Source organism: Haliotis rufescens, unplaced genomic scaffold (assembly GCF_023055435.1).
Source record: "Haliotis rufescens isolate VD_foot unplaced genomic scaffold, xgHalRufe1.0.p SCAF_18, whole genome shotgun sequence".
Classification (NCBI taxonomy): Eukaryota; Metazoa; Mollusca; class Gastropoda; order Lepetellida; family Haliotidae; genus Haliotis; species Haliotis rufescens.
Window position 1 is genome coordinate 27,030,691 of NW_025963868.1, and position 144,179 is coordinate 27,174,869.

The window sequence follows — 144,179 nt, forward strand, 5'->3', positions numbered from 1 at the left end:
TTACATGAGTATAAAAGCGTGTTATATGAGTATGAAAGCTTGTTATATCAGTATGAAAGCGTGTTTTATGAGTATGAAAGCTTGTTATGTGCGTATGAAAGCTTGTTGTGTGAGTATGAAAGCTTCACGTATGAGAGTGAAAGCTTGTTATATGAGTATGAAAGCGTGTTGAGAAGGAAAGTTTGTTATATAAGCATGAAAGCGTTTTATCTGAGTATGAAATCTTGTTATATTAGTATGAAAGCTTGTTTCGTGAGTATGAAAGCTTGTTTCGTGAGTATGAAAGCTTGTTATATGAGAATGAAAGCTTGTTTCGTGAGTATTAAAGCTTGTTGTCTGAGTATGAAAGCTTGTTATTTTAGAGTGAAACCTTGTTGTAGGAGCATGAAAGATTATTATATGAGTATGAAAGCTTGTTATGTGAGTATAAGAGCGTGTTATATGAGTATACAGGCGTGTAATGTGATTCTTGAAGCTTGTTGTGTGAATATGAAAGCTTTTTGTAGGAGCATGAAAGCTTGTTGTAGGAGTATGAAATATTGTTATATGAGTATGAAAAATGGTTATGTGAGTATGAAAGCTTGTTACAGGAGTATGAAAGCTTCTTATTTCAGTATGAAAGCGTGTTATATTGGTATGAAAGCTTCTTACATGAGTATGAAAGCTTGTTATATGAGTATGAAAGCTTGTTATATGAGTATGAAAGCGTAGTATGTGAATATGAAAGCTTGTTACATGAGTATGAAAGCTTGTTACATGAGTATGAAAGCTTGTTATATCAGTATTAAAGCGTGTTATATGAGTATGAAAGCGTGTTAAGTGAGTATGAAAGCGTCTTATATGAATATGAAAGCTTGCTGTATGAGCATGGAAGCTTGTTATAAGAGTATGAAAGATGTTTATATATGAACATGAAAGCTTGTTATGTGAGTATGAAAGCTTCTGACATGAGTATGAAAGCTTCTTATATCAGTATGAAAGCCCGTTTTATGAGTATGAAAGCGTGTAATGTGAGTATTAAAGCTTGTTGTGTGAATATGAAAGCTTGGTGTAGGAGCATGAAAGCTTGTTGTAGGAGGATGAAATATTGTTATATGAGTATGAAAGATTGTTATGTGAGTATGAAAGCGTGTTTTATGAGTATGAAAGCTTGTTATATGAGTATGAAAGTTTGTTATGTGAGTATGAAAGCGTGTTATATGAGTATGAAAGCTTGTTATATGAATATGAAAGTTTGTTATGTGAGTATGAAAGCGTGTTATATGAGTATGAAAGCGTGTTATATGAGTATGAAAGCTTGTTATGTGCATATGAAAGCTTGTTGTGTGAGTATGAAAGCTTCTCACATGAGCGTGAAAGCTTGTTATATGAGTATGAAAGCGTGTTGAGTATGAAAGTTTGTTATATAAGCATGAAAGCGTTTTATATGAGTATGAAAGCTTGTTATATTTGTATTAAAGCTTGTTTCGTGAGTATGAAAGCTTGTTATATGAGAATGAATGTGTGTTATGTGAGTATTAAAGCTTGTTGTGTGAGTATGAAAGCTTGTTATTTTTGAGTGAAAGCTTGTAGTAGGAGCATGAAAGATTATTATATGAGCATGAAAGCTTGTTTTGTGAGTATGAAAGCTTGTTATATGAGTATACATGCGTGTAATGTGAGTATTCAAGCTTGTTGTGTGAATATGAAAGCTTGTAGGAGCATGAAAGCTTGTTTTAGGAGTTTGAAATATTGTTATATGAGTATGAAAGATTGTTACGTGAGTATGAAAGCGTGTTATATGAGTATGAAAGCTTGTTATATGAGTATGAAAGCTTGTTATGTGTGTATGAAAGCGTGTGATATGAGTATGAAGCTTGCTGTATCAGCATGGAAGCTTGTTATAGGAGTATGAAATATTGTTTTATGAGTATGAAAGATTGTTTTATGAGCATGGTAGCTTGTTATATGAGTATGAAAACTTGTTATATGAGTATGAAAGCTTGTTATATGAATATGAAAGCTTCTTATATGAGTATGAAAGCGTAGTATATGAATATGAAAGCTTGTTACATGAGTATGAAAGCTTGTTCTATCAGTATGAAAGCGTGTTTTATGAGTATGAAAGCGTGTTATGTAAGTATGAAAGCTTCTTACATGAGTATGAAAGCTTGTTATATGAGTATGAAAGCGTCTTATATGAGTATGAAAGCGTAGTATGTGAATATGAAAGCTTGTTACATGAGTATGAAAGCTTGATATATCAGTATGAAAGCGTGTTTTATGAGTATGAAAGCGGGTTATGTGAGTATGAAAGATTGTTTTATGAGTATGAAAGCTTGTTATGTGAGTATGAAAGCGTCTTATATGAGTATGAAAGCCTGCTGTATGAGCATGAAACTTGTTATATGAGTATGAAAGATGTTTATAGATGAATATGAAAGCTTGTTATGTGAGTATGAAAGCGTGTTATATGAGTATGAATGCTTCTTATATGAGTATGAAAGCTTCTAATTTGAGCATGAATGCTTGTTGTGAAAGTATAAAAGCTTGTTGTAGGAGCATGAAAGCTTTTTGTAGGAGCATGAAAAGTTGCTGTTTTAGCATGGAAGCTTGTTATATGAGCATGAAACCTTGTTATATGAGAATGAAAGATTGTTATATGAGTATGAAAGCTTCTTATATCAGTTTTATGAGTATGAAAAGCGTGTTATGTAAGTATGAAAGCTTGTTACATGAGTATGAAAGCGTGTTATATGAGTATGAAAGCTTGTATTATGAGTATGAAAGCTTCTTATATCAGTATGAAAGCGCGTTTTATGAGCATGAAAAGCGTGTTATGTAACTATGAAAGCTTGTTACATGAGTATGAAAGCTTGTTTCGTGAGTATGAAAGCTTGTTATAGGAGCATGAAAGATTATTATATGAGTATTAAAGCTTGTTGTGTGAATATGAAAGCGTGTTATATGAGTATGAAAGGTTCCTGTATCAGCATGGAAGCTTGTTATATGGGTATGAAAGCTTGTTATATGAGTATGAAAGCGTGTTATGTGAGTATGAAAGCTTCTTATATCAGTATGAAAGCGCGTTTTATGAGTATGAAAAGCGTGTTATGTAAGTATGAAAGCTTGTTACATGAGTATGAAAGCTTTTTATGTGAGTATGAAAGCGTGTTATATGAGTATGAAAGCTTGTTACATGAGTATGAAAGCTTCTTATATCAGTATGAAAGCATGTTTTATGAGTATGAAAAGCGTGTTATGTAAGTATGAAAGCTTGTTACATGAGTATGAAAGCTTTTTATGTTAGTATGAAAGCGTGTTATATGAGTATGAAAGCTTGTATTATGAGTATGAAAGCTTGTTTCTTCAGTATGAAAGGTTGTTATATGAGTATGAAAGCTTGTTATATGAGTATGAAAGCGTGTGATATGAGTTTGAAAGCTTGCTAAATGAGTATGAAAGCGTGTTATGTGAGTATGAAAGCGTCTTATGTGCGTATGAAAGCTTGTTGGGTGAGTATGAAAGCTTCTTAAATGAGTATGAAAGCGTTTTATATGAGTATGAACAGTATTTTTTTAGTATGAAAGTTTGTTATATAAGTACGAAAGCGTTTTATTTGAGTGTGAAAGCTTGTTATATGAGTATGAAAGCTTGTTTCGTGAGTATGAAAGCTTGTTATATGAGTATGAATGCTTGTTATGTGAGTATTAAAGCTTGTTGTGTGAGTATTAAATCTTGTTGTAGGATTATGAAAGGTTGTTGTAGGAGCATGGAAGCTTGTTGTAGGAGTATGAAAGCTTGTTATGTGATTATGAAAGTTTGTTATATGGGTATGAAAGTGTGTTATGAGTATGAAAGCTTGCAACAAGCTTGGTAGGCAAAGTTTCAACAATTCAATTTCATGAATCAAATACATTACTTATGGCAGATGTTTCGACAGATTGGGGAGTTGGTACAGTCACAGTAGCAACTTAAATATGAGTGAGGTATATAACAAACAAAATATCCATGCACATGGTGTGATATTACGCCATTTTAGGAATATTCCACGCATCGTACAGCAGAGGGACACCAAGAGATGGCTTCATCAAACCCAAGCCTGTAGTATGACGAGCCACTGCTTCACCCACAAGGCTATCACACTGCCCTGTGCATGACAAAAATAAACGAAGCCCAGAAAAAAGTCCTTGGCTAAATTATGTATTTATTTCATGATAACAAATGTATTAGAATGAATTACTAATCACTGTCAAGTATTTTAGCATCAAACGGGCAAAATGGTACGATAATCATTGAAAAAATAGAAATCTAACTCCATCTCTCAATCTTTACCCGCAATCACTGGATAGACCTTTACACGTGGACTTGGGGCTCCACTCATTCTGTGTATCTCGAAGCTAGTGGCAATTTCCGAGAAATCATCTTCACTGTCACTCTCATCGGTTTGATCAAGTGATTGTGTGTACCTGGTTCCAACTACCTTTCTTCTTTCCTGATTTACTGCTATCAATTTATTGATTCTGTGATCCTACACTGCATAAAGGCCCTATATGTCTAATATTTTCATATTCCCTGCGTTTCACATCATCGAATTTTGGGTTATGTCCTAAAAATCCACATTTGTAATTCAGATTTACTATCCCTGAAATCTTGTGAATGCTTTCTTTTTCTTAAGAAATTCAGCTGGTGAAAAGCAACTGTAGCTTTTCCATGTTTCTGTTATTCATGTGCATACCTTGTCGCCGATTCCATGGCACAGATATCTTGATGGCATTATATGAGACATTTTCTTCAGCTAATAATCTCTTCTGAACACCCTCATTTCTTAACCCACAAACTAATCTTTCTCTGAGTGCTTCATTGAGGAAATTCCTAAACTGACAATGTTGCTTTCATTTCCTGGATCCAGTAATAAATGTTTAGATTGCCTCTCCTTCTAGCTGATCTCGCTTATAGAATCTCAAACGTTTAGCAATTACTATTAGAGGTGTTGGTGACAAATGATCCGTCAAAATTTTTACTACCTCTTGATAACTTGGTGTAGCAGGTGCTGGAAGTGTACGCAAACCCGTATGTTTTCGGTCCAATTACCTCAGAATTGCCGAAACAAAATTCTCGTTCGCCACCTCATGGAAAGTAAATAACAGGTCGAGCCTTTCAACATCAACTGTTTCAACAGTTTCATCAAAAGGGTGCATATGAGGCACTCTCGCAGCCATCTTCACCACCCGTGAAGATTCCGGGGTAGAATAGGTCCTCAGCAACCCATGCTTGCTGTAAAAGGTGACTTTGCTTCTCGTAAAAGGCGACTAACGGGATCGGGTGGTCAGACTCGCTGACTGACTTTTAGTGCAGGTGGATATTCCAGTGGAACGTTATTCGTATGTGACAATTATTGAACGATATCAGATCACTGATACACTTGAAACTTACCCTAAACTTTTTGGCAAAATTCGGCCCATGGGGACACCCCTCTCTTGTTTAAATGTCATCTCCCCAAATTCCTCATTGGTGTTATCTGTCAGGAAGTCCAGCATTCACATATTACTTTCTCAGTAAACTTCAGATGACATTTACTCTCACGTTTGACAAAGTGTCCTGCACTTTGAAGACCGAGATGTAACTATATCTATTGTCACAACGTGACTTAAAGAATAAAAATTGAAACATTCACAATAATCTTCAAAACTGCATCGTGACCTGCGACAGATAGTTTTCCCCTTTCTCTGATCATGCTTTAGTTATCCAATGAAATGATGAATGTCACTTCCTTAACGTGTAAACTCATGTTAAAAGTAAGGCTTCAATGAAAATGAGACATGTCACGCATCGGTTAATGACTGTTAGCACCATTGTGTTGGGAGTTATCCCATATAATATTCACATTTGATATTAAGATAACATCTAGATGGTAGTCGCATGTACAAGGTAATATAAACATGAAAGTTGAGTGTTTCTTAAAGTACACACTCAAGGCACAGTGCAGCCATGACCTGTCCGACTGCTGTGTTCTATTAATCATCGTTCATTTCAATGGCAACGAAAACACAGTCTTCAATGATAAAAATTGCTGATTCTTAACGAATCCAGTTGAATTACATGGTTAGTCATAGGTTGAACACTAGAACACTATCGCGGTCAAAATGGGAACTGGACATATCTATATATTTACGAGAACATGAGCGTTAAATCAATTTTCCAAACCGGACTTCCCGAAAAAAATTAACAAATATATATGAATGTTTGTGTGCCCAGATTTGTTTCATTTTCACACTGTGAATAGCCATGTGACCACTAACCAAAAGCTTCTTAAAGGGCAACTTTTTCAATGAGCTATAGTATTTGAAACACTCTATACACAATCGTGTGTTCTCCTCTGAACGATTGTATCGTGCATGAGAAATATAAAAGCATAATGCCCAATGTTTCCGGGTGTTAAAGTTAGTTATTGCTATTTGTCATTAGTGTTTAAATCGAAGTCTTTTCATGTATGTTTTCTGTTTCCGTAATTACGTTTCAGACAAGGGATATATTATTTAACTATTCAAGAGGGAGCTCTTCTAATGGCAAGTGAAAACGAAAGTTTGAACATTTTAAAGTTAAAACACAAATATAATTCAAGTACCTTGCTCCTTATTTATTTATTTTTTAACCAAATAGGTATTCGTCCGAGCCATATCAGTTCAGGCTTTTCGGTGACATAAAGCTCACACGTAACTGAAATACTCATTTATTTGCTTCCATGTCCATTCTCTCTATATTTTGTATTCCTGGTTATGAAGAGGAAGCTATTGTCATTGTAAAATAATGACGAAGTAGGATATCTAGGCACAGCATTTATTAAAAAATAGAGCTCTTTATCAAGTCAACAGGAAATAATATGTTTACATATATAACCAGCTTTTCACAGGCATATTTCACGCTTTGCTTCTCCGAGGTTCTGTAGGCTACAACGGATGACTTGGAAGAAGAATCAGCTGTACCAATTCAGTCGACTTGATCACACCCTGCTCCGGGGCGGTCGGGTAGCTTGTGGATAAAGCGTTTGCTCGTCAAGCCGACCCGGGTTCGATTCCCGACATGGGTACAATATGTGAAGATCATTTCTGGTGTCCCCCGCTGTGATATTGCTGGAATATTGCTAAAAGCGGCGTAAAACCATACTCACTCACTCACTGGTCACCTTGAAGACCCGGGTTCGATTCCCGACATGGGTACAATATGTGAAGCCCATTTCTGGTGTCCCTGCCGTGACATTGCTGGAATATTTCTAAAAACGGCGTAAAACCATACTCACTCACTCACTCACACCCTGCTCCGTTAGAGGAATAAGAAGAGAAACCTGCCAAGCATCATTACATTACATTTGTGCCCCCTTTTCTTTATATCCTGGAATATGATTGCGGGTAAAGTTTTAATTTATTTGGAAAATTGTTATTACACGTTGACATAAAGCAGTAGGGCTGATGGGCCATTACGAAATGTGCAAAACTGGACACCCCTGTAAATATAGATTTGTCAAAAACATAGTACTGACAAAGTAGAAACTTTACCTTGTGTTTGCCAAACATAGAGAAACACATATTATAAATATTCATCTTGCAGGGTTACATTGCTACATGTCGTTTACATAATCATGAATCATACATAAACAAAATCTTTGTGAACGAGCCTTCTCATATACAAGGAAAGTATCGGAGCACAAGGAGTATACATAATGAGGGCCTGTGAGTGGCTTATGTCCTTGTGTGTAGTTTCCATATGGTATAGGCTTGCAGCCATCCAACACATCGCCCAACACATAATACAGCAAACGCCACACACAAAAACATTTGTGAAAGCAACAGCTTGTTTCAATGCAATGAATTTAATGAACCGTCCAAAATATTAGTTTTTCGTCGCGATCTAACAACACGTTCAATTCTTTAGTTTCCTCAAGAAATTACAAACTGAAATGTTGTTTTCTTAAGATAAGGAGGAAATAAACTGGAGAATTTATGTATTGTCGCAATGTATGTATGTCAGTGACCATTGAAATGTATGGGGAAAGTATTGTTTGGTATTTGCCATGAACTTTATCTCCAGACCATCATGCAGGAAGTTAGAACTGTGTTTAAACTGAAATGTCCTGTGCCATACATTTCTGTGGATATCTATTGTTCATCCTACATAACAAGTCCTTATGACATGGACTTTCTTCAGTCGGTATAACATGGACATTTTTTTCTTTGGAGTCATTACAAATATCCGGCTCATGAATAAGACTGTTACGACTAAACAGGAGCACTGTCTCTACACATACATGCAACTTATACTTCTGTTTTATGACCCATTGTGTTCATTCAAGAACTTACGGTTGTGTAGTCATCACATATGTCTCGTAACATAACATACACCGTTTGCTTGTCTGGTTTGTGCACCTTAGCGACATCATCACTGAACAGCATAAAATATAGTCATTTTTTTCCCCCGGCGTGCGTAGTATTTTTCGTATTACCCATTCATAAAGTCTTACCTACCGTCAAAATATATGAAGATATGTAGTTACGATCAGTCCAATGAAAGACTCAACGTCAATAAAAGCCAATTTCAGCTAATGATGGCGAGCGTGTGGGGAGTCAAGACACAGGATCCGACGGAAGTATAAATATGCTGCGCGCGGCCCTCAGAGAGGTCAATCTCTCCTGGACAGCTGGTACACAACAGACTAGGGCGCTTAGCCAAACTGTGTTTCTTAACACAGGGAAAACACGAATAGCATATACTGAAGTTGTATCTATACTGAAGTTGTAAGTATCAATATAAAGCGCTGAACCTGAGCTATCCAGCGGATCATTAAGGGCATACCACGAGCTAGGTACAATAATTGAAGAGGCAAAATGATTACAAATAAATGAGAAATATGAGAATGTACATATATAGTCCCCTAACGTTTGAAAATCATAGTTACAAAGACATTTTCAATACAAGAATAAGATAGCGAACATGTTAATAGATAACATACATCAAGTCAATACATGGTATGAGCGTGCCATTAAATCACAAGAGAATGAAATAGTCTGGCAACTAATTCCCTAACACAGAATGTAATGACACTGGACACTGACGACCGCCGGACTTAACTGAGCGGTGTCGGAAATAAATCCAGGAAGCAGAGAGGTCACAAGACTGTTACACAAGCGAAATAACGACCCGTTTGCACTATGTCCGCACGGGCATTGTCACTTTAATCGTGCCCAGATTCTTAGCTATTGTCAATAGTGGCGTATCCTTCATTCCTGTCGTAAATCGGAGTGATATACGATACTTGAAGCCTGTGGACAAGAAAAGATCCTTTTTTATCAGCACACAATTTTCATTGATACATCATTGAATAACAATTGATATGAAGAATGAAATAGCCGGTTTAAGTTTGTTGATAATGCTTACCTTCTGTTCCCGATCCCTGAAATTGAAACACTGATTTTAGTTTAGATAAACAATGGTCAATCGACAATAAGTGATCAGCCAAGCTTCTAGTGGAACGTTTATTACAAATGTTGAATTATCGGAATATAGGTACGTTTGAAAAAACAACATAAAATAATAATATTTGATTTAAAATTATTATTTTTTAAATCATAGCCTCTACATTTCTCACAAAAGTAACTTTTCCCGCTTGACTTGTGATCTCAACTTAGGCATATACATGTGAGTGTGTTTTTCAGATGTAATATCAGTAAATCACGGTACATGCTGAGGGGTTTGGGACAGTCAGATTTTATGGCGTTGTTTGTTTGTTGATTTGCGCCTTACTGAGCAAAATTTCAGCCATATTACGACGGTCTACAAAATCGAGTATGCAGAAACTTCAGAGACTGCGTCATGGACATCGATCAGAAGGGACACGATGACAAGCAATCAATCAAATCACTGAGTCTGACCACGCAATCCACTAAGTAGCCTATTACAAGCTTTGGTTGCTATATTCTTACCCTCCCAACGGGTTTTGGGGCAAGTGACAGAGAATGATGTACGTTCCTATTGAAAGAATCACAAGAGGTTTTATTTCGGAGCTTATTGATATCCTGTTCAATTATAATTATTATAGCTTCGGTCCCTCACCTTTCTGTCGTTTGCGTCTCACAAGACAAATTATGGCTGTGACGATGATGCTGACAACTGAGCTCGAAGCCGAATACCCGACAATGGTGATGACAGAAGTTACTTTCCTTGTTTCATTCTTGCTGGGTTCAGGAGGGGATGAAGTGTGGACCGTCTGTGTGATGGTGGTTACATTTCCTGGCACAATCCCTGTCGGGATAATATTTTCGGTGACGTTCTGTGTATCTCCTTGTATTTCTAGAACAAATATGTGCACGTATAATTAATATATACAACACCGTACATTTAGTTTTGCATATGAAATAGATCATTGCAGTAACATTTGAGGATATTAAAATATCGTATTCAGGTTTCATCATTATTGCAAATGAGACCGAAGAGATTCAGAAACAGCAAATATAAGATATTGTATTTGGGATGATACAATGTATAACCTTCAGCTATGTCTTGTTGTTTTCGTTGCGTCAGCAAAATTACAGCAATTTCACAGCTGCCGGTATGTAGTCTTGGCCACACAAACCAGGCACTGACGGAAGGAGCAATGACCCGCGCCGTACGCTTACATGTAATCAATGAAGTCACAGGGGCTGACTACCAGATACTCCTTAGGTTTTCTGGGACAACCAAGTCAAACACAGATCCCCACAGAACACAGTACAGTAGTGATCGTTATTAAACAAATTAAGCATACCTGTATATTCATCGGATACAAATGTTGCTGTGGTAGATGTATCTAAGTTTGAGTGAATGGTAGAAGTCAACAGTTCATCTTTTGCTATTTCGACATTTGAAAGAGCTGCAACACAAACATAGTCTACAGAACACTTAATAAATATCTACTTATTTTGTAAAATTATATTTCGTTGTAAAACTGTAACTGGTTATGCTCATTCAATAAGGAGTCTTAGTTCCACACACGTCTTCTTCATAATTTGTACCATATTCTATTCTTGGCCAAATAAAAAAGGCAATTTTTATGAGTGAGTGAGTTGGGTTTTACGCCGTTTTCAACATTATTCCAGTTATATCACGGCGTGTCAGCTTAATGTGGGAGGAAAGCCCGAAGTGATGCAGGTCTCACACGTTTACCACTTCGGTGAAACTCACGAGCACTGGTATGGTGCTGACAAACCTAGAAACATGCCCCCGCAAAAATTAATGAAGATGCCACGGTGCCCCAGCTATCAATCATTTTCCTAATAATTGACAATTTGGAGTAACATAAAACTGCCACCAAGCTTGCAAGCTAACTATACTGATGGTAATACTAGAAACTGACAATATGAATAATAATATACACATATATACAACATCAACTTTGAACGTTTTAACAGTCACAGTATCATCGTTAACCAACCAACAAACAAAACAAACAAACAAACCAAACAGTGATGATACCAGGTGTTTTCGAAAAGAAATGCAATTCAAACAGAACAGGTTATTTAAGTCCCTACATCTACAACCAACATGAAATACTCATATCCCCACCAACAGTGCAAGACTCAAGCCCCTGACCACAAAAGTAGCATGGGACTTAAATAATGTTTCACCAAAATTCCTAAATAGCAAAAGGCAGTTCATGGTGTTACTGATATATGTGCAAGGTTTGATAAATTAATACTAAATGGATTTTGAGTTATGCTCCAAAAACAAAACTTGGCGGAAGGGCGGACAGCACATATTCCTATATTCCTCTTTCAACTTCCTGGCGTTGGATCATAATGACATGTTTTGTCTCACCACACACGTCATAGCAAAATGCTTATTATTGAATGACAGGAATTGGTTACATTACCTGTGGTAGATATTTTGACAGGTCGAGTATCTTGTCTGGTCGTAGTGTCATCTAAAATAATTAATGTATGTCAAAATTATGATCATGAGGGGTTATTTTGGCGGGGGTTAACTGTTACAAAATTATATATTAAGATGGATGAACGGACGACAACGCACCACGACTTAAGACGATTAGGTGAGATAACCATTACTCATAATTGGCAAGGGTGTAAAAATGAACATGAGAGCAAGACAAACTTCATGACACGCATTTAACTTCAATGGGAATTACGTTCACAAAAACATTATTAAATATCCTTCCTACCGGAAACGGTAAGGGAGTGTTCCCAGTCACAGCCTGCATGGCCCTCAAGGCTACAGTGGTACCTCCCAGCATCAGCTGATGTGATGTCAGAGAGTTGGAACTGTACAGCGACTTCATCCGATGATGGGATGACTTTCACGATCTTGATCCTGGTCCAGTAGGTTTCCCATATGTAGACTTCATCAGAGTCCATTTCAAACACATTTCTATCATAAGGGTCTTTAAGGTTTATTCTTGACTGATTTTGGGGTGTCCTCATGGAAAGCAACACAGTGTCTCCCTCGTGCACTTCCAGGTTCTGAGGAGACTCAGGCACATCTACAACATAGACAGTTTTCTACTAATAACAATATTGACAGTTGCAATGACACGAGTGGGTGAGGCGTGCTTTACACCGTATTTCTGTAATACTGTATTTCTACACAGACACAGTTATAGTGGGTCTGTCTTAATTTGAGGGTGAGAGGAGAGCTTGCCAGAAATTGAAGCGGATCTAAGTAGTTTGCAGACACAATGTCACTAAAGTTCATCTTACTCGAACGTAAATACACTGAACAGCCAAAGACCTTCGATCACTTTCTCAAAATAAATGGGTAAACAGAACTTTTATCAGTATTAAAGCTCCCAATAGCGTGTGTAGCTCTCACACACATTAGTCCCAAAGAGGGCGACATCTAAAACACTTAAAGCAACAACATCGATGTTATCAGTTACAGTTGGCTTCTTAGCTGTGCATCCATTTTGAAATTTATTTTTAAGCTGTGTAACAACTGGCTGTCTAACAAATGGGAGGTTACCCGTGAAACTTGTAATGAATACATACATGATACACCAAAGACATAGTCCACACTCTGGTCTGTGAGTATATTGTCCCCGACCACTGTCTGACAAGAGTATATGTCTACTCTGTCCTTCCTTGTCACGCCACCGATAGTCAGAGTGCTGTTCATGCATCGCCCGCCTCTACATCTCCTGCTACCAGACACCAACTGATGCCTGCCTCCATTCTCCACACCCATTCCGTTCCTCCTCCAGACAAAGGACATGGGCAGGTTCTCGCTGGGGTAGCTTATCATGAAGGAGTGGCATGTCAGATCTACAGAACCGCCGACCTCTACCTTGTCCGGGCTCTCTATGTACGGTTCTTGAACACCTGTGGCAAAAATGATCACATATGCAAATTGAGTGGCTTATCGGCTATACAAAGTGTGGAAGTGGGAGGGAGGATGAAATGTTACCATGACAGGGTTTAATGACAAAATGAATAGTGACATTAACACTATGCATATGTAAAAGACACTAACATAGCTACCATGGCCTGTGATATGTTGGCTTACTGTGTACAGTCAGTTAAAAGATATCCCGACTCGCGTAACTGAGGGTATCTGAAGTAAGAGGGGTGATATAAATGTTATCATGTCAGAGTTCAATGACAAAATCATTGTTCAGGTGATATCACGAACGTTAACGTGAAAATCCTTTTCTTGAAACATGGACACTATGCATATTTGTAAGAAGTTAATATAACTGTACTGGTCTGGAGCATGGTTGATTTAGTGTCTACAGTTAGTTGAAAGACTAACGCCTCGACTACAGTAATCTGTAAATGGACCACTTACGTATCACAACCAGGTTTTGCCCACAGTTGGGAATCTTTGTTCCTGGACGTTGTGGAGAACCAAGGTAGCAGCTGTACTGACCAAAGTCATGGTCGTCAGCGCTATTGATCACGAAGCTGAACAGACCAGTTCCTGAGGATGTTATGTTTCCAGTGAATTCTAGTCTTGATGTCTTACTAGCAACCTTGACTTTGTTATAGTTCGTAACGTGAATCACGTTTTCCCTCATAAAATCGTTTCTGACCAAAAACTCTTTGATTCCAGACCCATGCAAATTCCAAGACAGAGCTGCTGTTTCTCCAAATCGAATATATATAGTTGACGCAGCTGAAAGATTAAAATATAAAACATAACATTTGCAATGCATTTCCGTTACAAAACGGGGAAGTGAATCAATCAAAATGACTACAAGTTTTACCGATAAACTGATTTATTTGACGGCTATCATTGTATGTATTCATGTCCATCATTTGTTAGTCGACAAGGTAGTAACGAAGTTTTAATATAAATCGCCTTATACATACCCATCACGATAAGTGTCTGTCCACAACGAATAATTATAAACCCTCTTTTATCCGGCGACCCTGAATAACACGCATACAGTCCTTCGTCATGGAACTTGACATCGCTGATGACAAATCTGAATACTCCTGTTCCAGAAGGTGATATGTTCCCTGTAAATAGGATCCTAGATCCTGAGCTCACGTCAGTGACGTTATTGTAGTTGGTAATATAGAATACGGCTTTCCCTGAGAGTGTGTTCCACACGGTAAACTCGCTGTGCCTAGATGTGGATAGGGACCAAGACAGTGTAGCAGTTTCCCCAACGGTCACGTTAACTGGAAAACAATATGTACATTTATCAGCTTGAAAAAGTACATTCTTAATGTGTCACCGTCGTCTTGTTGCATTGAATTCCGTTATAAGCTTTAAGTTCCCACCAGCAATATATCAATGGAAGTTTGAATGCAATGGTTGATGTATCAGTGGCTTGTTGGTTTTTTGTTTTTTTGGGGTTTGGTTTTTTTCAGTGGCTTGTTTGCCACTAGATTTGTTGACGATTAGTGTTGTATCGTACAATGGCTTCACTTAAAGCCACAAGGTTCAACATAAGCATGTTCCATTCGTTTACCTGATACCTGATTATTCACAAAATAACAATTAATAGGAACACCATGTTGATTATGTAGAGGAGAATGGGTGAGTAACGTGAGTTACGAGGATATTCCCCTACTTAAAACCTGTCCCTACTTTTACACCTTGACAATAAAGTCTAAAGAGCCATGAAACATACATTGTGAAGATCAGCTGGTGACGGAGCACGTGCAACAGCGACAGAGAACACAATCTACTCTCCATTCCCTGAAAATAATGGAGCACTCACACAATAGAATGACGTCACAGATGTGTTTTAATACCGGTTAATCAACAGAATCTACTGCTATGGTTCTTACAACGACGGGCCCCGTGAAGATTGTCTTCAGCAACCCATGCTTGCTGTAAAAGGCGACTAACGGGATCGGGTGGTCAGGCTCGCTGACTAGGTTGATACATGTCATCGATCCAAATTGCGTGGATCGATGATCATGATATCAATCACTGGATTGTCTGGTCCAGACTCGATTATTTACAGACCGCCGTCATATAGCTGGAATATTGCTGAGTGCGGCGTTAAACAACAAACCAACCAATCTTACAACGACGGATAGTCAAAAGGCCGGAATGGTCACCTACAATCTTTATAACACAACTATGAGCTCATGCGGTGATGTACCGGTTGTTATTAATTTACCACAATGCTTCAAAATCCATTTGTTTCCATCAGCATGTTTTCAGGGCAAAATTCTTACCTTTGGCATATCCTGAATGTTGAAGTGAACACAATACACACAGATGCAAACACCACGGAAAACTCATGATGGCCATGAGATAACATTGAGCGCAGCTGATCTAATGTAATCCCGTTATAAAACAGCTTTACAATACTGATACATTTATATACTGTTTCCCTGTTACTCTGTGTGTATAAGTAGGTTTTGGACTGAGCAAAATTAATTATTTCCGTTTGAAATGTAATCAATAGTTTTGCACTTGATTTTCTTTTCTTAAAATGAAAATAATCGATGAAAGATACCGGCTGCTTCTGTGATTTCATTTACATTATACTACGGTTATAACGAACTCAAAGGGGCCACTAATTTTAGTCCGTAATAACCGTAGTTCGTTATAAGCATATATACAGCATATATGCAACAAACGGCCGGAACTAAAATAAGTTCGTTATATCGGTCAGTTCGTTATAAGCGTGTCCGTTATAAACGTTTCATATGTTCAGTCTTAATTATCTGCCGAAACAGAATAGACTGAGCGTAAAAGGCAAAATAGTGGTGAAAATGAAATAAATGGATTACTGAAAATCAGAGACGACACCACGTGTTCGCGAAAAGTGATATATATATATATATATATTAGACTACGGTTATAACGAACCTGAGGGTTATGTCTAATTATGGTTCGTAATAACCGTAGTTCGTTATAAGCATACATACAGCATATATACAAAAAATGGTCGGGACTAAAAAATACGTTGGTTATATCGGTCAGTTCGTTCTAAGCGTGTTCGTTGTCAACGTAGTTTACTGTATATATATATATATATATATATATACAAAAATGAGGTAAATGTTCACTCGGTGTACATGTAATATATAATAAAATAATAAAGTCCACGTTAGTCCATCATCTTCTTTATATCAGTTTCATACATAGTACTTTCGCTGTCTCATGACAGCTCTTCAGTGTAACTGACAATGACATATAATGACGTCATACTTATGATGACGTCATAAATTACAACTGTGACGTCACAATGTATTTACACACTCCAGCGACGACACCAAGTAATTTAACAATTGTAGGGAGACTTTTGAATTAAATATACAGTATTTGTAAAGTAACAGTGCAACATTTACGATTGAAATGACAAATCTATTAATACATTCTAGAGTTCAACTTTGGTTTCATCAATTGGATAAACATTTGTTCTTTTTCCAGTCTCAGCTGCTTGTTACTTGTATACAATTTATAAAACGGAAAAATAGTAAATTTCCCGTTTCCGCAATCATCAATGTGTTTGCTGACACCTAAGCATCGAACATTAGGGTCTCTAATCTGCTGTTTGTGTACAGTGACTCTATCTTTTAATTCCATGCCGGTTTCACCGATGTAGTTTTCGCCGCATCCCGAACATCTCATAACATACACTACATCTTTGCTGCGGCAGTTCATGTCGGCTTTCACATTGAAACCCTTGCCATTTGCAAAAAGGAAAGTAGTACCTTCACTTATGATGTTACACGTGCCGCATCTTGGTGTGTTACATCTACTTACACATGGTACACTCTCTGTACAAGAATATTTGGATGGACAAAGAATCTGCTTGAGATTTTTTGGTTGCCTGGTACTTTTTATAATTTTAAATTTATTCAGTCCTTGTTTCATTTTATCGCTTTGCTGTAAAATTGGGAGGTTGTCCCTTATGACTGGCATGATATCACAGTTATTAGGATTGAAGGTGGACACAAACGGTATAATTTGATCGCCCACAGATTTTTCATTAGGTTTCAGGAGAGTATGTCTTGGAATTTTTAAAGACTTTTCTATTGCGTCATTTATGACGCGAAGCGGATATCCTAGCTTCCTGAGATACCCCATTAATTCTTTCAATCTTAAATTGTTAAATCCTACAATTGTTAAATTACTTGGTGTCGTCGCTGGAGTGTGTAAATACATTGTGACGTCACAGTTGTAATTTATGACGTCATCATAAGTATGACGTCATTATATGTCATTGTCAGTTACACTGAAGAGCTGTCATGAGACAGCGAAAGTACTATGTATGAAACTGATATAAAGAAGATGATGGACTAACGTGGACTTTATTATTTTATCATATATATATATATATATATATACCACTACAATGGAATACTTAATAATATGTTTTGTACGCGCCGAGCCTTGCTATCTACATCCACGACATTCCTTCACCAACCATATCCTCAAGTCAAGAGGGGCGGTCGGGTAGCCTAGTGGTTAAAGCGTTCGCTTGTCACGCCGAAGACCCGGGTTCGATTCCCGACATGGGTACAATGTGTGAAGCCCATTTGTGGTGTCCCCCGCCGTGATATTGCTGGAATATTGCTAAAAGCGGCGTAAAACCATACTCACTCACTCACTCAAGTCAGGAGCATTGGTACTCCAGCATGTCGAACCCAAAATTCCGCTTGCGTGGAACTACGGAACCTACTTACTATTTCGTCCCTGTTGTATTAACACTGTGAGTTTGTTGTTTAACAATCGTGCTTGGACCAGATGAGTCAGTGAGCAACGATCCACGCTGTGCGATGATACTCAGCAGTCGTCCATCTAAAAAACATCGACCTCAAGTACGGACTCGACAATCCAGTGACTGATATTATGAGCAATTTCGGCGGCTTACGATGTCAAGCCACGACCAAGTCACTGACCCTGACTTAGTCACTACCCGATCCATTAAGTCGCATTTGACGACCAGCATTGTTGAGTGTCTATTTCAACCTGGAATCCCAAAGAATTAGTGAGTGAGTTTGATATCGCGACGCTTTTAACAGTATTCCAGCAATATCACGGCGGGGAACACCAGATATGGGTTTGAGACATTGTACCCATGTCAGGAATCGAACCCGGGTCTTCAGCGTGACGAGCGAACGCTTTAACCACTAGGCTACCCGACCGCTCCGGAATCCCAAAGAGGGCACTGTGTAATCTCAGAATTCATCTTTTTCATCATAACTTAGAAAACCTAAAAATCAACACACAATACATGCCACATGACTCCGAATAGGAAACAGAAACATTATGGATGTGAATAAACATAGTTTATAGGAGAGCAAATGTTGACTTGAAAGAAAAGATGTGTATGTGTCATACAGCAAACTTCGCCTGTTCATGACCATACAAAATATTGAACTCGGTCTCGTGAAATATATGACGGTTTTGATTTTATAAAACCATCATGCTCTGTGTTAAAACACATCTACCTGGTTCATAGAATAACACACTAGCGACGTACTTTCAGTCCAAAGTTAATTAATTTAATTATTTCAACATTCCGTTACAAGGGATCGACAGAAATTTCACTTGCAAGTCGGTTATTACCAATGGTTTAGTGGTGAATATTGTTGACCGTCGTAATCAATATTAATAATTCACGACGGCTTGCAAATAATCAAATATGTACACGGGGAGCGTCTGTTTGTTGTTAGCTCCAAGTTCAGCAATAGTCCACCAGTATGACGACGGCCTGGACATGTTCGATCCTGGACCATACAAACCAGTGAGTGATATTATGAGCAAAGATGCGCGGCTGAGGGAACGGCGACTTGACGAGTAATCCCATCTAGAAAATCGCCTCTTACGACCAGCATTTGTTGGTTTGTTTTGTTTGTTTGTTTGTTGTTTAACGCCGCACTCAGCAATATTCCAGCAATATGACGGCGGTCTGTAAATAATCACGTCTGTCATTTTTAAGGGTTTTGGTACATGTTATCATTATTACAACTAGCAGACTAAAAATGTTAGTTTCTACCACTGCGCATGCTCATGATATAGTCGGAATCGTACAATCGATTTCTTATGAGTATGGAAGGGGTTTTGTCGTTTTTATTTACACCAACACATCAATGACATTGAACCACAGTATGCCTTAATAGTTGTGACCAGGTACATGAACCACACTTTACATTATTCGTCAGGCTTACTACACTGAATTTCCTGATTATCATTTTTGGTTTTGATATAGCGTTTGATATGTTATCATTCAATGTTTGAGTTGACACAGTCACACTAGTACTAGTCTGTCTTACAGACCCTGATACAAATTAATATCAAATACAGCCCATGCAAGTCTATAATGTTTGGCAAGTCTAGATCACTGCAGTATCAGAGTCACTGGGCTCCTTTGTATTATATTTTTATTAAGATACCTGAACAACTGTTTTTTTTATGTAAGATGTGCTCATTTCAGAGACTAGATGTTAGTCTACAGTCACACCTAAATTATCAAATATATCTGTCTGAGTGGATGCATCAATGCCCCATAGATGATAATCAGCCTGTTAAAAAAACACTTGTTTACAAGATGACTTGCGGCATGATCTTCAAGTTGTCCACAATAGCCATGCATGACATCGGAAGTTTCCACACTTGATCCTGAGGACTTGATATGAATCTGCTGATGGTCGGACACAGAATGCTCGCTCCAACTGTCACTGTCCCTGGATTGCTCAGCTGATGGTGATTGGGTCTCCCTTTGTATGGTACTCTCATCTGAGTTGGAATCAAACTGAAAATTTGTAAGATAAAAAATAAATAGATGTAACTATGATTACAACAATTGCAATCAGATCCTTGATGTCCATTCTCAGGATGAACATTAGTAAAAGATGTAATTTCAAATTACTCATGCTCATTGCAACGATGTATTTTTTTATATAACAATATCGTAATGAGTATTATATGAAAATTATTTGGTCTTTAGGGGTATCCATGCATCATTAAATAACATGAATTTTAAGCCTCAATAATATATTGTTTATGTAGACTGATACGTGTTGAACGTTTTCCCCCGAAAATGGATGGTATTAAACACCGTCTGAAAAGACCATCCTTGAAGTGTTCCTAACATTGGCGCTGGGTGGTGTTTTATCTGTAATCCTTTTTGACCAACTTGAGAAGTCGAATCCACGCTTTCCTTAGTGACTGATTCGCTGGAAACCTATGCAATATCAGCACCCGTCCGTCTACCACTTTTCCATCTATAATTTGAGCTGACAGTGCAATAATGCCGCTGTTTCGTTTTCGTTTCGTTCGTTTTCCAAAACCTCTCCGGAAGTGAACGTCAAGCGCGTGATAGGACCGTTTTATCTCTGTTTTCGAAAGAGTTCACAAGGGGAGATAATAAACCAGGGGGAGATAAGAACTTATTGGCAAGTATTATTGAACTTTAGTGTTTTGTGAAAGCCATGGTAGAGTTCCGACATAATCAGGGAGAACCTGGGATTGTGGGTATCGTTTGGATTAATTTGTAACATTGATTTCTTACCACGCTTGCCGAGATGTTCTGTAACAGCCGAGAGTCGCATGACAACCTTCAAGCTCCTCACAGCGATAGTCCGTTCGTGGAGCTCTCTATACTATACCGAGAGTGTAACGAAGGTGTCACGCGCTGGGAAGGAGTATAGAGAGCTCCGCGAACGGGCTATTACTGTGAGGAGCTTGGACAACCGTGTACCAGGGGACACAACTCATGCAACCTTGGAGATGTGTTTAAATATTCTATTATCATATAAAGCGCAAATAAAATCCTATTTATAAGTATTTTCACATTCAAAGCTGAGGCCACAAAATCAATAGTGTTGTGCATGCATTAGAAATAGGTACAATGATAATGGCACCTCTGTAGTTATGTTATTGTTGGTTTGATAATTACGAAATTCATCTGATAATTGTGTTTGTTGTTTAACGCCGCGCTCAAATATTCCAGCAAAATGACGGCAGGCGGTAAATAATCGAGTCTGGACCAGACAGTCCAATTATTGACATCATGAGCATCAATCTACGCAATTGGGATACTATGACAAACGTCAAGCAAGTCAGCGAGCCTGACCACCCGATCCCGTAAGTCGCCTCTTACGACAAGCATAGTTGCCTTATACGGCAAGCATGGGTTGCTGAAAACCGGTTCTAACCCGGAAAGTGGCGGGAAACTGCCCTGATGCGAGATATATTGTGTTAGAGCCGCAAAAGTGCCGCATAAGAGGCGCAAAAGTGGCACAGAACAGTTTAGAAAAGCTACCATTTGTTGCTGCGTCCTTCTTTTCCTCTGCAATAAGCTTGTTTTCAATGTTCCTCTACATGAGGGAAGGTCGGCCTCGCAGGTTTGTTTGTTTGTTGTTTAACGTCGCACTCAGCAATAATCTTGCTATATATGACGGCGGTCTGTTAAAAAATCGAGTCTGGACCAGGCAATCCAGTGATTGGCATCATGCGCGTCGATCCACGCAATTGGGATACGATGACAGCATCAACCAAGTTGGCGAGCCTAAAAACCCTAAAAAAAGCCTCTTACGAAAAGCAGGGGTCTCAGGACTACACAAGTTGAAAGGGATTTTACACGTCAAGACAGAAGCGATATTTATTACAGATTTACCCAAACAAGTTCACAAGTTATGTCCATTTATTAACTGAAATAAATGTTTGTGACCATAAGATCTCTTTTGTGACTACTATCAGACTCGAAGTATGATAAGCCGCCTCCGTGGTCGTGTGGTAGAGCGTCCGCCCGGAGAGCGGAAGGTCCGGGGTTCGATCCCCGGCCGCGTCATACTAAAAGACGTTAAAAGATAGTAATTGTTGTTACCCTGTCTGGCGCTCGGCATTAAGGGGCTAAAACAAGGACTGGTCTGCTCGGAGTCAATATACTTGTCTGAGGTGGGTATTCATGTTAAACTGCGGCATGGTATCTCAGTGGGTTAGCACTATAAATCGGCATCAGTCCGGACTAGTACAAGCAGCAACACACACACACACACACACACACGTGCATGCACGGGTGGCCCAGTCGTCTAAGGCGCCGCGATTCGCTGTGCAGAGTTGCGTCCCTTGGGCACGCCAGAAACCTATGATTGTGAGTTCGAATCACGGTTCGCTCCGATTATGTTTCTAGGTTTGTCAGCACCATACCCGTACTTGTGGGTTTCACCGAAGTGGTAAACGTCTGAGACCTGCATCACTTCGGGCTTTCCTCCCACATTAAGCTGACACGCCGCGATATAACTGGAATACTGTTAAAACCGGTGTTAAACCCTACTCACTCACACTTTCAATACTGTTCTTAAACTCTGTCTACAAGCTCCACTACAAGTAACTCGCTGTCAACTCATCTTCCTGAGGCAAGGGCTATAACTGTCTATAAATGTCCAGTTTCCCCCCTTGCCGAACTAGGCTGAAATTTCCAGGCTCGATCGTATCGCCACAAGTGGCTATTATGAGTTATGTCCCTTCTGTGTTCCTCCTATGGACCAATCAGATAACATCTCTCATATCACTTTCATTTGCTTCAAACAAAATGGCGGCGCCCAGTCAAGACGATCTGCTCGATAAGCAAGATCTATATTGTATTAAACGGGTCCTACCCCGTGAAGTGCATCAAATCACGTGAGCGCCTTCATTAAAAACATGAAAGAATTTGCAAAATATCTGTCGACGCCCAGTTGGAGCTATACATGATTTGCAAATCCTGCAGTCGACCGAAATCAGCACGTTGAAATTCATGTTGTTAACTAACCGGATGTCTAGTTCATTGCGCGATTTTGCAAGTCCAGCCAAAATGTAATGTAATTGCAGCCTAGTCCGGCAAGGATGCCAAGGATGGAAACTGCACTTTTACAGTCAGTCAGCCACCTTGCCTTGCCTCGGGAAGATGTTGTTTACCATGCATGGTCCCTCTTTAGGGATCGTCCATTTAATAATATCGGAGAGGGGGGAGATGGGGCTGGGATTTTATCGAAAATAATAAATTGTCTCTCAACATTCCTGCAAAAAATGATCTGACTATTAAAAAAAAAAGATTTTTTCTGCCACAAATATCACCTTGTTTTTCCTGTTAAAAAATGTTGGCTCATAGTTTTAATTAATAAAGTAGCTGGTTTTGCAACTGAAGCTAAAAATTTATTTATTTTATATTTATATTTTATATCAACAATGTAACTGAGACAAATAGGTTACCAAATGTGCCATCCCACTCTGAGATCTCTAGCCTGAAAAAAATCACCATAAATATTCTTATGGACCGTCTTCTAAAAGACTTGCTGATCCTGTTTAAGAGCGACACCTTGACAATTTGATGACTTTCACGACCTGATTTGTGTCTTATCTACTTGCCAAATACCTGTCTGACCACACTGGATTCCTGCCAGGTCCCATCACTGTCCGTATTCACAATCAACAGGGACAAACTCTGAACATCCGTGTGTGCACTGACATAACGTATTGGGCCTGTTACTTATTGCTTTGTTTGTTTGTTTATTTGTTGTTTAACGCCGCACTCCGCAATATTCAAGCTATATGACAGCGGTCTTTAAGTAATCGAGTCTGGACCAGACAATCCAGTGATTGACAATATGAGCATCGGTCCACGCAGTTGGGATCGATGACATGCATCAACCAAGTCAGCGAGTCTGACCGCCCGATCCCGTTAGTCGCCTCGTTCGACAAGAATAGTCGCCTTTTAAGGCAAGAATGGGTTGCTAAAGACCTACTCTACCTCGGATCTTCACGGGCCTACTCATTACTGCTGCAACCTTCTTGACTCATTGTATTCGCCTGTTTTATTGAAAACATAACGCTGTGTGTTTTAATATGATTTGTTGATTATTCATTGATTTTGTATGGTCATTTTCTGATTTCACAATTTAGCTCTGTGTGTATCGATTTCTTGGTAAAGCTTTGCTTTTAAATTTGGAAATCACCTGATAACAATAGGTTGTCATAAGAAAACAATTAAATCAAAACACGGAAAGCTTTTTTGAGGAAATAAAGTGTCCATGGAACTCGTCCCTGAAAGGAACTCTAAACTATGTTGACATTGCATTGGGTGCATATCCTGTCCGATGTTGGTTGGTTTGTTTGTTGTTTAACGCCGCACTCAGCAATATTCCAGCAATATGACAGCGGTCTGTAAATAATCGAGTCTGGACCAGACAATCCAGTGATTGATATCATAAGCATCGATCCACGCAATTTGGATCGATGACATGCATCAACCGAGTCAGCGAACCTGACCACCCGACCCCGTTAGTCGCCTTTTACGACAAGCATGGGTTGCTGATCCTGTCCGATGGCTCTAGTCCCTGGAGGGAAATCTAAACTATGTTGACATTGCATTTGGTGCATATCCTGTTCGATGGCTCTAGTCCCTGAAGGGAACTCTAAACTATGTTGAAATTGCATTTGGTGCATATCCTGTCCGATGGCTCTAGTCCCTGAAGGGAACTCTAAACTATGTTGACATTGCATTTGGTGCATATCCTGTTCGATGGCTCTAGTCCCTGAAGGGAACTCTAAACTATGTTGACATTGCATTTGGTGCATATCCTGTCCGATGGCTCTATTCCCTGAAGGGAACTCTAAACTATGTTGACATTGCATTTGGTGCATATCCTGTTCGATGGCTCTAGTCCCTGAAGGGAACTCTAAACTATGTTGACATTGCATTTGGTGCATATCCTGTCCGATGGCTCTAGTCCCTGAAGGGAACTCTAAACTATGTTGACATTGCATTTGGTGCATATCCTGTCCGATGGCTCTAGTCCCTGAAGGGAACTCTAAACTATGTTGACATTGCATTTGGTGCATATCCTGTTCGATGGCTCTAGCAGGGTTAGAAACTAAGTTTTTGACCAAAATGGGAATTAAGTTATTGTTATTGTTATTGCTTTGCGCAATAAATCCCCTTGCCATGACATAAAGTCAAGGTCTGCAGCAACCCATGCTTTTCATAAGAGGGAACTGATGAGTACGGGTTATCAGACACACTGCCCTGAATTATGCATCATATCATAAGTCATCGTATCCCAAATGCATAGATCGATGCTCATGATGTCGATCACTGAATTGGCTGGTCCAGACTCGATTATTAACAGACCGCCGTCCAAGAGTACTTAGTTTGAGACCTGTGAAGATCCTGGTAGAGAACAGGTTTTCAGCAATCGATGCTTGCCATAAGAGTTGAGGATGCTTTTTATGAGAGGCGTCCAACTGAATCGGGTGCTTGATGCATGTCATCATATCCCAATTGCGTAGATTGCAGGGTTAGAAACGAACAGTTTTTGCCCACTAGTCCTTATAATGATAACATATAGCAAAACCCTTAAAATGGGCCAATTTCTACTAGTCCTTAGGATACCTTTACTACTGGGCAGTTTGGTAAGGACTATAGGACTGGTGCCAATTTCTAACGCTGCTCTAGTCCCTGAAGGAATCTATGTTGACATTGCATTGGGTGCATGTCCTTTAATTAAAATATCAACTTGAAAACACAAATAAATATGAATAAAAAAGTATAGTCATAAACTAAGTGAGATGTGTTGGATATATACTGATGACAATAAATAAGGCAACAGTAGAAACATTACTGATGAGTGGCGTTCTGAAGCCACAAACAATCACACTGATACAACACTGTATTACATACACTGTTAATGGATTTGGGGGCATGGGTGGCCCAGCCGTCTAAGGCACCAGGATTCGCTGTGCAGAGTTGCATCCCTTGGGCATGCCAGAAACCAATGATTGTGGGTCGAATCCCGGGTTCGCCCAGATTATGTTTCTAGGTTTGTCAGCACCATAGCCTGTCGTGGGTTTCACCGAAGTGGTAAACGTCTGAGACCTGCATCACTTCGGGCTTTCCTCCCACATTAAGCTGACACGCCGCGATATAACTGGAATAGTGTTAAAAGTGGCATAAAACCCATCTGACTCACTCTCTCACTGTTAATGGGTTCAGCCAATCAGAGTCAAATTATAAAATTAACTTGAACTCATTTCTATTTTCCTCACATCTCCATTTCTGACTGATTAGGGTGAGGGAGTTTTACACTTTTAGCAATATTCCAGCAACACCACGGCAGGGGACACCAGATATGGACTGCACACATTGTACCCATGTGGGGAATTGAACCCAGCCTTTGTCTTGACAGGCCAACACATTAACCACTCAGCTACCCTACCACCCTGATTGATTAGGAAAGTAAACAGATTCAACTACACAAATCCAACTGAAGACAACTGTCTCATCAAATAAACATTTATCTCATATATTGTGTGTTCCAGCAAACTGGGGCGGTCAGCTGGCCTTGTTGGTAAAGCATTTACTCCACACAGCAAAGAACCGGGTTCATTTCCCAACATGGTCAAAGCGTTCGCTCGTCACGCCGAAGACTGGGGTTCTTTTCCCTAACATGGGTACAATGTGCGAAGCCCATTTCTGGTGTCCCCTGCTGTGAAATTGCTGGAATATTGCTAAAAGCAGAGTAAAACCATACTCACTCACTCACTCACTCACTCTCTACAAACAACTCATAATGAGATCAATGTAACTTTTGTTTGAAACAGTAAATGCTTGAATACATTATTATTAAAACAAAAATAACTTATTGCACTATAAACAGTTCTTTGTTGCTGATACACTAAAATACAGAACCTTAATCAAAATTAAAAACAAAACCAATTTAATTTAATTTCAATTTCCTCCAAGCTATTTGTTGGCTAAAATATAAAAGGGGGGACAGGTGGCCCACTTGACTAAGGCACCGCATTTCGCTGTGCAGAGTTGCGTCGCTTGGGCACGCTAGAAACCTATGATTGTGGGTTTGAATCCTGATTATGTTTCTAGGTTTGTCAGAACCATGCCTGTGCTCGTGGGTTTCACTAAGTGGTAATGGTCTAAGACCTGCATCACTTCAGGCTTTCCTCCCACATTAAGCTGACACGCCGTGATATAACTGGAATACTGTTAAAAGCAGCATTAGGCACAACTCACTCACTCACACACTAAAATATGAAAAAATATAAACTAAAAAAAGTGTGTTCCAATTATGCTTTGAACAGTATTCCAGTTATATCATGGCATGCAAGTTTCATGTGGCAGGAAAGCCCAAAGTCATACATGTCAGTGAAACCCACGAGCATGACAACAAAAGAAATTTAGGTTCGATCTGGGATTCGAACCCACAATCATAAGCAACAATGACAGCAAGTTTCAGCAGCTTAGACTACTGGGCCACCTGTGCCGTTCATAGCTGGACTGGAAGACCTGAATGTCCACAGAATAAGTCTGGTAATGTGGCATTGTTTTGACGTTTTCTCAAACGTATCACAACATATCCAAATATTGATTAATGAAAATATGATTATCATGTATGTGTATAAATTACCAATGGAGACCTGCAATTAATCAATTTAAATATATATGATGACACCCATTAGAGCTCCAGACAACATTTTGAGCAATTGAGTTTTTACTCTGGGGTATCTATTGTAAATGGTTTATTATATTTTTCATTGGGTAACCAATATTTTTTCACTCATCTATTCATCACTCTATTGTTTTTTTCCCAAAATTAGTGATCAATGTAAGATTTTTAAAAAAATGAAATAATGTTTCAGATGTATACTGAACTGCAAAAGAAACGGTACAATGGATAGATATATGAGAAACCTTATTTGTCCAAACACTATAAGCATACTTTGAGACATATTAAAAAGATAAAACTTGGCAAACCTGATCATCAAGGTTGAAATTAAAGTGTCAAATGTTCTTAAAGTGAAACACAACACTAGTCTCTGAGAAAATGGCATCAAAAGTCAGTATCTCGTGTGTCCGCCATGTGCATTGATGACTGCCGTGCAATGTCGATACATGGAATGGATGAGGTGGTTGATGAAGGCCATAGCACTTGAGCACATACTCTGAGGAACGCCTGACGCAGTTCAGCTGCAGTTGTCGGCCTTGGTCGGACGTCATTCAGACATCATTGAATCTCGTCCCACAGGTGCTCAATGGGATTTAAATCGGGACTGAGGGCAGGCCATTGCATGGTTCTGATGCCATTCTTCTGGAGGAAGTCTCTTGTTGCTCACGCCGTGTGGGCACAGGTGTTATGGTGAAATTTGTGGTTGCGGCGACGTGCCAAATGAGGTATGGCGTGTGGTCTCAAGACTTGATAAATGTACAGAGCTGCTGTGACACCATTGCCTCTCCCTGGACCAATGTTCTGGAAGACCACAGGGCCGACCCTCTGTGCAAGATCAATTCCACCCCACACCATGATGTCTCTCTCAACAACACAAGCATCCGAATAACGTTCCCCATGATGCCGCCAGACTCTCTCTCTGCCATCTGCTGTTGAGATACAGTAACGGCTCTCGTCTGAGGAGAGGAGTCTTCACCACTACTGGTGGCGACAATGCTGGTGCTGTGTTGCCCACTGAAGACGGTCCCGGCGATGACGTGGTGTCTGAATGGATCCACAGTGTCTGCTCATCAATCATCGATGCACGGTGTCCACATTAATGTGTCGCTGGTGTGTCCCCATGTCCTCAGCAGTAACAAAGCAATCTTGAAGATGCTGTCGCACAGCCTGATGATCCTGACGTCGGGTGGTGACCCTTTGTCTTCCACTACGTGGTCAGTCATCTGTAGTGTTGGTGGTCTCGTACCGTTGCTTGAGCCTGTATGTGGTCCTTACTTGGACATGAAATGCACTGGCTACTTGCCGGGCGGCTTGTCCAGCTTGCAATCGTCCAAGGGCTTCGTGTCGCTGATTTCTTGTCAATCTTGGCATGTGGGAGCAATTCAATAACGAATGAATGTTATCCAAATCAAATTTCATTTTTCCAGACAAGGTAATGTTAAATTTTAGAAACTTAGACAAAAATTACCCAGATATTTAAATGACAACTTTTCATGCAATGTTTCTTGGGGTGATGTTTCTTTTGCGGTTCAGTATATATAACTGTCCTAAATATATATAGGCTTGACTCAGAAAGTAAATTAGCTCGTAATTGTGTTTCGGAAATTAGCTCCTTTATAGGCATGCTGAAAAAGCTTCATTGAGTATTTACGCGTTCTGTTTTTATACATTTGTGTTTTTCATTTAATGCATGCTTTTTTTTTATGCAAGTTAACTGAAAGTATTTGGGGTTTGGATATTTTGGGGGGTATATGCAGCTGATCTGTAGCTCTAGATCTGACCCATAGTAATGTCCTTGCTTGGATTAACAGATAATAGATAATAGATAAAAGATGAGACAAGGTTCACTTTGTCATTGTATATAAGATTCATCACATAATTGCTTGATCTATGTAAATCAGCTGTTTGTCGTTTGTATTGGTGACTTGACCTTTCTCCAAGACATGTCATTAAGGCAGTGAGTTCAAGGGACAATTTGGGGTGTCGGCCGGTACCTTTCAAACTCTCATCATACCATTCCCTATCTTAATCCTCCAGAAATGAGATTCTGCGTCGTTTGTATTGGTGACTTGACCTTTCTCCAAGACATGTCATTTAGGCAGTGAGTTCAAGGGACAATTTGGGGTGTCGGCCGGTACCTTTCAAACTCTCATCATACCATTCCCTATCTTAATCCTCGAGAAATGAGATCCTGCGCCTCAGCCAGCACACCTCATCTTGTGCGCTGCAGCTGGTCCAGAAGTCCAACATCTTCTCGTACCGTTGAGACATGGCAAAGTCACATGAGTAGTGGAGTTTTCTCAGACACACTGGGCACAGGAACACTGGGAGCGAGTCCAACTCCTGCAGGTGGTTAGCTCCGTTCATCAGGCACTTGAAGTGGACACAGTGAGACAGGCCAAACATGTGACCCATTTCATGACACAGGGTCTTGCAGGCTCGGACCAGCAGCATGCTGTCACTGTTGGGAAGAAACAGCAGGAGTGAGTGAGAGAGTGAGTGAGAATAAGTGAGGAGGTTGAGTGAGTGGTTGTGTTTGTGAGCGAGTGACTGAATGAGTGGGTGGTTAGGTGGATGTGAGTGAGTGTGAGAGTGAGTGGTTGTGTTTGTGAGTGAGTGAGTGAGTGAGTGAATAAGTGAGGAGGTTGAGTGAGTGAGTGAGTGAATAAGTGAGGAGGTTGAGTGAGTGGTTGTGTTTGAGTGAGTGACTAAGTGAGTGGTCGGGTGGCTAGTTAGGTGGATGTGAGTGGAGTGAGAGTGAGTGGTTGTGTTTGTGAGTGAGTGAGTGAATAAGTGAGGAGGTTGAGTGAGTGAGTGAGTGAGTGAATAAGTGAGGAGGTTGAGTGAGTGGTTGTGTTTGAGTGAGTCACTAAGTGAGTGGGTGAGTGGTTAGGTGGATGTGAGTGAGTGAGTGGTTGTGTTTGTGAGTGGTTTGGTGAGTGAGTGAGTGAGTGGTTGTTTGTAAGCGAGTGACTGAGTGAGTGGGTGGTTAGGTGGATGTGAGTGAGTGTGAGAGTGAGTGGTTGTGTTTATGAGTGAGTGAGTGAGTGAGTGAATAAGTGAGGAGGTTGAGTGAGTGAGTGAGTGAATAAGTGAGGAGGTTGAGTGAGTGGTTGTGTTTGAGTGAGTGACTAAGTGAGTTGTTGGGTGGTTAGGTGGATGTGAGTGAGTGAGTGAGTGGTTGTGTTTGTGAGTGAGTGAATAAGTGAGGAGGTTGAGTGAGTGGTTGTGTTTGTGAGTGAGTGAGTATGGTTTTACGCCGATTTTAGCAATATTCCAGCAATATCACGGCGGGGGACACCAGAAATGGGCTTCACACATTGTACCCATGTCGGGAATCGAACCCGGGTCTTCGGCATGACGAGCGAACGCTTTAACCACTAGGCTACCCGACCGCCCCGGTTGTGTTTGTGAGCGAGTGACTGAGTGAGTGGGTGGTTAGGTGGATGTGAGTAAGTGAGAGAGTGTGTGGTTGTGTTTGTGAGTGAGTGAGTGAGTGAATAAGTGAGGAGGTTGAGTGAGTGAGTGAGTGAATAAGTGAGGAGGTTGAGTGAGTGGTTGTGTTTGAGTGAGTGACTAAGTGAGTGGGTGGGTGGGTGGGTGGTTAGGTGAATGTGAGTGAGTGAGTGAGTGAGTGGTTGTGTTTGTGAGTGAGTGAGTTGTTCGGTGACTGAGTGAGTGAGTGAGTGGTTTGGTGACTGAGTGAGTGAGTGGTTCAGTGAGTGAGCATTAAGGGGCTAAAACAAGGACTTGTGAATGAGGTGAAATCAAGTGTTATGTTCACTGCATTTTTTTACCGGTATAGTTAGGCTTGGACCAGTACTTCAGGTGACTGCCAGTCCCTGTGGACCGGCAAATAAAGTACCTTATAAAATCTTTGTTACTAAACAAAACAAAACATTGGCAATTTTCATATAAGTATATTTTTTAAAGAAGTCAGCTTGTCTGTTACCATTAGGATTTCCCTTGTTGAATTTTAGTGCAAGGTCACAACTTTTTGCTGTGCTTCAATGTTAAAAAGAAATTTGTAGCGATTTCGTCTCGAAATATTAAAATGAGTGAGTGAGTGAGTTCGGTTTTACGCCGCTTTTAGCAATATCCCAGCAATATCACAGCAGGGGACACCAGAAATGGGCTTCACACATTGTACCCATGTCGGGATTCGAACCGGGGTCTTCGGCGTGATGTGCGAACGCTTTAACCACTAGGCTACCCGACCGCCCCTTATTAAAATGAAAGAGAAAATTGTGACTGAACTTTGTGTAAATGACATGTAGATCACATGTGCATTGAATATGATGTTGAAAGAATTATGACCAGGTAAGTTTCATAAGTTTCATTCAGACTTACAAAAATTAGTGGGGACTGGTAATTTGCCAGTCCAACAGGACTGGCAGTTTCAAAAACCTACAGGAACACTATACTTCATTTCAACAAACAAGTAAATGGTACAGAGAAAATGTGAGGGAAATGTTGGGGACTTTTCCGTTAGTTTGCAATCTAAAACAAATATGGGGGGCACGGGTGACCCAGTCCTCTAAGGGGCCGCGATGTGCTGTGCAGAGTTGCATCTCTTGAGCACGCAAGAAACCTATGATTGTGGGTTCGAATCCAGGTTCGCCCCGATTATGTTTCTAGGTTTGTCAGCACCATACCCGTGCTCGTGGGTTTCACCGAAGTGGTGAACGTCTGAGACCTGCATCACTTCGGGCTTTCCTCCCACATTAAGCTGACACGCCGTGATATAACTGGAATACTGTTAAAAGCGGCGTTAAAACCCAACTCACTCACTCACTCACTAAAGCCAATATGACAACAGAAACAGAGACGTATTCATGGTTTATCTTACCCTCTGTTGTCAAACACGCTAGTTTTCTGCATCCCAAAGTTGTCAAGGTAACGCGCCAGGGAGTGCACACCGCATCGCGCAGCGCAGCTGGCTACGCCGAACACAAAGTTCCAGTCTTCCTCGGGGTAGAGGTCACACAGAGTGATCCCGGCCACACAGAAAGCATCTTTCCTAACCAGTTTCACCAGTCTACTCAACACAACCAATGCATCTACCTGCAAGGTCCTGGAATAAGCGTTCACCCGTTCAGGAACGTCCCCCTTCAGCGAAATTGGAGTGAGGACCTCCACATCCATTCCAAAGAATATGTTGGTGTATGACTGTACAGCTGTGAGTATGCCTGGGGGCACCTGCTCTTCATCAATGCTGAAAGGCTGGATGTAGATTCGATGTCTCACACAGTCTGGGGTGTAATGGGTGGACGCGAGAAAGTCATAAAATGTCTGCTCTGATTCTTTGTGGTAGCTCAACCAATCAGAAGAGCTGGGCTGGTTCATTGCTTGAAATGACTTGACATCTGAAGGGAAAAGCTATATTTATCTGATAGCTTTAAAAAATATGCACAAAAAAATAATTTTTATTCCAAAGGCCTTTAATAAAATAATTTTCAGGTTTCAACCTGCCTTCCTCACTCTTCACCTGACTCACATCATTATATTTATATTTTTTATATAACTCGTATACAGTCAAGTCCTGTTAATCCGACATCGATGGTTGCATATGATTATATCGGATTAAAGAGCATGTCGGAGAAACTAAATTTAGTAGTATCAAATTTCGTGATCGAAAATCGGACAACTACACGATAGATAAGTTTCAAACACTATTCGGATATATGGTGTCGGATAAAGCCGATTGTCGGATTAACGAGTGTCGGATAAACGAGACTTGACTGTATGTGTTCCTTCTTATAAAAAAAACTACCAGTAATCTAAACCTAAAAGTAATTTCATGAAAGATAATTTCAAATGCTTTTGGGGCTATTTCTGGTGTCCCCCGCCGTGATATTGCTAGAATATTGCTAAAAGTGGTGTTAAACCATACTCACTCACTCACTCACTCACAAGAAGGAATTATAAGGGTTAAAATTCTAAGTTACTACCAGAATCGTAACGATATAGTCATAAAGTATTGTATCCCGATACGAGGCCAACATGAAATTACAATCTCTGTATCGCGATAAATACAATAAATTACATATTAGTCTAAAAACACGAATAATAACAGATTTCAAAGGCGAAACAAAACTGTTAAAAAAACAGCTGATGCAGGTTGTCTAGTATTTCCCAGTTGTCTATAAATAGCATAATATTCACAGCGCCCTCTAGTCGATACTTTTCTGCCCTACAATATCCCATTTTTGATCTCTGAAATTCAAAAACAAATTATTCAGGGTTGTTATTCAACTGTGAAAAGAAAGGATATCAACTTATGAAATAATTTATTTTTTTTTTTTTTTTTTTAAAAACAAACAAACTTATGAAATAAAACCTCTGTATCGGGATACAAATGGCATCACACCCATAGTATCGGGATACTGCCGTATCGTGGCCCCACCATATCATTTCAGCTCTAGTTACTACCTGGTATGAAGAACTTCAATAGGCTCTGTGTGTTCTGTGAACGCAGAACATAATGCTCTTCATATTTCAACTCGTAGCTTCCAAACCGTCCTCGTTTTGTTCCATCGTCCATCTGAATGGAAAATATAAACAAGGAGGTGAAAACAGCATATTTTTTCATTTTAAGAGGTTATCAGGGATATTAAACATGTTTCCTGTCTAAGGATAGGTAAAAATTATTCCACTTGGACACAAACTTGATTAAAATTGGAATGAAAAGTGCAGCCTGTTTAATACCAACAATGAAACAAAAAAGGGGTCCATAACAAAATCCTGTCTACATTTAGTTTTCAAAAAGGGGGGGGGGGAGGTTATAAGAGGCGACTAACAAGACAGGGTGGTCAGGCTCACTGACTTGGTTGATGCATGTCATCGTATCCCAATTGAGTGGATCGATGCCCATGATCTCAATCACTGGATTGTCTGGTCCTGACTCGAATATTTAAAGACCGCCATCATATAGCTGAAATATTGCTGAGTGCGGCGTTAAAAAACAAACAAACAAACAAACATTTATATTCTAGACCCAAACCACACAAAATACAGTAGGTAAGGATGCATCTTTTTAATTTTTTTATAAATGTTTTTTCATATGCCTGATTTATTCACTCAGTTCAGTCATATTTTTCTAGTTGATCAGACAGCATCCTGTTTATGAAGTACTACCCAAAAAGATGTACATATGATTTATCTGACATTTTAGTTGAAATGAAATACATTCTATGTTCGGACTTAAACAAAAAAAACCTAAGGCATTAATCCCATAGCTGACAAGTGTAACTTTACTCTCAGGGTACCCGGTGCAGGTCTCAAGAGTTGGGTACAAGATGTCCGATTGGGAACTGTTTAACCGGAGACCTGCCAAAAAGTATTTAGATGCATGCATCCTACTGTATGGAAGCCTTGAAGGGCCATTTGTTTTTTTTGTTTTTTATTGAAATTTGAAGATACTAAGTTGAAATTTGAAGATACTAAGTTGAAATTTCAAGTTATTATCTTGAAATTTCAAGTAAGCATCTTGAATTTCAAATTAGCATCTTGAAATTTCAACTTGGCATTTTTAAATTTCAAGAAGAAAACAAATGGCCCTTAAAGGCTTCCGTACTACTCAGTACCCGCCCGACAGTTTGTACTAATAATCAACTGTATTATAGTTGTTAATTACCGTATTCGCCATAATAAGCACTCTCAAAATTAGAAATAGGGGGCTCTTATTAGAATATAATTTTAGTGAAATACAACAGTGTTGAAAGATCGTAAATTTCGTGGTTTCGTGACAGCCTGAAATGTTTATATATGACAGATATATTTTCCCAAGAATTTAATTTCCCATGATTAAGGATGCATATAACACATGTATTATACGAGAATAAATAAGTCTTGTGCACATTAATCAATTGGAAGGGGTGCTAATTGGGATTGTTCACTAGCCAATATATTAGCAAATATCGCCGTGGTCGTGACTAGCCAATATATATGCAAATATCGCCGTGGTCGCGACTAGCCAATATATTAGCAAATATCGCCCTGGTCGCGACTAGCCAATATATTAGCAAATATCGCCGTGGGGGCTTATTACGTTGAATACTGTATGTGTTGGTACAATGGTTAACTTATACCAGTGTTCGAAATACCTGCCTGCCCGACCGTCCGAGACTCGGGCTGCTGATTTCAACTCGGGCTGCCAGATTTTCAAATCCCCCTGCCCGACGGTCGGGTGAAATTTCATATGTAAAAATATTCTAAATATTTCCCGATGATAAGCATTATTTACATGATGTATTCTAGGATATTAAATACAAATCTGACCTAAAAAGTGTTTGCTATTTCTTTTCTTGCATTACTTCATGTACAATGAATTCGATTTAAAGTTTTAAATAAATTATCCTGAGAAACATATGATTATAGTGGGCAGGCAGGTTTTGGTCAGGGCTGGCAAGTATTTCAGCTAGCCAGTCCTGTGGTCTGGCTAAAAAGATTTGGAGTTTCATACCCTGCCTATAGTTCCCGTAGACTAACATTTAGTCTCTGAATTGAACATATCGTACATAAAAAAACAGTTGATCAGTTATCTTAATAAAAATATAATAAAAAGGAGCCCAGTGACTCTCTTCATTTTCAGATACTGCAGTGATCTAGACTTGCCAAACATTATAGACTTGCATGGGCTGTTTTTGATATATATTTGTATCAGGGTCTGTAAGACAGACTAATAGTTCCCGTTGTAACAACTGTGTTCCCAGATATATCACCCATGAGTACCCAGAGCCAAGGTAAATTACTGATTTCAAGACTGTTGGGTTTTTCCCAGACCAGATCACATGAATATGTCGAGTCGCGAGTCCCGTGATAAGGTGCTGATACAAGTGTGACGAAGAAAAATGAGAACGAAATCACAGACGACCAACCTTCACCACGAGTCCTATGGCGTCTATCAACATGTCATCAGACATGCGAGTAAAATTCGCCATGTCTACGTGACGTATTTCACTGCTGCATACGTTGCATCTGTCAATATCGTTTACTTATTCCTCAAAACACACATAACTTCACTTGTTGACAGGCTGACATAACCAGCTTCCGCATTAACTTCCAAGCTCCTCACAGCGATCGCCCAGTCGCGGAGCTCTGTGCTCCCGTCAAAGCTCCCCACTGTGACAAGTGGCTACAACCATGCTTGGAGTTTAACTCGAAACCGGCTGACCTTCATGTTCATAATTGCTGGAATATTGCTAAAAGCGGCATAAAACCATACTCACTCACTCACTCAAGTTCATAAAAAAGTGATGATCTGTCCTGACGTCGAAAACCCCAACTAAATTATTTTCTTTGTTTGACAATTTTAATTTCTATTTTATCTCAACAGTAGGAATATAAGGGGAAGTTCGGTGATTTTCCGCTCGTCTACAATGTCTTCAATTTAAACTGATAAAACAAAAAACAAACGTAAATTCATCTGGGAAACCTGGTCAGACGTAAACCTTTTATGTAACAAAGAAACGTGACTACATTAAGGCATCGCTGTACAGAGTTGCGTCCCTTGGGCAAGCCAGGAACCTAGCTATGATTGTGGGTTCGAATCCCGGTTCGCCCCGATTATGTTTCAAGGTTTGTCAGCACCATACCCATGCTCGTGGGTTTCACCGAAGTGGTAAAAGTCTCAGACCTGCATCATTTCGGGATTTCCTCCCACATTAAGCTGACACGCCATGATATTACTGGAATAGTGCTAAAAGCGGCGTTAAACCCAACTCACTCACTCACTCCACACTCTGGTGCAATGGGGATTTACCACCACACCACAATCTAAAATTCGGCTATTTCCGTCAATCCTAAAATAAAGACTGCCACAGGCAATTTGCATATCACGTGACAGGACTTTTATCTTGTTTGTAAACAAAAGCGGTTATTCTGAAACCAGAACCGACTGGCCTGATGCAAACCTTTCGGTGAGCATTACATATTACATATTGTTTTGCATAATTATATAGATATGCTGTTACAACTGCGACAGAGAGATGCATGCCGATACCTTTATACATTTAAGTGGCCGTATCGCTAGCTCTCTGTAGGGCTTATCGGTGAAACTTAACCATTCTAATGATTCCATGATATATATCCACCTTTGAAGTGTATTTGGTTGTTCAAGGGGATATTACTTCAATTGACAACTCAAGTCTGCGGATCCACAATTATAAAGCAATAAAACGTTATATTGACAGAGCTTCACTGGGAGTTTAGTGTTCAACGCCCAGATTTCAACTGCCCAGATCGCTCTGGTCTACATCCATTTACCTAGCCGTCTATATAACCTTTGGAACATCGCATTCTATGAGACGTTTGCCTGAGGTGTTTGCCTTGTGGACAGGGACCCGTGAAGATCCGGGGTAGAATAGGTCTTCAGCAACCCATGCTTGCCGTAAAAGGTGACTATGCTTGTCGTAAAAGGCGACAATGCTTGTCGTAAAAGGCGACTAACGGGATCGGGTGGTCGGGCTCGCTGACTTGGTTAATGCATGTCATCAATCCCAATTGCGTTGGTAGATGCTCATTTTGTCAATCACTGGGTTGCCTGGTCAAGACTCGATTACTTAAAGACCGCCGTCATATAGCTGGAATATTGCTGAGTGCGGCATAAAACAAACCAACCAACCTGATGGAGAGGGGCAGGAAATATGTGCATCTGCGCCGCATTCGGCAAGCGCGCATTGCCCGCGGCACGCTGTATGCTGCATGTGGTATACTGCATATTGCACTTGATATACTACATGTATACTGCATGTGATACTTATGGTTATCTATAGATCCCGACTCGTCAAAAATAAAACAGATGAAAAATATATGCAATATTTTGAATGGACCAAAGACGTGTATATAGATATATCTATACACGTCTTTATTGAATGGACCGTGTAAGGTGTGTCGAATCGTCACATGGCGCTTGGCCTGTGGCAGAGGTAAGTTAAATGCTGACCGCAGGGAGCTCTGGGTAGGAGAGTAGAGAGTGTGGCGAAGGTGTCACGCACTGGGATCATTAGATCACTTTTCGGTGAGCAATAGGTGAGGTGAGGTGAGGTGAAATGGGGTTTAACGTCGCGTCCAAGATTATTGCACTTATATAGCGACGTGCATGCACGTGTATGTGTGTGTGTGTGGCTGCTTGTACTAGTCCGGACTGATGCCGATTTATACTGCTAGCTCACTGAGATACCACAAAAGACAGCTTCACTTCAGAACTTAATAAATACCCGTTTGCACGCTTTAAAATCAGCTTTCGACTTACATACTTAAATTCTGCCTTGATTATTTCTTTGGCAGATAAATACAAAATTATTCACGAGTTCTGTACAAAATGGTATTTTCTGCAAGACAGATACATTTCTGCATCGAGTGGGCATTTCTGCAAAGTATTCCGCGACTGCGAAATCGCAGAAAACAGCGAGGACTGATGCTAATCCATAGCATCGGAATAATTATTAACAACATTTCTGTCTAAACAATACGGGTGAGGTGAGGTGAAATTTGATTTAACGTCGCGTCCAAGATTATTGCACTTATATAGCGACGTGCATGCACGTGTATGTGTGTGTGTGGCTGCTTGTACTAGTCCGGACTGATGCCGATTTATAGTGCTAGCTCACTGAGATACCATGCCGCAGTTTAACATGAATACCCCACTCAGACACAGTATACTGACTCCGAGCCGACCAGTCCTTGTTTTAGCCCCTTAATGCCGAGCGCCAGACAGGGTAACAACAAGTACAATCTTTTAACGTCTTTTTGTATGACGCGGCCCGGGATCGAACCCTGGACCTTCCGCTCTCCGGGCGGACGCTCTACCACAAGACCACGGAGGCGGTCCTAAACAATACGGGACGGTCGGGTAGCCTGGGGGTTAAAGAGTTCGCCGGTCACGCCGAAGACCCGGGTTCGATTCCCGACATTGGTACAATGTGTGAAGCCCATTTCTGGTGTCCCCTGTCGTGATATTGCGGGAATATTGCTAAAAGGGGCGTAAAACCATACTCACTCACTATAAACAATACAAGATAAAATCTTGTAAGAACATGACCGTTTCGGCAAACATTCACAAGGATTTTCACGCTGTTGTTCATGTACTTCCTCGAACTCACAAGAGTAATGAAAAAAGACTTCACCTATATATGAATAGTCCTGCACCATGACCGTGGAATATATCTATTTTATGAAAAAAAATAAAACTAGAAACGCATACAAAAGCAAGTCTAGCCAGCTCAAGCTAGCTCTATTCCACAGCATAGGGATTTTGTTTTGTTTTTAGAGTCAAGAAGGATATTGTGTAACATAAGATTTCAGAGACTAAATGTTAATCTATGAAGGATTCCTTATGTTTTGAAATGCATTTTGATAGTTCTGATGTGATCTACCGAGTAGCTCCAACACGCTAGAACAGCGTTTATTCATTTTTTTAAACTGATATAGAGGATGAATATAATGTCGCAGAAATGTCATTTTTCGATTGGTAAAGTGTGTGTACCACATTACGAATGGAAGAAAGACTGCATTAAGATCGAGATATGAAAATATGTGTAATTATGTATACACAACGTTGTCACAACCTAGAGCGCATGTTTATTAATTGCTTCGACCTAAAAAACAGATAAAAAGAACGGCGGAAGCTCATACCCCCGATGGTTATATTTTAATCTTTTTTTAAAGTATTCGCGCAGTGAAAGTATTTTCGGATTTCGGATTGCGTGGATAAAACGATTACTTCTCTCTTGTTTATATATAGTTATAACGTTACAGCTTCATGTCCGTTATTCAGTTTATAGGTTTTTCAGCACCATACCCGTGCTCGTGGGTTTCACCGAAGTGGTAAACGTCTGAGACCTGCATCACTTCGGGCTTTCCTCCCACATTAAGCTGACACGCTGTGATATAACTGGAATACTGTTAAAAGCGGTGTTAAACCCAACTCACTCACTCACTCACTCACTCACTTACTCACTTATGTGGATATTGACGGATACAATCCTCAAACACAGTAATTGCCTGATATTATTCATAAAACTTTGGTCGGTTGTATTTACGATATTTGCTTTTTGTTTTCATTCATTTTCCGTAGCATGGAACAGAATCATTCTTTTTCCTTTACGTTTTCGTTTGGGACTTCTCCAATGAGAGACAGAAAATACTTAGATTTTTTCCACAAGCCTTGTTGTAGAATGGTAAAATGGGTAAAATGTCATTCACTTAGGCAAGCAGACAATTTATAAAATGTCTAAATACAAATTTACAAATCGACTGTTCATTTATTTAACAGACTGACTAAATACGAATTATTAAAAAGTTCAGAATGGTTTTACAACGTCATAATGAACTTGGATTAGAAGCCCAAAATCCATTCATTGACTATCGTTTTCAATCACTGGGTGGTGAAATTAAATATAAAAAATTCGTATTAAAATAAATGGACAGATTTTTCAGTCAATTTGTAAACTAGTTGAAATATTTAGGCGTTTTATAACTTGCTTATGTTGTCATTTTACAAACTTGCTGTAACATATACAAGAGATATGATAAGTAATGCTCAGGCGAAATCACGCGAAAACGAAAATCGCAGAATACCAAGTAAGTGACGTATCAAAACCTCGTCACCATTACCGATGCGACCCAAAAGGATGCCTACATTTCTTCATTAATTCCAAGACAAAATGGATAAAGGGAGACAATCCATGTATGCCTATTTAACAGAATGATGTACCCACGTTATATTTTACGAATGCTTCCCTAAGTATTGGCCCGTATCAATTAAATTAAGTCATAAATTTTATGAATATATGGACAATGAACTTGCAATGCACTTATAATAGACCAAATATTTTCAAAGTATGCGCAGAAATATCAAATACCGGACCAAAACAATTACTTGAGTTGTTTGACTAAAGTACAGAAGTTGGGGGGCGGTCGGGTAGCGTAGTGGTTAAAGCGTTCGCTCGTCACGCCGAAGACCCGGATTCGATTCCCGACATGGGTACAATGTGTGAAGCCCATTTCTGGTGTCCCCCGCCTCGAATTGCTGGAATATTGCTAAAAGTGGCGTAAAACCATACTCACTCACTCACTACAGAGGTTGGCCCGACCTGTGTCAGTTACACAATTTCGTCCGTGCAACACACGATCCTCGTGACAACGGCGAGCGATATTTTCATTTCAACACCTAACTCATAGTTTGGTATGAAAACTCAATATAGTAATATTTTATTGCACAACACCTAAGATAATTTTGTTTGTTGCTTACCGCCGCACCCAGCTCTATGAAGGCGGTTTGTAAATAACCGAGTCTGTCCAGACAATCCTGTGATTGGCGTCATTAGCATCGATCTAGGCAATTGTGATACATGCATTAATCAAGACTGTCTCAGGGAAATGACACTGTCTCAGGGATATGACCGACGGTCTCAGTGATATGACACACATTCTCATTGATATGACACTGTCTCATTGATATGACACACATTCTCATTGATATGACACTGTCTCAGGGATATGACCGACGGTCTCAGTGATATGACACACATTCTCATCGATATGACACACATTCTCATTGATATGACACAGGGATATGATCGACGGTCTCAGTGATATGACACACATTCTCATTGATATCACACACATTCTCATTGATATGACACTATCTCACTGATATGACAAAGATATGACACTGATATGACACACATTCTCATTGATATGACACTGTCTCAGGGATATGATCGACGGTCTCAGTGATATGACACACATTCTCATTGATATCACACACATTCTCATTGATATGACACTATCTCACTGATATGACAAAGTCTCAGGGATATGACACACATTCTCATTGATATGACACTGTCTCAGGGATATGACCGACGGTCTCAGTGATATGACACACATTCTCATTGATATGACACTGTCTCATTGATATGACACATTCTCAGGGATATGACCGACGGTCTCAGTGATATGACACACATTCTCATCGATATGACACACATTCCTATTGATATGACACTGTCTCAGGGATATGATCGACGGTCTCAGTGATATGACACACATTCTCATCGATATGACACACATTCTCATTGATATGACACAGGGATATGATCGACGGTCTCAGTGATATGACACACATTCTCATTGATATCACACACATTCTCATTGATATGACACTATCTCACTGATATGACAAAGATATGACACTGATATGACACACATTCTCATTGATATGACACTGTCTCAGGGATATGATCGACGGTCTCAGTGATATGACACACATTCTCATTGATATCACACACATTCTCATTGATATGACACTATCTCACTGATATGACAAAGTCTCAGGGATATGACACACATTCTCATTGATATGACACTGTCTCAGGGATATGACCGACGGTCTCAGTGATATGACACACATTCTCATTGATATGACACTGTCTCATTGATATGACACATTCTCAGGGATATGACACACATTCTCATTGATATGACACTGTCTCAGGGATATGACCGACGGTCTCAGTGATATGACACACATTCTCATCGATATGACACACATTCCTATTGATATGACACTGTCTCAGGGATATGATCGACGGTCTCAGTGATATGACACACATTCTCATTGATATGACACACATTCTCATTGATATGACACACATTCTCATTGATATGACACACATTCTCATTGATATGACAAAGTCTCAGGGATATGACACACATTCTCATTGATATGACACTGTCTCAGGGATATGACCGACAGTCTCAGTGATATGACACACATTCTCATTGATATGACACTGTCTCATTGATATGACAAAGTCTCAGGGATATTACACACATTCTTATTGATATGACACTGTCTCATTGATATTACCGACGGTCTCAGTGATGTGACACACATTCTCATTGATATCACGCACATTGTCATTGATATGACACTGTCTCATTGATATGACAAAGTCTCAGGGATATGACACACATTCTCATTGATATGACACTGTCTCAGGGATATGACCGACGGTCTCAGTGATATGACACACATTCTCATTGATATGACACACATTCTCATTGATATGACACTGTCTCATTGATATGACAAATTCTCAGGGATAAGACACACATTCTCATTGATATGACACTGTCTCAGGGATATGACCGACGGTCTCAGTGATATGACACACATTCTCATTGATATGACACACATTCTCATTGATATGACACTGTCTCATTGATATGACAAAGTCTCAGGGATATGACACACATTGTAATTGATATGACACTGTGTCATAGATATGACAGACTGTTTCAGGGATATGACACACATTCTCATTGATATGACATAGTGTCTCAGTGATATGTCCGACTGTCTCAGGGATATAACCCACTGTCTCAGGGATATGACAGGCTGTCTCAGGGATATGACCGACGGTCTCAGGGATATGACATACTGTCTCAGGGATATAACATACTGTCTCAGGGATATGACAGACTCTCTCAGTGATATGATACACTGTCTCAGAGATATGACATACTGTCTCAGGATTCGACATACTTTCACAGGATTTCACGTACTGTCTCAGGGTTTGACATACTATCTTAGGATTTGACATACTGTCTAAGGATTTGACAGACTGTCTAAGAGATTTGACATACCATATCAGGATTTGACATATACTACCTCAGGATTTGACACACTATCTCAGGATTTGACATACTATCTCAGGATTTGACATACTATCTCAGGATTTGACATACTATCTCAGGATTTGACATACTATCTCAGGATTTGACACACTATCTCAGGATTTGACACACTATCTCAGGATTTGACATACTATCTCAGGATTTGACGTACTGTCTAAGGATTTGACGTACTGTCTCAAGATTTGACATACTATCTCAGGATTTGACATACTATCTCAAGATTTGACATACTATCTCAGGATTTGACATACAATCTCAGGATTTGACACACTATCTCAGGATTTGACTTACTGTCTACAGATTTGACAGACTGTCTCAAGATTTGACATACTATCTAAGGAGTTGACATACTATCTCAGGATTTGACACACTTTCTCAGGATTTGACATACTATCTCAGGATTTGACATGCTGTCTAAGGATTTGACAGACTGTCTCAAGATTTGACATACTATCTCAGGATTTGATATACTGCCTCGGGATTTGACATAGTGTCCCTCGATCCTGACCCTCAACCTACACAGACAGCTCCTTCCCTCACTCTACATCCATCGAGTTCGTTTGAAACATATATGGGTCACCGTGGGACGGAGAGAACGGACACTTTGCCATTTCACCATGTGGTACTCGTGAAACCAAAATGTCGGAGTGTTGTGACAGCTGCTTTGGCCCGCGTTCCCCTCACGTGCCAAGCCGGATACCCCTTCTCCTAATTCTTACATCCACGCCCCGCGGCCACACATTCGTGGGGTGGGGTAATATTATCTCACATACAATAGCCATTCTTTAGACGTGTACTACCATTCACTCTAACGCTGGTATGGCGCAGCCATATTCGTTGTCATGGTGAACGTTTTTCTCGGCTTCCGGTAGGTTAACATCGTGATCCGCAAAGGCTTGTGGGAAATGGAGCACATTGTGCATGCTTTGATCTCAGAGGCTATCAGAGTTACAGTGCCTATCACATCGGGGTTATCGTTTAATACTTTTGTTGGCATGCGTGAAACGGAATTGTGAACAGCGTTACCCAAAGACAAGAAAAGGAAACGCCATACATTCATACTTAGGTGAGGTGGTGAAGTGAAAAGGAGTTTAACGTCGCGTTCAAGATAATTGCGCTTATATAGCGACGTGCATGTACGTATGTGTGTTTGTGTGGCTGCTTGAACTAGTCCGGACTGATGCCGATTTATAGTGCTAGGTCACTGAGATACCATGCCGCAGTTTAACATGAATACCCCATTAAGACACAGTATACTGACTCCGAGTCGACCAGCCCCTTAATGCCGAGCGCCAGACAGGGTAACAACAAGTACCATCTTTTATCGTCTTTTGGTATGACGCGGCCGGGGATCGAACCCCGGACCTTCCGCTCTCCGGGCGGACGCTCTACCACAAGACCACGGAGGCGGTCCATTCATACTTAGAGGAACAAAGTGATTTTAAGGCGTTGGTGTAAGGATTTAGGTTTTCGAAACATAAGAACATATTGTTAAACATTGCTAATACGACAGTCTTGGGGATTTTTAAGTTTTAATACAGAAATTTAAAACAAATAATGGATTAAAGGCGTACTTTGTATGTGCGAATAAATATACTTTATGCGGAATTTCTTTTCAGGTTGCTCTGTCATGCCGGTAGGGATTCCGGGTTCGATTTGGTTTGGTTGGTTTGTTGTTTTCCGCCGCACTCAGCAGTGTTCCAGCTATATGACGGGGGGCTATAAATAATCGAGTCTGGACCAGACAATCCAGTGATTGATATCTTTAGCATCGATCCACGCAATCTGGATCGATGACATGCTTCAATCAAGTAAGCGAGCCTGACCACCCGATCCCGTTAGTCGCCTCTTACGACAAGCATAGTCGTCTTTTACGGCAAGCATGGGTTGCTGAAGACCTAGTCTACCCTTGATCTTCACGGGTCTTCGGGTTCGAACTGGCCTTCAGCAACCTTGAGAGGCGACTAAAAGGATCGGTGATCAGACTCACTGACTTGACGAGCGTGGGGCGTTGCTCATGATATCAATCACTGGATTGTCTTGTCCAGTTTCGATTACGTAATGGCCGCGCTGAAACAATAAACAAAACGTCTTTGCGCCCTAAGTCTATAATCAGATTTTCAGGCATCCATGTTTCTAATATTTGAACACGAGCAAGTCCTTGAACCAAGATGGTCCTTTTGGGAGATGGCGGCAAAGAACCTGGCATCAAAGAATTTCTTTTGAAATTCGAAATGGGGACTTGGAGTACTGTTGGATTCTCCACATGATCATAATGCATGTAGCCCATTTTTGGTGTCACCCTCTGTGTGATGTTGCTGGAATATTGCTAGAAACGGCGAAAAACATACTAATTTAATTTCAAAACATAAATTTTCCAAATCAGTTTAGCCACGCTTTTGTATTTTATCTAGTTTGTAATAGAGACCCTGAAACAAATATATCAAATATTGCCCATGCAAGTCTATAACAGTTGGCAAGTCTAGATTACTGAAGTATCGGGAGAATGAAGAAAGCCCTTGGCTCTTTTTTATAACATTTTATAACTATAACTTAACTGTTTATTTATGTACAATGTGTTCAATTCAGAGACGAGATGATAGTTTATATTTTGTAATAAAATGTCTCCAAAACGTACAGCTGCAACAAAGAATCAAGTTGTCAATCACAAAACCATGTAGAATAATTGTCATCAAATATTAATTGTTCAACGTTCTCTAACATTAATAGAGCTCTCATCCCTTCCAGTCCGTCTGTAGTTCAAGGTCTGCAGTCAGTGACACACTGCTCGGAGGATCCATATATCAAGGAGTACAAGAACAAAGCCTAATTAATGCTCAACAATCTGGGGAATGAGTTTATGTGCTGTCGCCAAGTTCTTAATTGTGTCATACATTCTCCTGGATGTGTTATTATAATGGTTGCAAGAAGGCGTTGACGTACGCCCTCTACGGAAGAAATTACTAATACGACAAGCTTATGATAACACATGGGCGTTAGATGTTTAACTTGTGTTATGAATCCGCGGACTAAATGATCAGGCACATGGAGACAAAAAGCTTTTGGTTTATTAATAATGATAATTGTATTTCGTCAGCGCTAGGAAAAGCATTGTTTTAGGCTCAATTTGAATTTTACTTTTTGTCAATTATATTTTTTAATGAGATACATTTATTTCTTGAACAACAAAGAGCTTTTGGTTTATTAATAATGATAATTGTATTTCGTCAGCGCTAGAAAAAGCATTGTTCTGGGCTCATTTTGAATTTTACTTTTTTGTGTGAATTATATTTTAAATGAGATACATTTATTTCTTGAACTGCATACGTTAGTCTAGGTAAAAGATCTGATCCCATAATACAATACCCTCGTACTTCAGGGATGCTGGAAAGGGCGTCTTCATTGTTTAGATCTGAATATAGTAAACGCGTCACCTCTTTGCTCTTTGAATCACGTTTCTGCGGCTTTGATATTTTGGAAGGCACGTGGGAGACCCATCAAGTCTACCGGCGTTACTGCTGTGTGGGTTAGGTCAGAAACATGTTTATTGATAGAAGACGCCATTGAGAATAAACAGGGTATCAACTATCCTTGTTTTGGCACTTCTTTGAACCAAGGCAACCCGCAATCTACTTACGAGGAACATATTCCCATTCCTGTCGGTATGTGCCAATTACACTCACGATCTATTGGGGGAAGAGGTGTTGTGTACTCAGGGTTAGGGCCACGTTGTTCTCATAGAAGGCCCGTGCTGTGGATGGGTAGTAATGGGCCGTAGCCCTGGTCAATGAGGCGTAGTGTGGTTATTGTTGGAAGACGTGATGTATGGTTTATAGGAAGACATGTGGCTTGTACATTCATACCAGAGGCGTGTACTTGCTGTGGGAGATAATTTAACATACTCACAGATGGCGCCCTGTCGTTCGGGGCATAGCGGGTTTTTTTAGGGGAGATGCTAGTCTGTGTCCCAGACCCGATAGAATACATTACAAATGGAAACCAACTCAAATCTTGAATGATTTGGAAAGTCTCGATTGGCTCCTGAAATTAAGCCTTGTTCTGGGCTCCATTTAATTTAATTTTTATTTTATGGATGTATATTTTATTGACAATTTCTTTAGTCTAGTGAGATGCTAAACTTAATGCTAAATTGGCTATAGCGCTTATTTTCTTAAAATATATAATTTCGACAGAAACGAGCAGCTACATTTAAATTGAAAACGAGACCCAGCAAAATGTAGGCTTGCTTCATTTTGGGCAGCAACATTGCAGAAAGTGCTTAATGGGCGGAAGATGTTGCCCTGATTGTGATACCTGTCTTGTCATATATTAAAATGAGTGATTTGTCTAAGGACTGTATTGATCATATTTGTCCAATCCTCCCCATTTTAAGTATATTTTAACATCCTAGCACACCCCCCCCCCCCAACCCCCACCCCCACACGCCATAATAACCTTATACATATGACATTTTCTCATGACACCCCCTTCCTATTACACATGACCCCCCCCCCCCCCCCCCCCCACACACACACACACACACACACACACACACACATACACACACACACCGTCCTTTACTGTTGTATTAAACTTTGGCAACCCCCTCTTTCGCTGTGTTGTGCCATGCCACCACCTCCACCCACCCACCCCCCTTCCCCCCCTTAATCTCACCCCAACCCTCATTAGGGTATATACCCTAGATGTTCCTTTGTCCACTCGCATCCCCCATCACCTTCTCACTATATGTACCTTGTCATTCTGGCCCGTGAAGACGCCGGGGTAGAATAGGTCTTCAGCAACCCATGCTTGCCGTAAAAGGTGACTATGCTTGTCGTAAAAAGGCGACTAACGGGATCGGATGGTCAGGCTCGCTGACTTTGTTGATGCATGTAATCGATCCCAATTGCGTGGATCGATGCTCATGATATTAATCACTGGATTGTCTGGTCCAGACTCGATTATTTACAGACCGCCGTCATATAGCTGGAATATTGCTGAGAGCGGCGTAAAACAACAAACAAACCAAACCAAAACAAACCTTGTCATTCTGACAAAAGTGGCGTAAAATAAGAAATCGAATAACTGATATGGCCAACGATAATTTAATTAAAGCTTTCTATCAAGTCAAAAGTTTACATACCGCTCCCATCGTTCCCACCACAGCGCGTTGAGGGCATCACTCCAAAACTGACCACTTAGCGTGACTCAAAATATTGTTGTAACAAATGGACAACACCGCTTTATCCTAACGTATCCATTCACGCATTTGTGTTGTCTGTGACTTGACGGCCTGTTTGATCTCGTCCTTGTAGTCGCCACCTGCCTTATGTCGACAACGCTGAAGTTGGCTCCGCTAACATACTGGTCAGAACATACTGATTCTATCGCCCACGAGCAAAGGTACTGTAAGTCCCCATGGTCCCCAGTATGCTGGTCTACATTCAGTTGCTGGCGATATATAGCCCGTTTTTATCTTGTATCGCGTCATGTAGGGTGCTATTCTCTTTTATGGTTCCGTACTAGTTTTATATCTTTTTCTGTGATAAATCTAGTTACTTTACTGTCCTTCGTTTTTATATAAGTTTTAATATATGTACAGTCAACTACGGTTGTAACGAACTCGCTTATAACGAACTGACGGATACAACGAACTTACTTTTTGGTCCCGACTATTTGCTGTAGTTATGCTGTATATATGCTTATAACGAACTACGGTTATAACGAACTAAAATTAGAAGTCCCTTTGAGTTCGTTATAACCGTAGTTTACTGTATTATGTTTAACTATTGATGGTCACGATATAGCTGAAATATTGCCGATGTGACTTAAAATTTTAGTGAGTGAGTGAGTATGGTTTTACGCCGCTTTTAGCAATATTCCAGCAATATCACGGCGGGGGACACCAGAAATGGGCTTCACACATTGTACCCATGTCGGAATCGAACCCGGGTCTTCGGCGTGTCGAGCGAACGCTTTAACCACTAGGCTACCCGACCGCCCTCTTAAAATTTTAACTCACTCACTATTGCCCACGTTGTTGTCCAGCACCATGACTGTGGAACATTAGCATTTTATGAAACTAAACCAATCTAAAAAAATTAGCCAGGTTTATGACATCATCAGGAAGCAAGCAAACAAACAAACAAAAACACTTCCATTTAAGTAACTCATTTGTTAAACCACTCTCAATGCTGGCGCCGGTCTCGGTCAAATTTATTTTTAAATTTCAACATTCTGTTTCCATGGACACATACTAATTAAGGAAGGACAAATAAAAAGATTTTTATCGAAAACTCACCAATTTAAATCATGTGGTCCAGGGGCATCCCACAGCGATGGGAGTTTCTGAATAAATGGATTTCCAGAAATAAAATGTGACATTTTAAGTTTAATATGCCTTCGAAGCTCATTTTTGTATCAGCTAAATGACACTGAAGTCAGTCGTCCCCCCTTAAGTACAGCTCTGGGGAGCACCCTGCATTTCGTCATATCTGTTTTTGATTAAAACATTTAAACCCAGTTAACCCTAAGTGGTGGGAACAATCAAACACATTGAGTTAACCCTTGTTTCAGACAGTGCGCGGTATTTGATCAAAATACGTTTACTGATTGGGGAAAGATGAAATAACATATTAGTCTTAAACGATATATCCCGGTGATGGAGTCCGAGATATCCTTTCACTTTTTGTTTAAAAATTCGTCTTAAGACAAAACAGATAATGAATAGAAAATGTCAACGCCAGAGAATATTGAATCTCGATTATCTGTCCTGCCCTATAGAAGATGGTATCAAAAGTTATATAGTTACCCTTCTGTAAAAGTTTGTTTGTTTGTTGTGTAACGTCGCACTCAGCAATATTCCAGCTATAAGAGGGCGGTCTGTAAATAATCGAGTCTGGACCAGACAATCCTGTGATTAATACCATGAGCATCGATCCACGCAATTGGGAGTCGATGACATGCATCAACCAAGTCAGCAAGCCTGACCACCCGATCCCGTTAGTCGCCTTTTACAACAAGCATAGTGGCCTTTTACGGCAAGCATGGGTTGCTGAAGACCTATTCTACCTCGGATCCACTCGATTAGTAATTTTAATGATATCTTTATTTAATTTAATGATATCATAAATTCTTTCAAAGATATCAGGACTTATATTATTGTAATCCAGCTTTGCATGGTGGAGCTCAGGTGATTCTACATATAAGGAGTGACCCCACCCCGGAAACTAGCTCCAGCTGTGTGGGTCAGTTGGTACAACGCTCCCCGGGACGGGGGGAATTCTTTACCCAACCAGGGGAATATTGAACCAATTTGTGGTACTTCATTCGTTTGCGGCTTTTGATATTTTGCAGGTTTCGTATCATGTCTTTGCTCTCTATTTTTCGAATCGTTTTCTAATTTCATGTGGTGTATCCATTGCCTTGATGTTAAAGCGCGTCCAACATATTTTTTAACATAATTGAGCCATTCAAAATAATAAAACGTCGGTGGTTGGATCCCCTTGTCTCGTTTTAGCATAATACGTTAAAACATGGTGGCTGTTGTTACCGTGCCTGGCGCTTGGGAAAACAAAGGATGGTCGGCTCGGAGTTTGCATAACGTATCTGATTTGCCGCATAATATCTTAATGGGCTAGCACCATAAAACAGGCATAAGTCCCGACAAGGACCAATATACATAAAGGTCCGTGGTCCCGACTAGTATAAGCCGCCACAAGAAGCGTTCCTGAAAAGAAACATTTAAAATGGAAATAGTTGCTTTAATAGTCCGTTTTATTTTGTGTTGGATTTATTGAATTTGAGAGTTATTTAAGGGTGTGTTCTATTTATAATCATTGACAATATACATGAATATATTCATTAAAAATATATATTCATTAAAAATGTCTGACTATTATAGTACAAACATGTTGGTTATTTTCATTATGTCAAAAGAAATGTGTTGTGAAATTAAGGAGGTAATATTTAGCACATATATACTGCATTATACAAATATTGATGAAATTAATAAAATTATACAAATATTGATGAAATTAATAACATGTGATACCAATTTTTGTCTTTGATATCGTTAAATATTTTACATATGCTTTTAGCAGAGATTTCATATGAGTATGGAAAGGGTTTTGTCCCTTTTATGAACATTAAGAATTAAATTTCACGATATCAATATAGCATACAAAAAGCAGCTAAAACCGATACTGTCCTAAACGTGTTCCTCATTGTCTAAAGCACTCTCATTAACTAATCCAAGAACGTTTCAATTCGAATGTCACATGTGCCGTAGTCATTGCAATCAGTATTTGCACAAGGCAATCGTAGAAATAATCCATTCTGAAAGAAGCTTTGGAAGCATGTCCTCACAGGACGAACCCGAGACAGAGTGATATCAGACATGGAGCATTGTTTCCACAGCGTCCTCTCCGGGGCGGAGTGTTACGTTACATCGACCCCCCTCCCCCTCCCCCGGGACCAGATGCCCATCAGTAACATTCCACGGACATCGTGGTATTTTTAAGAGAGAGAGAGAGAGATTACTAGTTTATTTGGAATATGCAAATAATTCGATATACCAAAAGAGAGAGTGTGTGTGAGAGAGAGAGAGAGAGAGAGAGAGAGAGAGAGAAAGAAAGAAAGAGAGATCACTAGTTTATTCGAACTATGCAAATAATTCGATATACCAAGAGAGAGAGAGAGAGAAAGAGAGAGAGAGAGAAAGAGAGAGAAATTAATAATTTTAAAATGATATTTTTTTACTTTACCAGGAAACCTTGTACAAGTCCAGGCTTATGACCTATTTTTTGTTGTTGTAGATACCACGTTAAATGGGCACCCCACGCTGACACAGTCTACTGACGTCGAGCCGACTAACCCTTACAAAAATGTTGTATACTTTTAATGCCAATCCCTCGACAATCAGCCAGATCGCATATTTAGTCGTCATTACGTCATGCGGAGATACTAGATCACGAGGACTATACACGTCAATGTCAATGTATGGACAAAATTGTCCGTTGAAATAATGATTATAACAACATGGACGATAATGAAGATAATAATCACGATAACTATCACATCTTAAGGCTTTATGACAATAGTGCGTCAACATAATCGCACACATGATGTTTACACTAAAGCTTAAATTCGCTTACACCAATAACAGAGCCATGTTTTTTTATCAGCCAGCGTGTACTTCGATAAGCTGTCCAATGAGCTGCATCTTCACCTGGACCTTTCCACGCTGAAGAATCTCTACGCATACACCACAGACAAAACACAAACCCACCCATTCGCGGGGTTTCCTTTGCAAGCATTGAAGGTTTTCAAACGAAAACCAAGTTGCAGAAAGAATCTATCGGAAGGATTATTTCAAGAGAATATTGGATTAACTTTCGGGATGGATTTAACTCAGTGTGTGGCAGTTGTCATTTTGGCGTTCAGCGTTGTGATAGTTCCCGCCACAAGTGAGTTTTTGTTTCTTGTCCTTGGCCGTTACGCCATGCGTCCATCTGGCCATGAGGCTGAACATACCCCCTGGAAGTGATCGAGATTTCATGCCCCTTGTGTTACACATGTAATCTGTCACTGTTGGAAATTGGCTAATCTCACAGCTAAATTTAATGGTTAATATTTTTAAGTTAAATTTTCTCTTATAATGGATTGAATGTAAACCATCACCGTAATGGCCAATGATTGGTCTTTGAACGCAAAATGGTTTCTGTTTAATTGACCACAGCTTAATATACGTGATTCTACTTGTGCCGTACACATTCTATTTGTATGTTTTGTTTTTAAATGAACAGAATTTTCGAAGTAATGTCCAAGTACACGTGTTCCAATCTCCCTTAGTAATTTGCCCCGGAAATCAGGCACCTGCGTAATGTGTTGTACAGCGTGCATGTGTCGTCACGTGTTCTTACCTAAACACACTGAACTGCTGGGTCAGCGTCATATTTTTCATGTACTTATTTATATACATTATGTTCATAAGATGCATACGATGTACGTGTCGGTGCCTTACGATATACTGCAGTACTTGTTACGATATACGTGTTGATCGATCGAGCAGCCTGATGTCTTATGAATATACTGCAGTTCTTGTTACGATATACGTGTTGATCGATCGAGCAGCCTGATGTCTTATGAATATACTGCAGTACTTGTTACGATATACGTGTTGATCGATCGAGCAGCCTGATGACTTATGAATATTCTGCAGTACTTGTTACGATATACGTGTTGATCGATCGAGCAGCCTGATGTCTTATGAATAAACTGCAGTACTTGTTACGATATACGTGTTGATCGATCGAGCAGTCTGATGTCTTATGAATATACTGCAGTACTTGTTACGATATACGTGTTTATCGATCGAGCAGCCTGATGTCTTATGAATATACTGCAGTACTTGTTACGATATACGTGTTGATCGACCGAGCAGCCCGATGTCTTATGAATATACTGCAGTACTTGTTACGATATACGCGTCGAGCAGCCAGGTTCCTTATTAATTATATACTGCACCTGTGAAGATCCGGTTTAGAATTGGTTTTCAGCAAGCCATGCTTGTCGTAAGAGGCGACTAACGGGATCGTGTGGTCAGGCTCGCTGACTTGGTTGATGCATGTTATCGTATCCCAATTACGTGGATCGATGCGTATGTCATCAATCACTGGATTGTCTTGTCGAGACTCGATTATTTACAGAGCGCCGTCATATAGCTAGAATTTGCTGAGTGCGTCGTTAAACGACAAACAAAACAATAATAATGTGGGACGGAAGAAGGAACTTCGAAGGAAAACTTTAGACATTAAATTACCACTTTACGAGAACCATATGGTGCTGACTTAGAAACATAATCACGGCGGATCTGGGATTCGAACCGACGATCATAGGATTCTGATACACAAAAGGGACGCAACTCTGCAAGGCGAATAGTGGCACCTTAGACGACTGGGCCACGTGTGTCCTCAAGTGCATTACAAACCAGATGGCGTGCATGTAATGCATTGTTCTCACATACATACATGTTCTCACACAGACCGAAATAACGCGAGAATAAAGGTCTAGGATGAACATCCGGGTTCCACCAATTCATGACTGCTTACATATCTATACTTGTACCAAGCTTGACTTGAAACACTGGCGCGCCGCACAGCCTAGACTTGCACAAATCTCTAAGACAATTATTATTAGTTTAAATCATAATTTCTAGATTATGTAAATAATAAGAACAAGTTGTCCCTATAAGACTGAAGTACTGTCCACATATCTCTACCTGCCTATTTGGAGGATAGAATTTCTACACATCCATGGACTTTTCTTTCAGTGTAGCCTTGGAGCAAGGCTACGAACAGCCCTACACACTATCATATAACACTTGTGCATTTCACCCTGTGTTTTTCCACATGTTACGCAGATTTTGCATCTTATAATTACCTTTTCGTGTGTCGACAGAACTGCGTTTGTTATAAACCTGTCTGGCTGAAAGTGCGTATCACTATATATACAGTGACTAATAAAGCTGTGTACCGTTACATCTGCTCTTAGGAAACATTGTGGCATGTTGTTGGACAAGGTTCTGTACTCTTGTGCTCTGCTTTCTACCTTGATGAAAGACCGATTAATTTAATCACATGTACAAGTTTCATTGTTTATGCTCGAATGAAAAAAATAAATTATTGCAATTCCCGGAGCATCCCTATAACGATGGTAGCTTCGCGAACATCTGTCAAGACATGACCTTTTTCCTTCTCCGATGTGTGTCAGCAACGTCTTGGTGTTACTCACAGAGCCAGTCAACAGTCACACATGTACAAGCTAGCTACCTTATATGTGTGCCAAATTTACATTACAAGAAACAGGGAGTATATAAAAACAATCTTTGTATCGCCCCCTGCAAGGAGTAACTGCAGCTCTTGCGTTCCTTGGGGTTAGGCGAGGCTTATGTAGTTCCTTTTTTAGCTGTTTCTGTTTTTCAAATTTAGATATAAAGAGATGAGATGTAAAATAATGCTTTGTGTCGGATAACTGTGAAACACACACACGCGCGCGCACACACACACACACATACATACATACATACATACATACATACATACATACATACATACATACATACATACATACATACATACATACATACATACATACATACATACATACATACACACACACACACACACAGACACGCGCGCGCGCACACACACACATACATACACACACACAGACACGCGCGCGCGCGCACACACACATACACACACACATACATACATACATACATACATACATACATACATACATACATACATACATACATACATACATACATACATACATACATACGCGCGCGCGCACACACACACACACACACACACATACATACACACACACAGACACCCGCGCGCGCACGCACGCACGCACGCACGCACGCACGCAGATTGTATGATATCCTGATCAACACCATATGGGATTTACTGCCCAGGGATAACTGACATGTACATGTAGTGTGGGTTAATAACATAATTATCTTTATGAGAAAAATAGGCGGTAATACATTGTATTAGCAGCAGTAGTGATAGTCTCGTGGTAGTTGGTAGTTCTATGGTTATTATCATCACCAATATTACTTTTTTCTTCTGCCATCTGTCAGTAGACAGCCTCCGTGGTCAAGTAGTTGGTATTTATATGGTTTTTATCATCACCAATATTACAATTTTTTCTCCGTCCATCTGTCAGTAGACATCCTCCGTGGTCTAGTAGTTGGTAGTTATATGGTTATATTCATCACCAATATTACTTTTTTCTTCGTCCATCTGTCAGTAGACAGCCTCCGTGGTCTAGTGGTAGAGCGTCCGAGAGCGGAAGGTCTAGGGTTCGATTCCGCGTCATACCAACAGTCTTTGAAAGAAGGAATCCTTTTACCCTGCCTGACGAGTTTTAACCCTGCCTGATGAGTTTTAAGGGTTTAAAACAAGGACTGGAGGGAGTCAGTATACTGTCACTGTTAAACTGCGGCATGGTGTGTCAGTGGCATGCACTATAAATTCCGCATTAGTCCGGACTAGTGCAAGAAGTCACACACACACACACACACACACACACACACACACACACACACACACACACACACACACACACACACACACACACACACACACACACACACACACACACACACACACACACACACACACACACACACACACACACACACACACACACAGCACCCAGCACCCAGCCCCGGAACACATTTATATGCCTTGAAACACTTAATTGCTGTTATGTATAAGATGCTTATCCTCATGGTTAATCCCCATGTTTGTGTACATCGATCGTCTGCCATCATGAACGAGATGTGCAAGTATGTCACTGATGAATTACTGTTTATATTTATATTTATTACTTACTAAATGTCAGGTGACCTTATCTATATAAGCCTTGGTCCAGAGAGATGGAGAGGAAAAGAAAGGTCTTACCCTTAGCCTAGCTAGGGTTAGGCTGGGTGCTCCGGGGCACCTAGATAACAACCACAACCACTATGTGCTGACCTGGCACCGTGTCTTTTGTATGTATATATCTACAGGTATAAAGTAAAACTGTAGATACCGCAAGCCATTGTCTCCAAATTGTAACTTCCTACTGAGAACTATACGTCGGCCCCTTGCATATACGAGTATGCAAATTATACATTAATCAACGTCAGACCAACACGCGTTGTTACAACAAACAAACAAACAAACAAACAAACAAACAAACACACACGTCCGTGCACATCGCTACATAAGTGCAAAAATATTGGATGCGACGTGAAACCCCATTTCACCTCACCTCCTCATCTGTCAGCACTATTAGTAAATCGAGTATGCGGTCTTTCGACGCGACGAGCCAGCCCTTTAACTGGCATTGTAAAGAAAAGTGGTCTTGTGTGACACTGTTTCCCGGAGGTCTGGCTAATATATATTTACCAGACAGAGTTATGGGACGAGTTGAGCAGGACTGTCGAAGTTAAATGTAGCATATCCTAGTGTCTCAAACACAACTCTCTTAACTGACGTACATGATTGTTTTGGAGTCGAAATGATGTAAGTTCCCCCACGCTGACACTAATGTTCCGCCTCATAATGCTGTTTGCTACTTTGGGTTTGTTTGGCTTGAGGAAGCCTTGCTCCAAGGCTACACAGAATATGTCTAGTTATTGTCTCCTTCTATTAGGTAGTACAAGATAAGCTGACAGTTCGCCATGTGACAACTTGTTCTTAAGATTGATTGTTCAACAGACTGGGGTGTACTAAACCTAAGGCACCGAGAACAATGGGGAGTCGGACAACTTGGTAGATGGGATGCATTTCGAAAGCGAGGTCCGCATATTTGCCATGTTTCTACTGAATCTTGTCAATCACATTAATGTCAAAAGGGACAGAGAATTCATTCATATACATGACTTCATTGGATTTAGCAAAAAGGACAAGATCAGGTTTGTTGGTCTGGATAGATTTCAGGCTGTGTACGGGCCTATTCCAAAGAATTTTGTATTTATCATTTTCCGTCACGCCCTCTACATATTCTGGGTCGTACTATGGATGGACCTCTGTGTCAAAACCACATGCATGGCGAGCCACTCCATCATGTTGCTTAAGATACTGTGTTTGTGCCAAAGCTTGGGATCCACTGACATTGTGTTGGACAGTCTCATTAAATTCATTGCATAACCTTCATTTCATATTTACATTCAAGCGAAGGACTTTGCGGGGTTGCTCTGCTGCTTCCTCTTCTTGTTCTTCTTCCTCTTCTTGTTCTTCTTCCCCTTCTTGTTTTTCTTCCCCTTCTTGTTTTTCTTCTTCCTCTTCTTGTTCTCCTTCTTCTTCCCCTTCTTGTTCTTTTCCTTCCTCTTCTTGTTCTCCTTCTTCTTTCTCTTCTTGTTTTTCTTTTTCCTCTTCTTGTCTTGTTCTTCCTCTTCTTGTTCTCCTTCTTCTTTCTATTCTTGTTATTCTTTTTCCTCTTCTTGTCTTGTTCTCCCCCTTCTTGTTCTTCTGTCTTTCTTCCTCTTCTTGTTGTTCTTTTTCCTCTTCTTGTTGTTGTTCTTCCTATCCTTCTTCCTCTTATTGTTCTTGTTCTTCCTCTTCTTTTTCCTCATCTTGTTCTTCTTCTTCCTCTTCTTGTTCTTTTTCTTCCTCTTATTGTTCTCCATCTTCTTTCTATTCCTGTTATTCTTTTTCCCCTTCTAGTCTTGTTCTTTCTCTTCTTGTTCTTCTGTCCTTCTTCCTCTTCTTGTTCTTCTTCTTCCTCTTCTTGTTCTTCTTCTTCCTCTTCTTGCTCTCCTTCTTCTTTCTCTTCTTGTAATTCTTTTTCCTCTTCTTGTCTTGTTCTTCCTCTTCTTGTTCTTCTGTCCTTCTTCCTCTTCTTGTTGTTCTTTTTCCTCTTCTTGTTCTTCTTCTTCCTCTTATTGTTCTTGTTCTTCCTCTGATTTTTCCTCATCTTGTTCTTCTTCCTCTTCTTGTTCTTTTCCTTCCTCTTCTTGTTCTCCTTCTTCTTTCTCTTCTTGTTATTCTTTTTCCTCTTCTTGTCATGTTCGTCCTCTTCTTGTTCTCGTGATCTTCTTCCTCTTCTTGTTGTTCTTTTTCCTCTTCTTGGTCTTGTTCTTCCTCTTCTTCTTACTCTTATTGTTCTTCTTGTTCTTCCTCTGATTTTTCCTCATCTTGTTCTTCTTCCTCTTCTTGATCTTTTTCGTCCTCTTCTTGTTCTCCTTCTTCGTTCTCTTCTTGTTATTCCTTATCCCCTTCTTCTCTTGTTCTTCCTCTTCTTGTTCTCCTGTTCTTCTTCCTCTTCTTGTTCTCCTTCTTCCTCTTCTTGTTCTTCTTCTTACTCTTGTTCTCCTTCTTCTCTCTCTTCTTGTTATTCCTTTTCCTCTTCTTGTCTTGTTTTTCCTCTTCTTGTTCTTCTGTCCTTCTTCATCTTCTTGTTGTTCTTTTTCCTCTTCTTGTTCTTCTTCTTCCTCTTATTGTTCTTGTTCTTCCTCTGATTTTTCCTCATATTGTTCTACTTCTTCCTCTTCTTGTTTTTTCTTCCTCTACCTGTTCTTGTTCTTCCTCTCTTTTTTCCTCATCTTGTTCTTCTTCTTGTTCTTTTTCTTCCTCTTACTGTTCTTCTTATTCTTCCTCTTCTTCTTCCACTTCTTGTTCTTCTCCCTCTTCCTGTTCTTCTTCGTCTTCTTCTTCCTCTTCTTCTCCTTCTTCTTCCTCTTCTTCTTCCCCTTCTTGTTGTTCTTCTTCACCTTTCTGTTGTTCTTCTTCTTCTCATTGTTCTCCTTCTTCTTCTTCTTGTTACCCCAGGCGCCATAATGGGGGGACTAGGCTCTGGCACAAACGGCAGTCTCAGCATGTTTAATTCAAGTTGTTCACAAAACGAATTGCTTTTCCTTTATTACACATCTGAATGTACGTAAATCTGGCTTTAAACGAATTTACAAGCGTTGCAAGGATCATCTCATTGATGTAGACAGACAGGTACCTCCCTTAACTGCCTGAACTCATTCATCTGGATTTGGATCATAATGATGCCTTCAACAGTGTGTGTATGTGTGTGTGTGTGTGTGTGTGTGTATGTGTGGGGTGTGCTTATGTGTGGCGTGTTTGGTATGTGTGCGTGGTGTGTGTGTGACGTGTGTGTATGTGATGTGGTATGGGGTGTGTGATGTGGTTTGGGGTGGGTGTGTGGCAATTTGTAACATTGAATCACCAGGTGAAGGGGCAATATAACATTGAATCATCTGGTGAAGGGGCAATATGTAACATTGAATCATTTGGTGAAGGGGCAATATGAAACATTGAATCATCTGGTGAAGGAGCAATATGAAACATTGAATCATCTGGTGAAGGAGCAATATGAAACATTGAATCATCTGGCGAAGGAGCAATATGTAACATTGAATCATCTGGTGAAGGAGCAATATGTAATGTTGAATCATCTGGTGAAGGGGCGATATGTAATATTGAATCATCTGGTGAAGGAGCAATATGTAACATTGAATCATCTGGTGAAGGGGCGATATGTAACATTGAATCACCAGGTGAAGGGGCAGTATGTAACATTGAATCATACGGTGAAGGGGCAACATGTAACATTGAATCATCTGGTGAAGGGGCAATATGTAACATTGAATCACCTGGTGAAGGGGCAGTATGTAACATTGAATCACCCGGTGAAGGGGCAGTATGTAACATTGAATCATATGGTGAAGGGGCAATATGTAACATTGAATCATCTGGTGAAGGGGCGATATGTAACATTGAATCACCAGGTGAAGGGGCAGTATGTAACATTGAATCATACGGTGAAGGGGCAACATGTAACATTGAATCATCTGGTGAAGGGGCAATATGTAACATTGAATCACCTGGTGAAGGGGCAGTATGTAACATTGAATCACCCGGTGAAGGGGCAGTATGTAACATTGAATCATATGGTGAAGGGGCAACATGTAACATTGAATCATCTGGTGAAGAGGCAATATGTAACATTGAATCACCCGGTGAAGGGGCAGTATGTAACATTGAATCATACGGTGAAGGGGCAACATGTAACATTGAATCATCTGGTGAAGGGGCAATATGTAACATCGAATCGCCAGGAGAAGGGGTGATATGTAACATTGAATCACCTGGTGAAGGGACAATATTTTACAATGAATCACCTGGTGAAGGTGCTGGAAATATCCCCAAATCACTTTTATATTCCTAGTAGATAGTAGTATTGTAACATACAGCCTCACGTGTCCTCACGTAGGCATGCCATGCTTCACCTACCATTATGCTACCTACGTGTGTAACATTTTGGTATCTATTTCTAAATTAGTTTATCACCAGGAGGGTTTTCATCTCTGCCAATGCAGCCCTGTCTCAAATGGAGATACCTCTGCAATATCAACTACCATGGGCTTCACATTCTGTCACTTACCATGAAGACATTCAGGCTTCCTCTGCTTCATGTTAGCCTGACACCTGATGCTGATGCTGGTATAACTACAACCGCTGGCTGATGTAACACCTGCCCCTGCCCGTGCCATCAATATGGGCGTGGTTCAGTTTCATTGTCTTCTCTGCTTGCCGTCAGAATTCTCACAGCACACGTGTTCTCTATCACATTTTTTTTGCCATATTTTACTTTTCAGGTATTTCTGTCATTTTTATCCCTAGCCACAAAGCACAGTAAATATTCCTATTCTGTTCATCCAATATATGCTTACTTTGTCATAATAGATTTCAAAGCCTATTCGTGAATAGTAGTCTCCATTTAGGAATAATGCCGTAAAGCTCGAGAAAGCTGATCTCTGATTGGCTGATGTCGATTTCCTGTTTGAAAATTTCACTGGACCGTCAAAGTTCGCGAACAGTCGTTCTGACGTGACCTGTAGTGGGATGTCCTGAGATCTTTAAGAGAGGATTCAGATCTGATTTTAATGAGAGGGGAACTCATCTTTCCCCAGTCATACCCTATTTCATCTTGTGTTCGCCCCAATTTTCTCTTTTTAACATTCTTCCTTTCTAATTAAAAAGTTTTCAATACCATTTCTACACTTAAATATGATTATGTATTCAACTTGTATTTCGTACTCCATTACGTGTTCTCGTCGCAGTGAAGTTTAGTGCCGTTAAGTTTTCCACCCTCCCCTTAACTCACTCACTCACTACCTCAGTACTCTGAACGTCTGGATCTTCTAGGCAGGCTGACACCGACACAATCTATTCATCAAATACCTGGCACGCACGTCTCTACCACCCACACCCTGTACATCAACGACGGAGGTCCAGGCAGCGCCTCAGATAAGATATGTATCGATAAGGCACTACATGTGTGTTTGCAAAGTCATAGGAAGCGCCTATTAGCGCCCCCCCCCCCCCCCCCCCCCCCCCCCCACACACACACACACGGTATCGCTAAACGATCTCCCTAGCAATATCGATTATCACTGGTTATGTAGATCAATGTTGATAAATAAAGGCGACAAAATCCTTTTTATCAAAAAAGAAATAAGTTTATTTACAAAAATCGGAGTCAATTGTACGATTCCGACTATATCATAAACATGTGTTTATGAATCACAATCAAATAGTGATAATGCCAGGTGTTCGCGAATAGGTGAGCTTATCCTGCCGTCACAAACACATGCAAAGGCAAGTCATTCGTTCACATGAAAAAAACACACGTGAATATATGGTAAAGCTCAAAATAAGAAATTCAAGACAATAGTTGAGCATGACCAGTTTAATCATTCAAGGTTGTATACAATGCAAGGAGGCGATATATTCATTAACACGTGGGTTGTCCACAACACATTACGTAACACTAATGAATATAATTATGTTTTACTCCTAACTGGCGTCCCCCGGGCAGGCTAGGTTCCCACTGGAACATCTTTGTTGTACGAGCCGATGACCCGGAAAGATTCGGGTTTGAAAAGGTCTTCAGCAACCCATGCTTGCCGTAAGAGGCGACTATGCTTGTCGTAAGAGACGACAAACAGTATCGGGTGGTCAGGCTCATGTCGTCAGGCATCGTACCTCGATGATTTGGAACATGGTTCATGTCAATTGTATTTATCACCTAAACGCGTGTAATGTGGAGCAATAGAACAATCCGATGACTACGATACAATTTATCAAGACGAACGTTAAAGTCTATCCAAGCATATTGTCGTACGAAATAAACTAAACTATATGTCCTCTGTCTCATAGTGTCTGTATATATTGTATCTCACGTATGTAACAATCTCATTAAAATAAGATCTTAGTTCTCGCTACCTCTAAACAAAGATCTGAGGACATCTCATTATGGGTCACGTCAGACCGACCTTGCGCGAGCTTTGACCGACCAAATGAAATGACTGACAAGAAGTCAACATTAGCAAATCAGAAGGCCGCTTTCTCATGCTTTACGGCACTAATTTCAAATTGGCGACAATGCTTCGAAACATATTTTGACAAATTCTCGATAAAAAAAATAATTGAAACATGAACGAAAGAACATTCTGGAATCGCTAATAGATGGTCTAGATTGTATGGATTCAGTTGTTAAGCCCTTAACTATCGTTCGGAATACCCTCTGTTAAAGTTTTCGAGGATGCATGATTAGAAATCTCATTCCGACTGTCACTTTCATAATCTGGTAAGCGACGCCCTGATTGGTAGGATGAAAGGTCGTTCTGACGTGACCCCTAATGGGATGTCCTCAGATCTTTGTTTAGCGTTAGCAAGGACTAGGATCTGATGTTAATGAGATTGATCTTGATGTCATAAATGTGCAAATGACGTCGCCTAGCAAGAACTACTTTCAATCACCACATATCAATACAATGCCATCCTGCTGGACAAACTATTGAGGAACGTTCCCAATAGGCGACATCAATTGCTGCAAGTCATGTGTCACTATATTATGTATTGAGCGGTTCTCTCACTACACTAGATGCATCCTACGTCTATTTTACTGAATTATATTCCCCCTTAAACGTCCATTATTTTATGAATTATATTAAAGGATAAGAGGCTATTGCACTCACGTGTTTTAGTCATTTGGCGCTGTATGATAATTTAGGCAGTTCACTCAAAAATTGTTTACATACGCTACCTCATTGAATGTAATTACGTCTTTAAGATCCGCTGAAGAGGTTGTTTTCCTCCAGTATTACTCTCAGCAGAGGCCATAATACTTTTTTTTATCCCTAAAGTAGAATAATTACGATATTCACAAGGGTAATAATCTCTATTTATGAAATGTCTCTCTGACCCAGACTGCTGCGATATAGCTGGAATATTCATGTGTAATAGCATCCTCATTGACTCCCCTTATTACCTGATCAAAACATTTACATCCACATCGTGATGACCGAAGGCACGAAGTGGCGTAAGATGAGTTAAAGAGTTATTTCAATGACATTTGTCATTATGATTAGGCTAACTGCAAGCTACGTACTACACTGCCGGACAAAAGAAAGTATACACTTGAAAAACTGAATTTGACCAGAACATTACAAACGTTACTAGGCTGAAAGGCCCGTGAAGATCCGGGGGAGAATAGGTCTTCAGCCATGCTTGCCGTAAAAGGCGACTATGCTTGTCGTAAGAGGTGACTAACGGGATCGGGTGATCAGGCTCGCTGACTTGGTTGATGCATGTCATCGTATCCCATTTGCGTAGATCGATGCTCATGATGTCAATCACAGGATTGTCTGTTCCATACTCGATTATTTACAGACCGCTTTCATATAGCTGGAATATTGCTGAGAGCAGCGTTAAGCAACAAACAAACAAACAAACCAAACCAGGTTGAACACTGAAACACTGCAAACTTAAGGTCCAAGCCACAACTACGATACCCGTATCAAATATATCTCCATCGGGTAACTATTTCTTGTTTGTTTTATTTCCAGACAGACAGACAGACAGACAGACAGACAGACAGACAGACAGACAGACAGACTCGGTACTTCAGGCCACCGGCCCATAATACAATGGAAATATACTGTATATATCTATTTGCATACTGGGTAGATTTACTAATGATTTACCGTTTTCAGCTGACATAAGTCTTATAAAATTCTTTATATCGAGGGAGGGGTAACGAGACGCTTGGGAAAAGAGTTTCTTCTTGCTTTAGAATACTGGTCACAAATCATAAGAACATGGAATTCATCTTCAACATGGTTATGTCCCTTCGAAAAACAGAAAGTGCAGACACGTTCATTATATGGGGTGTTGTTGTGACGCCCCAGTTCAACAGCAAGTCTGAAATTATTACACCGGAACATGGCTATAAGTCTACGTTGGTAAGAAGACATATCACAAGTAATATATGATTCCATATTTAGTAATGACCTGTTTTATTTTCAGCCACCATCAACCATACTATACTTTCTTTTCCCCCGATGTTTATGTGCTTAGGAACTGTTATGTAATACACATGTGGTTTATTTTGTCCAAGGACATCACATGTTTCAAGGTAGCTTGCTTCTTAACCTTGAACGTAGTGTAAGGGGAAAACACATACCGTTTCTGACAAAAGACAGCTGGACACTGAATATGCCAAACTGCCAAATGTGCTTGAAGACAAGGGGTATTGTGTGGGAATGATTCACCGGTATATGAGATCACATCCAGATAGCTTCCGCCTGTTGCTGTACCAACCACTGTAATATTAGATCCCTGACTTATTAGATCCTTGATGCAATACAATGCAGTCTGGAACCGATATCTCATTGCAGTCGGAGAGACGTCACAAAGCATACGTTAGAAGGAATACCATGGGAGCATCATGTTAGAATAATCAATTTTGAATGTGGCGTTGCTTCAGCAGCTAATACCAGATGTGGGAGATATTCACATTGCTCTGCCAGATATTCATTTCCTCATCTCTCTATCTTTTTTTTACTAGCTTTAATGTTTGCTTTGAGTTGCCAGGAGACTTCAAGCCGTGCGCGTAATATGAAATGAAATGTTTACTGAAGAATATGAGCGCGCGTGTGTGTGTGTGTGCGTGCGTGCGTGCGTGCGTGCGTGCGTGCGTGCGTGCGTGCGTGGGTGCGTGCGTGCGTGCGTGCGTGCGTGCGTGGGTGTGTGTGTGCGTGCAATAGATTGTTTAAGGGAATATACATTGTTTGTGATGTGAACTTCGTTCTTTTTAAACTGGCTAGGCACGTGACGTGTTTGTTTACAGTTATAATATTTACTGGTGATAGTTTTATTACAATTAAGATCCTTCTAGATGGGAACATTTGCTGGGAATTGCACTATATAGTGTGACTGCCTCCGCCCCCTACAGCAAACCCAGCTTTGCAATCTCGTTACAATCAGATCAACTGCACTCAGTGATAACTTTCCTAAAATCCTTCCTACTTAGTTATCCCCCGCCGCGCGAAAGCGCGAAGCGGGGGATATAGTATTCACGACCGTCCGTCCGTCCGTCCGTCCGTACGTCCCACCTGTTTGTTGCCGCGATATCTCAAGAACTAAACACTGGATTGTCTTCATATTTGGAACTATGGTGTATATACAGACTCCGCAGACACCAGTCGGTTTTGGTGACCTTGATCCCATTTTCAAGGTCACAGCAGACAAATCTGCTTTTAGAGTTGGAAAACGGTGTTGCCGCGATATCTCAAGAACTAAACACTGGATTGTCTTCATATTTGGAACTATGGTGTATATACAGACTCCGCAGACACCAGTCGGTTTTGGTGACCTTGATCCCATTTTCAAGGTCACAGCAGACAAATCTGCTTTTAGAGTTGGAAAACGGTGTTGCCGCGATATCTCAAGAACTAAACACTGGATTGTCTTCATATTTGGAACTATGGTGTATATACAGACACCGCAGACACCAGTCGGTTTTGGTGACCTTGACCCCATTTTCAAGGTCACAGCAGGCAAATCTGCTTTTGGAGTTGGAAAACGGTGTTGCCGCGATATCTCAAGAACTAAACACTGGATTGTCTTCATATTTGGAACTATAGTGTATATACAGACTCCGCAGACACCAGTCGGTTTTGGTGACCTTGATCCCATTTTCAAGGTCACAGCAGGCAAATCTGCTTTTAGAGTTGGAAAACGGTGTTGCCGCGATATCTCAAGAACTAAACCTCTCGATTGTCTTCATATTTGGAACTATGGTGTATATACAGACACCGCAGACACCAGTCGGTTTTGGTGACCTTGACCCCATTTTCAAGGTCACAGCAGGCAAATCTGCTTTTGGAGTTAGAAAACGGTGTTGCCGCGATATCTCAAGAACTAATCGCTGGATTGTCTTCAGATTTGGAACTATAGTGTATATACAGACACCGCATACACCTGTCAGATTTGGTGACCTTGACCCCATTTTCAAGGTCACAGCAGGCAAATCTGTTTTTGGAGTTGGAAAACGGTGTTGCCACAATATCTCAAGAACTAATCGCTGGATTGTCTTCATATTTGGTACTATGGTGTATATGGCGGGGGATATTTCGTCACTCTGTGACAAATACTTGTTTCTAATTGCTGTTGATCTTTCATCACACAACTACTAGAATCTTCGCTTTTAGTTTTGCATACATAACTAGATAAACTGTACGTACCAGGACATATTAGATATGCACTCAACTATTTCATTAATTTAACAACTTAAAACAAATATTCAAAATGTTTGCTTCAGACGTCAACAATTAAGAAGCATTTTACAGTTTGTCTTCACAGGTATGCTGCAAACGAATCGAAATTGGTTTTAGGTTTGACCTCTCACATCAAACTGACAAGTTGGAAAAAATACTGAAATACCGTTCAAAGCCGCTTTCTACAGACTCACTCACTCACTCACTCACTCACTCACTCACTCACTCACTCACTCTACCATGAACATATGTCTTTGTCTCCATCACCACTCACTCACTCACTCACTCACTCTACCGTGAACATATGTCTTTGTCTCCATCACCACTCACTCACTCACTCACTATGCCTCGACCATTCGTCTTTCTCTCCATCACCCTCACCTGTTACAGCAACATGTATTTATGTCTCCTGGTTCTACCAGGAGGTACTTAACAACATTCATGATCGTCCCAGTTGTCGTGGTTTTCACCGACATATCAAAAGTATCCTGCTCTCCCGTTTTAAATGCGATACGTTCTGATGCGTTGACAGAAAAGATGACGATGCATGTATGTAAACATGGTGTCAGGATGTGCATGTATCTATGAACGTGTCGTTACCTTTCTGCATGATACTTGACACTTACTCTAGAATTTCTTTTTACATGTATGCATTGTCTTTGTGGATATATTTTTATTATATTATCTCTACTATTTACACTGGTAAAGTATTTTATGCTTTAAATATTGCTTATGTTTTGGTGTGTTTAATATATAACTTTCACCGCAAATATAACGACTCCGTTTTGTAGAAATCTGTGTTCCTTGTTTTGTCTCCAAGATCCTTGAGAAAATAATTGAGGCAATCTAGACTTGCCAAATCATTCTGGACACTTAATGAATACACCCTGTGTCCAGAATGATTTGGCAAGTCTAGATTCCCTCAGTTCTGAAACTAAGCGTTGTTCTGGCTCCATTTTATTTATTTTGTTTTTTGTAGATAGATTGTAGATAAATAAAATAACTTAATTTCTGGGACTAAATGTTAGTCTATTCATAATGCATCGCACAATGTAAACGGTCATTGTCTGACCACCAGTCTGTCATACAGACCCTGAAACAAATATGTCCAATACAGCCCATGCAAGTCTATAATGTTTGGCAAGTTAGATTACTTCAGTATCAGGGTCTGAAAATGATGATGATGATGATGATGATGATGATGATGATGATAATGATGATGATGATGATAATGATGATGATGATGATGATTATTATTATTATAATTATTATTATTATATTTTAAATTAAACTGTAATTTAACAACTGTTTTTTTCTTCTCTATAAATTATGTTCATTTCAGAGATTAGATGTCAGTCTATCTAACAAGCTACCCTACCTTTCAAAGCGAGTCAAAATAAACCAGCCTGCCATCGCTCACTACGCTTTATGGCCTTGTTCAACAAACATCTTTTTTATCAACAAAGGAATGTTTTCTTCCTGAAGCACTTCGAGGCAATGCTTGAAAAATGTTTACACCTCATAAGCATTGTTTTTTTACGCCTTTCTGAAGTGCACTCTTAATTTCCCAGTAATACGTATGCGCCATATCACATTAACAGAAGGGTTCTGTGTTCAATTGGAAGCTATGCGTTTTCAGCATAAATAAGATATGTAGGCCTAGACGTTTTAATTAGTGTCTCGTCTGATCTCAAACATGCCATCTTATGTTTCTAGGTTTGTCAGCACCATACCCGTGCTCGTGGGTTTCACCGAAGTAGTAAACGTCTGAGACCTGCATCACTTGGGGCTTTCCTCCCACATTAAGCTGACACGCCGTGATATAACTGGAATACTGTTAAAAGCGGCGTTAAACCCAACTCACTCACTCACTCACTCAAACATGCCATCTGGTGTAAGTAAGAAACATATATGCGTTTAATTATATTACACTAGATTCCACACACCAGTGTATGCCCAATGCGCTACACAATTATTACCACGACAGTACTCCCGAATCTCAGCTCCCTTGGGGGCAGGGGTAGCTCAGTCGTCTAAGGCGCCGCGATTCTCTGTGCAGAGTTGCGTCCCTTGGGCACGCCAGAAACCTATGACTCTGGGTTCGAATCCCGGTTCGCCCCGATTATGTTTCTAGGTTTGTCAGCACCATTCCCGTGCTCGTGGGTTTCACCGAAGTGGTAAACGTCTGAGATCTGCATCACTTCGGGCTTTCCTCCTACATTTAGCTGACACGCCCCGATATAACTGGAATACTGTTAAAAGCGGCCTTAAACCCAACTCACTCACTCAGTTCCCTTGGGAGTATACAACCCAAGTTTAACAGGCAAATATCGAATGCGGTCACTTGCCTAAGGACACAGTACGAGTAACGTGTGTTTCAGTGTGAGTCGGACCGAAGCTCTGCAAACTCTCAGGGGTCAAGCAGGCATATTTCGAACAAAGTCACTTGCCTTTATAAGGCTACACCACATGCAACACGACCGAAGCCCTATAGAATCCTGTCACCCATCCAACTACTCTCCGCGGCCAGCGTTGCTAAACTAGAATTTTAACACCCGTGCGCTGTACAGAAATCCATGTCGCACTGCAGTTAAGTAGTGTTGGAACTTATTGAATCGAATTGTCCGAACCCTGTTTGCTCAAACGCATATCATTCTTGCAAAAAGAGACAATATCTAAATTTCACAATCAGCGTTAAATACAATATCCGCACGAAGACTGGAACTGTCCTTCAGACAATGGATCGTGGTTCCTTTATAGGATATATGAAGAGGTATGATGACGTGACTGCGGCGCAGAACATCAGCCGAGACCCGTGAAGATCCGGATGAGATCTAGACCAGGCTTTTAGCAACCCATGCTTGCCGTAAAAGGCGACTATGCTTGTAAGAGGCGACTAACGGGATCGGGTTGTCAGAATCGCTGACTTGAAGCATGTCATCGTATCCCAATTGCGTTTATCGATGGTCATGATATCAGTCACTGGATTGTCTGGTCGAGACTCGATTATATACAGAGCGCCTTGATATAGCTTGAATATTGCTGAGTGCGGCGCTAAACGACACACAAACAATATATATATATATATATATATATATATATATATATATATATATGCAGAGACGTGATGTTCCTTTGTTTTTAGCCTTTGAGCGTTGCTTGGCCAAGCCTTCTGCTTTCCTCCGACATGACAGAATATGTTAGAATTAATAGTTTGTCTCTGAAATGAAAACATTTGAAGATATGTTCGTCGTTTTATATATATATATATATATATATATATATATATATATATATATATATATATATATATAGAGTGAGAGAGAGAGAGAGTAAATTATACAGCTCATCTTTGGACTTTTGTATTTCATCTCTCTCTCTCTCTCTCTCTCTCTCTCTCTCTATATATATATATATAGAGAGAGAGAGAGAGAGAGAGAGAGAGAGAGGGTCATCCTTGTATATATGAGGAACCCAGAAATTCTCTTCATTTAGCCTGAAGCTAAAGAAATCTAGACTTGCCAAAGGAACCTGCTTGGGAGCTCTGGGTGTGTATGTGGCAGCGTGTGCGTGAGAGATAGCCTTGCTTAAATGCTGTACTGAATGATAAGTCCATCGGTGTACATTACTTTTATCACTCTAGGCAAGTCTAGATGAGCGGACAGCGCATTTATATGATCCAGAAATTATTAATATTTAAACTTATAATCATTGCCTAAGAGACTTGTGCAAGTCTACTTGAGATGCTATGATAGGTTATACGTACATCCAGATGTGACTTTCCTTTGTGGAGCGCAATATCCCAGCTGGTCCAAATCAGTGTAACCTACTGCCAACCCCCATCTCCACCACCCCTAAGGCTTCCTCCCACCCCCACCCCCTCCCCCTCGCCTGAGGAAGGGGTCCAGAGGTGATCTTTACTGTGTATAAGCTACTCTTTTCACTGTCTCTGTTACACCATCCGCCAGCCAAACATGAATCCCCATCTGTTACCCTCCCTGTAGACTTGCAAAAGTCTCTAAGGCAATAATTATTAGTTTACATCATAATTTCTTGATTACACTGTAAAAATGTGTTAACACATGTACATACAATACATGTTTAGATCTAAACATGATTAGGAATGTGTTTAAATCATTAACGGCACACACATTTAATGTGTTCTATCTAAACGTATTAGATCTAAACATGATTAGGAATGTGTTTAAATCATTAACGGCACACACAATTAATGTGTTCCATCTAAACGTACTAGATCTAAACATGATTAGGAATGTGTTTAAATCCTTAACGGCACACACAATTAATGTGTTCTATCTAAACGTATTAGATCTAAACATGATTAGGAATGTGTTTAAATCCTTAACGGCACACACATTTAATGTGTTCTATCTAAACGTATTAGATCTAAACATGATTAGGAATGTGTTTAAATCCTTAACGGCACACACATTTAATGTGTTCTATCTAAACGTATTAGATCTAAACATGATTAGGAATGTGTTTAAATCCTAACGGCACACACATTTAATGTGTTCTATCTAAACGTATTTCTGTTCAAATGAGCTATCGCCTCACAACCTAAACACCACCTAAACATAACATCCCAATAATCTAAACATGTTCAGAATGTACACACGTTGAAACATGTAAAAATGTAAACACGCTCACACAGTTAAACATGTTTCGAATTTAAACATACATTAAGTTCGTTCAATAAAGTGTAAATGGTTAGGCAGTAAGTCAAAAATGGACAAGATGTATAATATATTTTGAGATTAGATGTGTATATCAGATTCACAGACACTTGTATAACACATCCACCCCCAGGACTTGGTACAATATTAAAATGAAATTGTAAACCTATAGAAAGTGTGTTCTGTTTTGTGATTGGCTAATTTGGGTCACATGACCAAATGTCAAAGCGTGAAAATATGATGTGCATTCCCTGAAGCAAGCGACCGAATCACTGTGTAGGGATACATAATTACTCAGCATTTTTTGCATTCTAATTAACATGGTATTAATATACTAATTAAACAATAGGTTTACAATATCGATAAATACTATATGTTTGTCTATTTCCCAGTCGCTTTCGGGTCTCGAGATGAATTTCCAAGATGCAAATACTCCATAAATTCCCGGAAATAGACACACGCATAGTATTTATCTTCTAAATGATCAACTTACCAATGCAAACTCGGTTAGTGGTGATTAGGAAAACTGACACTTATGACGACAACATTGTCCGTGGCTCAGGTGGTAGCGCGAGTGACGCGAGGTTACAGGTTGGCATAAGTTTAAAAATGTATATGTTCGTAAATGTGTTGTAGCTGTATTTTTTTCATACGGGAAGCTTGACAATGATTTGCAACTGTTTTAGTTACCGCCAACCAACTCAAAATTATTCCTTTTATACTGCTGAAATAGCTTTTAAATCACCCCCACCCCCTCCACACACACACACACACACACACACACACACACACACACACACACACGCACACGCACACGCACGCACACACGCACGCACACACACACACACACACACACACTCACTTATGATCCCGATTAAACGCTAATAAAAAGTTTTCCCATGTTCTAAATTACCTACAATGAATTACAAGGGGATATACACATAAATATTTGCATAAATATTTGGGCCCTAAACACGTTTAGCTGTTAAACATAAACATAATCCTGTCAATACCTAGACGTGTCAAAATTAGGGGACAACGAGCGTGTTTGGATTTGTGTATAGGATCCAAACGCATTTTTTTACAGTGTTTATGAATGATAAGTACAAGGTGTTCCTATAAGAGTCTGGCGTCCTTAAATGCACTTATCAAGACTTGCCTATCGGGTTGATAGAATTACTACACATCCATGGACTTATCTTTCAGTGCAGCTTTGGAGCAAGGCTATAGTGTACTGTGCGCTTATTTAGACTTGCCTATTAAGCGGATAGAATAACTTCGCAGCTATGGACTTATCTTTCAGTGCAGCCTTAGAGCAAGGCTATAGTGTACTGTGCGCTTATTTAGACTTGCCTATTAAGTGAATAGATAGAGAATCTCACCCGAGTGTCTTTTGATATCAAATATATCAACACGAGTTGATAAAATTGGAAAAAATCCGAGGCTTGCCGAGGGCTTTTGTCACTTTTATCAACGAGTGTTGATATATTTGATATCAAAAGACACGAGGGTGAGATTTTATTTATCATCCAACATCATTCTTTCAACTTTTTCAATTTGTAGACAGTAATTAGCAGTGTCTTCACTGTAAAAAGCACTGCAAACAGCTTCAGTAGCAGAGCCATTAGTGATGTCATTTGATTGTGACTTCATGGTAACAATGACGTCACAATGGTCTACAGTGTAGATATCGCTCGATCTCATCCAAGCGATATCTCCTGTGGGAGCCAGTTTTGGATGATAAAATTACTTCATATCCCTGGTCATATCTTTCAGTGCAGCTTTGGAGCAAGGCTATAGTGTACTGTGCGCTTATTTAGACTTGCCTATTAATTGGATAGAATTACTTCATATCCCTGGACATATCTTTCAGTGCAGCCTTGGAGCAAGGCTATAGTGTACTGTGCGCTTATTTAGACTTGCCTATTAAGTGGATAGAAGTACTTCATATCCCTGTACATATCTTTCAGTGCGGCCTTGGAGCAAGGCTACCCTCCCTTCTATATCTGCGTGAGTGGATCTTAATCATATGTTGGGCTCCACGGGGATATCATTATTTGGGAATTGCGGGAGGGGAATATATCCGTGTTTACACAACTGGCTAGGTAAATATATACATGTCATTATATAGAGTTTTCTTTCGGTATGTTTCTCACGTGATCAGAGCGTTATTTGTATCTGAATCTGATACGAGTGTTAAATTTGTTATTATAAATGTCAGCTGTACACAGTGAATCCCGCCCCCTCCGTGGTCTAGTGAGTAGAGTGTCTGTTCGTAGAGGTGAAGGTCGGGGTTCGATCCCCGGCCGTGTCATACCAAAATACGTTAAAAGATGGTTCTTGTTGTTATGCATCTTTGTGCTTAGTTTAAAGGGGGTAAAACAAGGACGGGTCTGCTCGGGGTCAGTATACTGTGTCATCATGACGCTATGTGAAGATTGGTGTGGTTGACGTTGTACATGTACATTGTATTGGCAAGTCTAGATAGCGTTGATCTTGTATATTGTATTGGCAAGTCTAGATAGCGTTGAGGTTGTATAATATGAAGAAGAAGAAGAAGAAGAAGAAGAAGAAGAAAATTATTTTATTATAGTGCCACCTGGTGTTTAAAAACAGTAAAAAACATTACACGTATACATACGTATGATTGATAAAAACATCAGCCGACCCATGAAGGATCTATGAGGCACTTAAAATCATTAAATTATCCATTATATAAATTGGCAAGAATAATACACGAACATAATCGAAAGTACACACACACGCACGCACGCACGCACGCACACACGCACGCACGCACACACACACACATAAATATTACACGCATTTCATTTTCAATCACACATACAGTGTACCACATCCACTCAATATCACGTGCGCATACATCACATACAAACACTACCCACATACTCATCTATCACTCACAAAAACATACACATTATATACATCACTGCCCGGCACGTTGTCGCCGGAGAAACATTGACGTCACTGTTGCGGCCAGAGGTTTACACAAGCTGACACACTGCATAAGGAAGCGAAGTTGATCACAAGGGTGGAAACTCAGAAACTGTGAATTGGAAATGCAGGCTTTTCTCCATAGGTCGTAGCGGATATCAGAGAAAAGGGTACAGTTGATCAGGAAATGGGTCTCGTCTTCAACTTGATGTTCATCACAGAACTGACATATACGGTCATTAAGTGGGGTAATCGGTCGCCGGAATCTGCCGAGCTCAATTTCTAAAGGTAAAGTCGCACATCTCAATTTTGCAAGAACACTACGCTGTTGTCTGTTCAGAATATTCCGGACATAAGACTCGACGTGTGCGGATGCCTTGAATAGCCTGTAGGTCCGCAGTTTGTTCCCATTGGTTAATCCCCTGTCATTCCATAGATCCACCCACCAAGAGTCAGCGTCGGCGGCAATGATACGGTCCTTAAGAACTTTGAAATCATTTTCAGCAATATTATACATGTCCAGATTACTTGAATCAAACCTTTTCAACAAAGACACAGCAGAATTTACCCATGATTTCCGGAAGCGTTTAGACCAGTTCACTATCACAGTAATCTTTCGATCAGATTCAAGAGATATTATTAATATGTTGGCAAGTCTAGATAGCGTTGATCTTGTATATTGTATTGGCAAGTCTAGATAGCGTTGATCTTGTATATTGTATTGGCAAGTCTAGATAGCGTTGATCTTGTTTATTATGTTGGCAAGTCTAGATAGCGTTCATCTTGTTTATTGTATTGGCAAGTCTAGATAGCGTTGAGGTTGTATATTATATTGGCAGGTCTAGATAGCGTTGGGGTTGTATATAATGTTGGCAAGTCTAGATAGCGTTCATCTTGTATATTGTATTGACAAGTCTAGATAGGGTTGAGGTTGTATATTATGTTGGCAAGTCTAGATAGCGTTGAGGTTGTATATTATGTTTGGCAAGTCTAGATATCGTTGAGGTTGTATATTACGTTGGCAAGTCTAGATAGCGTTCATCTTGTATATTGTATGGCAAGTCTAGATAGCGTTGAGGTTGTATATTATGTTGGCAAGTCTAGATAGCGTTCATCTTGTATATTGTATGGAAAGTCTAGATAGCATTAAGGTTGTATATTATGTTGGCAAGTCTAGATAGCGTTGAGGTTGTATATTACGTTGGCAAGTCTAGATAGCGTTCATCTTGTATATTGTATGGCAAGTCTAGATAGCGTTGAGGTTGTATATTATGTTGGCAAGTCAAGATCAGTTCAGACTTGAGTTTGATCTCTTTTATGATTTATTATCGGTGGCATAGACTCAAACAAACTCTTTAGGACCTCCTTGTTAATTACAAAGTCACGTAAATATTGTGATTGTACAGCAAAGTACCCGTGAAGATCCGGGGTAGAATAGATCTTCAGCAACCCATGCTTTCCGTAAAAGGCAACTATGCTTGTCGTAAGAGGCGACTAACGGGATCGGGTGGTCAGACTCGTTGACTTGGTTGAAGCATGTCATCATATCCAATTTGCGTGAATCAATGCTCATGATATCAATCAGACTCGATTATTTACAGACCGCCGTCATATAGCTGGAATATTGCACAAAACAAACAAACAAAAAACAAACAAATAAACAAATAGATCACTACTGGAGGCGTTATTCAATGTGTGTATTCTTTATAACAGCTGGGAGGTTGGGAGTGGGGGTGTGGGGGGTAGAGTTGGGGTCGGGAGTGGGGTTTTGGGGTTGAAGTGGAGGGGGAGCACGGGTGGCCAAGTCGTGTAGGGCGCCGCATTTTGCTGTGCCGAGTTGCTTAATAAATACCTTCGAGACACCTTGGTTCTGTGTCCGATTCGAAACAGGCGACGCTATGAATAGCCCCCAATCTACTGGCATTCAGGGAGAGATCTCTTGTGAATAGATCCAGGGTATTATTCGTAATAAAATGGAGATAATATACACTGGACACGCGAGGATGTCTGGAGAGATATTCAATATCATGTAACACTTCCTCCGTTCAGATATCGTGAGTGAATTCGAACTCTTGTTATGTCTAAGGGAAACAACTCTCTACGCAACAAATTGCATTGCCTTTGACTGGCCCTGAGTGTGGATACTATTGCCTAGTCTGTCTTACAGACCCTGATACAAATATATATCAAATACAACCCATGCAAGTCTATAATGTTTTGCAAGTCTAGATTACTGCAGTATCTGAAAATGAAGAGAGTCACTGGGCTCCCTTTTCTAATATTTTTATTAAGATAACCGAACATCTGGGTTTTTTTCTGTACGATATGTTCATTTCCTAGACTAGATGTTTGTCTGGTTACATCTGTTCCTAATTGGAATGTTCTTGTAATAAATTATCCTATCTTATCTTATCGACCGCCTCCGTGGTCTTGTGGTAGAGCGTCCGCCCGGAGAGTGGAAGGTCCAGGGTTCGATCCCGGGCCGCGTCATACAAAAAGACGTTAAAAGATTGTACTTGTTGTTACCCTGTCTGGCGCTCGGCATTAAGGGGCTAAAACAAGGACTGGTCGGCTCGGAGTCAGTATACTGTGTCTGAGTGGGGTATTCATGTTAAACTGCGGCATGGTATCTCAGTGAGCTAGCACTATAAATCGGCATCAGTCCGGACTAGTACAAGCAGCCACACACACACATACACGTGCATGCACGTCGCTATATAAGTGCAATAATCTTGGACGCGACGTTAAACCCAATTTCACCTCACCTCACCTATCTTATCTTATCTAATTATCATATTGTCATATCTTATAACCCTTAAACGTGTTGTCCAACCCAATTACACTCATGAGCGAGAGAAACTGTCCAGCATAAGTTTATGAGCGATTGAAAAGGTGACGTCACTTCCGGAACACAGCTATGGTGGCAAATGTGGCTGGGGTATTTCTCGTCATAGAGTGCAAATAATATCTTCGATAATCGAAAATGAAAATATAACAGAAATTGACTGTCAAATTATTTTTGGGAAATGCCACAAAATACGATCAGGTAATTATTGAAATAACGAATGCCAGAACGCCCCACAAAATCTAATTTATAGCTGCTGCAGGATGTTAAACAAGAGACAGATGTGATATGTAATATGTGCCGTACTTGAGGCGCATCATTTTCCCAACACTGCAAAACAGCACATGGTTAATGCCATAAACCAAATCTCGCCAAATCTCGCCGCCATCGTGACTTTGGCGAGAATTCCTCGTATATGACGTCAAACTGCCGGCTGACACGCACACAATCAACGAATAGGAGGCGTAGGGGTAAGTAAGGGTGTTATAAACTAACATATCGTCCCAGAAATAAAGTTATCTTATTTAAAATATATGTCTTCAAAATAAAAATAATAAAATCCAAATGGAGCCCAGAACAATCCTTACCTAGAGCTGAGGCAATCTAGACTTGCCAAATCATTCTAGACTTGCGTTGAACTCCTTTATCAATTTATTCTTTGGGGTCTGGGAAACAGACTAAAGGCAACAATAAGAGGGAATGTAGACTTACATCTAGTCTCTGAAATGAACATACATGTATCTGACAGAAAAAAAACAGTTCTTAATTCATCTTGATACAAATATAAAAAAGACTCTTGTTATTTTCAGATACTGCAGTAGTCTAGACTTGCCAAACATTATAGACTTGCATGGGCTGTATTGGATATATTTGTTTCAGGGTCTGTATGACAGACTGGTGGTCAGACAATGACCGTTTACATTGTGCGATGCATTATGAATAGATTAACATTTAGTCCCAGAAATTAAGTTATTTTATTTATCTACAATCTATCTACAAAATACAAAATAAATAAAATGGAGCCAGAACAACGCTTAGTTTCAGAACTGAGGCAATCTAGACTTACCAAATCATTCTGGGTGGATTCATGGGAGTACTGTCGTGGTAATAATTGTGTAACTGGTGTGTGGAATCTAGTGTAATATAATTAAACGCATATGTTTTTCCTTCTTACACCAGAGCATGTTTGAGATCAGACGAGACACTAATTAAAACGTCTAGGCCTACATATCTTATTTATGCTGAAAACGCATAGCTTCCAATTGAAGACAGAACCCTTCTGTTAATGTGATATGGCGCATACATTTTCCTGGGAAATTAAGTGTGCACTTCAGTGTAAAAAAACAATGCTTATGAGGTGTAAACATTTTTCAAGCATTGCCTCGAAGTGCTTCAGGAAGAAAACATTCCCTTGTTGATAAAAAAGATGTGTGTTGAACAAGGCCATAAAGCGTAGTGAGCGATGGCAGGCTGGTTTATTTTGACTCGCTTTGAAAGGTAGGGTAGCTTGTTAGATAGACAAACATCTCATCTCTGAAATGGACATATTTTATAGAGAGAAAAAATAGTTGTTAAAATATAGTTTAATTTAAAATATAATAAAAAGGAGTCCAGAGACTTTTCTTCATTTTCAGACTCTGATACTGCAGCAGTCTTGACTTGCCAAACATGATAGACTTGCATGGGCTGTATTGGATATATTTGCCTCAGGGTCTGTATGACAGACTGTAGGGAATGTTGCATGAAACAATAGACTTCTTCAAGGCTGGGCAGAAGGAAAATCTTTTTTAATTTGGTAACAAGTCGATGTAGGCCGATTCTAAGGATCACTTATATCGGAGAAGAATAGTGTTGTGGTTTATTTACAAATTTAGATTAAACTTTTAGAAAAAAAATATCAAAATAACATCGTTAGAGACTGGCCAAGTCTACATGTAACAGGAGGGAGGCTTGTAAAGGTTCCAGATGGTGGACGTTACAGCGAAGACGGAAGCTGTTTTTAGAAAAAAAATTGAGCTATTCCTGCAGCATGATTGTTTAACAGTGTGCATTTGATCAAAACCAATCTATAATAGGCAAGTCAATCTAGCTACATTCCACAATCAGCATGAGTGAGGTAGTGAGTTGGCTTTAACGCCGCTTTAAACAGTATTCCAGTTTTATCACGGTGTGTCAGCTTAATGTGGGAGGAGATCCGGGGTAGAATAGGTCTTCAGCAACCCATGCTTGCCGTAAGAGGCAACTAACGGGACCGAGTGGTCAGGCTCGCTGGCTTGGTTGATGCATGTCATCGTATCCCAATTGTGTGAATCGATGCTCATGATATCAATCACTAGATTGTCTGGTCCAGCCTCGATTATTTACAGACCGCCGTCATATAGTTGGATTATTGCTGAGTGCGACGTTAAACAATAAACAAACAAACAAACAAACAAATGATGTGGGAGGAAAGCCCGAAGTGATGCAGGTCTCGGGGTGAACCGGGATTCGAGCCCACAATCATAGGTTGTTGGCGTGCCCAAGGGACGCAACTCTCCACAGCGAATATAATGTGGTTGTTCTGGGTGAGAGCGTCCGTTTACCTCCGTTTGCATCTGTTTGTATGAAGCAAAAGAAGAGTACTTAAATTTTGTTCAAAATGATTAAATATGGAATCATATCGCTATCTCAATCTATGTTATGAATTATGAAAACAATCTGATGATATTGGTAAGTATAACTTGGCCCCGGATGTACGACATATGCTAGTTTTTCATGCGGATGTTACCATGCCTGGCTTTTACAAAGTGTTGGTGCCGAGAAGCTGTTTTTGTGTATATTTGCGCAGAGTTAAATATATATATATATAAAAATGTCAAAAATCAATATGGTCATCAAACTTTTTAACACAATATTCATGTGTTAAAGGATCATTTGGAACAGAAATGTACATCGCAAAGTTAAATGGTAAAGCGTTGATCAGGGTATTTCGCAAATCTAGAATCTCTCTTCTTAACTTAAATGTGAATAATATCCGAAAATCAAATTATGTTGACCAGTTATAGCTGCTATATGTGAGAACTGTGATTCTGGTGAGATTTAAGATGAATTTCATGATGGGGATTGTACGTGAGCTTCGTGTATTACTTGCCCTACGTAGGGCGCCGTGACCCTGGCATATTTACGGGGGATAAAAAAAAAACCCACAAGAAACGCGGTTCCGGAAAAAAACCACATCAAATTGCTCAACCTTTTGATTACATAAATACCATGCCATATGAAATCAAAATATAATTAATAAATACAAATATCATTCCTGGTTGGTTAGCACAGTTATGATATGTCCCGGGGGCACGGGTGACCCAGTCGTCTGAGGCCCCGCGGTTCGCTGTGCAGAGTTGCGTCCCTTGGGCACGCCAGAAACCTATGATTGTAGATTCGTATCCCGGTTCGCCCCGATTATGTTTCTAGGTTTGTCAGCACCATACCCGTGCTCGTTGGTCTCACCGCAGTGGTAAACGTGTGAGACCGGCATCACTTCGGGCTTTCCTCCCTAATACCAATACCAACCACTGGCGTATCACACAGCTGGACTATAGTTGAGTGCCGTGTTAAACACTAAACTGTAGAAAATACCCAAACTCAGCTGTAATATAAATAAATGCGGCATAAAACAACATTGACGTACCGATAGAGACTTCCACATGGAACACACGATACATCGATACCTCTTGTACTATCAGAAAATATCAAACTTCTATTTTGTCTTTTCAGGTCAGCAATTCTCCAGTAAGCCCCAGGGATATGCTGTGATGCAGGGGACGAATATAACGCTGAAATGCAAAGTCTCCAAGTTAGGTGAGTGTGCTCAGTCCAACACTTGTGGATACTGAAGACATGTGATCACGACCCAGTGGGCTGTGACATAAACATAATATAGCTGTACTATCGCTGTGATGTACCTTTAATGTATATCTGGGATATTGCTATAATAGCTTCATTATTTCTATAATATAGCTTCAATATTTCTGTTGTATATCTGTAATATTGCTGTGTGACATACTGTTTCTGTGACACAGCTTTAATACAGATGTCAAAGTGCTGTGAAATAACGGTATTATTGCCTTGGCTACTTGCTGTGATATAGCATTACTGTGACTGTATTATAGCGATAGTATTGCCTTGACATAGAGACACTATTGCTGTGTTATAGAGACACTATTGCTGTGATATAGAGACACTATTACTGTGATATAGAGACACTATTGCTGTGATATACAGACACTATTGCTGTGAAATAGAAACACTATTGCTGTGATATAGAGATACTATTGCTGTGATATGTCGGTACTATTGCTGTGATATGTCGGTACTATTGCTGTGATGTAGCTGTGCCATTGCTGTGACATCTCGGTGCTATTGTCGGTACTATTGCTGTGATATGTCGGTGCTATTGCTGTGATATCTCGGTACTATTGCTGTGATGAAGCTGTGACATTGCTGTGACATCTCGGTACTATTGCTGTGACATGTCGGTACTATTGCTGTGATGTAGCTTTGCCATTGCTGTGACATCTCGGTACTATTGTCGGTACTATTGCTGTGATATGTCGGTGCTATTGCGGTGATATGTCGGTACTATTGCTGTGATGTAGCTGTGCCATTGCTATAATATTTCGGTACTATTGCTGTGATATCTCGGTACTATTGCTGTGATGAAGCTGTGACATTGCTGTAATATTTCGGTACTATTGCGGCGATATCTCGGTACTATTGCTGTGATGTAGCTGTGCCATTGCTGTGACATCTCGGTACTATTGTCGGTACTATTGCTGTGATATGTCGGTGCTATTGCGGTGATATGTCGGTACTATTGCTGTGATGTAGCTGTGCCATTGCTATAATATTTCGGTACCTTTGCTGTGATATCTCGGTACTATTGCTGTGATGAAGCTGTGACATTGCTGTAATATTTCGGTACTATTGCGGTGATATCTCGGTACTATTGCTGTGATGTAGCTGTGCCATTGCTGTGACATCTTGGTACTATTGTCGGTACTATTGCTGTGATATGTCGGTACTATTGCTATGATATGTCGGTACTATTGCTGTGATATGTCGGTACTATTGCGGTGATATGTCGGTACTATTGCTGTTATATCTCGGTACTATTGCTGTGATGAAGCTGTGATATTGCTGTGACATCTCGGTACTATTGCTGTGACATGTCGGTACTATTGCCGTGATATCTCGGTACTATTGCGGTGATATGTCGGTACTATTGCTGTGATGTAGCTGTGCCATTGCTATAATATTTCGGTACTATTGCTGTGATATCTCGGTACTATTGCTGTGATGAAGCTGTGACATTGCTGTAATATTTCGGTACTATTGCGGTGATATCTCGGTACTATTGCTGTGATGTAGCTGTGCCATTGCTGTGACATCTTGGTACTATTGTCGGTACTATTGCTGTGATATGTCGGTACTATTGCTATGATATGTCGGTACTATTGCTGTGATATGTCGGTACTATTGCCGTGATATCTCGGTACTATTGCTGCGATATATCGGTACTATTGCTGTGACATCTCGGTACTATTGCTGTGATATGTCGGTACTATTGCGGTGATATGTCGGTACTATTGCTGTTATATCTCGGTACTATTGCTGTGATGAAGCTGTGATATTGCTGTGACATCTCGGTACTATTGCTGTGACATGTCGGTACTATTGCTGTGATGTAGCTGTGTCATTGCTGTAATATTTCGGTACTACTGCGGTGATATGTCGGTACTATTGCTGTGATATCTCGTTACTATTGCTGTGATGAAGCTGTGACATTGCTGTGACATCTCGGTACTATTGCTGTGACATGTCGGTACTATTGCTGTGATGTAGCTGTGCCATTGCTGTAACATATCGGTACTATTGCTGTGATATGTCGGTACTATTACCGTGACATCTCGGTACTAATGCTGTGATATCTCCGTACTACTGCTGTGATATCTCGGTACTATTGCTGTGACATCTCGGTACTAATGCTGTGACATCTCGGTACTAATGCTGTGACATCTCGGTACTAATGCTGTGATATCTCGGTACTACTGCTGTGATATCTCGGTACTATTGCCGTGACACCTCGGTACTAATACTATGACATCTCGGTACTAATGCCGTGACATCTCGATACTAATGCTGTGATATCTCCGTACTACTGCCGTGATATCCTTGGTACTATTGCCGTGACACCTCGGTACTAATGCCGTGACATCTTCGTACTATTGCTGTAATATTTCCTTACTATTGCTGTGACATCTCGTTACTATTGCTGTGACATCTCGTTACTATTGCTGTGACATCTTGTTACTATTGCTGTGACATCTTGTTACTTTTGCTGTGACATCTTGTTACAATTGCTGTGACATCGCGGTACTATTGCTGCGATATCTCACTACTATTGCTGTGATATCTCGGTACTTTTGCTGTGACATCTCGGTACTAATGCTGTGACATCTCGGTACTAATGCTGTGACATCTCGTTACTATTGCTGGCATATTTCTTTACTATTGCTGTGACATCTCGTTACTATTGCTGTGACATCTCGTTACTATTGCTGTGACATCTTGTTACTATTGCTGTGACATCTCGATACTATAGCTGTGATATCTCGCTACTATTGCTGTGATATCTCGCTACTATTGTCGCGACCTCTCGGTACTAATGCCGTGACATCTCGGTACTAATGTCGTGACATCTCAGTACTAATGCTGTGACATCTCGGTACTAATGCTGTGAAATCTCGGTACTATTGCTATTATATCTCGGTACTAATGCTGTGACATCTCGGTACTATTGCTGTTATATCTCGGTACTAATGCTGTGACATCTCGGTACTAATGCTGTGATATCTCGGTACTACTGCTGTGATATCTCGGTACTATTGCTATTATATCTCGGTACTAATGCTGTGACATCTCGGTACTATTGCTATTATATCTCGGTACTAATGCTGTGACATCTCGGTACTATTGCTATTATATCTCGGTACTAATGCTGTGACATCTCGGTACTATTGCTGTTATATCTCGGTACTAATGCTGTGACATCTCGGTACTAATGCTGTGATATCTCCGTACTACTGCTATGATATCTTGGTACTATTGCCCTGACACCTCGGTACTAATGCTGTGACATCTTCGTACTATTGCTGTAATATTTCCTTACTATTGCTGTGAGATCTTGTTACTATTGCTGTGACATCTCGTTACTATTGCTGTGACATCTTGTTACTATTGCTTTGACATCTTGTGACTATTGCTCTGACATCTTGTTACTATTGGTGTGACATCTCGGTACTAATACTATGACATCTCGGTACTAATGCTGTGACATCTCGGTACTAATGCCGTGACATCTCGGTACTAATGTCGTGACATCTCGGTACTTATGCTGTGATATCTCCGTACTACTGCTGTGATATCTTGGTACTATTGCCGTGACACCTCGGTACTAATGCCGTGACATCTTCGTACTATTGCTGTAATATTTCCTTACTATTGCTGTGACATCTTATTACTATTGCTGTGACATCTTGTTACCATTGCTGTGACATCTTGTGACTATTGCTCTGACATCTTGTTACTATTGCTGTGACATCTCGGTACTATTGCTGTGATATCTAGGTACTATTGCTCTGATATCTCGGTACTATTGCCGTGACATCTCGGTACTAATGTTGTGACATCTCCGTACTAATGCTGTGACATCTCGTTACTTTTGCTGTGACATCTCGTTACTATTGCTGGCATATGTCCTTACTATTGATGTGACATCTCGTTACTATTGCTGTGACATCTCGTTACTATTGCTGTGACATCTTGTTACTATTGCTCTGACATCACGGTAGTATTGCTGTGATATCTCGCTACTATTGCCGTGACATCTCGATAATAATGCTGTGGCATCTCGGTACTATTGCTGTGACATCTCGTTACTAATGCTGTGACATCCCTTTACTATTGCTTGAATATTGCGGTACTAGTGTTGTGATATGGACGTACTATTGCTTTGACATCTCGTTACTATTGCTGTGACATCCCGTTACTATTGCTGTGACATCTTGTTACAATTGCTAGCATATCGCGGTACTAGTGTTGTGATATAGACGTACTATTGCTGTGACATCTCGTTACTATTAGTGTGACATCTCTTTACTATTGCTGTGACAACTCTTTAATATTGCTGTGACATCCCTTTACTATTGCTTGGATATTGCGGTACTAGTGTTGTGATATCGACGTACTATTGCTGGGACATCTTGTTACTATTGCTGTAACATCCCGTTACTATTGCTGTCACACCTTGTTACTATTGCTAGGATATTGCGGTACTGGTGTTGTGATAAAGACGTACTATTGCTGCGATATCTCGGTACTAATTTTGCTGTGACATAGCTGTGTTATTGCTGTGATGTAGCTGTGTCATTGCTGTGACATAGCTATGCTATTGCTGTGATATAGCGTTACGTTTGCTGTGACATAGCTGTGCTATTGCTGTGATGTAGCGTTACGTTTGCTGTGACATAGCTGTGCTATTGCTGTGATGTAGCTGTGTTATTGCTGTGATGTAGATGCGTTACGTTTGCTGTGACACATAGCGGATATGACACATGAACGAGCCATGTACTCAATGAGTAGCACTATGTCCGCATGGATCTCATCGAGTGAGTAATTCCATTGTGTTTTTCGAACGTTAGACGCCACGAATTGAAAACGATATATTTAGAACTCGTCCTCGACGTGGCTTGGCTTCCAATTGTCAGTTAATTCCACGAAATGACACTTGGTCGTTACACTTCATTTATGCACACTTTCACAGAACTATGTTTCTTTTCTTTTTACACACAAGTGAATGATCGTAAATCCTGTCTGAAAAATTATGTCGCCAGCTGGGCTTGATTTGTTTTAGGACGTGGAATAGCCGACCTTGGGTACGGCGACACATATTCTAAATTAGTCTTTGATAGACATTTAAAAGTTGGAAGAACATGAACACATGACCCTTTAAATTGTTGTTACGTAACAAAGAATAAATAAAGTTGTTAGCCATAAGAAAGTGTGATGGAATGGGCTGGATGTAGTTATAAGGCGCCCTAACAAGGAATAAATAAATTTGTCAGCCATCAAAAATTGTAATGTATTCAACGTCTGTTTTGTCGGGCGAAGCGGTAAGAAGAACATTGAAACGTCTTTACAAAACAATATACATGACAGAATGGTGAAATTAGCTCTTCAATATTTTTAAATATTCGTATTAGTATATCCCGTCACGAAGAGGCGCGAAGGATATAGGAACGGATTCCGTCCGTCCTCCCGTTCGTCCGTCCACTTCTTAACGTAGATAGATTTTTTTTAAACAATTTAGAAGAAAAATTTAGATAGAAAAATGAAATGCACACTGATGTTCCTGGTCATGATTGTATATGAGCTCGAAAATTGGTGTCTTAAATTCATTTTTAAAGAGTGACGGCCCTGACTCCACGCCTTCATGCCTTCATGCCTTCCAACGCAGTGCATGGTGTCTGCAATAGGGGCCAGTCTTCTCAGAAACTTCTGAAGTTACGGGAATAAAAGTTTGCATGCATCTCTAAGAGATATCAATAGTGATTGAGGCTGAAAATTGGTGCCATACTGTATGTTTGTTTTCCAGAGTTACGGTCCTTGGTTTATGTTTTTCATTTTTTGCATACATAGTTACGGCCCTTGAGCCATGTTATATTAATGTATTTAATGTACAGGATCTCCAATGGGGAAAGGCTTGGGGATATATAGGACTCTTTATTACAGTCAACATTAACTCCTCTTCTGTATGAACAAACAAAAGTCTAATGTGCCCCATGGCGGGGGATAGTGGTAATGCTGTTTTCTTGTCATCAAAGGCCTAGAAAATGGTGTGTTACATAATATTATTTAAAACGATGCTAATTCAACTAGATAAACCTTAACGAGAAACCTTTATTTTTTTCATTGGTAAATAGCCTTGTTCTCTGCTTTATTGAATTACACGACATGGGTACATGCGTGAAGCCCATTTGTGGTGTCCCCCACCGTGATATTGCGGGAATATTGCTAAAAGCGGCGTAAAACCATACTTACTCATTATTTAATTACACTCGTGTGTCACGCAAGGGCGACCCACACCATATACAACTGAAGTCTATTCATCTCCGTAAAGGCAACCACAGATGGTACCAGGCCTGTTTAAATACGACCGCCTCCGTGGTCTAGTGGTAGAGCGTCCGCCCGGAGAGCGGAAGGCCCAGGGTTTGATGCCAGGCCGCGTCATACCAAAATACGTTAAAAAATGGTACTTGTTGTTACCCTGTCTGGCACTCGGCATTAAGGGGCGAACACAAGGACTGGTCTACTGTGTCTGAGTGTTAAACTGCGACATGGTATCTCAGTGAACTAGCACTATAAACCGGCATCAATCCGGACCAGCACAAGCATCCACATACACACACACACGTGCATGCACGTCGCTTAGTAAGTGCAATAATCTTGGGAACGACGTTAAACCCCATTTCACCTCACCTCACCTCACCTGTTCAAATACAGGCTACAAGAATTCCTTGTTTATTTTACAAACAAATTCCATGAAAGAATGTTTTGTGAAATTGAAAAAGTAGGCTTGTGTTTTAAGTTGATGAAGATATTCGATCGTAGTTGTCGTTCGAAATGGAGCGGAGTTCGGCGATGACAGGCACAGTGGTGTAATTATGTTTGATTGCTGTGATATAGCGTTAGAATTTTTTATAACAAATGCTGTGACATATCGGTACTATTGCAGTGACATCTCGGTACTATTGCTGTGACATATCGGTACTATTGCAGTGTCATCTCGGTACTATTGCTGTGACATCTCGGTACTATTGCCGTGACATCTCGGTACTATTGCTGTGATATCTCGGTACTATTGCTGTGACATCTCCGTACTATTGCTGTGATATCTCGGTACTATTGCTGTGATATCTCGGTACTATTGCTGTGACATCTCGATACTATTGCAGTGACATCTGGGTACTATTGCTGTGTCAATTTCATGCTTTAATTTATCCAGATGTTGTTCTGATCGTGTATTCTAGTATGTATCTTACAATACTTCGTTCATCTTATCATCTCTTCTTGGATTGTATGGAAGCATATTTGTTTGATATTTAACGCCGCACCCGATCCCGTTAGTCACCTCGTCCGACAAGCATAGTCGCCTGTTACGCAAACATGGGTTGCTGAAAACCTATCCTACCCCGGGTATTCACGGGTCTGGAAGCATATTGACAGCGTTTATTCTAAGTTCGAAGCTAACCTATTTTTTAACGCTGTATCGGGAAGAATACAATAATCCAGTCGTTCAGAGAACACATATTGCTCTGACTGGAATGGTTTAGGCGTAGACAGTCGACCCAAAGAGTCGATGCTGTTTACAAAATCAGTCGTTTTAAGTACACACGAACCTATATTCGTAAACCTTGATTCCCACGCGTATAATGCCTAACTGGATCTGAATGTGGCCCTCGGCTATCGCGCCATGAGGTTAGCGAGCTCCTTCTGATCGCTCCCACCCAATAATGGACATCACACCGCTTCATCTGACATTTAAATCTCTTAGATCGCCTCACTGGTTCGAGATAGAGGAATGGAGACAGAGGAGGGTTAATACTTGTTTCGGATTGTGTGTAACAGCTAGACTCGTTATTAAGGTCGCAATGTGTGAAAGATGTGCCCAACTGGATCTGAATGTGGCCTATCGCTATCAAGCCAAGCGGTTAGCGCGTACGTGCTGATCGCTCTCACCCAATAATGGACATCACACCGCTTCATCTGACATTTAAATCTCTTAGATCGCCTCACTGGTTCGAGATAGAGGAATGGAGACAGAGGAGGGTTAATACTTGTTTCGGATTGTGTGTAACAGCTAGACTCGTTATTAAGGTCGCAATGTGTGAAAGACCCCCCGAAACACACACACACATTGAAATATATTTTGGACAATTTAGAAGAGGGGTGCTTTCCGTATGGTTTTTTTTATCGTCGTTTGGGGATATAGATGTTTGGGGGTAACTTAACAGAGTTGGGGGTCGTCAGATATGCATTTATTGTCAGCTTCCGATTCCTGTATGACTGAAACATTATAAGCCACAGTGCAACAACATATTTATGAGCACTTATAAAACCTCGGCGGAATATGAATCTACAACCGATATATTTGTGGTCGTTCCCTTCCGTCACACATGTCAAGTATGGTTTATTTGTTCTGTGTACATATTGTACCAAGTACGTTGTAAGTCCTGGGGGTAGATGTGTTATACATGTGCCCGTGAACCTGATATACACATCTAATTTCAATATATATGATACACCTTATCCATATTTGACTTATGGCCTGATGACATAAGTCTATGTTAAGCATGCGTATGTTGTAAGCATGTTTAAACATAAATTCTAAGCAGGTTTTGATTATGAAAATGTTGTGTTTAGGTGGCTGTGTATGTCCTTCATATTGACCAATCAGATTCCACCTCATCTCAAACAAGGGGCTGTCGGGTTGCCTAGTGGTTAAAGCGTTCGCTCGTCACGCCGAAGACCCGGGTTCGATTCCCGACATGGGTACAATGTGTGAAGCCCATTTCTGGTGTCCCCCGCCGTGATATTGGTGGAATATTGCTAAGAGCGGCGTAAAACCATACTCACTCACTCACTCATCTCAAAACAAAATGGCGGTCCCAGTCAAGACGATCTGAGCGATAGTTATAATTCATATTGCAATAAAACGTCTCTTAATTCGCGAAGTGCCTCAAATCACGTGTGCTGTACCAACCGTCATGTGACGTTATCTGATATACGGCTTGGGACGTGTTCCGGCATTCTAGCACGATTTTGACGAGCTGGTTGATGTTCTCACTCATAACATCAACTACAAAAACAATCCTGACCTGTTGCTTTGACATCCATACCTATGAATGCCTAGAACGTGTCATTAAATGACTTTAAGACAGACAGAACATTTACTTGACACAGTTCAGTTTGCCTACATAGCCGGGACAGGAGTAGAGGATGCCATACTCACACTGTTAAACAATATACAGTAAACTTCGGTTATAACGAACTCAAATGGACTACTAATTTTAATTCGTTATAACCGTAGTTCGTTATAAGCATATATACAACATATATACAGCAAGTGGCCGGGACCAAAAATTGAGTTCGTAATGTCCGTCAGTTCGTTATAAGCGTGTTCGTTATAAACGTATTTTACTGTATACAAACAAGTTAAAACTTCCAATACATTTGTACGAATCTAGTTTGTCGACATCCCCTGCTTTAACAACCATACAGGCTCGTCCGCTTATACAAAAAATATCAAACATGTTTGTAAATTCAACAATTTTTAAATGGATAGAATATTTTCTAATAATCAGAAGCACAATGTGTGACTGCAAGTGGTAGCAAACCATCTGTAACCTTCACATCTACGGGTGTCCCCCAAGGCAATCTCCTATTTTGTTTTCTTCATACACAAACGGTGGCACGGGTTGCCCAGTCGTCTAAGACGCCGCGATTCGCTGTGCAGAGTTGCGTCCCCTGGACACGCCAGAAACCTATGATTGTGGGTTCGAATCCCGGTTCACCCAGATTATGTTTCTAGGGTTGTCAGCACCATACACGTGCTCGTGGGTTTCACCGAAGTGGTAGACGTCTGAGACCTGCATCACTTCGGGCTTTCCTCCCACATTAAGCTGACACGCCGTGATATAAATGGAATAATGTTAAAAGCGGTATTAAACCCAACTCATTCACTCACGTAGAAAATGGAAAATTTAATCTTAGAATTATATGTAGACGGGGGTCCAACATAAAGACTCAACAGATAAATGTTCAAACAAAAACTCAGTTAATATGTGACAAGTGATATAACTGGAATACTGTAAAAAGCGGCGTTAAACCGAACTCACTCAATCACTCACTCATACACAAACGACTGGGTCTGTAATTGTAACAATTGTTTAACCGTCACGTTTGCAGATGACGCAGCGCTGGTCGGATTTGTAAAGCAGTTCAAAATTTCAAAATTAAATTTTGTCGAATGATGAAAGATACTCATCATACATTTTCCTCCTCTAAATGTTGAAAAGAGAAAGGAACCAATTTGGGAGTTTAAAAAAAGAAAGAATTCTGACGTTATTGATAACGAAAATATTGATTTGGTTGAACAATATAAATATTACGCTCAGCCACCGAGGCTTCCACAAAAATGAAAGTCCGGCAACTGTTAGTCTAGATCACGTACTTTGAGTACCCCTCTGACAAGTGTAAATTGGCATGACCCATGGCCGAAAGCTGTGAATACACAATGCCATTTAGAAAGAGGTCAAACGTAACAAATATTATATTTGGAATAACACTTTCTTAGTGAAGTGTGGCTGAGTGGGTTCAATCGCTGACTTTGTGTGCTGGCGATTAGGTGCCTCACTCTGGCAAGTGTGGGTTCGAATCCCGGACGGGACTCAACCCCCAAAAAGTATGAGAATCTGTACTTCACTAAGAAAGTGTTATCCCAAATATAATATTTGTTACGTTTGACCTCTTTCTAAATGGCATTGTGTATTAATATAAATATTATTAATTCAAAACTCACTTGGAATGCCAACACGGAGCATATTCATAAAAAAGGTCGAAATCTTTTGTTTGTCATACGCCGTCATAAGTATCTTAAACTTGATAATACAATTCTCTCTGTGTTTTATGAAACATTTATTCAAAGCATATTGGTCTTTAATGTCCACTGGTGATATGGGAGCCTGTCGGTTCAGTAATAAAAAAATCAGGAACCAACTTTCAAAAGATCGGCGATATTAATGAGCCGCCAATTGTCCAAAGGGCGCCTAAGATACTATGTGACAGAAGTCATATATTTTATTCAGAATATCAGTTTCTGCCTCCTAGGCGCCGACTACGCCTGGCGATGCTGAAAACTAACAGGACCCGGATGTCCATTCATATCAGCCAGAATTAGTCTTTTGAATGATTATCCGTTCATAATATATATAAGGGGCGGTCGGGTAGCCTAGTGGTTAAAGCGTTCGCTCGTCACGCCGAAGACCCGGGTTCGATTCCCGACATGGGTACAATATGTGAAGCCCATTTCTGGTGTCCCCCGCCGTGATATTGCTGGAATAGTGCTAAAAGCGGCGTAAAACCATACTCACTAACTCACTCACTCATAATATATAACAGTTCGCTGTATACAAATCCTATCCTGCAGTTATACCTTAATCTCACCCCCTTTTTGAAAATCGGGTGATATTGCGATCAGCATGTCAGTCGTCCGTTTTCCGTTTTCCGTTTCCGGAGCAGAAAAAAAGTAACTAAAAAACCGTTAAATATTTTTGGTTGATATACCGACCAGAGGGTATCTCATCTCCATAAAATATGTATAAGTTTAAGAACCATTCTACGTCCTCACTGTCATTATGTTAAATTTACGACGCCGTGTTTACCTGTGGTTATATTAGTGTCTTATTTTCTTCTGTACATATTTTAATGTCATATATTTGTTTTCTTATTTTAGGGCTAATCAACTGTGCAATATGAATTTCCCTTGGATTAATAAATATATTTATCGTCCAAAACTGGCTCCCACAGGAGATATCGCTTGGGTGAGATCAAGCGATATCTACACTGTAGATATCGCTGCAATGAAATTGCATCACAATGCTTTGCAGACCATTGTGACGCCATTGTTACCATGACGTCACAAACAAATGACATCACTAAGCTGTAAGCAGTACTTTTTACACTTAAGACACTGCTAATTACTGTCTACAAACTGAACAAGTTGGAAGAATGATGTTGGATGATAAATAAAATCTCACCCTCGTGTCTTTTGATATCAAATATATCAACACTCGTTGATAAAAGGGGAAAAATCCTCGGCGAGCCTCGGAGTTTTCCCACTTTTATCAACTCGTGTTGATGTATTTGATATCAAAAGACACTTGGGTGAGATTCTCTTTTATCATATCTTAGCTAACCTTACTAAAGTAGGGAGTTACCTCACCACTTGTCGTGAATAAAACGGACAAAATCCATTTCTATAATAATAAGAAATCTCTGCAAAAGCAGAGCCCACCGTGCTATTCCGACTATGTCATAAGCATGTGCTTATGAAACACTATCAAACACTGATGATACCAGGTGTTCGCGAAAAGGTGAGCGTACCCTGCCCTACTTGGTGACTCCCAGCACAAACACATGCAAAGCCAAGACAAATTGTTCAACTGACGAATGCAATCGTCCCTTTGCTCTGTTCCAGGTGCAAAGAACGTCATTTGGTCCCGTGGGGTAGCGTTCATATCGATGAACCACATGATCATTGGTGGTGATGTCAACCGGATGAAGATAACGGGGAAATATAACCTCAACATCCTCAACGTTACACAGGAGGACGAGGGGGGATACGTGTGTCAGGTCACATCCACCCCACCTTTGATACAAACGTCATTCATCAACATCACAGGTAAGAATCCTGACACAGCAAAGGGGCATAACTCCCCTCAGCTAGTTGTGACGTCTCAGTGGTCTGAATGCTTGTTTCACACTAATGTTAATGTGTTTTGTACGTCTGTTGTTACACTAAACAACAAAACAAGCAAAACACAAACATTCCAATCACTCGGACGTCCCATCCAGCCATGAGTGTTACGTCCCTTAGCTGTGTCAGGATCTGGTAATAGTGGGTTTGAATCACAGATTTACCTGATTATTTTCCATGGTTGTCAACATTGTGAAATATACGTCCAGAACATGCCCGATTTGAGGATCGAGGCTGTACACATTAAACTGCCAAGTGATGATGTTCATAGCGGAGATAAGCCAAAGTCGATAAAAAAAAGTCCTGACTGCCGGAACGTGGGTCATCAAACTGCTTCAAGTGTAGTTGTCCTGATTGTGTGGTTGTCGTTCCAATGATGTTCCACGATGTGCAGTAAATGCTCCTATAATATATTTTTTGTACGTAAGAGGAAGGAATCAGGGGAATCTCACCTTAAACCTTCGAAAACTAAACTTGCTTGGGCGTTTCGGATATTGTTGTTAAAGGGTCTGACTGTATGAAAGAAATATCTGTGTTATTTTCAAGTGGGCACCATGGTAATATTTTAAAGTCGGCAAATGTATTATAAGAACTGAATTTCACTTTGTGAGTTCATTAGAGTATGAACCTTCATAGAGTGAGGGCCAAACTGTATGAACGTCGGAGCTTTATAACGCTATTTTATACCTCGAGGAATGTATGACACATTTTCATTTAGTAGTGTGACTTCATTTTACACCGACAGCCATACAACAACCAGCTGTAACGAGGAATAAAATAATTCATCATAAGGAGAGGTTACATGAGTGTATGCATGCTTAACTTGCTCTTTTGTAGTTTGGTTACAACAAATATTCAATATATTGACAATATATTCCAATAACATCATCATCTGATGAGAAAGGGCTCTTAAGAACTATCTCAGTAAGTCAGTCACAGTGACAGCGCGTCGTAATACTTTTACATCAAATACGAGACGTCACAATGGCCGACACGATAAACGTGACGGGAGAGATTTCCGATTTTGTTCATGAACCTGTGGCGATTGCAAATGTTAGTCATCATAGAACAATCGGCCGATCATTAAAAGGTGTTTGTAAACATGTTTCAAACATATCCTGAGGTAATTTGATAGATAGCTGTAGACACGAGTCCACAGGCCCAGTTTTAATGTGCATTTCTCCGTTTTGTTCACTAGGATGGGTCGTATTCTTGAGGCTATATATTCCTGAACTGGCAGTCTCGGTCAGACTTTCCCAACTTATCCCAGTATATGCTAAAACGAAAGTTCAAGATTAAAGATGTAAATGGACAGAAACAACGCTTTTCTATTTTTTATTGTTTTTATTTATTCCCAGGGGTTTCCCCAGGAATAAGGAAATAGTGAGTCAGTGTCAACGTCATTTCAAGAATACAATCTCGTGAAAAACGCTTGAACGTAAAAATGTCTTCAAACATTTAAGAACGTCAGTTTCGCGGTCAAGTGATAGACCTCTCGTCAAATGGAAAAGCCGCATTTTGTGTCAAGTTCACATTAACAAGTTAGTAATTGTTGAATATGAGGTATTGTCTCTTCCAGTACCATCCAGTGTGGAGATGTTGAATAAAACAGTTGACATCGAGGCAACACTGAAGGATAACGTCACGCTGACGTGCGCCGCCACGGGCAAACCCACGCCCACGATTGTGTGGTCACGAGAGGTGAGAAAATCACAAACTCAACCTCCTTTTATCATTGCAAGATCCTAACACTTATAATGCTCAACCTGTCTGTATTTTTATATTCTGCACTCAAAGACTCACACAAGTGGCCCATGCGTATTGAATAAAACAAATTGAATTGTGAAATTGATCAAGGATGACCCAAATACTTCGTGACGTTAATGAAGAAAAGCTTTTTTTGTGATTGTTCATTTATGTTCCGACTGTGCCTTAGGGGGTGGGATGGTTTGGTAAGGCAAAGCATGACATTGTATCGTGTAGGTAGAGTGGGAACGCAAATCCAAATATTATTATTTCGATCATTGATCATTTCCATCATCATTGTTGTTTACAAACAGATCTTATTATTGTCGATGCGATACCAGATAGTCTTTTACATGTGATGTTGCACACAAAAAAAATCTTTTCTCTGTTTTTTGTTCGGAACCTGATTTCATACAGTGCTGGCTGACCTCTCTTTTTTATAATCTGGTTTCGTAAAATACAAGTTTTTTACATTCCACATGTTTGGTGCAGTGCTAGGTGCAGGTCAAACATGAAATCATTTCTTTGAGGGGTGCTTCCGGGGGTGGGGGTGGGGTGGGGTGGGGTAGGACATCCTTACCCGTTCCCGAACACCTGGTGTCATCACTGATTTTCAGTGGCCCATTCATATAGTTTTCACCCCTATTTTGACCTTCACGGCAAATGGTATCTGGAAATCGGTGCGTCATCAAGATTGGTTATTCTCTTGCACTAACGTTGTATTTTTACTTCAGGACGCGACCCTCCCCGGAGGTAAGAAGGAAATGAAGGGGGACACCCTCACCCTCACGGGTCTCAAGTACAGCCATGGGGGCGTCTACAAATGCACGGCCTTCAACGGCGTGGGCGAACCGGATGAGGACTCCGTCAGGGTGGATGTTTTCTGTTAGTGTAGTAAGCTTGTGTAGATGTTTGTGGTCGCCCCTTGTTGATTCATGGTTATGCTTGTCGTGTTGACTAAATGGATCAGGCTCGTTGACTCTGTTGATGGCGTGTCATCGTACCCCTCTCTGCCACGTCGAACGTTGTTCATGATATCAACCTCTGGTTTGTCTGGTCCAGACTCGATTATTTCCAGGCCGCTGTTACATGGCTGGAATATTGCTGAGTGCAGTGTTATACAACAAACAAACAAACAAACAGGAGAAGGTTAATGACTGTCAGTTTGGTGCTGTGTGTGGACTGGCTGATTGTGGGGCATCGTACTTCGACGATCGTGATCGTGGGTCATGTTAATAGTATTTATCACCTAAAGGTGTGTGTTATCGATCTAACAAACCAATAATATAAATGTGATATGATCTGATAAATAAGCGCATGACGTCACCTAGCAAACTACTTTCAATCACCATACATCAATACAATGTCTTCGTTCTGGACAAATTCTTGACTAACGTTCCCAATAGGCGACAACAATTGCTGTAAGTCATGTGTCACTATATCATGTATTGAGCGGTTCTCTCAAAAGTATTGACGTGTTTAAAAACAAACAGTCAAGGAAGCATAAACGAAAGATGGAAATAACATTCATTAAAAATCATCTGATAAATGATATCATCTGAGAGCAAACCAAGAATACACAATATTTGTCTTTGGAAACAGATCCACCGACGATTCACACCAAGTCCAAGACACTTCACACGGGTCCTGGATTTTCAGCCAAGATTCCCTGCATCGCCAGTGGACAGCCTAAACCCTCAATAGAGTGGAGACACAATGACACCGTGATTAACCTGAGGGACCTACCAGAGAACAAGAAAATGTTGTTGGTAGAGAAAGGCTTTAAGATAGACTACAGTCTGGAGATCAAGGGCATAGAAGACAGCGACCTTGGTTCCTACTCCTGCAGAGTCACGAATAACAAGGGATCTGACACGGTGAAGATTATGGTAACAGGTATTGTCAATGCTTGTCCACTGGGGCTGACTACAGAAGGTGTTTGTAAGGCTATCTCCCAAGTGTTAGGCAGCCAGGTCTTCCAAAGGGGAGAAGGGCATACCAATCGGCCACAACTATAATGCTTCAGTCCTAATTTCTCAGTTTGATTGCTGTCGTGTGAGGAGAGCTTTCCTGAAATTGATGCTGGCCTAAGTAGTTACTGAACAAGACACCAAAGTATCTTAACATGTGTATGCGTGTGTGTGTCTTTATGCCCTGAGCTGATGATGATCCTAACCAGCTGTACCAGGATCACCCAAACCCACTTTGCTGCATTTTTTATTTTAATCTGTAAATAATAAAAATAATCATCATCATCATCATCATCTATAAATAATATAATTTGTAAATACTACTACTACCAATAATAATAATCATGATGATGATGATGATGATGATGATGATGATGATCAGTGTACATCATGTAAGCGACCAAGGGAGCACACCCAACCCGTCGGTACTGGAAGGTCTGACATCCATTCCTTATGTTTCAGCGTTACCTGGCAAAGTTGAGATCAGCAGCCCAGCCGCTGGCAACTTCTCCACTGTGTACAGTCTATCCTGGTCGGTGACATCACCAGTCAAGCCCGAGACGTACAAACTGATGTATAGAGAGGTAACAGTAGCGACCCGGACACTGTCGGGATTCCTGCAATACTAAGTACCCACTACTCTGGCTAATTGGTCGAACTGCTCTTCCCGTTTGTGGTGCAAAGTATGTCACTATCGACCCGTGAGCGAGCGCTAATATTACCGTAACTTAATATTTAACGACGTCATCTGTAAACTAATTCAGCATCGTCACATTTCCAGTTATGAGTGAGTAAGTGAGTGAGTGAGTATGGTTTTACGCCGCTTTTAGCAATATCCCAGCAATATCACGGCGGGGGACATCTGAAATGGGCTTCCTTCGCTGGTCAATTGTCATGTTTTCAGATAAGTCCCAAGTCACTTCGTACTTCCTTGATAGGCGTGTTCGTGTCTGGCGACGTCGAAATTAACGTCAAGCCAACGTCAACCTGAGACGGCATGACAGATTTGGCGGTGGATCAGTTATGGTGTGGGGTATCACTGTGACTGACCGAACCCCACACCAAATTGTGCAAGGAAGGTCACTGGACTGTATTAACGGGACAACATACTGACACTCTTTGTTGCCCCGTTTGCAAGGCAAGTGGGTCGACGTTTTGTCTTTCATGACAACGCCGTAGCTCAGATCCATACAATGTCACGACAAAAATGAGCCCAGACCTTTCCCCCATTGAACACGCCCGGGACATGACAGCGAGACGTATGCGTCAACAATGCCATGTCACGTCAGCCTAGTAACAGGATCCTTGGGTCATCGAAGTCGCTTAAGCTCCTTTCAGTGATCTATCATCTCTACGCGTAATGTCATTGTGTAAGCCCGTGATGTTGAGAGTTTTCAATATTTGTTAGCGAAACTGGCTCTCGCAGTACATGTACACACGCTTTGCTAATAAACACTGTGTAATACCAGCTTATAAATATTAAACAATGGTATCTTCAACCGGCGAGTAAAAGTATCCAAAATACAGCACCATAATGTTTAGGTTGAAAACGACGTGGACACGATACCGCGCAGCATAGTTATTCGTAAAACTAACACCGAAGTGTAATGTTTGTTTGTTTGTTTGTTGTTTAACGCCGCACAATATTCCAGTTATATGACGGCGGTCTGTAAATAATCGAGTCTGGACCAGACAATCCAGTGATTGACAGCCTGACCACCCGATCCCGTTAGTTGCCTTTTACGACAAGCATAGTCGCCTTTATGGTATGGGTTGCTGAAGACCTATTCTACCCCGGAAACTTCACGGGTCCCTAAGTGTAATGGCATTGATAATCATCTTGTTGACTTCGACCTAAAATACACTTCACTCACTCACTTAACTTGCAGATGAACGAAACATTCGAAGGCGAATGGACAGAGGTAGACGTGACAGCCATGTCCAAAGATGGTGTCATCACCCACACACAGTCACACAGCCTGATGGACCTAGTCCCTGACACCAAGTATGAAGTGATGTTGAGAGCTTACAATAGTTATGGCTGGGGACAAGTTAGTGATAAATTCATGTTTACAACAAATGAACGTAAGTATGGTTATTAAACACATATGATTTTTGAATTATTGAGATATTATGTAGCAAATTGAATTAAAATGCTTTTGTTTTGTTGTATTGCTTTGCTATAATTGTTATTTTTATACATAATAATCTTCCACGGTGTGAATTAATGCGGCTGTTTTGCAACCGTCAGGAATTGACGACAATTTGTCATCCTATACCGAATCTGTATTTTCTGATGTCTTCTGGTTAAAATCAGAACTGGTCCAGCATCTACTACGGACACTGCATCTGTACATGGTCACCTAATACAGATTCTGCTCTCTCTTACTTCTGCCTTTCAATGTGGCGGCAAAACTGACCATATTATCCTGGAAGAAAAACACGACTCCCTTTCTCGAACTGCAAATGAACAACTTTAAAAGAAACAACTGGTCCTTTGGATCATTTTATATGCCAGCCAATTATCAGATATGGCGGTCATGTTGGACATTCTAAAAAGGACTGTACCGTTTTTGGGTCACTAAGTTATAGAAGACTGCACCCTCTTTTACTTTCACCAATGGTTAGAGAGCGATAGAAAAACAGGAAGTAATTTAAAGAGCATTATATATGCCACAAATTCCCTATAGCTATGACAGTAGGCGCTGCTTTCGAAATGAAAGACAATCTTTAAAGGAATAAGTAAAATATAAAAATAGTACCATGCCATTTTTCTGTATCTGCATCCTAGACGTCCTTTTCATCAAATATTATTCTTGTGATATAGTTGTTTAATATGAAAAATGGCTGACATGACACATTATTTATGTTATATGACGACAGCTCCTATTACAAATTCACTAAGCTGACTGGCTACCAAATGTGTAAACGTCAACTGTGTAACTGACGTTAAGCATTCTTTTGATATATTCATTGACGTTGAAGTAGAGGTTAACCAGAATTAGGCCTTGGTTACAATGTATTAATTAGGTCATATTCCTCTTTGTTTCTTCCACAGTTTGGTTGGAAAGTTTGCTTGCAAGTTAATATAGCTAATGTGTGCAGTTTAGAATATATAATCCTCTCTATCTCTGGGGATCTCATTTCGATAAACCTGCACCAACACCTGGCTCATTCATTCCAGTGGTTATCACGACCTTGAAGTACCCGCTCTTGACTTTCACTGCCATTTAACCGACCAAATCCGGATTAGCCAAAACGAAAATGGACATGACATCCCTTGACATGAAGACATCCTTTTCAACCAAAAAAGATTTTAAGGGCTTTCTTTTTCGTGGCAGTCAGTTCTTATCACCACAGTCTTATTGCCCGTCTGTCCTCCGTTCGTTGTCCGTTTCCGAAGCAATAATCCTAAACCGTTGAATATTTCTTGATGAAACTTGACATACAGATCAGTCTAGTGGTGAACTGGGGCCTTTTGACGATTTGGCATTTTCCCCTTTGTTTTGGTTTCATGACAAGTTGGACTTATATTGAAAATTAGAGAAGTGCTCGTTTCCGGGGCAGATCTAAAAAACTGTGGAATATTTCTTGATGAAACTTGATATACAGATCAGTCTAGTGGTGAACTGGGGCCTTTTGACGATTTGGCACTTTCCCCTTTGTTTTGTTTCATGACAAGTTGGACTTATATTGAAAATTAGAGAAGTGCTCGTTTCCGGGGCAGATCTGAAAAACTGTGGAATATTTCTTGATGAAACTTGATAAACAGATCAGTCTAGTGGTGAACTGGGGCCTTTTGACGATTTGGCATTTTGAAAAATACCTAACAGCATTCTTTCTTGAATGTATCCAGTGGAAATGAACCAAAATTGGGGACAAGTAGCCAAACTCCATTTCCGAATTCACCAGACCAGGGACATATGTCATCTCCTGATAACTCTTGTTCAAAGTTGAACTTCTCGCAAAACTAATCAATGGAACTGGCCGCCATGTTGTTGACATCGCCAACCCGTCGCTGAGGCTGGCTTGTAACTCGCATTCTGATTGGTCCGTTAGACTATGTAGCGTAGGAAGTCAAACTGACCAAGGAAAATCAAGGGCGGGTATTTTGAAATCTCGAGAACCACGGGAATGAATCCAGGTGTAGGTTTACTGAAATGCAAGCTCTGCTGATGTAGAGGATTGGAACATTTTACCATTTGAAAACGTTCAAGTTTTGGCTCCTGTCTTGCAGTTTTACGCACAATGATTGTGTGTGTCTCTCTTGCCGTTCCTATTTACCTCTGTTTATGGAATCATGCTTAAAGAACAAAAGGCGATTGTAATTACACCAATTTCAAATCTATTACATATTATGACTTTTTTATTCTCATTCACACACGACCAACAATGGCGTATTAATTGATCGATTAATATTCATATTTCAATCTTAATGTGTCATAATGACATTTGAGTTTATAATACTCACATGTAGAGGAGCAACCATTTACTGATATATAAAAGGAGTTCTTCGAGTGTATATAAAAAATCCATTGCTAAAGAAAGATCCATTTGATATTGTGGGGTCGGGGTCTGTGAAACATCTGTTGAGGACAGTTTTGATTGGTCAGTGCTTTAAGACACCTATTTTCCCCTGAAACGGAAAGGCAAACACTTATTCTTTGATCAAGTCTCTATTTTTTTACATTCAGTAAACATTCTTGTTATGGCTTAACTTGGGGAAATATTTTTTGTCCTGTATTTCCAGGGACAAATTGTATTTGCTTTTAAAGATAAAAGCCCCCCCAAAATGTCTTATCTTTTGTGGATTTATCGTACCATGGATCATATGGTTTATAATTAGATTAACGATACAGGTGTAGTATTCGCACCATAATATACTCGGAGAGCTCCATGGCTATAATGTATTTTACTTCCAAAGCTTGATTCCTAATCTTTCTCTTTGTGTTGACTGGGCAGTGTTTCGCAAAATGGAAGACCACCCACTACAACACCTTCTATTTGTGTGATGTCAATCATACCCCGCAGTGAAATCCCGTTAGTCCGGACGTTAGCGAATGACATTGTCCGGATTAACACATGTCCGGATTAACGAATGATGGCGACGGATATATGTAAATTTGTATGCTTGTAAGCAGTCGCAGTAGTAATCGTGTTTACAGATTAACAGTTTCTGGATTAACGAGGTTTCACTGTGTACCATTCATCATGAAGCACACCTGCAATCAGACAACTGACTTCAAGAACGCTATACAAAGAAAGCTGTCTTTCTGATCAGAAGGTTGAATGAACGTTCATTCCGAACTACCAATGTGTGACCGCTATTTCACTAATTATTTTTTGGTTTATCATTTTGGTTGTTGCAGTATTGGGTTATGAGGATGAAGTAATATGCAACCCTCAATTAAAGATGTTTTTTTTAGAAACAACACAATTGTTCGGAGAGCATGGAATGTTTTTCAATTTATTGTTTGTTTTCAGGGTTTCAAACATACGTTTGTGGGAATTTTATCGACAATAACATTATACAAAGCATCAGAATATTTTTTTTATGTAAGTTTCTTGTCTTGTGTAATTTGTAAAACTTTAGAGTATGTCGGATCGCTATATGCTATATATACACCTCCATAGGGTCCACTTCTCTACAAAACTCATATCACTTCCGTACTTCCCGATCGCGACAGAATGCTACATCACCTCGATCTTGGTAACACTTTTTTTAGCCTAGCGAGACTGGAGTGGAGTATAATATTCAAAACAGTATGTGAGTGAATGAGTTAAAATTTAACGTCGCATCGGCATTATTCCAGCCATATAGCTACGAGACCAAGTTAATATATTTACAATTCAGCCATTTATACAAAGTTATATTTAAAAACAAGTTATGGAACATATGTGTACATACTATATTTAAAAACAATTTATATAACATATTTGAGCATACCAATATCATTAAAACAGTTTAATAACAGAGCATGTAATAAAATAAAGCGACAAAACCCTTTCCACAGCCAATAGAAATATCTGCATAAAGCAGAGTCAATTGTACGATTACGACTATATCAAGAGCATGTGTTTATTAATCGCTATAAAAAAAGTAATAATACCAGGTGTTCGCGAAAAGGTGAGCGTATCCTGCCCCACCGGCGGCACCTGTCACAAATACATGTAAAGGCAAGAGCTCCAAACCTGATTTTCAATATGGCCGTCGTGGAAGCCATATTGAGAAAAATATATATCACCATTACTCAGTTGTGTTCGAAATGTAATGAAATGTGGTATAAGAGGAAGAGTTTCTCGCAATATAGCAACCATTGTTTAACCTTTACACTCGAAATGAATTTGTGTGCTCTCTAAATTTCATATCTTCACCAGCTGTGGCACTGAGGTAGCTGAACTTTATCATGTATGTTTCTTTGTTCAAATCATTACGTTTTGAGTTAAACATGAAAAAATTCCAATTTCAAAACACGTCCAAACATTATATTCACATGCAACCACGTCAAGCTGAGCCTTGGCTATAGGACCGTCTTTGTGTCACTAGGTTTTAGAAGCGTGCACCTTCTTTTGCCTTTCACCAATGGTTAGAGAGCGATAGAAAAAATAGAACAGGAAGTGTTTTATAGAGTTTTACACATGCCACTTATTTCCTTTAGATATGACAGTTAGCGCTGTTTTAGAAAAGAAAGACAATTTTTAAAGGAATGAGGAAAATATAAAAATAGTACCATGCCATTTTTCTGTATCTGCATCCCAGACGTCCTTTTCATCAACTATTATTCTTGTGATATAATTGTTTAATATGAAAAATGACTGACATAACACATTATTTATGTTATATGACGACAGCTCCTATTACAAATTCAGCAAGCTGTCTGGGTACTCAAATTTTAAACATGAAAGAAATATATACAAACAAAAACAAGTAACTGTGCTAAAATGGAGTAAATGTTATTAAATAATATTTTAAAATAACAACATAATTTGGTCAAATTGTGGATCACGACTTAAAACTCGAGGAGATTACTTAATGAATATGTATTGAAAGATGTATTATTATATTTCAGAATTTTGTTTAACTTTATGTGAAGCACAGTTAAGTTTTCCCCCGTTTGTATAGATGTGCCGCGCATCTACTTAAAGTGACATCATACCTCTCTGCCGTTGAGATTTGTTTCCTACTCATTGGCCAGTCTGTACTTCCACATGATTAATATCTGTAAGACCAGATTATTTTGTTGATTTAATTATGATCTGATTTAACCTCACTGCAATGTTAACCGATCCTAGAACTTCTGAATTGTTTATTGCTTTGACTCTCATTGCTTTGTGCCACAACCCTCACCTACTAAATTTATTTCACACAAAATGAAATACTATAACAAGAGACCCGTTAAGATCCGAGGTAGAATAGGTCTTCAGCAACCCATGCTTGCCGTAAAAGGCTACTATGCTTGTCGTAAGATGCGACAAACGGGATCGGGTGGTCAGGCTTGCTGACTTTGTTGATACATACCAACGTATCCCATTTGCGTGGATCGATGCTTATGATGTCAGTCACTGGATTGTCTGGTCCAGGCTCGATTATTTACAGACCACCGTCATATAGCTGTAGTGCGGCGTTAAATAACAAACAATTAAAAAAAAAACACCTTCTCGTCCGACCGTATCACTTCATGTCATGTATGTATATATTAAAACAAACACATTTGTTTGGAGATTGCTAAGTATTGTGACGTAACTCGCTTCTTTATCATACAATAAATAAATGTTTGCCCCATTTTACCGTCATTTATTTGTGTCAATTCGAACACTATTTAAAGCTTTAAACCATGTTTTTGATGTCATTTGAATATGATTGTATTCAACCACATAAACGAATTTAATATTATTTTTATAACTTTCACAATTAGTATGGTGTGGTAATGTATAATATGATAATATGTGTAATACTAATCTTGCTGATGCTTTGTACAATGTTCATTGTAAATTATTAAGCAGCCCCGTGTAAATGGCGATGCTTTAAGCTTTGCCTGTATTTGACAGCCGCCGCACTTTGTTTTTGTCTCGAGGATGCTAAATACATCTCCTTTATATCCGTGGAGACGTTATGTCATGTCGAGGGTCAAGGTCATGCAAAAGGTTACAGCCTAATAAAACGTTTGTCAACCGCCTAAATAGAACTCTAGAAGGATTTTGTTGAAGGGATCTTGGCGCCTGCCTTCTTTCGGGCAAAGCGGAGGTCGGTGACCTACATAAAAGGTGAAGGCCACAGTGAATGTCATTCGTAAACTATGTTTTCCAATTTTTACAAATAATTTATTACAGGTCACAATGACCTACTTTCAATGGTTGGGATGTCTAAATTTTCTTTGTTGCATTGAATTCAACCTAGCAACATCATGTTTGGTTTATGTGCTGGATAGGTATTTGTAATGTTCCCTTATGGACGTCCAAAATCACTGTCAAGGTCACACATTCAAAGATGTGTTCTCGGTGGTGGGATGAAAGTAGGTACGTTTATTTCTTGTGATTGGCATCGTTCAAAGTGGTAATGTTTTGAACGAACTTCAAGTAAAAGTCATTTGAGTGGCCATTTAACGTAATTCTAATTCTTTGTGTACTCAACCAATCCCTGTATTTGTAATAGTTTATACCTGTTTACAACTAGAAATGCATATGATTAGATGAAATTGAGGGTAATAAAACCGTAAGTGCATGAAACTCTCTCGAGGCATGGAAATATGGGTCTGGACTAAAGAAACAATGGTCGTAATTAATGTTCTTATGCATTTATGTATGTTTTCTTAAACAGGAAGTGAAGTGATTAAGACGTAATTACATGTTATTACATGCATCGGACGTTCTATTTTAAGGGGAGGGGTTGTTGCGTACCTTCGGCAAGCCAGAAACCGGTGTTTGTGGGTTCGAACCACGGTTCGCCCCGTTCCCGTGCTCGTGGGTTTAGAGGGTCAACGTCTGAGACATGCTTTCCTCCCACATTAAGCTGACACGCCGTGGTGAAATATTTTTTAAAAGCGGTGTTGAACCCAACTCACTAACTCTTAAGTTAAGGTGGCCCTACATATGACAACTCCGAACGAAAGTGACCGCATCCGTGGTCTAGTGGTAGAGCGTCCGACAAGAGCGGAAGGTCCGGGATTCGATCCCCGACCGCGTCATACCAAAAGACGTTACAAGATGGTACTTGTTGTTACCCTGTCAGGCACTCGGCATTAAGGGGACAAAACAAGGACTGGTCGGCTCGGAGTCAGTATACTGTGTCTGAGTGGGGTATTCATGTTAAACTGCGGCATGGTATCTCAGTGAGCTTGCACTATAAATCGGCATCAGTCCGGACTAGTACAATCAGGCAAACACACACACAAACACATGCATGCACGTCGCTATATAAGTGCAATAATCTTGGACGCGACGTTAAACCCCATTTCACCTCACTGAACGGAAGTGAAATCATTCATAAAATATCTTACACGTAGCTAGAGGCATTGTAGTCAAACATGTATTTTTCCAATCCGGAAGTGACGTCATTAGATGGATAGTGCATGCAACTATCTTGTTACTGTAGCTACAGTTTCTGCTGTATAGTGAGTGAGTGAGTGAGTGAGTTGGGTTCAACACCAAATGAATAGTCTTCCAGTTATATCACGGAGTGTCAGCTTGGTTTTGGAGGAAAGCCCGAAGTGATGCAGGTATCAGACGTTTGTTTACCACTTCGGTGAAACCCACTAGGACAGGTAGGTGCTGACAAACCTAGAAACATTATCGGGGCGAACCGGGATTCGAACACCACGATCATCGGTTTCTGGCGTGCCCAAGGGATTCAACTCTGCACAGCGAATTAAGGCGCCTTATACGACTCATCAACGTGCAACCCTTGCTGTAAAGTAATATAATAGGTTATTTTAGACGTGTGTTATATGTCCTGAAGTGATGAAATCATGGACAGTGTTAATGTCATTAATGTCCTCGTTATGTTAGCCGGAGGCAAGAAGCTTGAATATAGAAGGTGGCTGTAGTAGGCATGCTATTCAACATACCGAACGTAATGATATTACAATGGAAATGCGTGGTGGATTGTAAATTTTCTAGAAATGGCGTCCACGGGGCTCCTTCTGTTTTCGCTCGTATTCGCGAACACTGTTTCCTGTTTAGAACGTGTATAACGTGTGGCGTTGTCTGGAGCAGGTGTGCTGATAACATTGATCGTTCAACCACATTCCTCATTCTCTCTCATCGTCAACGTCATTTTCTCTCATCGTCACGTGATTCGTTGATTGACAGCTGGGTTTACCCCGCCCCCTACAACACGACCGCCCCCGGTAAGGACGCATAGTAGCGAAGAAAGGGTTTGTAAGTACACCGCAAGAGTTTCATTGTTGTTGGTTGTGTTACGAGTAAAGGTGAATATCTGTGCTGTAACATACATAGTATACAATCCGACGTAGGGACGTCACGTAACTGTGACGTTCTTGTTACCGTGTCCCTGTGTACCAGTGCCAGTTCACCGCTCTGTTCTTCCTTGATTGATTGGAGAACATGGTTGAACGCCACTTGCCACAAAATTCAGCCATGCTGCGTATGACAAAACAATTGGCTTCAGACATTGTGCCGGTGTCCCGGTCTAAACTCTCCCCCCGGAGATTTTATACCGGTACAGATTCTCCCCCGGAGAATCTGTTCTGAAATAAAATCTCCCCCGGGCGGATAAATTTCGCGCCCCCCTCAGTATAAAGTCTCCCCCCTGATTATTCGTTTTTTTGCAATGTCTTTAATTACTGTATTCTTTAAATAGTTATCTTTAATGTAAGAAGGGTTACTTTAAAAAATAGATTATGAAATAAGGTCATAATGAATTGATATTTCAGCATAATATATTTGGTAACTGTACCGTCCATCCTTGTTCAGTAATGTCATGTGTGTATGTTGCATCAATAATATGTAGGTATGATCGCCGATAATGAAGTAATTAGCCAATAACACTGTGGCCCGTCTTGGCACGGTCCGGCCCGACATTTAGGCAATGCCCTTAACTATTGAACTGCATGGCAAGTATTTATAAAACGACCGGGGGAGGAAATATTCTGAGGGGGAGATTTTATTTCGTAGGGTGGGGGAGAGTAAATTTCGAGAGGGGCGGAACTGAACCGGTATAAATTCGCCCGGGGGGGGGGGAGATTTTATTCTGGGGTCGAAAATATTTCGTGACACCGTAAACGAACTCGGATCATTGGCTGGACGACGGAGCACGTTAACCTCTAGGCACGCTCATTTAGCTGTCGAAAGGCAATAAACTCCAGTAGGTTACCGTATCGTTGACTAAACTTTTTTATGTAGATTTATTTTTCTAATTTGTTCTGTGATGGAATCATTTTTCTAATTTGTTCTGTGGTAGAATATTTACTAACCAAGCGTTCACTTTTAAACAACTTTCTTGTCAAAGTCATAAACGTATGATAAAACACTGACACTTAGTCGATCCCTAAATACACCTTTCTCCTCGCCTTAATTGTACGCATACAAGCCTGATTGATACCACCTCGATATGTTCATCATGAAGCGTAAATCGTGTCACAGGTGTGATAATGTCAAAACTATATCAGAACCTTTGAAGCGCCACCAAATGGAAACCATTGTCCTCCATAGAGAGATTCGCGAAATCATTTTATTTCTCACCTGTTTCGTCACTAAATGTTTATTGTTTCGTTTCCTTTTATTCTCTCTGTTTCTTCTTCCCCTTCTCCGTTCTGTTCTACTCACTGCACGTGTTTTATTTGACATATCTCCTTCGTGTGCTACTGTTCTATTGCTATCAGAATACATAGCCTATATCAAATGAAAGGATGAAAACTCAGAACAATGGCGGACCTATCGCTTCCAAAATTCGCGGTAGGAAGACCCTTTGTGAAATTACGTCAAGTCCGTTCTGACGTCATTTTTTACGTCAATGTATCCCAACTGGTTTCACGCTTCTGGTTTTCTTTTCTTGCTTCGCAATTATACACCCCCCTTACTTTCTTTGCTGTCAGGGACTCACAAACAATCTCAACGCTAAGAAGAATGTAGTTGCCATACATTACCACTGACTATCGACTGTTGTAAATGTGAGATCGCTTTGTGCAATGTGGTCCAGTTTTTTGGATGAAGATTGTAATAGTAAAACATGTTTGTGGTTCAGTTTGGTTGTTGCGAGTACTATGACGGGTCTTTCCATTGTTCTGTGTGTTACACAATATGTTGTACGCAGTTATATATTCCAGGCCTTAATCTGTCTCTATCTTTCCTTGCAGATGACGACAGCACAAACGATGGCGCCCTATTGATCGTATGGCATCCGATGACATTTCTACTCGTGGTAGCTTGTTCTCTTATGTCAGTGGTACCTTGAGATATGTTGCTGAACATTGGCAAACGTTTGCATATTGGAATTGTTTGTAAGTCTACATTCAAGAAGCTGCAATTGTTTATGAGTCTACATTCAAGAATGACATATCTATGATGCAATGTCAATGGCCCATCGAAAACATTGCCAAACATTTATTGGAAGGAGTTTTAAATGTAAAATCAATACGTGCAAATTATCACCACAAAGAATCATATTTCAATTTATATTTTATAACAAAGAGTTAAACGTTTTAAATTTTTTATAAAAAAAGATTATCGCTACTTTGAAAAAAATGTCAATTAACTTTGACGTATCCAAATCAGATTTTTTTAGTGCTATGGTGTGCATGATTCTCTGAAACATTTGCGTGCAACATGACAAGCTTCAGTTCAAAGCATTATATTCTAAAGTGCTTCGAAGGCATGCATGGAATCATTTGTCCTGTATTATTTGTTTCGTAATAATGATTTTTGAAAGATCAATAGTTTGACAACTGTGGTTGTGTTAGAACACTGTTCGGCATTTTCTTTTTCCTGGGTTCAAGGACCACACATATTAACTGTAATATGTGAAAGGTCCTTTTTGTTTCCTATGGAGTCTGTTTACATATTAATATGTATATAAATATACAATTATAAAATGTGTCCGGGCATATTATATTTTAGCCAAACGATTGAAGTATCAGATGAGCAGTTTACAAAAAATGTTTTGCATTATCAATTTTTATCTGACCTCCAACCCCACATGTATATGGATGTATTTCAAAAGTACGTCCGAAAACCAAGTAATTAGACACGAAAGGCCTTACGATTACATCGCTGTAGTTAAAGCACAGTAACACTGCAATTCAATTTGAGGGCATGTGTAAATGGATCAGTGCTGAAATGAAGGGTCTCAACTTTGATAACTTTATAAACAAAGGGTTGTGACGTTCTCTCAGGAAAACTCAACATACATGTGGAAAGCATGTTCTGATAACCAAGAACCGATTCTGAGATCCTGTACCTAAAAATTGTTGCATGTACTGCGGGACCGACTATTTGATTTTCGGAGAGGGGATGTGGGAGGCTGAGAGTTTTTGATGAAATACTTGTTCCAGAATTTTTTTTTTATATAATTTGCTCTCACGTTTTATCAAGAACCTTGACATCCCGAGAAAAAAAAAAAAAATATTGCTTGGCTTCTCAATTAGTGAAAAAAATATTATGTTTTGAAACATTGATAAAAAAATATGCTATGTTTAATTAAAATCCAAGGCGTATAGAATATTATGTGATCTTAGCTGTTGGTGAGCATTTAGCATTGAATATATGCACTCCTCTGTGAAGATCCGACTTAAAATTGATCTTCAGCAACCCATGCTTGTGGAAAGAGAGGAATATTGGGAGTGGGTGGTCAGGCTCGCTGTCGGAGTTTATGCATGTCATCGTATCTTATTAGTCATGATGTCCTTCACTAGATTGTCTGGTCCAGACTCGAGTATGTACAAACCGCCGTCATGTAGCTGCAATATTGCTGGGTGCGGTGTTAAAACAAAGTATATCTGCGTCAGAGAAACATCAACAGATATCTCCGTCACAAGAGATGGATGAACACCTAGATGAAATAAAATAGTTCTTAGATAACTATCACTTTGACTTTAGATCGGTACTGGTAAGATTTAACGTTTTGTTAAATACGATGGTTATGGCCTACAACAGAAATGGTTGACGATAATTTGTGGTATATGTGCAGGGCAGGTTTTATGTTCTGAATGACAGGTCTAGTCCTTTAGCTTCAGTTTAGCTTGTTACCACGACTTTTACAGTCAGTTATGTCAGTCTGTTATCTATACGTGTACGTGTTGAATAACATTAGCATATTTATATTGAATGAATATTCCCCCAAGACACATTACCTGGTGTCCCTGTGCCTGTCTCTGTGTCAGTTTGTTTTAGGGGGGTTGAGACACAATAAAAATATAATAATTTGAAGGCACGTTCCCCCCAGGAAGTAATTTATTCCTCGTTTGTGTCTTATCCTCTCGTTTGATGCACTAGTGATATTCATATCTATCCTGCTCTATATTGTCAGACCAAAGACAATTCATGTACTAAAAGCTAAGATGATTCTCAGTTGGAACTGATCCGTCTACAACCTAAGGCTATTTAAGTAAACGGACTCACTACACAGCTTATATTTGGAATGTATGCTGTTTTGTCATTTAAATATTTATAAGCTTAGGGTTATACAAGCCATTTCAAATTAAGGATTTATTTCCTAAACTGAAATATCTATGGAGATTTTAGTACATTTGATATATGTATTCGAGGATGTTATAATATTGAAGCCTATCAGATGTAGTTCAAATATAAGGGACGAGTAATAACTTAATATTAATATATGATCGATGTATGTCTTTGGCTACTTCCAATAAGCTTAGTATTTAATATTGTAATGGCAATGTTGCAAGCTGTGGTGTACAATGTAATGTACAGAAGAGTGTAATCCTTGTAGGATAACTACAGCTGGTTTTGATATGATCATATGTAAATGACAGAGATGTCAAGAGAATCGTGCCTATAATTTCGTTTAATACACATGTCGTATTTTAATCATTATGAACATTAACTTTCGGAGCACATTTTCATCATTATTTTGGCTTTGGTAATCTGATTTTGGAAATGTTAAGGGACTGATCATTTGATACCCTTGGGTGAGTATTTGATACTCTTGGGGGTTGGGAGGGAGGTGTGTGTTTGTGTGTGTTGGCTGTGTTTGTGTGTGCGGGGGGGGGGGGGGGGGGGGGGGTCCTAGAATCTTGTATGGGGACCAGATATTATTTTTATTAAAAAAACTATAGCCTCAAAATTTCACTGAAACACTGTATTTCTTTTTCAACAGTTTGTAGCCTATATATATATATTTGTCATGCATCTTCGGGGAATTGTATTGTGCTTTTCGATAAAATCCATCCGCTCTCCATTCCCCGGATATCAAAGGGTGGGTCCCTTAGAGCTATTAATTAATTTATAAACCGATTACTCGTACACTGTGATGTTTTCAACGTTACAGTAGATGCTATCAAGTAGAAATCATGGATAGGTTATGTACCATTATCGTGTATAAAAGATGGGATGAAATACGAAATATTGTCCTTGATGTAACGAATATAATTTGTTGTGTGTGCTAGTTAGGGGTTTTCTTGTAATAATGAACTCACTGAAAAATATTAAATGCACGTGTTTGATGCTAGAACATTATGGTACATATTAAATTTGTGATTTATTGTAATAAATTATAATTTGTAAAACGGTGTTTCTCGTTTTATTCATTGACGTCTATATTGAACTAAGCTGTTGAGCAAAAGAAAATGTACAACCGTATTTGAAGGTGGCTGAAAATGAAAAAAAGAAGAAATGGTTATTCGATAGTTATGTATTTAATACGGGTATCAAAATTGTGTTTTGGACATCGCGCTTTCAGCATTTCGGCTACTCTTTTCAGCCTTGTAATCAACATTAAGTTATTATTTTCTTTACCCGCCAGCTTATTAGAGGCGAGGGTGACATGGGGCATCCAAGATTAGTGCACTTGTTATATTATTATATGTGAATGTGTGGCTAGTTTGCACTAGTCCGGACTGATGCTAGCCAACTGAGATACCATGCCGCAGTTTAACATGAATACCCCACTCAGAGACAGTATACTGACTCCGAGCCGACCAGTCCTTGTTTTAGCCCCTTAATGCCGAGCGCCAGATAGGGTAACAACAAGTACCATCTTTTAACGTCTTTTGGTATGGGTTCGAACCCCGGACCTTCCGCTCTCCGGACGGACGCTCTACCACTAGACCACGGAGGCGGTCCGGCAATATTTCAGCTATATCAAGACTATCAAAGGTCATACATAATACAGCCAGTAACAACATGTGTAACCGGGGATGTTCATAAATAACAAGGGTCGCTGTATGTGAAAAGGATTTATTGACGGTCAGAACAAGAGCCCCTGTAGGTGAAACTGGAGTTCAACAAACACAAACTGACAGGACTACGATGTCTGCATCTGTTAGGACGATCTGAAGAGGTGGACATATTACACAACGCAAGTGTTGTTGGTTGTCAGCATGGTCAAGGTGTAGTGGCTTGTGTGCTGGTTAAATGCTGGATGTTGGTATTTTTAGCGAGGCCAATCAGGCGTAAACTGAATTAAACAAATGACCGACCCAAGCAACCTACCCTACCCCACAGCCAGTAGAAGTTAAATTAAAGACCTCCACGGAGAGATTAAGTCATTATTCTGCTGCAGCGCTGTAGAATACAGCAGCCATACAGGTTTTTTTAATCTAATGCAATACAATAAAAGGTTAAAACTTCATTTCATTACAAACCATTATATTTATACAAATATAGAAAATACAGAGAATACACACATATAGAACACTGCCACAGAAGTACTATCTTTTAACGTCTTTTGGTGTGATGCTCTACCACTAGACCACACAGGTGGTCAGTTTATTTTAGAGGCATGAGGTCTTCCTGGCTTGGCAAGCTGTTGATGGTGGTTCAGGCGCCAAGAGAGGACACGTTTTGAAATATAAGACAAAAGACAATAATAATAACAATAGTTGAGTGAAAGCCTTATTCGTGTTTGGTTTAAAACATCAACGCCAGAGAATAATCGTCAGGTATAACTGTCGAAACAGATTCCACTGAGCGTAAAAGGCAAAATAGTGATGAAAGTATACAAATTGATAACATAAAAATACGGGAAAAGGGTAAGCAGGTCCTGCTCCACCGTTTGACACCCACAAGTCACACAGTTTCCAATTTCCATAGCGACAGCTCGTGGTACGGAGGTCATCTTCCCGGGGCAAGGGAATTAACTGACTGTAAAAGTCTAGCTTCCACCCTTGCAGAACTAGGCCGGCATTTCTGGGTTCCATCGTAGCCTTACCAGTGGGTATTACGAGTTATAAACAGTGACATCTCATGGTAAGGAGGTCATCTTCCCGAGGCAAGGGAATTAACTGACTGTAAAAGTCTAGCTTACACCCTTGCGGAACTAGGCCGGCATTTCTGGGTTCCATCGTAGCCTTACCAATAGGTATTACGATTTATGTCCCTTCTATATCCCTCCTATTTAGTGAGGATAACGTGCCCCGAAGTCCCAGTGAGAAATGTAGAAGCAATTACAAGTCTAAAATGATATTGTTCGGCATGAAGAGGTAGTTCATGATTTCAAAATCGAAATCATCCCTCTTATCGTACAGCTCGGTACAGGGCTGCCGTAAATTTAAATTCCGTAAACAGATCCACACAAGACACTGAATATGTTTTCCCAGTTACTTCTTTGATTTCAACTCTGTAGTTTGAAGAAGCGACGATACTCACTGGCAGAGTTTAAAGAAATGAGGTCATCTATATATCTGAAGCTGAGGTTGACCTGCCGGCATTTCTGGGTTCGATCATAGCGCCACCAGTGGTTATTACGAGTTATGTCCCTTCTATGTCCCTCCTCTTGTCCAATCAGATTCCACCTATGATATCACTTGCATTTGTTTCAAACAAAATGGTGGCGCCCAGTCAAGACGGTCCAATCGATGATCAAGATTTATTTTGTAATTAGACGCGCCTTACTTCGCGAAGTGTATCAAATCACGTGAGCACCTTGATTAAAAACATGACAAGATTTGTAATATATCTGCTGACGCTAAATAGACGGTACATATGCTTTGTACATCCTGCAGTCGACCGAGATCTGCACGGCAGTTTACGAACCGGATGTTGATTTCGTTACACTATTTTGTTAGGACTATGCACAGACTCGTTTTTCCAACTCCATAATTGCAGCTTAGTTCGGCAAGCGTGGAATCGGGACTTTTATTGTCAGTTAACTCTCTTGCCTCGAGAAGATGTAGGGAGGTGTGAAACCTCACAGTACAGCATCGGGTTACATTGCACAGTATGTTGACAATAAAAGCGACACAACTCTTTCCCTCCAAAGGCAAAGTCGATGGCCGGATTCCGACAATATCACGAGCATGTGTTTATGAATCACTATCAAATAGTGATGATACCAAGTGTTGGCGAAATAGTGAGCATCTCCGGCCCCACCGGTGACACCCGTCACAAACACATGCAAGGGCAAGTCAAATGTTCACGTAAGAAAATAAACACGGGAATATATGGTACAAAAGGGAAATTGCTTTTTGTCACTGCGATGTGTCATATTCAGTTTATCGCCCTGAACGTCTCGTAGTTCCATCACATTTCTAGAATTACTTAATCAGGCCTTCAATGATGAAAGGTTGATTATTTTCAAAAGGAAATTATTTTTTGTTGAAGGATACCAATGACAATTTGTATTTGTAGTTAATCGTCCTTTCGTAGATGTTTAAAACAATGCGCCAGGGACGTTGTGGTGCCGGTTACAACCCAGCACAGGGAATTGCGGCGCCTTAAACGACTGAAACGTTGATTGTCTTTCCAAAGGAAATGTGAATATAATGTACGTGCCCTGAAGTTCCAAGGAGAAATGTAGAAGCAATTACAAGTCTAAAATGATATTGTTCGACATGAAGAGGATGTTCATGATTTGAAAATCGAAATCATCCCTCTTGTCGTACAGCTCGGTACAGGGCTGTCGTAAATTTGAATTCCATAAACAGATCCATACAAGGCACTGAATATGTTTTCCCTGTAACGTCTTTAATTTCAAACTCTGTTGGTTTGAAGAAGCGACGATACTCACTGGCAGTGTTTAAAGAAATGAGGTCGTCTATATATCTGAAGCTGAGGTTGACCTTTTTTGCAAAGTGACCTTTCTTGATTTTTACTGAAGTCGAGAGTGAGTGAGTTGGGTTTAATGCCGCTTTTAACATTATTCCAGTTATATCACGGCGTGTCAGCTTAATGTGGGAGGAAAGCCCGAAGTGATGCAGGTCTAAGACGTTTACCACTTCGGTGAAACCCACGAGCACGGGTATGGTGCTGACAAACCTAGAAACATAATGAGGCCGAACTGGGATTGGAACCCACAAGCATAGGTTTCTGGCTTTCCCTAGGGACGCAACTCTGCACAGCGAATCGCGTCGCCTTAGACGACTCGGCCACCCGTGCCCCCATTTACTGAAATAAAACATTCCGATTCGTATCAAAACGAAAACTCATCAGCTGAGAAATGTGCACAGTATCCATTGGGATACCTACTACTTGTCTAAATGGTCCATCCCCATCTTTGTCAATCAGGCAATCCAGTTTGTTAGATATTTAGGTTATTTCGAGTTACTTTTAAGGCCATCAACAATAATAATAAAATACCTGTTTTGATACCTATGTTTGAAAACAAAAGATAAGAAAATATATTTCCCTTTCAATTTATCATGAGGGTTAGTTGTTTAAATTGTTTTTAAAACATGTTGTTTTTATAATTTGAAATAAGTTAATATATAACTTGAAATAATGTTTTTTTAATTTTTCAAGACCCATAAACGAGTAACTGCTTGTCTCATATACAACCTGACAGTATTAAAATAGGCCTTAGATTATTGTTGTCAGAATGTTTGTACTTTTGACAAGGATTCGGTAGCCCACTTCTCAACACCTGCAATATGCCTCTTTGTGTGGAGTCCTGTCAAGCTAAGGAATCCAGAACAAAGGTGGAATGGATTAATCCTCAGGGTTAAAAGTACAGCGATTGACATCTCCGGGGCAGTGTTGTATGATTCACAGACATCTTTCTTCAACTTTGGTGTTGACTCCTCTTCACGCGTGATATACTCACAAGGACGATTTTTTCGTGTGGAGTTAAGGAGTCCGTAACACAACAACACTTGTCATTCAATGACGACAGGTATGAATTACACAGGTGTCGTTACAGGCGCGGTAAACGGGACCAATGCACGCCTTGGAGTGACAGAACATCTTCTTTCAGTTGATTAAGTCACTGCGTCAAGACACACAGGTATTTTTTCCCAGGACATCCAGAGACACAAATATACGTCGTCGGCAGTTAAGGATTCTTTTAAAAAAGGAATTCGTGTTTGGCAAAGGATAGAGTGACAACTTGCATAAAATCGTCCTTAATCGTCATTTCGTAGATGTTTAAAACAATGCGCCGGTGACGTTTTGGTGCCGGTTACAACCCAGCACAGGGAATTGCGGCGCCTGAAACGACTGAAACGTTGATTGTCTTTCCAAAGGAAATGTGTTTAAAACGTTCGTGCTCAGAAGTACCTGATGCGGAATGTAAAAACAATTATAAGTCTAAGATGATGGTATGGTGTTCGACATGAAAAGGTAGTTCATGATTTCAACAAAATGTCATCACGCTTGTCGTAGGGATTGGTACAAAGGCTGCCGTAAATTCGAATTTCTATGCACAGATCCACACAGGACACTGAATTTTTTCCCTTTTATTTCTTTGATTTCAAACTCTGTTGGATAGAGGAAGCGACTATACTTATTGGCACTGTTTGAAGAAATGAGGTTACCTATATATCTGAAACTGAGGTTGACCCTTTTGGCAACGTGATCTTTCTCGATTTAAATGACCATCCAAAAGTAAACTGATCATCTGCACAGCAAATTGCGGCGCCTAACACGACTGGTCACCTATGTACACGCTCGTGGTGAAACATGAAAGGCTCGGATCCATTAATCGGGGTTCGAATCCTAAATTCGCCCTGATTATGATCGTTGGTCTGTCGTGGGTCTTGGTCGTTGGTTTCACCGGGGTCTGAATGTCTGAAATCTGCGCCACAGGGTTTAACTCTAATATCAAGCTGACGCGCCGTGATATAGATGAAATATTTCCCTCTTACATCTACTCTCTATGCTCCAGCAGCCAATTCCATCCCATTTCCAGCTGTGGGTGCAAATTGTTGCCCGATACAATTCCCGATTTTGACATGTTTCGTATGTTTCCGTGAGGTTTCTTTTAGCAATTGACTTGCCTTTGCCTGTGTTGTGACGGGTGCTACCGATGAAGCAGGATACGGTCACTATTTCGCTAACACCTGGTTTCATCACCATATTTTTTTAAAATTTGAAGTATACACAATATACGGCTTTTCCATTGGAATAGAGGTCGGTCACATGACCGCGAAATTGACGTTCATAATTGTATGAACGACACAATTTGACGTTCGTACGTTTTTCAGGAGACCGTGTTTTTGAAATGACGTTAACACTGACGGACTACTTCAACATTCCTGGGAAAAACCCTGGGAATTCCCTTGCACGAGTACATACAGAAGCGTTCTTTCTGATCATTTACACCCTTTAATCTTATACTCAGCGTTTTAGTATTCATTGAGCAACGTCAGAGAGTTTGATTGCATGATCGTTTACAAAATACCTCGCTACGACAGAACCTAGAGGGAACAAAACGAAGAAATCCAAACTATCGAAGTATCGACTCGATCCGTGTCTTGGCTGATGGGTAACTCGGGAACTCGGGTCGAATGGGTACTGAGTTGAACCCGGGTAGCCACAGGACTACCCGGACCCGTGGTTCATCACGTGACATATTATTAATGACAAAAACGATTTTGACGTCTTGAACTTAATGTAAATGCGATGCGCTGACATTTCTCATCTAATGAGGATATCATTTGAATACATTCGATGTTCCTGTAGAGCATGTTAAGCACACCTTCATTCATTTCACCTCTCGTTTTGAGAAACTATTTTATTCCGCGATACAGCTGGTTGTTGTATGGCTGTCAGTGTAAAAATATTGTGACGCGTACTAAATATTGCGTATAGATCTAGAACTTTTGAGGTACAGAATAGTGATACACAAAATGATAAAAGTTGTTTTTCACTTTGTGTGAGTTCATTGGAGTATAAGCCTTCATAGATTGAGGGCAAAACTGTATGAGCGTCGGAGTGAATGTTCATTCTTAATTGATAGTGATTCATAAGCACATTACAGTAAACTACGGTTATAACGAACTCAAATGGACCACTAATTTTAGTTCGTTATAACCGTAGTTCCTTATAAGCATATCTACAACATATATACAGCAAATGGCCGGGACCAAAAAATAATTTCGTAATATCCGTCAGTTCGTTATAAGCGTGTTCGTTATAAACGTATTTTACTGTATTATGATAAAGTAATCGGTGTCGTTCCGGGTTAGCGAAAATCCAATTATCCCTAGTATCAGTAAAGCGAAAACCCAAGTCGGGGTATTTGTCCTACGAAGGCGAAAATGAGTAATTGCTATAAAAACACCGAATTACCGTAGTTTAGATTAGCGCCCGTGCTGTTACAAACAGAGGAGAGAAGAGGAGAGGAGAGGAGAGGAGAGGAGAGGAGATTTACTAGAGAGTCGTTTCGTAAAAAAAAAAATACAGTTCGATGTTTAAACACAGGAGAAGAGATGATCAGTTTCGTAATTGAACAAACAATTAGTTTCTTAGTTGATATGGGTTATGATACCGATGGGTTTAGAGGAGAGTCGTTTCTTAAGAATACATACAGTATATATTTGATGGTATATATAAAGATTTCAATTTATTTATCTATGTGCAGATAAAATAGGACTTTGGTTTAAAAGAGAAAAAATAAATTGCAACAACATTAAAACAGCCAACAAAGGATACCAGATAATACTGTAATTACGGTATACGCATTTCTGTGTTTTTCTTGTAATTTGAGAGTCCCGGTATAGCAATAATTATCCCGCGTTTACTGTAGCGTGACTAGTCTTACTGTAGCTTCACGAAAGCGAAGAGATTTTAGAGTTGATTATGGCTAAGTTTCGCTCTTCCGGCCCATAACCAAGTAATCGTATAATTGACTCTGCTCTCAGCAGAGAGTGTTTTTGGCTAATATGGAAATGGTTTTGTCGCTTTTATTCAAGATTCTTCTCCGTTGCATTAATACTCGTGGGTGTCCTTATGCAAGGATTTTTATTTAACCCTACACACAACATTATTTCAGCCCAACATTGCCTCCAAACATCCGATTCATTGATGAACACGTAAAAACACATATCGTGTGAAACATCACAAGAATAAATCGGTTGTATATCATAGTTTAAACATTAGACAGCAAAACTTGGATATAATGAAAACTGACAATCAATATAAAAAAGAAGCAGACGAATGAGTGAATGGGTATGGTTTTACGCCGTTTTACATGCCAGGAATATAACGGCGGGGGGGGGGGGGGGGGATGGAAAATGCGCTTCACAATAAGCAGAAGAAGCAACCGAAAGAGAAAAAGAACTATTGTCATGGAACAGTTGCGAAACATGTTTTATAATTTCATTCCATTTTCTGTATGGCACATTTTGAACACAAACAAAGGTGTTTCGTCAACGAATGATACAGAATGCGATTTAAATAATGACTAATTCATATCGAGACATTTAGTGAGTGAGTGAGTGAGTGAGTATGGTTTTACGTCGCTTTTAGCAATGTTCCAGCAATATCACGGAGGGTTACACCAGAAATAGGCTTCACACATTGAACTCATACAGGGAATCGAACCCGGGTCTTCGGCGTGACGAGCGAACGCTTTAACCACTAGGCTACACTTCCGCCAAGGTAATTAATAATCGGCGTTTAAACCTTTCTAGGTGCATAATTCAAACGCCTCTAACACCTTAGAGAACAACCATTTGTTATTCCTGGAGAGACTGGGATTTTAATCAAACATTCTTAAAAAATATAATTATGCTTCAGACTGTCGAAAATATTCGGTCTGCCCGAAAATTGGTATTATCGAAAACAACAAATTGTCCCAGGATATCCTTGAAAAAAATACTTATGTTCTAGACTGACAAAATATATCTGGTTTTGCAAAGTAGATGATAAAATATCTTATCACCAAACGAAACCCCAGCCTCATCCTCCAATATCAAATGGTCGCTCCCTTAAATTAATTAAAAAAACAAAATGAAAAAAAGAGTTTATGAAATAAAATATGGTGCAATTAAGCACGTACGATTACGCGGGACTCAGTGTAAATACTGCTCCATTAACACAATCTACATGACAAACCACGACAAACAATTTACCAAACACGGATGACCAAAGGCACCAGATCTGAATCAATTTCAAACTAGAGTATCGACGTGGTCCTGGTTTAACATCTAAACACATATAAAGAACACCAAATGCATGGTCATTGGTGATTATAGTTAAATGAGTTATCATTTCTGTAATCCAATCTTGTAAGGGTAACATAATAAACTCTTTCGTCCTGAAACAGTTTGGGCTATCCTACTACATGAAGCCATCACGGCATGATACAACTGAAAGACCACTCACTCACTGACTCACACTCACTCCGGCAAGCCCACGCTCGCTTTCATGGGGTTTATCGAGATGTCACATGATATTGCGAACTGATGTATCTAGATCACTGCACAAGGAATTGGTCCGCCGCCATTTTGTTCTTTCGCGAGACATATGTCATGTGATCACAGAACAGATCGGAAAATACAATATTGAAACTCGGTCAGCATTGGGTCCTACCATTTAACAATTTAGATAGAGTGTTAGAGATGGAATATCATTTCACTCGCTGCTTTAACACATTGCTTATTTTACTCTTAAATTGGGAGCAGAACATTTTTTACACGATACTCTTTTCAGGATCATTCCATCGAATAATAATTTTTGTATATATTCTTAAAACGTCCCAACCCGCTGAACATCAAACGGTCGGTCCTCAGCCCTCTCGGGCACATAAACTGAATTGATGTAACAATACTGGAATAAAAATGACAAATGTACATACATACAGAAGCCTTTTAGGGCCGTTTTTTGGGGGGTTAATTTTCTCTTGACATTTAAAGATATTAACTTGAAATTTCAACTTATTATCTTGAAATTTCCAGATCATTATCTTGAAATTTCAATTTAACATCTTATCTTAAAATTTCAACTTGGTATGTATCTTGAAATTTCAACTTAGTATCTTGAATTTTCAAGACAAAAGACAAAAAGAAAATGGCCCTAAAAGGCTCCCTTACATACACAATCAGGGCGCAAAATGAGATGTCCATCATATACATATTATGCACTTGATATCGTTTGGCAAGATGATTGAATTGTCTAGGCTCTTCTCCGTATTGTGGGCTTGTTTTTAGAGGGTAAACCTGGGTTATCCCGACTTGATCTCCTGGCTCGCCTTCCACCCGTTTGAACCCTTCTCTTCCCTGGGGTTTTGCTGTCTGAAAGTACACCGAATTCTGAGTACACAATCAAACCTCTTTCATCCACACGCTACAAGCAATATCGTCCCGATTAACGAATGTCCGCATGAGTGAACTTTTGGTAAGGCCGGGATAATGTCATTTGTGTGTATATAAAAATCGTAGTGGTGAAACCAACGATAACTTGAATGATATAGACCAAGGACCATAATAACCCCCGATCTTGGAACATAGGATCCTGGTACACCCAAGGGGCATAACTCGTCACAGAGCTATCTTACCCCTTTGAGAGCTATGGAAAAGAAATGATAACATTTCCCGTTATTAAATTGACATTTGAAACATCCTTCTGATGCCACAAATCCAAAATGAAATTTCCCGGCATCAAATATTAAATAACACCTTCAAATAGAAACATATTGATAATGTTTTTCTTCATTTCGTGAACCTTACCAATAACACGCAGTACAGAAGTTTGCTCCATGACAGGGTCAGTTGTCACCATGCACTTGTACATCCCACTATCATGTAATGTGACGTTGTTGATATGGAGCTGGAATCCACCAATCGGGTCGATGATCACAATCACGTGATTGTCCGAACTCAGGGAGTGTCCATCCATGGACAGTAGCTTGGATGACGTAATAGAAAACCAGGCAACACGGTCTGACGTCTCTGCGGGAAAGTGCAAACAAATAATATGTTAGAGGGCATCGGTTCATTATATACTCAATTACAAAAGAAACTGTGGTATTGTGGTATTGATAACTGTAAAATAATAAGGATATCATATTGACGATATGGCTTTTAGTGGCGGATCCGAGGGATAAGAGGAGGGGTTCAAGTGGTGCACACACACACACACACACACACACACACACACACACACACTTTTAGAATGTTACCATCCCACCATGACAACATGTTGATTTGGTTGTTAAAGGACCCTCCACCATCCCCAACTGAAGTTACAAATGGTACACGTGAACCTAGATATAGCCACTCTCGGTCACCTGACTGCTGCCCCTAGCTTTTGATCAAAGCACAAGGATGATGTTTATCGCTAGCGAAATGACTTTTTCACAATGTTTGCTATTACTGTTAACACAGTAACAACCAAGCGCACGTGGGATAGCCTAGTGGTTAAAGTTATCGCTCGCCACACCGAAGACCCGAGTTTGATTCCTTACATCATACAATGTCTGAAGCACATTTCTGTTGTCCCCCGCCGTCATATTGCTGGAATATTACTAGGATGTAGCGTCCCCTCGGCTGACCAGGACAGGTTGTTCTCTCCGAGGTCCGCGTGTCTCGTATAAAATTCGAATATATGATGTGTCTTCACCGTCAGGTATCGCTAGACCTTTATGGGTCGTCTTGCTACTGGTTTGGTCAGGTCGAAACTGAGGTTTCATTGGAAAGTGGTCCTGGGGCAGTTTTCTCTCTGGTACTGACTTACTCTATTGGCTAGGCTTTTATATTTCGTAGCCTGATTTTCTAGTAATCCTTGGATAACCAACTTTCCCGCGATTGCCTAGTTTAGGCCAAGTATCTTATTAACGACGAATTGGAGTCAAGTTATTCTTTTGGTCAAGTACCTGTCTCAATTATTGTGAGTATAGATACTCCGTAAGTCAGGTACCTTGTATTTTGGGGAAGTATTTCCATCCAGTGACTGAGACTTCAGTCTATAAGACTTTGGTCTATTTTTTTGTCCAAGTAACCTTTTTTAGGGACAGGCCCTCTATTTCCCGCTATTCAACCCTCGGGTGTTGCTTGGTAGCAGCCGACTTAATTGTCTGACAATGCAATATCTTGTCAACGTGTTGATTTAGCTACTTTTTTTCATTACTGTCAAACAGTTGCTTAGCTAATCGTCTTGTATATTTGTTCTGGTTTAATTAATCAGTGTTCGTTGCCATACATGCTTACTACAAGCTGATAATAATAAACCTGTGAACCTATTACCACTGCCATCATTTTATATTTTGCCATTGAATATTGTGCTACAGATCTAACGTATACTGCCATTGTAATTGCTGTGCAGTAATCTGTGTTGATTTATATAGCTCATTAAGCGTGTGAAACATCTGTTAATTGTATACCACTTGTTGGTTGTTTGTTGGTTTTACACTAAATTCGTTTACGTACAGATTGCTGGGTTAAATGTGTTTCAATTTGGGAATCGACACTTAACAGTTACAAATCGAGCCTCGAGAGAACCCCACGTCCCACCGACGCCATTGAGAAAAAACGATGCACTTGAGCAGTAGGTATAATTTGTCGACTCAACATACCATTTAACAAAGGTGAGGGGGGATAAAAATGCTGACAAATGATATAATATTAATTTATTAGGACATTATAGACGACGCTCTGTCCTTCTGCATGACGGCGTGTCATCCACTACGAACGAAAACAGTGTGTTTGGATAAAAGAAGAACGATGAATTGCAAAATTGGAAAAAAACTCAAAACCGGGAATAGGCTATTAAATGTCAATACGGTACACGGCACTGAATACCCTGTACCCAACTGCAGTTTGTTATTTTAATTCCCATCTCTGTAAAAAGTGGTTTAAAAAGCTAAGTTATGTGTACAGGGAATGTTAGTACAAGAGAGGTCGACTCGCTCATGTCACAGCCCTCGTCGTCGGAATTGCTTGCGTCGCTGCTCATTGTCGCAACTGTAGGTAGGACTGTTGGTTGCTGAAGTCCATCACGTATCTTGACTCTGTCTCGTTGTCGACTTTGGTAACGCAACGCTGCCATGTCTCCACTGTTACCTGAACAAGGGATTCATTTACCAGCTTTTCAACATCCCGAAAATTAAACGTTGTGTTTAATCGTCCAACGTCACATTTGACGATACCCGATATTAATTGTATTGGTTTCAGATGACAATGGTAAGGGGGTTGTCGTAAGACGGCGTGACCTTGACCTTTGATGTTATTGTCAGCCATAGACAAGGGCTCAGGTTTGTTAGATTTGATGACTTCATAGAGTTGTGGTTTTGTAGGCCTGGCAGGAGAGGTCATGGTCATCTGTTGTAGCCACATCAGCCACAAGGCAAGAGAGTTGACTATAAAAGTCCAGTTTCCACCCTTGCCGAACTAGCCTTGTATTATGGCGTTACATTTTGGCTGGACTAACGAGTCGATGCATAGTCCAATCAAAATCGCGCAACGAAATCGAAATCCGGTTCGTAAATTGTCGTGCATATTTCGGCCGATTGCAAGATTTGCAAAGCATGTGCACCGCCAACTCGTTGTCAACAAATATTTATCAAATCTTTTCATGGTTTTAATCAAGGTGCTCACGCATTGCGCGATGGAAGACCCGTTTTATCACAACATAGACCTTGATTATCGATCAGATCGTCTTGACTGGGCGCCACTGTTTTGTTTGAAGCAATGCAAGTGATACGAGAGGTGGAATCTGATTGGTCTAAAGGAGAGGCTTAGAAGGGACATAACTCGTAATAGCCACTGGTGGCGCTACGATCGAGCCCAGGAATTCCAGACTAGTTCGGCAAGGGAGGTAACTGGACTTTTAAAGTCAGTTAACTCTCTTGCCTCGGGAAGATGTTGTACCCACGTCGCAATACCCCCTTTGAGGCTTCTTAACGTCTGGGGCCTTGCAGTCTGGACCCTGCACACTGTGATATGGTGCATTGTCCATGATATAAAGGGATTTGACAGGCAAGGCAGGGACCAGTTTATGTTTCAACCACTCCAGAAATACCTTGCCGTTCATTTCTACGTGGTAGTCCCTGTTCGAAAGACGAGGTCACAACCGGGGAGAAAACCCTGCCTGCCACAGCTAGCATGGAGAACGATGTCTTTCACCTTTTCCCGTTGTTACTTTCTCCAAGATCTAGACTCCTTACAGTCCCCAGATACATCCTGACTGCTGGCTGTGTGAGAGGCATTTACCCACATCTCATCTATGAGTGAGTGAGTGAGTGAGTGAGTGAGTTTGATTTAACGCCGCTTTTAACATTATTCCAGTTATATCGCGGCGTGTCACCTTAATGTGGGAGGAAAGCCCGAAGAGATGCAGGTCTCAGACGTTTACCACTTCGGTGAAACCCACGAGCATGGGTATGGTGCTGACAAACCTAGAAACATAATCGGGGCGAACCGGAATTCGAACCCACAATCATAGGTTTCTGGCGTGCCCAAGGGACGCAACTCTGCACAGCGAATCGCGGCGCCTTAGACGACTGGGCCACCCGTGCCCCCTCTCATCTATAAAAACAAACAGGCTCATTTCCTTATTCACGTTTCTGCTTGATGATTTGAAGATAATGTTTTTGTTTTGTTTTGTTTGTTGTTTAACGCCGCACTCGGCAATATTCCAGCTACATGACGTCGGTCTTTAAAATAATCGAGTCTGGACCAGGCAATCCAGTGATTGACAGCATGAGCATCTTGAAGATAATGATTTCGGAGACGAAGTATGTCAGATCGTTCACCTAACACAGTCCTATTTTTACCACTTATCTGTTTGTACCTTGCCATAGATTGTAACAATTACATTTGATTCAATTTCAATGTATTTCTTCAAGAGTTTTAGTGACATGTAGTTTTTTTCTGGAAGCAGTTTTACAATTGCACGTCAGACTAATTTATCTAATTTGTCTAATTTATTAGTCCCATCTCCTAATAACATTTTTCAGCTTGCTGTGAGACATGCCAAGAGCTTTAGAAGCTGAAAAATGTTTGTTTAACTCTTTCTGCTTCCCATTAAAAGAAATCGTTCACCTTAAAAAATCAACTGTTTCATATCTGCTGAGATGCTCATCTTGTCAGTCAACAACGACATGTACTGTGTAGCACGTGCAGTACGTGTCTGCGCTGTTCCTCCTACCGTTGTACCCCCCTCTGTTCAAGATGTCAACTTGGACAGATAACGTGATTGTGATTAAAATAACCACGAGACGACCTCTCTTATACCATCATTCCCTGTACACATAACATGATAGTATTTCCAGTGATGGGAACAAAAATAACAAACAACAGATATAGTTGGGTACAGGGTGTCCATTGCGTGAACCGTATTGACATTTAAAAGACTATTCCCGGTTTTGAGTCTTTTTTCAATCCGTCGTTCTTCTTTGGCGCCAACGGACTGTAATGATCGCCCTCATTGGCAACAATGCAGTTTACCTGGCGCAGCTTACAATAAGGCTAATTGGCTCAGGCCGACGACTTCGGCTCTCTCTAAGCTGATCTCGCGTGCCTCTGCGATCCACGGTTAGTTGTATTAGGGTTAATGTAATATACCTCTATTCCACAAGTCGACGCTCTACTCCGCTCTACGCGCTCTGGGTGAGCGCCATATGTCTCCTCATTTTGCAGTGATCAAGGGGCACTTACAATCTGATTACGACCATGCAGGTAGCATTCCTGCTGCGATCCAATAGCGCTCTATGCGATCCGATAGCGACTTGAAGACCCTTGATTATAACCAAACAACCTCATGTGGCGATCTTGCACGAACAGTTTCCGCACCTTTTGCGATCCAAGGCGATCAGGAAACGATCTAAATGGCTCTCTATCGGCGCTCCGATAGCGATAGCGATCTAGGCGACCTACGGAAATCCATTAGCACTCAATTAGCGCTCTATGGGATCCTATTGCGACCCGATTGCCGAATTTTGGGTCCGCAGGGGGGTTGGTCCTAGTCTTTCGTGGCGATCGGCAGCGCTCTAAGGTGATACGATAGCGCTCTGATTACGACCATGGCGACCAAGTAGCGCTCTGATTACGACCTTGGCGACCAAGTAGCGCTCTGATTACGACCATGGCGACCAAGTAGCGCTCTGATTACGACCATGGCGATCAAGTAGCGCTCTGATTACGACCTTGGCGACCAAGTAGCGCTCTGATTACGACTTTGGCGACCAAGTAGCGCTCTGTTTACGACCTTGGCGACCAAGTAGCGCTCTGATTACGACCTTGGCGACCAAGTAGCGCTCTGATTACGACCTTGGCGACCAAGTAGCGCTCTGATTACGACCATGGCGACCAAGTAGCGCTCTGATTACGACCTTGGCGACCAAGTAGCGCTCTGATTACGACCTTGGCGACCAAGTAGCGCTCTGATTACGACCATGGCGACCAAGTAGCGCTCTGATTACGACCTTGGCGACCAAGTAGCGCTCTGATTACGACCTTGGCGACCAAGTAGCGCTCTGATTACGACCTTGGCGACCAAGTAGCGCTCTGATTACGACCTTGGCGACCAAGTAGCGCTCTGATTACGACCTTGGCGATCAAGTAGCGCTCTGACGGCATTCTGGGCGGAGCGCCTCGGATCTTTGTGCAGGAGAGTCGACAGGCGGGCGACGATTATGGAGATAAGTTAGAGATCAAACAGCGATCCATTAACGCTTTTGGAGATCTTAGCGCTCTATATGTAATATATGGCGCTTTATAAGAGCACCACAGAGCGCCAGTTAGTGGAATACACTATAATAGCCAACTCCGTTTGTTGTTTAACACCGCACTCAGCAATATTCCAGCTATATGACGGCGGTCTGTAAGTAATCGAGTCTGGACCAGACAATCCAGTGATTGACATCATAAGCATCAATCCATGCAATTGGGATACGATTACATGCATCAAACAAGTCAGCGAGCCTGATCACCCGGTCCCGTTAGTCGCCTCTTACGGCAAGCATAGTCGCCTGGTACGGCAAGCATGGGTTGCTGAAGACCTATTCTACCCCGGATTTTCACGGGTCGGCCTTACGCTCTCCGGGCAGGCGCTCACTCCACTACACTACGTGTTGATCCTCGTAGATTATAGGCGGAAACAGTTCTTACCTAAATTTTCAACTTTACATGGAAATATTGCAATCCCTCCTTTCTTTATGGTTAGGTTGCTTGGCTTGTTGAGAAAACTAGCTCCATCTGAAAGGCGAAAGAAATCAATACAGTCACAAATGCTAAACACTATTTGCAATATTCAAGCAGTTTCAGCCATTTCAAGTGTGTGTACGGTGGGGCCACTGTTTGAGTCTCTGTGTGTGTGTGGTCAAGCCAGTGTGTGTCTGTGTGTATGGGCGATTGTGTGTCGGGGGGGGGGGGGGGGGGGTTGTATGTGAGTGAGAGCGGTGAAGAGAGTCTGTGTGATGGAGTTCTGTGCATGCGAGTTCTTTGTGTGTGTGAGTGAGTGAGTGGGAGAGATGGAAAGAATGTGTGTGTGTGGGGGAGGGGGGGGGGGGGGGGGTGTAGCGTGTGTGTTGTGAATGTGCGTGCGTGGCTTGCGCGTCGGCGGATTAATTATCGCGACGACAACGGCGCGCTTGCTGTCTGCACTTAACAATTCATAATGCATATTACAGCGCTCTGAAGTAAATTGGTGACAGATCCATGCAATTCAAGTCTATTAGCTTTAGACTTGCATAAAAGATATATTATTATGTGTTGCAGATGTTGGAAATTAAGGGTCGTTTAATATGCTCTCTTACTGGAGCCTTTACTTGAACAAGCCATATGTGTATATATTCGGGAATGTGGACTATATCGAATCATTATTATAAGAGTAGGCGCTTCAAAATATTTTATCGGGCCGACCAAATACGAGTCTAAAATATCTTCAGTACCCCGTGAGCATTTATTCCAAACTTTTTCATCCATAGAGGCTCACATAGTTGCGCTGTTGTAAACGTGACTGAGGTTAAACACCGATATGTCCTAAGCGATGGTCATAACACTGACGTTATATGCCGAAGTAAGTGAGAGAGGGGGAACTGGTTTTAACGTCGCTTTGTACAGCATTTGAGTAATATCACGGAGTGTCAGCTTAATGTTGGATGAACGTGAGTGAGTGAGTGAGTGAGTTGAGTTTAACGCCGCTTTAAACAGTATTCCAGTTATATCGCGGCGTGGCAGCTTAATATGGGAGGAAAGCCCGAAGTGATGCAGGTCTCCGACGTTTACCACTTCAGTGAAACCCACGAGCACGGGTATGGTGCTGACAACCCTAGAAACATAATCCGGGCGAACCGGGATTCGAACCCACAATCATAGGTTTCTGGCGTGCCCAAGGGACGCAACTCTGCTCAGCGATCGCGGCGCCTTTGACGACTGTTCCACCCGTGCCCCCGTTGGATGAAAGCCTGAACGGATGCAGGTCTCAGACGTTTACCACTTTGGTGAAACCCACGAGCACGAGTATGATGCTGACAAACCTAGTGAACCTCGAAAAAATTTGGATGGTCGGAATTCGAACCAACAATCGTAGGTTTCTGGTGTGCCCAAGGGACGTAACTCTGTACGGCGAATTGTGGCGCCTCAGACAACTGGACCACGCGTGCCCCCTGTATAGAGGTGAACTTCATTGTGTAGTATTTAGGTCACGTGTTCCACTAGTGTTGTAGCCTTTAAATAACGATCGATGGCTTCTTTTAAGAGCGTTGTCGGTTCAATAATGTGCTCATTTTCCCAACGTTTCTCGTGAGTTGTCAAATCTCAAGTTTAATAATAGCAAACCATGCTTAACGTAACAGGCGATTATGCTTGTCGTAAGAGGTGACTAACGGGATCAGATAGTCAGGCTCGCTAACTTGGTTGATGCATGTCACCGTATCCCAATGATGGTCACTGGATTGTCTGGTCCAGACTCGATTATTTACAGACCGCCGTCATATAGCTGGAATATTGCTGAGTGTGGCGTTAAACAACGAAGAAACTACTGCTACTACTACTACTACTACAATATGGACACAATTCTGCTAATAATCCATCGTCATTTCTGTCTATTAGATATTTATTTAAATAATCGCGATCGAAACATCACTTGCTTATTGATTACGCTACCTCCTTGGTCTAGTGGATAGAGAGTCGGCCATAAGAGCGGAAGGCCAGTGGTTCGATCCCCTGGCCGTGTCATACTAAAACATAATTTACAAGATGGTACTTGTTGTTACCCTGCCTGGTGCTAGGCACTAAGGGGCTAAAACAAGGACTGGTCGTGTCGGAGTCAGTATACTGTGTTTGAGTCAAATGTAAAAAGTGTATACTTTCTTTTGCCCGGTAGAGTATTTCAGTGTTGTGTCACGACCTGACCTCGAACAGTGAACTAAATGCCCGAGAATAGCACAACAAATGAAATACAGGCAGCTTACTTCACATTATGGGACACGTGTTGATAGAAAAGAAATACCACTTGACGAAATGAGAAATATGATTGGCTGATACTTTGAGCTAACATTGCGGTCGAGACTGATCTGATATCAGTCATAAAAGTTGGGATAATCTTAAGTGCATTCCCAAGCAAGCGAGGACGATTTACAAATGCCCGTCTGTCTTTTCAGGGACGGGCTACGGAAATATATGAACTGTCTTAAAAGTTGTCTTAACACCATGACGCATAGAAGCTTTGGGTAATCATAATTTTTGACTGGGGGAGTGTACCTAAAATCCCACTGACTGGTCGAGCACAGAATTTAACCAACTGGCGGCGTAAGAACAGAACATTATTTATTTACTGAAATATCATAGAACATTATATTTACTGAGTGAGCATGGAACATTATTTATTTACTGAGTGAGCATGGAACATTATTTATATACTGTGTGAGCATGGAACATTATTTATTTACTGTGTGAGCATGGAACATTATTTATTTACTGAGTGAGCATGGAACATTATTTATATACTGTGTGAGCATGGAACATTATTTATTTACTGAGTGAGCATGGAACATTATTTATATACTGAGTGAGCATGGAACATTATTTATATACTGTGTGAGCATGGAACATTATTTATATACTGTGTGAGCATGGAACATTATTTATATACTGTGTGAGCATGGAACATTATTTATTTACTGAGTGATCATGGAACATTATTTATATACTGTGTGAGCATGGAACATTATTTATTTACTGAGTGAGCATGGAACATTATTTATTTACTGAGTGAGCAAGGGACATTGCCCATGTGCATTATTTCTCTAATTATCCTTCTGATTTATAGCAGTTTTTCTTATCGATTTTAGCTTCAATAAAATCAGTAAATGCGCTACAGCGACACTGGATTTTCTGTTCCTTACCTTGAACAGGTCGCATTTTTTACAGGCAGGAATACTGACTACGGCGTCAAGCAACGCAAACTTAGATTTTAATGCTAATTGCGTGAGTGGCAGGAGCTACCGGTAGGGCAGGATATGCTTACCCTTTTCGTGAACACCTGGTGTCATCGCTTATTTTCAATATTATTAAAAATTAACACAATTTATCGCCTTTTACGCCCAATGAAATTTATTTTGTCGGATGATGCGGATTGTTTATTGTATGGCGTTGATATTTAATACCTCCTTCAAAACCTTTACGGGTTCTTTTGGGTCATAATAACCTTATGAAATCGTACACGTAGCACTTAGCGACGAGTGTTTTGTTAATCAATATCTTGTCAAACATTTTACAACACTGACCTAGTTTAACCACTCCGAATGTCCGACCTTCACTGGCTGACAATTCACATTAAAAGTGAAAGGTCCACGAGCACAGTGTCCCAGATCTATTGTCATTGTGTAATGCATGTCGCGCGGTACAAATATGGCGATTGTGTTGTTTAACTCTACTATTGAAAGCGCCTTGTTAGGAGCAAATGCCGTTGTAGCGCTGCATGGTATGGTGAAAAGAGTACGCCGACGTTCAGGTATGCCTTGAGTCATAGAACATGATTGTTTGAGGGCATACTGCATGACATGTGTGCATATGAATTCATGTCACTGTTCCCTCTCCGAAGGCGTCTCTTGCAAATTAATATATTTAAATACAGACTTCAAAGCGATAAAACATGATATGTTAATAATGAAATATGAAAAATGATATATACTTAATGGGTCGGATTTTCAGCCTTGGTGACTTTCCCTAAACGTTGTGGGGCGTTGCTAATAAAACAAATCACGGGTTTGTCTGGTCCAGCTTCGATTGCTTACAGACCGCCTCATATAACTGATATATTGAGTGCGGCGTTAAACAACAAATAAACAGCATTAAGTCACGTTGGATATCAATAAATATGTCGACAAAACGCTAACAGCTTATGTGATAGCAGTGTCTTCCCTTTTTGAGTAGCATTGTGATATGAACGGACCATTGTCAGAACCGCTGTAGGCGTTTTTACTCACCAACATGGAGGACCCACACAAGGAAACAGAGGATACTGGTACACTGATTACAGCTCATGTCGTGATGGCGGGGATTGTCACAGTGAATAGAAAGTTGTTATAACATGTTGATACGAACTTTGTGAACTAGATTGGGCCACGCAAAGTTCGAGTCAACCGACCTTTAGCCGACACGCAAGAGCATTTATATAAACATTATCTACATCCAGGCTTTAAAAGTCACCAGTGTTCCCAAACCGCCTACGTATTGAGCGTCGGTAATGTGTAGTTGATATGTGAGCGTTCCACCCATGTGAATACTTGTTTCCTTGTACTCATGTCAATAGTGAAGATTAGTATGGCGATTGTATTGTTTGGCTGGGTAGCCTTTTTCGTTCATGCAGCTATGATTGTAAGGATAGGAAACGTGTTAAACATTGGATAATATATGCCACTGTTCATTTTAAGATGAAAATTGATTACATGTAGTGTTAAACAGGATACATACATACATACATACATACATACATACATACATACACACACACACACACATACATATCTATATACATATATATATATATATATATATAGATATATATGTTTATCATATAATGGGTAGGTTTCTCGGCAGGATAAAGCCAACGGATAAAAACGATATCCGTTGGGTTCATATGAGGATAGAGATGCAAATATCAAAGGTCAAGTAGGACTACTTTCACTGTTTATAAACAAACATGGCGTCGCCCTCGTCATTCGGCGATCGAGTCAGAATGGGCGATCTTTTTGTTCCAAAGGGCAATAACTCTCCTTTTGAAATGATATAAGCGACGGTCCAAACTGTCGCTTCCGGTCTGGTTCCCGGATCAATGCGCGCTGCGACAACTACTGACATGTAGAGACGGAGCCAAGCTAAAGAGTTATCCTGTTGCCCCTGCGTTCAAAAACGGTCGTTTACAACTGAATATTTTTAACTAGCACATATTTTGTAGTGATTATTAGTTTATAATATGAACATTTGTTGAGTCTTCAACAACAAGACGAATTGTCACTTTGGAATATAGCGGGAAAAACGTCATGAAAAATGGTATATTGCCACGGTATTTTCTACGTCAGAAAAGAGCGAGGCATTAGTCAGTCTGGGCTAACATATTGCATCGATGAAATAATGCAGAATCATTTTATTTATCAGCCTTTGTGTTATTTCCCACAACAATCCAAGCATTCAAATCTCAACAAATACTACCATGGACTTCAATGTAATAAAATTAGTGATACGCCAACATTGGCAGCACACAGACATCTTTGACAGGCCTTTACCAATGATCTATATAGTAAGTATACATCCGTGACTTTACAAATATTTTAAGAAGAAATAACGTTCACAATAATAAAACAACTGATTTTAAATGTATCTTTTTATATCAAAATTAAAGTTGCATCTGAATATTTAAATTTACATTATTTTTTTTAGAAATGGGCCAAATGAACATCTACCATGCATCTATTGAGCACTCAGTTACTCATTTGCAATATACATACCAGTCATCATTCTTTGAAATAAGAGATTTACCCATATTATTCTGCCCCTTATAACATGTGTCCCACCATTAAGTGCTCTGAGTCATCACATGTGTTAATTCATTGATCCATCATTTCTTACAGAATTCTGATACTCATGCTCTTAAAACAGATTATACTTACATATGTTACAGTCAAATATGTATTTTGACTGAAAATTTCAGTCAATATGCATATTGACTGATTCACTCAGGTAAGGCATATTTTTTCTTAAATTTTCATTCACTTATTATTGCCTGAAAAATAGGACCTGATTTTAGACAGACTGGCTGTAATGAATAAGACTGCATAATTTAATCCTCCTCAATTTAATTTGGATCTATTTTGATCTTATCAAGATCAAAGTAACTTATGTAAGAAATTAAAAATGTTTTCACAATGAATTGATTGATTCTCCAAACCTGAAAGAATACCAGAGTCCCTTAATTTTTAATGCTACTTATCTTTATTAGCATAATATTCAGTTCAGAAACAGATGACAGCTAAAAAGTCATGCATGTGTAATCAAATACTAGTACACATGCACAAGTGTGCCATGATATTAAATAAAATAATAAGAGTCATTGTGCAATGCAGATATCTTTTGGTGTGAAGAGAAAAAAACAAAAACATTAATAATTTGTTTATGTTGGAATTTGAAACATCAGTTTAGAACAAGGAAACATAAAAAGCTTTAGAACAAGGAAATATAAAAAGCAAGGCCTAATGAAGTTAAGAATCAGCTTTATCTGTGTCACAATCATATGATTATTGTCAATGCAAACTGGATGTAGACACTGCATTGTTAATACAATCAACATTATAGAGATTGGCAATAAGTACGAATATATTGTTTTATTTGATAAAAATTGTAGTTGGTACAAATACTCTTGAATATGTATATTTTAACTAATATATAGGGTCCTCTGTGGCTGAATTTTTTTTTCTACTTTGTAAAATTAAAAAAAGGCCAAAATAATATATATATTTCATTGATCATATTGAAATATAATCATGGTAGTATTTGGCAACAAACAGCTACCATTCATATACATAAAATCCTTGTATACAACATGCACCAATTAACCCTTAAATATCAAAACATATTTCAGTGATTTCCATTTCTTTTATTTTGAACATTCTATTATGAAATCTAGTTGATGACGTAATTTTACAGTGCCTGTTACTCTAACAATATCTTGAGAACATTTCTCATTGCTCTCTGTTATATATCTGACAAATACTTACGCTCGTACATGTGTTGCTGTCAATATTCACAACATTGAGGCTACGGGCAACGTCGCATGAGACCTTCATATTTCGCGTACCGTATCGCCTCACCGTTGTACATACTGAAATGCATGCATATGATGTAGCCTGCTCGGAGATGCTACAACATAGATATAGGAACGTATACAAAATCTACTTAATTTTCATATTCATACATCAAGGCCAACTCTTTCAGTACCGATCAACAAAGCGACATGGGATGAACGATCAGCTGATCTCACTGCCTCGCTTTGAACGCCTATCTAGTGGATAACTATACAATACAATCAGTCGTGGTCATCCCTGATGTATCATTAAATCAAGGAACATTTATTTCCGGACATGGCAATAGATAAATCATTGTTTAGGCGAAAAGATATGCTGTCCACACACAAGCGTGACTGTTGCCGACAGAGGTGAAGGTTATACTAGTTAACTGTCTATAGGCGTCATAGTAACATGTAGTGCTCGTTTTGCGCATACCACATGCGCCGTCAGTTTAAGGTTGGACCGTCCGGGTCAGCGCACCTAGCGGGTTAGTGAAGGGAAGATAAATTGAAAAAGATCGCCCATTAACCATCGGGAATCTGGATTAACTACAGGGATAATTGCTATCATTATCAAAAGAACAGTCTAATAAACTGAGAATCAGTGTCTAACTGTGACGTAGCTAAGGCATTTTATAAGTTTTGGCAACTTTCGAGATATAAATTTTGAAACAATTTTGCGAGGGCACGAGGCCTAGCCAAGCGGAATCAGTAGCCATATCTGTGCTTGTAGACCTCTGCGGCTTGAAACCTTCTCCACAAATTAAAATAAACTGTTTAGTTGGATTTACCCGAAATATATTTGAATTGTTACCTTGTTTCGTTTTGTCGCTGTGTGTACATCTGACTATACTTCTTAACGTTATGACAGGACAGACCGACTGTCAACAACGTCTGACCGTGGCCGTGACGTCTCATAGACTATGGTTAGAGTAGCTTCCCTTTTACAAAGGGCAGTTACTCTAGCGGAAAGACCGATTGATTGCCGCGAAAGGCAATTAAAAACAACTGCTCTTTGGCGTATAAGTTGCTTCGCCACTGTATAAGAAACAGTTTTTAGATGGAACTATATTGGCTACTGTCACTGTCCGACTGACACATCACTTACCCTGTGACGGACTAAATATTAATGCGCGCATTCCAGGAAAACTCGCAATGTTTCGGAAATGTTTGTGAGAGAGGGAAAGCGATTTTGAAGCACAGAAATTAAAGAATGACATTATATGATAAAAGAGGTTTACACGCTTGTGTGTTTGGGGATGGTAAATATCCTGTATTAGGAATAAACACTATGTATTTAGCTCGCCAAGGCTCGCTAAATACAATGTTTATTCCTAATGCAGGATATTTACCATCCCCAAACACACTCGCGTGATAACCTCTATATATGCATTGCATTCCTATTCTAATGTGTATTGAGGAAATGAGTGAGTGAGCGGGTTTTGGTTCATCGCTGCTTTGAACAGTATTTCAATTGACCCGTGAAGATCCGCGTAAGAATAAGTCTTCAGCAACCCATGCCTGCCGTAAAAGGACAATGCTTGTCGTAAAAGGCGACAATCTTTGCCGTAAGAGGCGACTAAGGGGATTGGATGGTCAATCTCGCTGACTTGGTTGATGCATGACATCGTATCCCAATTGCGTTGATCGATGCTCATGATATCAATCACTGGACTGTCTGGTCCAGACTCGATTATTTACAAACCAAGAAAAATAAAACGAGTGAATCTGAGATTCAAAGCCGATGACATGCATCAACCAAGTCAGCGAGCCTGACCACCCGATCCCGTTAGTCGCCTTTTACGACAAGCATAGTCACCTTTTACGGCAAGCATTGGTTGCTGAAGACCTATTCTACCCCGGAATCTTCACGGGTCTACCTGTAGTGAAAGAGAGTTATTATCAGTTATAGTTTTTTAAAGGAAATAGAGCTTTTTCATAAATTTTGATGTGTTCAATGTATTGTTTTACAAATTGGTAGTGCGAAATTCATAACTTAGATTGTTAGTGGCTGTACCCTTGAGGGGGGTTGAAGTAGCGTAAAATTATTGCGTTGATCGATGCTCATGATATCAATCACTGGACTGTCTGGTCCAGACTCGATTATTTACAAACCAAGAAAAATAAAACGAGTGAATCTGAGATTCAAAGCCGCGATCCTTGGATTCTGACACAACTAAGGGACGCAACTCTGCACAGCGAATTAAGGCGCCTTAGTACCGTGTACTCACATTGCATAGTACACACATTAAGCAGGTATACGCTACAGCTGAAAGATTGTCACGGACAGAACTTGTGTCATACGCGGAAGGATTATTCTACCAGATGCGCCACACAATGCAAGGATGCAATTGTTCATATACTTCGAAGGAGTATTTTTCATCGAAACTTTTTTCGGATTTATCAATTATTTAAGAATACTGGGATATTTCTAGAGAATATATGTTCCAAGTTTATGACAAGATGTTAAAATCAGCTGTTATTAATTTCCATGCATAAGGTCACACTATCTAAAACATAGCATGCACTCCATGCATATGTTTCTACTGTCAAAGGAAACACATCATGCATATCGCATTATATGCATTATGGTTTGGTTGATTGGTTTGTTGTTTAACGCTGCACTCAGCAATATTCCAGCTCTGTGACGGAGGTCTGTAAATAATCGAGTCTGGACCAGACAATCCAGTGATTTACATCATAAGCATCAATCATGCAATTGGGATACGATGACATGCATCAAACAAGTAAGCGAGCCTGATCACCCGATCCCGTTAGTCGCCTCTTACGGCAAGCATAGACATCATGAGCATCGATCCACGCAATTGGGATCAATGACGTGAATCAACAAAGTCACCCGATCCCGTTAGTCGCCTTTTACGACAAGCATAGTCGCCTTTTACGGCAATCATGGGTTGCTGAAGACCTATTCTCCCCCCCCGGATCTTCACGGGTCGTGACAGCTGTGAACTTTATGTGTGAGTGACTATGGTTTCACGGCTGGGAAAACTAGAAGTGGGCTTTACACATTGAACCCGCATGGAGAATCGAATTCGGGAGCACCGATCTGTATGCACTTAATTAAACACCAATAATCTAATAGATCCAGACGCTTGTACGTGTTCTTGTTTAAAATCCGTTTATACAAGGAAAAAAACGACACTTTATAATTGGCACTGGAACGTGGTCTGTCAAAGATATTAAATAAAGCCTTTTGTTTCTGGCCAGCATTATTTCTTTTTTTCTTCCCAGTAAGCTGTCATACCAGATCTCTGTGCCTTGCATTGATAAGTTCATCAACTGGGACAACGTCCAAATCCTCGCCAACAACCTCCATGATTTCACCAAAAGAAAACTAACAGAAGCAGTCCACATTCGCCGCCACAACCCATCAACCAACAGAGATCAAGGCTATTTCATCCCATCCGCCTACTATGAACTCATCAAACAATAATCACCTGTTTATTGGCTTCATGCCCCATTGGCTTCTAGCTAGGTGTTTTCTGTCCATCGTGTTGTGATAGCATCATCCTTGTTGTCACACCTACCTATGTTATCCCACTCATGTATGCCCTTGTTGTTACTGTTAATCCTCTACTGTTAATCCTCTACTGTTAATCCTCAACTTGCTATATATATTCTGCACTATGTCCCTCATTCAGTCTTGCTTGACAACGGTATAAGGATCTATACCGAAACGTCGCTTTTTACAGTATTAAAGAAGTTGTTATCCATAAAATTGTGTCTATCTTGTCATCCGCCAACTTCTAAGTAATGCCCATCAAACAAGTGATAAGTTTGTAGATGTTCCCACTGAAAGGGCCTCAGATAACGTTACTGTGCCACTATTGTATATACGTGTATTTTCAGTATTATTTATAACACCCGATATATTGTATGTACAGGCAGTTTCACATCGATCGTTATCAAATAATGTTTCTAAGTAGTTTTTTCCACATTTTAATAGTTTTACAAACTCGGAGCATTATATTTGTCCATAGATTGTATTCAATTGCCATAGTATTTTCTGTTGGCAAACCGGCCAGTAAAAAGGACAGAAAGGTATCGTCATCATCGTTCAAGATACTAGAAAAAGTTGTCACATCAAGTAAATCAATAATAGACTCAGAATATGTTGTTTCTATGTTGTTGAGTCTTTTTACAATGCATAAATACATGTTTAGTAATGTCGGGGTAGCCTGTGTTATGCATAGATCAACGTTGCGGGAATGTTTGAAACTCTTGAATGGGCCGGCTGCGGCAGGCCTGAAGTGAAGCGTGTGATATACTAGCAGATACTTGTATTGGTTGGTTGGTCGGTTGGTTTGTTGTTTAACGCCGCACTCAGCAATGTTCCAGCTATATGACGGCGGTCTGTGAATAATCGAGGCTGGACCAGACAATCCAGTGATTAATATCATGGGCATCGATCCACGCAATTGGGATACGATGACATGCATCAACCAAGTCAGCGAGCCTGACCACCCGATCCCGTTAGTCGCCTTTTACGACAAGCATAGTCACCTTTTACGGCAAGCATTGGTTGCTGAAGACCTATTCTACCCCGGAATCTTCACGGGTCTACCTGTAGTGAAAGAGAGTTATTATCAGTTATAGTTTTTTAAAGGAAATAGAGCTTTTTCATAAATTTTGATGTGTTCAATGTATTGTTTTACAAATTGGTAGTGCGAAATTCATAACTTAGATTGTTAGTGGCTGTACCCTTGAGGGGGGTTGAAGTAGCGTAAAATTATTGTCCCCCTAAGAGGGTATGTAAGTCCCAAATCATTCGAAGTATTTTTCTGCACACTAGGCTTTTAAACGTAGTATCTTCGTTATTTTAATCTAAGGCTTAACTGGTACACTGTCGCCAGTGACTGAAGGGATGATATAAATCCTGCCGGGGTCCATGCAGGAAGCAAAAGTACTGTAAGTCCCCATGGTCCCCAGTATGGTGATCTCCCTTCAGTTGCTGACGATTTCTAGCCCATTTTTAAATTGTGATGTTCATTAATGCTTACTGCCTTTTAATA

General features: G+C 40.2%; 3 protein-coding genes across 5 annotated transcripts; 1 reads left to right on the forward strand and 2 right to left on the reverse strand.

Moving 5' to 3' along the window:
• Positions 1-19,951: 19,951 nt before the first annotated feature.
• Positions 19,952-36,958, reverse strand: LOC124120354 (archaemetzincin-2-like). 2 transcript variants are annotated; one of them, XM_046483162.2, is made up of 4 exons: positions 36,761-36,958; positions 34,314-34,425; positions 32,731-33,247; positions 19,952-20,191 (listed from the first exon to the last, which is right to left on the reverse strand). In XM_046483162.2, the coding sequence occupies exons 1-4, from the start codon at positions 36,821-36,823 to the stop codon at positions 19,981-19,983; spliced, it is 903 nt and encodes a 300-aa protein (XP_046339118.2). In that variant the 5' UTR covers positions 36,824-36,958; the 3' UTR covers positions 19,952-19,980. The 2 variants fall into 2 exon arrangements, with proteins under 2 accessions (XP_046339118.2, XP_046339117.2); XM_046483161.2 differs by lacking the exon at positions 19,952-20,191 and adding an exon at positions 29,459-30,342.
• Positions 36,959-53,857: 16,899 nt separating this feature from the next.
• On the forward strand, positions 53,858-114,751 carry LOC124120343 (roundabout homolog 1-like). Of its 2 annotated transcripts, XM_046483152.2 has the most exons (10): positions 53,858-54,055; positions 82,978-83,061; positions 95,579-95,782; positions 97,437-97,558; positions 98,338-98,488; positions 99,206-99,499; positions 100,036-100,157; positions 101,463-101,658; positions 109,882-109,950; positions 111,888-114,751. In XM_046483152.2, the coding sequence occupies exons 1-10, from the start codon at positions 53,989-53,991 to the stop codon at positions 111,983-111,985; spliced, it is 1,407 nt and encodes a 468-aa protein (XP_046339108.2). In that variant the 5' UTR covers positions 53,858-53,988; the 3' UTR covers positions 111,986-114,751. The 2 variants fall into 2 exon arrangements, with proteins under 2 accessions (XP_046339108.2, XP_046339109.2); XM_046483153.2 differs by lacking the exon at positions 109,882-109,950 and having other exon boundaries at positions 53,859-54,055.
• Positions 114,752-123,212: 8,461 nt separating this feature from the next.
• LOC124120355 lies at positions 123,213-136,580 on the reverse strand. Its single transcript, XM_046483163.2, has 4 exons — positions 136,292-136,580; positions 131,970-132,056; positions 125,592-125,813; positions 123,213-125,156 (listed from the first exon to the last, which is right to left on the reverse strand). Exons 1-4 carry the CDS (start codon positions 136,347-136,349, stop codon positions 125,038-125,040), a joined length of 486 nt encoding a protein of 161 aa, XP_046339119.1. The 5' UTR covers positions 136,350-136,580; the 3' UTR covers positions 123,213-125,037.
• Positions 136,581-144,179: the final 7,599 nt, after the last annotated feature.

What these genes read in the sequence shown, in the direction of transcription:
- LOC124120354 (XM_046483161.2), bottom strand. Translation starts at nt 36,823, where the DNA reads ATGGCGAATTTTACTCGCATGTCTGATGACATGTTGATAGACGCCATA. An exon ending in CCATAGGACTCGTGGTGAAG is followed by an intron (nt 34,426 to 36,760) that starts GTTGGTCGTCTG and finishes TTTTCCATTCAG; the next exon opens with ATGGACGATGGAACAAAACG. An exon ending in ATTGAAGTTCTTCATACCAG is followed by an intron (nt 33,248 to 34,313) that starts GTAGTAACTAGA and finishes TTTTCCCTTCAG; the next exon opens with ATGTCAAGTCATTTCAAGCA.
- LOC124120343 (XM_046483152.2), top strand. Translation starts at nt 53,989, where the DNA reads ATGGATTTAACTCAGTGTGTGGCAGTTGTCATTTTGGCGTTCAGCGTT. An exon ending in GGTGAAGATTATGGTAACAG is followed by an intron (nt 99,500 to 100,035) that starts GTATTGTCAATG and finishes CTTATGTTTCAG; the next exon opens with CGTTACCTGGCAAAGTTGAG. An exon ending in ACAAACTGATGTATAGAGAG is followed by an intron (nt 100,158 to 101,462) that starts GTAACAGTAGCG and finishes CTTAACTTGCAG; the next exon opens with ATGAACGAAACATTCGAAGG.
- LOC124120355 (XM_046483163.2), bottom strand. Translation starts at nt 136,349, where the DNA reads ATGAGCTGTAATCAGTGTACCAGTATCCTCTGTTTCCTTGTGTGGGTC. An exon ending in ATGTAAAGTTGAAAATTTAG is followed by an intron (nt 125,814 to 131,969) that starts GTAAGAACTGTT and finishes ACTTTCCCGCAG; the next exon opens with AGACGTCAGACCGTGTTGCC. An exon ending in TTCTGTACTGCGTGTTATTG is followed by an intron (nt 125,157 to 125,591) that starts GTAAGGTTCACG and finishes GTGTACTTTCAG; the next exon opens with ACAGCAAAACCCCAGGGAAG.